Source organism: Rhamphochromis sp. 'chilingali' (assembly GCF_963969265.1).
Source record: "Rhamphochromis sp. 'chilingali' genome assembly, chromosome: 11".
Lineage (NCBI taxonomy): Eukaryota > Metazoa > Chordata > Actinopteri > Cichliformes > Cichlidae > Rhamphochromis > Rhamphochromis sp. 'chilingali'.
Window position 1 is genome coordinate 25,244,203 of NC_137938.1, and position 114,835 is coordinate 25,359,037.

The window sequence follows — 114,835 nt, forward strand, 5'->3', positions numbered from 1 at the left end:
ATATATATGTATGTATGTATGTATGTATGTATGTATGTATGTATAGATAGATAGATAGATAGATAGATAGATAGATAGATAGATAGATAGATAGATAGATAGATAGATAGATAGATAGATAGATAGATAGATAGATAGATAGATAGATGTTACCAGATATTCACTTTTTTAAAATCATTACATTTTGAAGATTTGTATGGATTTATCCAAAAGCTATGAAAGTTCTTGAAACATTGTCAGGATCTTTACTGTTCTCGTATTATTACAGTGAGCTGCAATGTCTTAATGAGCACAATGATAACAGGTGGCATTGGTTGGCCTGCAGAAGCTGGCAAATTATAGTCTTCCTGGTTCTTTTTTGCCTCCAAATCCCACAGACCTAAAACAGAAATAGGGGCCAGTGGGGCAAATTAGTAATCCAGAGGCCCAGTAGCCCATAACCATTATGGGCCACTGGGCCTGTCCAAGTTGGACCAAGTAAGATGGTATGTCTAGTCCAATTTGGACCCCTGCTGCATGGACCTCTGCAGTATCCACTGAGAGCTGGAGGAGGTCACGTGCAGATGATTCATTAAAATATTTGCAACATAAAATGGCTAAAGTAAGAGATTAAGTTAAGGGGGAAACATTAAGTGAACAAATGGGTATTTAGAAAAAGACAACAAGTTAGTTTGGAAGTTAACTTTTAAAGCCATAACGCTGGGACTTTAATGAAAAATAATTTGAACTAAAAATTAAAGGCTGTTTCTAAAAACAGTTTTATTTATTTCTATTTTACAGAGCAACAGCTGACACATACTCATTAAAAGTTCTAATATTCACCAAAGTCTAACAGTACAGTCGTCGCCATAGGTTTTGAGAATGACACAAATACTGGTTTTCACAAAGTTTGCTGCTTCAGTTTTTATAATAGCAATTTCCATATACTCTAGAATGTTATGAAGAGTGATCAGATGAACTGCGAAATCCTTCTTTGCCATGAAAATGAACTTAATCTCAAAAATTCAATTTCCGCTGCATTTCATCATTCAGCATTTCATGCCATAAAAGGACCTGCTGAGATCATTTCAAAAAATTTCTCATCAACTCAGGTGAGAATGTTGACGAGCACAAGGCTGGAGATCATTATGTTATGCTGACTGAGTTAGAATAGCAGACTGGATGCATTAAAAGGAGGGTGATGCTTGAAATCGTTGTTCTTCCTATTAAACATGGTTACCTGCAAGGAAACACATGTAGCCATCATTGCGTTGCATAAAAAGGGCTTCACAGGCAAGGATGTTGTTGCTACTAAGACTGCACCTAAATCAACCATTTATCAGATCATCAAGAACTTCAAGGAAAGAGGTTCAATTATTGTGAAGTAGGCTTCAGGGCCCCCAAGAAAGTCCAGCAAGCGCCAGGATGGTCTCCTAAAGATGATTCAGCTGCGGTATCAGAGTGCCACCAGTGCAGAGCTTGCTCAGGAATAGTAGGAGTCCATCTGCACGCATAGTGAGGCGAAGACTTTTGGAAGACGGCCTGGTGTCAAGAAGGGAAGCAAAGAAGCCACTTTTCTCAGAAAAAGCCATCAGGGACGAATTGATATTCTGCAAAAAGTACAGCGAGTGGACTGCTGAGGACTGGGGTAAAGTCATTTTCTCTGATGAAGCCCCTTTCTGATTGTTTGGGGCATCTGGAAAAAGGACTGTCCAGAGAAGAAAAGGTGAGCACTACCATCAGTCCTGTCTCATGCCAACAGTAAAGCATCCTGAGACCATTCATTTGTGGGGCTGCTTCTCATCCAAGGCAGTGGGCTCACTCACAATTTTGCCAAAAAACAGCCAAACATCCTCTGAAAGCAACTTCTTCCAACCATCCAAGAACAGTTTGATGAAGAACAATGCCTTTTCCAGCATGATGGATCACCATGCCATAAGGCCAAAGTGATACCTAAGTAGCTCGGGGAACAAATCATCTTGGGTCCATGGCCAGGGAACTTCCCAGACCTCAGTCCAATTGGGAACTTGTGGCCAATCCTGAAGAGGCAGGTGGACAAACAAAAACCCACTAATTCTGACAAACTCCAAGCATTGATTATGCAAGCATTGATTCTTATGAAAGAATGGGTTGCCATCTGTTAGGATTTGGCCCAGAAGTTGATTGACAACATGCCAGAGATCTAAAAACACTCAAGCAGCAAACTTTGTGAAAACTAATATTTGTGTCATTCTCAAAACTGTTGGCTACGACTGGATAAGGCTTTTTTCAAGTAAATACTGTGAGTGTTTCTATTTCTTGCTCTATTTATTGTCTGAAACGCAGTGAAGCCTGTTTAATTATTAAAATTGCCAAAAAGAGCAGTATCGGTCAGATTTTATGGAAATATTAATTGGACAAAACAAGACATTTATGAATGTTATTTTAGCCCCGCTAAACATTTGAATTTATTTATAAGCCAAACTAATCAAATTATAAAACCGGTATGCAATATACTAATTTTCTCTGAGATAACATGTTCCTGTCTGCATGATTAAGAATTACTTACACAATAAAAAATAATTTTAAAAAACCCCCTGATAAATCAGTGCTTCCATGAGATTCCTCCAATAACCGTTTATCAAAACTGCGCTGTCAAGATTGCTTGAATGACCACAGATTTCTTTAAAGCTCTCTTAATACTGAGAGAGCATCCAGGTGTACCAGACCTCTTTCCAAAAAAACTCAGTTGGTTCATTTTAAAAACATGTTTATAAATCTTTTACTAATGAAACATCCCTCTGGTAACATTTCAATTCAATTCCGTTTTATTTATGTATCTTCAAATCATATCAGCAGTCATCTCAGGGGGCTTTATATTGTTGGATAAAGACCCTAAAATAATACAGAGAAAACCTCAACAATCAGATGATGCCCTTTAAACACGCACTTTGTGAAAGTGGGAAGGAAAAACTCTCTTTTAACAGGAAGAAATCTATAGCATGACCAGGCTCAGGGAGGTGCACCCGTCTGCCTCGATCGATTGGGAGTGAACAAAAGACACACTTTGAAAGAGAGACAGAAATTAATAAAAACAAATGATTAAATGTGGGGGTTTTAAGTGCCACTAGCAATGTTATAGCAATGTTATTGATAAATATTTCAGAAAGGTAATAATTTGGAAGAATAATTTTAGGGAATATTACCTTTAAAAATAACCTTTTGGGAACAAAAAGTTTTGCCGTTATGGACAGTGATAATATAGCTATTTAAATGTTTGCTGCTGCTGTCTTGGCCAGATCTCTCCTGAAAATTGCCTTTTTTTTAATGTCAGCGACTCTTACCTGGATACACAAGGATAAATGAATGTCTCTTTGTCATCTCTCATGTTCCGTCTGGCTCAAAAGGAGTTGATATCATTCATGAGAGATATGTTTGACAGATTATAGGCCAACAACTCATTTACAACAGTTTAAATACCAGAAATTACTTTTTGTCAGGAGATCCCTTTTTGCACGACACCGGTTCTGGTCCCCAGGAAGAGTGACAAAGTAAAGTAATCATGTGTGTATATTGTTTAATAATGGAACAAAGTCATTTGAGTCTAGTGCCTCACAAAAAACCCCAAAAACATTAATTGGGCAGACCGGTTCTGGCCCGCGGGCCGAGTGTTGGACACCCCTGACAGTACTGACTTAATTTATATTTCTGACCACAAGTAAACGCACCACTGGGGACTTATTCACTTGGTAAGTAAAAGCTGGCATGCGATACAGTGAAATAATTATTTATTTGTTTATTTTACTGCTACCACTACTACCACTCAAAAAAACACGACCAGCTGATCGCGGACTTTTTAGATTTTTTAAATTAACTGCCTGACAGAAAGCGGAAGTGACGTCACTGCACACGCTTCTTTTGTCTGACAACCTTATCAGGAGGAAGTGAAGCTCAGACGAAGCGACTGGCTCACCGGAGGGAAAAAAACGAAAAAAAAAGAGAGCGAGAGAAAAAAAAAGAGGAGGAGGGGGGGAAACTTCACAGATTCACTGGAATTTGGACAGATTTGGAAACTGTGTCCAAACTATCCCGGCCTGCTGGAGCTTCGCGGAGGAAAGCGGAGTCGTCAGCTCCGGTAAACGCCACTCTTCTCCACGCAGTCGGTAGTAAATTTTGATAGATTCGGTCGACTCTGCTGCCGCCTCTCCACCCGTCCCCACAGCCGGAAGTCTGTGAGGATGGTCTATTTTTTTTTCTTCGCTTCAGTTTTTTTTATGCTTTTGGTTTTTTTCATTGCTTTGCGTTTATTTTTTCCCGAGCGGGAAGGCAGCACAGGCTCACACTGTGTGTCTGCTAAATGTATGTTAATCAGCACGTCGGGCCTGAATAACTGCAGGATGCACGGAGGCCAAATGGAGACCTGCTGTAGATATGCGCCTTACATTGTTCCGATATGTGGCGTTTTATGAAAGTTCATGTTTTTGTAGTTCTTTTAGGTCTACTTTATTCCGCAGAGCAAACTTAAAGCTAAGTAGCTGGATGTGGATCCCCTTTAATGCCGCTAAATACTGACATATAGGAAAGCGGGCAGGAAAGTTTAACCTCATATTATTTAATAGTGCTTTTTAACACATCTGGACGCTTAATCAGAGCTGCAGTTATGGAATTACAGCTGTATGGAGCCAAACACTTGCACCCAGACAAGGCTGTAATAGGCAACCAAACTAAAAACTAAAAGTGGGTGTGACAATACATGTTAGTTACACGGAAATAATAAAAAGTAACACAAATTCTCAACAAAACAAAAAAGAAAAACTAAACTAAACAGTATTTCATATATTCCTTAATAATCTGAGTGCAATAGGAAATATAAGTTACAAGTCTTCACTTTTAGTCTTTTCTGATACGTTTTAATTGTGAACACATTCAGTATGTGGGATATCTGTGCACACGTTTAGTCGAGTGTTTTTATTGATCTGAGCTTCTAAAATTCTCCCTTGTACAAACATCCCTTGTATTCTAATAGATCAAAACATTACTAAACATTTTCCAACAAAAGAAACTAAAATGTAACCAGCAAACTTAATATGGAAATTAATGAACAATAAGACAACAAACAATTAAGACAAAAGTAAAAGCTAATTGAAATATCTCTAACGACTCATCCATGAGACCAACATGCTAGTTTTGCTTTTCTTATCATATAAATGTACCAACTATCTCAAAAATCTATTACATTAATCTGACAAAAAAAGTAGTTTCTGAATTATTGACATCTCTTAAAATCCCCCCAGTATAGCCTCTGTAATATTAAACTTCATGAAAACAGTGATGCGGTACAAGTCTGTTTTCTTTTAAGTTAGAAAAATTGGGTGATACCCACATGTTCATGGATTGTCTTATATGTTAAAGATCCTGGAGAAACAATGTAATATCGAATTTCCCAGAGGAACCCACCCGAGGGATTAATAAAGTTCTATCTTATCTTATCTTATATCAAGCTGATAAACAGTGTATTACAGTACCATCTATATTACTCATAGACAGCAGTATCTCGCATTGGTTCAGACCTGAACCTAAAGAAAATTGTATTAAATGAAGCTTAATTAAACATTAATGCTTATGAAGTGAAACTTTTAAATCAACAGAGACTCTTTTGGGATTTTTAGTCTGAGCAACAGCACATTTTCTTCTGCGACATAATTATCTCATTAATTAAGAAAAACAGAATCTTTCTCCCCCTTTCTACTTTTCCCTTTTAAACTGTATCTGTAGCAATAACACGTCACAGGAATGAGCCTAGTGCTTCCCCAAGAGACCCACACCTTCAGGGACCCTTTAAAAAAACCTCCACCCTCACACTGGGGAGTTAGTGTCTAGTAATTTGATTAACTGGGTCTTTTATTTAGTGCCCACAAAAGTTTTTGCCAGAGCCAAAAGAAAACAAACAGTGGGAGTGCATGTATTTCTACTCAGTAATATACAAAGCTCTTAACTGTTTTTTTTTTTCTTTCTTGAACTGGAAAACACCCTGTCAACCAGGTTTTCTTACAGTCTAAATATTTCGTATCACAAAGGAAAAAAAGCAGAAGTGTAAGTTATAAACTTCACATTGGCCTCATTCAGGGCTGATTTTGACCCTGGGGCCATATTGGCATAGTTAAAGTAACCACAGTGCTTCACACAGGACAAGTGAATCAAACCTGGTTACAGGTGAGAATAAAACAAACAAACAAACAAAAAGTGTCACCACAGTGTTAGAACCTCCATCGTGCCGTTAAACAACCCCTCAGACTCTTTGCAGTCATTTGCTGTGAGTTTCTTTAAAATAATTTCGCCTCCTATTGATTTTTGGAGGATTGTTTTGCTTTGCTTTTAGCAGCCAGAATTACATGAATTTCATTTCTCTACTTTAGTTTCAATGTCCTGGTTTGGCTTGTTGGTACACTGAGGTTAGAAGTGAAACAGTCTTTGCTTTTTATTCTAAAACATGTCACAACAACATGTGCTGCGTCAACACACTTTGTCTGCTTTACACCCGCCCCTACGGTGAAGCGACTGATATGGCGAGGCTCTTTAGGTCCAACCTTATTACCTGATCCCCATCTCGAAGAATGTCAAGATTCAGATTTGTGGTTTTCATTATTTCTCTTGGTTTTGCTAACAAGGTGTATGTTCTTAAATTAATTGGTGCTCTGCAGTGTGCAGTCAGCACTCAGGAAGCCATGTCATATTTTAGGAATAAGGTGCACAAATGAACTGAGAGGGTTGACAAACCATTACTACTTTTTGTTAGGAGGCCCGGAGGCCTCCTAACAGGAAATCCTTGTAGTGGGTGAGCCCTTAAAACAGTAATGCATTGATCTGGTATTTGTCTTGTCATTGATCTGCAGGAGAATAATGTAGTACATGCTCTTTGGTGTGGGAAACATTTCATTAAGGTCTTTCTCATTAGACATAGAAACACACTGCATGAGCATTTTCACTACAATTTTTAATTACTCTAGTAGAAATGTCTTCTCTTTTTTTTTTAGTCCTAATGTACACAAGCAGCTGTGAGGGAAACAGGCTCCACTGCCACTTCATTAGGTACACCTAACTCAAACCAATGCTTTTTTTTTACATTTTTTATTAATAAGCTATCCAGTGAATCGTAAAGCTAAAAAAATTAATTTTCTGTTAAAATAGTTTTATCGATGGGTCCTCCCTCCTACTTTGAGTGTTTTAATGTTAGACTAAATGTCATATGGCACAATGCATGTACCATTATTACAAATGTCAGCTTCCAAATCAACTCTAAAGTTAGACTTTATGTTTTATATATAAGATACATTTAGCTCATTTTAATAAATAATAATACATTCTAGTGTTGGCCAGCTGTGATGGAAAGTTTTTAAATCTTGCTGCTTTTGTGTCGTTGCAGAAATGATGGAAGACTCTCATTTTAATTCATCATATTTCTGGTCCCCAGTCCCGACTATGCCCGGACAGGTTAGGCTACAAAATAATTTACTGTTCAATCAGTTGATGATGGGGAGAGAATGTTTCCGTCAAAGAAAAATCTCCTTTCTCCTGACAGATTGAGAATGCCATGTTCCTAAACAAAGTAAAAGAGCAACAGGAAAAAAGCGCTTCCTTCTCTGCTTCCCCTGCATCTCACTACCAGACGACTCTTCTCACCATCCCCACGCCTGGGGCCAAGACAGATGGAGGAGGCCAGGCTGGTAGTGCGGCGCACCTCCACCCTCCGCACAGCACCCAGAACATCACAGTGTTGCCTGTCCCCTCCACAGGCATCATGACAGCAGGTGGGCTTGTTTCTGTGTTTAGAAACCTTTAAGCGTCTCTTTCTCAGTTTTGAGGTTGAAAGACTTAACATATTTGGGGATTGAGTTAAAAACACTGAAACACCAAATATTAAGGCCGTATTTAGATCCCATACCCTCAGTTTTTGAAGTATAATGTAACAGCAGTGTGTTAAATTATTTAGGTTATGAGAACAAACTTTGTAAATAGAGAAAATGGGAGTAAAATGAACAATTAATTCAAGGTTTTCCTCAACTGAGACAACTTTAGCGCTGTATTACAAACATTCTGCTTTGTAGTGCTATTGTTACACTTGGAGATGTAGATTATAGTTTAAAAAAATGCCTTTGGCAACATGTTCTTGAAGCTGTAAATTGAATTCCTCAACCTCAGTGACACTGCTCATCTTAGACAATTTCTCATCTCTGCTCTTGTCTCTTTCTCTGCAGCTGGTCTGGTGATCACGACTCCTCAGGGAACTCTAGTCTCTCCAACCTCCTCTCAGTCGTTTGTGTCCGGCCATCCAGCAACAACCATGATTGTTTCGGCACTCCATTCTTCAGGTGAACAGCATGTTATTATACACACACACTGGCTAACTTGTTTCTAAGTACAATATTGTTACTATGTAAATGATTAAAACTTATATGGGTGGATCAAACAGTGTTATAGATTTACTACGATTCAGAACTCAGGGTATTGTGTAAAGCCTGGTTTATGGTCACCTTATTGGTTTTGGTATGTGTCGACTGTGATGCCGCTGCAGCCCCATGGCCGTTACTTACTGGCGCTTCAGTGTGCACTGAACTCGCTGAAGTCCTCTCCTAGATAATAGGTGCAGCAACTTTTCATCAGTGCTGGTACATGAGTAGAAGAATTAGAAAGAAGAAGCTAAGAATTCATAGAGATTTCTCCAGAAAGTCTCATTTTGAAGGTGTTGCTGCAGCTCCTTCTTTGTAATCTGAGAATGTCTGAGCTTTAGTATATATCATTGAGACCAGCACAGTCGTATATATGTATGTACAGTATATATATGTATGTCGATGGGTGCGCTAAAGGCCCATTCTCTTCTGAGCTACCAAATGAAGTGTCATTGTGTGAACACGTAATGACAATAAAGGATTCTTATTCTTGTGTCTTCATAGCTTCTCAGCAATGCTGTGCACACTGGGTTACAAAAGTTGTCAGGTGCACGACACACTGAAACAACACTTAACATGGTTTGTGCTTTTAGCACTTTCATGAGGGCTACTATAATGAGCATAAACCAGGTTTAATATGACTAATCACTGACTGAATCCCTCATCTGTGAAATATTTTGGCTTTTGGGGGGCATTCATATGTTCTCTTATGGAGCTATTGAGACTATAAAAGAAAATTCTTACACTAAAAACTCAGGAGACATCTCTGAGCTATGAACACATCTGTGTCCTTGTCCACAAAGCACAGAGTGATCTGATGAGTAGCAAAACCAGATTATTTTATTACCAAGCCTGTGTCAGTGACTTATGGTTCTGTCTTTTTAAGTAAATTTATGTCTTCCAGTACAATAGATGCTGTTTGAAACTGTTAATAAATTATTGGTGTCTTTGCTTTTAGAAAACAAACATAAATACAGATTTTCAGTATGAAAAGTGCCCATATTTATAAAAGAAGCACATCAATTTTGATCATGTGTCTGATGCTGTCCAAATGTATTCACATGTCGATTATACTGAAACACATTAGACTTCCTTCAGCATCTTCTGGTTTTCAGTTTGATGTCAATGCACCTACAGACCATTATGTAGATGGTATTTAAATATGGGATGGAATTATTACAAACTTGTTCCATCTTCTGCTTTCAAAACTCTGTTCCATCATCTTAACCTGTGACTGTCGATCTTCTCATAGACAAAAAAGAAGCGGACGGGAATCCACATGTGGTTGTGATGCCAGCGCCCTCCAAACGAGGGAGAAAGAAGAAGACCACAGTGTCTCGGGTTGGTCCTCTGGGCATGCCGGGAAATGAAACTGTAATACTGGCTCATCTGACGCCAGGTGGCCAGGTAAGAGAACAGCTACAGATGTGAAAAAGGAAGCGTGATGCAACGAACTGCTCATTAAATCAATTTTAATTTTATTATCAATAGGTGACAACTTTGCAGCATCATGCTAGAGATCCATATGATCTCTCAAATGAAGACGAAGACCATGCCTCGAAAGATAGCACGAAAACATACAGGTATTTATTTATTTGTTTAATGTTTTTAAATACTTGCTGCTCATCTCCATTTGTTCTTGCTCTGGCTGTGAAATATGCATACATCTGTTTCTCTGTTCACTTCTGGAAATTAGCATTGAGATTTTCAGCTTTTGTAGATGACCTTGGCAGTGCTGGATATTAGCGTCTGACACGCCGACTCCTCAGACAAACACTCTTCACTGCATGTTGTGGCTGAACACACCGGCTTTGTGATGGATGCTTAATTCTTTACTAAAAATGTATTTGAGAAAACAAATACATGCTTTGTAGATGCTCTCTCCGTCTGCACACACTGGACACAAACCTGTCTTCTACTCTCCCCTTTGTCCTTATATAGCATGCTCTTTGAGCTGTGATCTCACTTCTGTGTCCTTCTCTTCCTCTTTTTTTATAGTACCTGTGTACCTTTCCTCCTCAGTTTTCACTGATTTCTCCCTTGACATTTCACTGTGTTGTCTGGTTGTGTCGTCTTTATTTGATTTAACCCGCCTTTGTCTTCATTGATTTTTTTTTTCTTTTTTTTTCTTTTCATTTTCTGTGATATCTTATTTCTCTCTGTGGGTCATTGCTCCATTACCCTGTCTCCTAATCTTCTTCTGTCCCATCTTCTCTCTTTTTTTTTCTCCTCCTCTTGTACATCTCCCTCTTCTTCCTCCTCCTTGTACTTCCATCCCGTCCTTCCATTTCTCTGTCTCTACGCCTGTAGGTGCCGGATGTGTGCGGCGACCTTCTTCAGTAAGTCTGACATGCAGATCCACTCCAAGTCGCACACAGAGGCCAAACCTCACAAGTGTCCTCACTGCGCCAAGTCATTCGCCAACTCCAGCTACCTGGCCCAGCACATCCGCATCCACAGTGGGGCCAAGCCTTACACCTGCTCCTACTGCCAGAAATCTTTCAGGCAGCTCAGTCACTTACAGCAGCACTCACGGTACTACAGACCCCCCCAACCCCATTACCCACCCATACCATATACCCTGTTCTCTTAACTTGTCCTGCTAAGACCCCTCCTATGTTCTTCTCCATCCTGGTGAAGACAGTGAAGTGCAGACCATATTACGTTGCCTTGTGGATGTTGGCTCGCATGTTGCCAGTTCCATCCAGTGACCTTTTCAGCATATTAAAATTCAGATGACACCTTTGAAGTCTGGCCTTTGGCCGTAAATTTTTTTCTTTTGTTTTTTCCCCCCTGCCTTTGTTTCTGTCTTTGCTGTGTTTGTGCAGGTCTTGCTCCTTTTTGCACTGCACCTTCTGTTCTTCTGTCTGCATGTGCTGTCATGTCTTCCGACACTGCTTCTTCCATAAACACACATACCTATTTCAAATCTTTCAAAGTAAACTTCTAAAAAATAAAGTTGACAGTATTGTTGCTCTTTACCATTGTACAGCCCTTTGTGTTATTGATTTGATGGTTCATATCTTTGTCAGTGCTTTTCTCACCTTCAACACTCAATAGTGATGTTCTGCCATGCTTTGCTTTCATGCTCTGTTATCCTGTTTGTTTTATCCTTTTTGGGGGGCTGTGCTCGTATCAATTTTCCATCATTTCGGGAAGCACGATAAACTGATACATTTGTAAAACGTGTATTTATTATTTTATTGTTTTAAAGGGGACCTGTTATGCTTTTTTTTATTTTCCGGCATATGTATACCATTAAAATGCTGGATTTTCATATTAAACAAGTGAGTGTAAGGTAATTTCTATGAGGCAAAAACACAGCTTTTAGACTGTTCTTTTAGTTGTAGATACTTTGTTCAACTCTTAGCTCTGTATGATATCAGTGAGAGTCAATATCCATAAAGTGGTCACCTCAGGGACACAGCTCTGGCAAGGAGCATAGATTCCCCACCCACCTGCTGTTCAGACCTCCTGTCTGATGGAGAAAATTGACTGAAGGGGAGAGAGAAGGAGATAAAACGACTTGTTTCAGACAGCTGAGAGGCTGCATCAAGGGGCTGCATCAGACCTGTAAGGCTTGAAAAGCTACTCATGTTAAATTCAGCATTAGCTAAAAATTACATAACATAATGGGTCCCCTTTAATATAATCTCTTGTGTTTAAATCTTAAGCATCTAATCGAGTTGGTCCAGACAGATAAAATTGTTAAATTTGTTGGATGTTTGTGTGAATTTTGTAATTACTGCTGGCCGTAATCAGTAAAGCGTATTTTGTTGGGGTGTTTTCTTCAGAATTTCCAAATGTTTCATTGCTCTGTGCTTCATCGCCGCAAGCTTTAATTTCCTTGTGTGAGATGTTTTTCCCTGAAATGATAAATTAAGAGGATTATCTTAAAATGAGGCTTTTTTTGTCTTCAGTTTATCCTTACAGTCCTGTTTTCATTTCTCTCTTTTACCATCTTATCTGCTCTCATCAGGAACCACACAGATGCAAAGCCCCACAAGTGTCCCCATTGTACCAAGTCATTTGCCAACTCTAGTTACCTGGCCCAACATATCCGCATCCACACCGGAGTGAAACCCTATACCTGTTCCTACTGCGAAAAGTCCTTCAGACAGCTGAGTCACCTTCAGCAGCACAGCAGGTAAATCACCCACTGGTCTAGGGTTTCTCATCTCCTTGCGGTCAGGTTAGGTCACCCTGAAAGTGATAGGCGCCCGTGTTTGTACATGTGTGTGTTTTTGTGTTTTATTCAGGATTCATACCGGAGATCGGCCATACAAGTGCAGTCACCCAGGCTGTGAGAAATCCTTCACGCAACTCTCAAATTTACAGGTGTGAATGAGTTTGGTTCTGTTCTTATGCATGGAGTGTTTGGGTATTAACTAACTCTCAAAACATTTCACTGTATTGTTATGCCTTTTTTTCCCACCAATAACAATTTTTTCCCCTAGTCTCACCGGCGTCAACACAACAAAGACAAGCCTTACAAGTGCCCGAACTGCAATAAAGGATACATAGATGCAGCGAGCCTGGAGGTGCACATGTCCACACACACTGTCAAACATGCCCGGATCTACTCGTGTGGTCTCTGCAACCGCACTTACACTTCAGTAAGACAAATGTCCATTTCTGAAGAGCATTACTACATGCAACACTATGAATCGCCTCACTGGCATCAGACACCTGGCAGCTACTTTACACCGTGTAGTCATGTCTCCACTGTTTCCCCTCTACCTATCCTCCCTTCATCTCAGGAGACGTATCTGGTGAAACACATGGAGAAACACAACCCAGAGCAGTTGACTGCATCAGCAGTCATGGCAGCACAGCCGGCACAACAGAACCAAAGCCAGGCCCAGGGCCAGGCTGGAGCTCAGAGCCGGGTAGAGAGTGCAGATGGAGCATCGAGCCGACCTGGAGGAGCTGGGAGTGGAGCGGCGGGCAGGGGCCAGCAAGGACAGAGCCAGAGCAACTACCCTCAGACAGAATCCATCTCCTGTCCGTTTGACCTCCATCAATATAAGACGGTGTCTGCCAACGACATCCAGTACAAGTCAGTCAGTGTGGCGGACATTAGTACCCACAAGGACCTCTGTCTCACTGTGTCAGCATCCACCATCCAAGTGGAGCATCTCAACTCTTAGAGAAGATGAAAGGAGAGAGAGTGGGAGGTTGGCAAGCTAAAATTTATTCATAATAACAAGAGATGGAGGATGAAGAGTGGAAAAATTAAAGCAATACTAAGATGATGCAGAAACTTTGGAACAAATGACTGTGCCTGAATGATTTTTTTGAGGCAGACAGGAGAAACGATACCATGACACAATAAACTGAAGACTATAATTTTAGTTTTATTTTTTTAAGTTTTATCTCTTCTTTTTTTTCTTGCCTTGTTTGATTTGTTTGCTTAGCTGTCCAGTCTGACGTGCATGTGAAGGCTGCAATAAAGTATGTTTCAGTCCATCACAGTGATGGTTTTATAATAGGAAGCATCTAAGAGATACTTCACTTTACTATTAACACCTCCTGCTCTTCCCTACAGATACAACTGTGGCCATCTCAAGTTATTGACTTTCTTTTATTGAAATTAGTAGTTGACTACGGAAGTATTTTTTTATACTTTCATACAGAAACTTTCAGTTTTTACATCAACGTTATTAACTCTGCGAAGTTATAACAACGGATGCTTGTGATCCTTTTTTTCTGGAAAGAAAAAATAGCAATCACATATATAAAGTTATATCCTACCAGTTTATAAAGTATGATTGCGTGCTTAAAGGTTATGGTAAAACACATAATGTATTTAAATCGATTTGCAGGCCTTCACGTAACCTTTGAGAGAGAGTGATGAGCCTGTTCATGTAATCCAGTTGTACTGCTTTGTATGTATGTCCTGAAAGTAGTGTTATTCAAATGTGCTTCTGCTATTATACTTCCATAGTAACAACATTTATAACACTTATTCATAGACATAATGACTCATGAGATTTTTTTCTGCTTATAATAAAAATAAAACCCTCTAAGTGATTACTTCTTTTTAATTTTTTTCTACTTTATTACCTTTTAAATTATTTTCATATGTGCTGTAATTGCTTTATGGGGGAACTTTAACTTTTTATCCTTTTTCCCCCAATTCCTTTCACATAGTCTTTATTTTTCTTAAAAAATAAATAAACACATTTATGTTGTTTATTTTATGACAATCATGCCCGTGGATCAGGTATATTTGCTGGAATGTGCAAATTTGCGAGGTGTTTACAAAAGTGGACTGTACCATAAGAGCACAGGGGTGTCGTGATCAATTTCTCGGATATTTTCAGATTATATTTCTACGTAATGATACACAAAGTAAAGATGTTTAATCGTTTGAAGTGTAATCGTAAAATGAGATTTAAATAAAGCCCCACAAATGCACAAAATGATCGGTTTTCCAACACCTAAAATTGGTTTCTTCCGTCATTCTCCGCAGTCTGCAGTGGATATGGCGTCACTGAAAAGTGTACGAGTCGAGAAACTTCATCCATGTAAATAACGCCAATAAGAAAGCTGTGTGAGAAGCTTTACGCAGCAAAACATACTGCATAGCTTTCTTTATATATAAATATATTAATCGTTTTGTTTGTTTTTTTAAACTATGCCCCGGAAAAAGCCATTTAGCAACAAACAAAAGAAGAAACAGCTACAAGTCAAACGGGAGAGAAAGAGAGGTAACAGTATTTTGCCGTTAGCATGCTAGGCTTAGCAGTTTGCTAACGGTCCGTGCTCCATTGCTGAGTTTAACTGCAATGACTCTTTGTGTCTGCATGTTGTCGGGGGTTCTTAAGTTGATTATCAAATCACTCATTTAGCCTGTAAATCGAGGCCAGTGCTCGTTTCCGCTAGCAGTCATAAGAAGCAGTGTGGTATAACTTTGCCTTCGGAGTGGGCAAGTACGTGAAAATTAGCACACAGACTTGCGTTAAATTTGTTAAATAATGCAAAGTCGTGTGTTTTTTGTTTAACCATAGAAACTACTAGAGACAGAGCCACTTTAACAGAGGTCTTGGACCGTGGTGCTATCAATAGGTCAATTTATTACCACTAATAGCATACTGGGTTTAAGATTTTCCATGTGCTGTCTATGTTTCAAGTAATAATAAGTCGGCGTGACAAGTAACGTGATTTAGTATCCATCAAGGACGCCATAAAATGTGACATAACTTGTCAAAACTAGGCATGTTCCAACTAGGCGCTTCCTGAAAAATCCTGCCTTTCCTTTAGGTGTTGCTGAGTCCACTTAAAGCGTGATTAACAAGAAAAGTATTAGTTTTCATAGCAATGTTTATACTCAAGTGCTTACTGTAACCAATAAACCCTTTAAGACATGCACTGAAAGTCTTTTCTACCAAGGTCAGGTCATCCACACAGGGTAGTCAATGAATTCTGCAGTGCAGGACAACATTATGGATTTATTGTACCCTCCATTAAATAATCAAGAGGTCAGGATAGTTGAATGTGAATTTCATAAACATTATCATGTTCCAATTAATTTATGCCTGGAAGCATTTAACATTTCCACCAAAATGAACCAATAAACCTGTTAATAAGCACAGTATTTAAGCAGCAGATAAGTTAAAAGAAAATTTCTTGGTATTGGTTTGTGATCTTCCAGGTGACACAGGCTCTGGGCCAAGCAGTCGCAATGCCAGTGTGGAGCGAGGAGGAGAGCGGCAGTCAGATACCTCAGACAGCGAGACCACTGATATTAGAAGAATAAATCAGCAGCCCTTCAACAGAGAAGGACGATATGACCCTAACAGGTGAGTTGTAAGAGTACAGCACTGTAAATGATTTCAGATTCTTGTTCTGTAAAACTGAGCGAAATCCAACAGCCTGTGCTTGAAGTCGCACATAAAAAAGATGCTTAAGTAGGAAGCAGCTGCATTTTGATAACTAATTGGAGGTTTAGAAGATCATGCAGAAAATAAGATAAATTCACATGTGTTGAATTTTACAAAAATAATGTAATTTGTGTTGGACATGATTTGCAGTCAAAATGTAATTAACGCTTATAATCTCATTCCAGTTATAAAAATAAAAATTCTACAACACTTAGAAGAATACAACAATAAGAAGGGTTTTTAATTTCACGATTTTAACTGCTGGACACAAACTGTCTCATGCTTCAAGTCCATTCTTAATATTCACTGTAGAATTGAAGCTTTAACACCCCCTTTTTATGCTGATTACTCAATCGGGATCGGTTTCCAGGTCAAATGGTCAGTAAACAAAGAGAAAATTCAAATTGTTGAATTTGTTGCCTTTACGTACACACATCAAAAGTATTTAAAAGCCACTGACACTCAGCAGAAGCTGTTCAGTCATGGAAGCCCATGTCACGAAGCCCCTCATACACATTTATGCCAGAGGAGGTTTTGAACACTGCAATGAATGGGTCAGCAGAACGTCGGTGACTTTTACGCACTCAGCACTAAGCGAGCCCATTCTGTTACTTTACTTTGTCTGCCACTTTGTGGCTTAGTTGCCGTGGTTCCTAAACCCTTTCACTTTGCAATAATACCACCTACAGTTGATTGTGGAATATCTAGGAGGGAAGAAATTTCCCAGACTGACTTGTTGTAATAGTGGCATCCTTTATGGTACTATGCTCGAATTCGTTGAGCCCTTTATAACAACATATTCTCTTAAAAATGTTCGTAAAGATGGACTACATGGTTTGGTGATCAATTTGCCTGTACTGAAAACACCTTAATTCAAAATTAAGAGGTGTGCCCAATACTTTTGTCTATACAGTCTTTTTCTTTGTTTAATTTTTTAAATTATTATAAATATCCAACAGTAAATATACAACAAATTAGAAAGTGAAGATACCACAAGAGAGAAGGGAAAAAGGAAACAAGTAGAGAGTGATCTTCTAATCCTAAATTAGGTTAAAATAAATTAGGTCTGTAGGACGTTACATAGTTGACCTGTTTTTTCCCCCCAGTATAAATCAATGCTCATATAATGTATTTGTAAATAATGTGGTTCAACCTTTCAAATGTAGGAAAAAGAAGAAGGCACATTTTTCACTGGATAGGGGCTTTCATCATTAATTTGTCATAACAGCAGACAGTCATACAAAGGATCAACAGGGGGTTTTCTCATTTTTTAGGTTCCGACTGCACTTTGAGAAAGAGGGTAAAGAGGAAGTGGAGAAGAGGAAGAAGCTGGCCAGGGAAAAGGTGCTGCAGCAAGTCTCGGACAAAGAACTTGAGGTTGACATCAATGACATCTACCCCTCAGAGAAAGGTCTGATTCATTTTGGTGTTAATCCTTTCTTCATCCTAAAATAAACCAAACGTGAGCAGAGTAGGCTAATGGAGTGGGTCACTGCTTGACACACTAACACTTGATTATTCACTGCCAGGCCTTGGTTTCCCACGACGGCCGTCCTGGAATTATGAGATGACACGGGAGAGCCTGCTGAGGAAAGAGGAGAAATCGTACAGAGACTACCTGGATGACTTGCACTCCAGAAACCCACCTGGCTCTCTCAGCCACTTTGAGCACAATCTGGAGGTAACTAAGTAAAGGAGTTTGTTTTTACTGTAGAAGTGCCACTGCACAATAATGAACTGTAAAAAGTTTTGATATTTATGGGGGGTTTTTTCACCAGCATTTGTGGTGAGTTTTGCAGGTCAAATTCTGTTTTAAAAGTTCCAGGAGTGCATTTGCTGCCTAAACTAACTCAGGCTGAAGTGCTGATTTTTAGGAGAACCTTTGTACTATGAAGTTGCTTTTATTGTCGCTGAGCACTTAATCAGATGTTAATCTCAATTATTATGGCTTCCGATGATTATGAAAGCAAAATAATGGGCATAGAAAACAACTTTGTGCACTTTCACCCCTACGTAAAAGCTCAAACTCATGCACTTTTTACTGTAGCTGGAGCCAAGGCAATTAAAAGAGAGCTAGTTAATTTAGTTACCAGGATCTATCTAAAAGAAGTAAATATCTCTGTAGGTGAAACTGTGGAAGGATTATGGCTTTTGGGACTAACAGATGCCCTTGTGAGGCTCCACCTCCCCGTGAATCTGTGTTCAACACCACCATCACATTTTAATTTATTTATTTATTTTCATAATTTAGTTATTAATTAATTTTCATAAGTCTTAAAGCTAAATAAATTATGGTCATTAAGTTAATGACTATTGAGGTTAACTAATTTAATTTAATTAAGGAGTGATCCTTCAAAAGACATGAATTGAATTCATTAAAGAACTGATTTTGAATTAGAAATTATTTGGCCATTAGACTCAGACGAAGCTACAAAACAGTATGAATCAGAATCTGAAAAGGCAGAATGACAGAGGAGATTTAAGCACACAGAACTGAGGCTGGTTTGTAGAAGGTGTGCATGAACATGGTTGGACCTGAGTGATAACAACATAATTAAGTTTGACAGCACCGCTAAGCAGAAGAATAGCTAGTATCCCAGTGACCCAGGATTGCAGGCAGATGAGTGAACACAGATCTGTCTTATTGAACATATGCATAAGCTTAAATATAATATTAAGCCTAAATAATTATGATTCTATCTTCACGGGGCTTTAGTTTATATAAATGTAATGCTTGTGTTCAGTCTAACGACCTTTGTCCAGAATCCAACAAGTCAAAACACCCTCCACTTTTTCAGATGAATCATCACACGCCACACCACTGTGGTTAAACTTCGTCATTTTCACACTGATCCAGGGCTAGTGACTAATTTAATGAAATTCTCTGCTGTGCCACTGTGCATTCATGCGTGTCTTTTCTCAATATCGGTCTTCATTTTGCAGTCATGGAGCCATTTTAGTAATGTGGTAACTGCTTTTTGGGGGGCAGAACACTTCTGCAAAAAGTCTGTGTTCTTGAATCATTCCTGACTCTTTGAGAACAGATGAAACATGAAGTATTGCTGCTTGTTAACACATTTTTAGGTAAGCTGACGATTACCCAGCAGACCTGCTGTGCCATATTTGTCTTAAAGGCATAAATGTTCAAGCTGTTATCCAGCATGTGGCTCCAGGACTTACCACAGACTCATTATATCATTTCTTAGCTCAGGATGATGTAGGGATCACAAAGAGTTATAGAACATAGCTTTGTATTGTCTGATATTTCCCACTGGTAGAAGCACCATTATATCTTCCTTGCATGCTGTGTTATTGTTCAGTTTTGCTCCAAGTATGAAACCGATAACAATATTGTTCAAAACCACAAGCCCTGCAGATCATTTAATTTCATCGTGGGGGTTCTGGAGCCATATCACAGCAGAAGCAGGGCTGGTGTAATAGGTGATCCTCAGTAGTCTGAAATTGTCTGTTTATTTTTGTTTTGTTTTTTAAATGGAAGTCAGGATAATAGAAAAATATAATTTAGATTAAAACGCTGATTGAACATGTTGTTTTTCCCGGATAGGTTGATTACATTAGACTTTAAATGATGTTATCTTAAACCTGCAACTTATTTTTTTTTTTTAATATTAATAGAAACATCAGAAAGCTGTCTGTCATTTCGACAAATATAAACACTGAGGGTGGTCTTTGGACAGTACATGGTAAAGTGGTTAGCGCAATCACCTCAGAGGTTCAAACCTCCCTGAGGCCTTTCTGTGTGGTGTTTGCATGTGAAACCAGCTTCTCAGTTTGTAAAATATACCGTACTGCAGTGTAAAGAATATGACGGTGTAGGAAGCACTATTTGAAATCTAAGTTTTAAGCTCTGGGACTCATTTTTTGGTTTAAATGGTGTTGGTTATTCCAGTTTCCATAGTGGAAGTTGATTAAGTTAATGTTGCCTTTTTAAGCACTGTAGCTGGTTTTACTGCCCTTCACTCTTATTTCAGGGGAAAAGCATAAAGCTGCTTTGTGTGGTTTTGACTGTGCAATGACCACATGTGTCACATGGTGATTATTTTTATACTCCTTCCTCTCATAAGTATGCACCCTCCTCTGTCATTATTGTGATAGAGATTAAATGCTGTTAAATACAGGTCACTAACACTGACATGTTAAAATGACAGGTAATAAACCTGAAACTTGTTTGTTTTTTTGTACTCTTCTGGCTCTCTGAAAGCAGTAAAACAAGTTGAAAAGAACTTTAAGAAAATAGTTTTGCATTGAACCAAACCAATGAAAGTTTGGTTCATTTAATTCTCTGCAGCAACTAAATTCACATTATCACCCTTCTGTTTTAAGAGTTCGCCACTGTCGCTTGCTGTTGTAGGGCTTTTGAATTGAATGTGTTCCGAGTTGCTGTGTCACAGCGGTAATTTTTAAAGAGTGTACTCCTTCCTTCACAACTGCTACACATGTGGCAGTTATGAAGCATCATTCAATTGCAGAGTGAATGTTTAGGCCACCTGGGAAATTTAGGTCCAATATTCAGTCCCTGTTCTTGGTTCCCAAATGAAGTCTCTGCAAATTAACGAAACATCTGGCTCTTGAGCTGCTAAATGCTCCACCATGTTCACCAGCTAGTTAATAATTACATTGGTCTGCTGTTTGTCAGCTGTGGAGGTCTGGTGCATTGTGTTATTTAGAGCTTTTTCTCTGAAAACAGCTGCCCACTGCAGCTGAACCTGCTGAACAGTTGTGGGTCAAGCAGCTAATCAGCTTGAAACTCGGTATCCATCTGCGCAGGTCAGAGCAGAGCTTTCTATTTGTTAAATAACTCTCTTTATGTACACCGTTACAAGCAACCACTCTGACTTTGTCTTTGGGTTTTTGTATTTGTGTGTAGTCACTTGGAAAATGTTCGAGTAGTTTCTAACACATCCTCAAGTTGAGTAAAAAAGGAACTAGTGGATTTGTTTTATTTACAGTATTAAACCTCATTCTTTTCCCCCCATTTGCTTACTTTCTTTTAGACGTGGAGGCAGCTTTGGAGAGTCTTGGAGATGTCGGATGTGATTCTTCTCATTGTTGACATCAGGCATCCGGTAGGTAGAGGTGGTCTCCACTAGATGGAGACACAGTCAAAAGTTATTGTTTATCTGTTTGTTTACCTGATGCATTTTATCCTGAAAGCAGGTTTTGTTAGAGAGAGCCTCGAATGGGAACAGAGGGCGCTGAGTAGATAGCAAGATTTCTATACAGCTATTACTACCTGTAGGTGCACGCTGGCAGACGACAAGAAAAGATATAAATTAGAAAATTATCTCATGCTGCTTTGGCATCAAACGCATATTGTCATTTTACCCACTTTTTAGATGTAAAATTGAGTTTCCTGAGTTGCACCAAAACTGTCTGCTGGTTATTTGAGAAGAAAATAAATGACCGTATTTTATATGTGAATAAATTTGACCCTTCATTCGTCTCTTCAGTTTATCAGAAATTTCACTGGAACATTTTATCAGCATCTCATTAAATTGTATAGATGCTGTGACCTTGCTGATGAAGTGAGCTGAATTCAGTTACTGCTGTGTTCAGTGTGTGTCTGTGTGATCTGCTCCTGAAGATTCAAGTCAATTCAGTTTTATTTATATAACACCAGTTCACAGCAACGTCCTTTCCAAGGTGCTTTATATTTTAAGGAAAATATATTTCCATATTGGAGAGAGAAAATCTCACTAATCAGATGCTCTCCTACCAAGAACTTGGTAGCAGTAGGGAGGAAGAACTCCCTTTTAAAATGAAGAGATCTCCATCAGAACAAGGAGCACTGAGAAGATAAAACACAAATCTACTGGAAATAGAAAACAAAAGTTAATGGCATCAGTAGTGGCCCATAAATGAGGAGAGGAGAGGTGAGGTGCATCACGGGACGCCTGAGCTTATAGCAGCAGATCTGATTGTTCAAGGTCACCTGATCCAAACTTAACTATGAGCTTTGTCAAAGAAGAAATCTTAAAAGTAGAGTTTTGTCTGACTCCCAAACCAAAACTGGAAGCTGGTTCCACAGGAGAGGGGTGAGAAACTCAAGGTATCACAAGTAAGCCTGCACTCTTAAGCTCTTTTTGCATCAGTACCTACTCATTTTCCATTTCAACTGGATACCACCTAATGTGCGTGGGACCGTTATAGCAATGGAGCCGACTGTCCTGTGACGTCATTTGTATGCGACACAAACGCTACAATGAAGGTGGAAGTTAAGGTGGTGTTATACCTGCTGCTCGGTCTGTGGCTTTATGTCAGACTCGGGGACCACAGTGTTGTTTCCATGTAGCTGTTTCCCTCGTTGCTGGGTTTCAAAAACAGCAGTTTTTGAAAGGAGGAAACTCTCATGGGTCATGCATGCAGTCTGTTGATGTCACATTTTCAGATTGCCTCAGATTGCTTGGAACCCCAGTGGAGAAGCTACTAAAATGTACCCTGTACCAGGTACTATCATCTAATGGAAAACCTTGAAAAACATGTCAAGTCGAGTCAACCTGACCTGAGTTGGTATTAATGGAAAAAATGGTATTAGATCATAGTGTTTTATTGGGCCAAGGTAGTATGATGGGGTTTGATCAATCCAGCCTAGAAGTAACAAACACATGAACTAGTTTTTAGCGTTACTCTAAGAATGTTTCTAAACACTTTATAAACATCGGAATTCACATTAAAAATAAAACCTAGTTCCGTGCTTCTGGCATGGTTACATTTCCCTTTTAATGCAAATTTAAAAACGGTACACTTATACTTGTTTCTATTTATAATGATTCAATCTAATGGGTTATTTTTTTTAAAAGGCAGTAGTTGTTATGGAATGCCTTTATCACCTCTTGAGTGGACTACTGCAACTCCCTGTATATGGGATTACCCGGTTCCATTCACTCTCATTTGCAGATGGTTCAGCATGCAGCTACTTTTAACTATCAACAAAGAAAACAGAGCAGATCCACACTGGTCAGCTCAGCGGCACTAGCTACCTATAAAGGTTTTCATTAATTATTTGTTTTCAAAGCCCTCCATGGATTAGCTCTGCGATACACTGCAGGTCTTTAGCTCAGTATTTTGCCTCCAGGTCAGTGAGGTCATTGTTCCAACAGCTTCTCTCAGTGCCCTCTTCTCGCCTAAAAACCAAAGGTTTTTGATGTACATAAGGTGTACCTATTTTCTGTTGGATTTGGTTAAGTGTGAGCTCCATCATTGTTTTGTCAAACTACCTATGAATGTTTCTATTGCTCTTGACTTGACCTGTATACCACCCAGGTGCTGCAGTTCCCTCCAGACTTGTACCACTACATCACTGGAGAGCTACAGAAGCATGTGGTCCTGGTATTGAACAAAGCCGACCTGTGTCCTCCACCACTGGTAATCGCTTGGAAACACTACATGGCCTCCCAGTTCCCCCACCTGGAAATAGTTTGCTTCACCTCACACCGTGGCCAGCCATACAGCACAGGTGAGGAGAGGGAGAGCCGATGGGGGGGAGGGGGTTAGAGAGAGAAGAAATACATGAAAAATAAAGTCAGACAGACAAACCTGTCACTTATTGAACTTATTTCAGCACAGTGTAATCAGAATAACCTGCTGTGTGTCTGTCCAGCCCCTGTAGTGACTGCAATAACTGTTGTACTTTTCTGTTCTGTTCTGACTCACAGTCCTCCAGAAGAAGAGGATGAGGAGAAAGGCTGACTGGAGTCAGGCTGGAGGTCCTTTAGATATCCTAAAGTCTTGCCAGGAGATCACATCAGGGAGAGGTAGGAGAAAAAGTCATTTCACTGTTCTTCTTTTATAATAATAATTAATACATTAAGTTATACACATGATGAATTTAAGCAGCTTTTCATTCAAAATGTTATTGATCATCTTTTTGTTTTTTGTTGCTTTGTTGTTTTGTCAGTTGACCTCTCCAGCTGGGAGCAGAAGATTCAGAGAGATGCCGTTTCTGAGCGGCTGGACGGAGAACGGACAGATGAAGGAGCAGAGTCTGTCTTGGTGGAGCATCAAAGTGATAGTGCTTTGGAGATGAGCAGTCCATCACAGGAGCTCTACAAAGATGGTGTACTTACATTGGGCTGCATAGGTAATCATTTTCTCAGAGAACAACAATCTTTGGCCAGAATCAATGAACATTTTCTTTTTAATTATAGCAAAACAGGTTCTTGTTAAGAAACTTGGAAAGTATATCTTAGTATTTTCTCCAGATATTGCTTTTTTGGTAAGAAATTAGAATAGTTTTTTCAGATAGGAAAAAAAGTACCTCAAATCCATGCTTATCTGGGAACACAGTATTATTTCACTTTTATCTGATTAGGAAAGAACATTGTCTTACCAGTCCACAACAATATAATTCGATTTTCAGATTAAAAACTAGAGGACAAATAGGTTTAGCCTGAAGGCCATAGAAAGGAAGTCATGGTATGTCTGTTATGTGTATCTTGATTATAATCGAGTGTACCATTAGTAGATCGGCCAATCTCAATATGCAGCCTCCTTAGGCTAATAGTTTAGCTTGTAAAGTGACCTAGTTTGTCTCCAGACCTCAGTCCTGTAGAAAATCTGTGAGGAAGCTGAAGCTTCATTTTCCAAGCAGCAGCCAAGAAAACTGTACTTTCTGTAAAGAGCAGTGGGCTACTATTCCTCCTGAGATGTGTCTAAACCCAGTGACCAACTACAAGAAACGTCTTACGGCTGTGATCATCAACAAGAGTTCCAGCCAAGTACTAACTAATGTTTTGCTTGGGGATCAAATATGTATTTCACTCAGTGACTTGCAAATCAATTTATAACTTTTATGTTATATTTTATGTTATGTTATTTGGTTGATATTTTTATCTTCGTCAAAATGAAAATACTAGAAAAATTAGACAGAGTTTATTTCTTTTCTTTAAGCAAATATCCATAAAATAGGGTGTCAAATAATGATTTCCCCCACAGTACCTTCTCACATTGTTATTGTTAATGGTCAGTCTTGCTCGTAACTTTAGAATTCTCCATCTAGATCTTTGGACGTGTCTGTGAGCGTCACAAGGTCATAGCTGTAGGTGCTCCCTCATGCAGAAGAAGTTACTTGTGTGAATTCCTCTCAGCAAAGTGAGAAATGTCGGTAGAAATATTGGCCGACTGCAAAACTGTGGCTGAAATGATGGTGGTAATTTCAGTGTCTAGTGTGGCAGAAGAGGGAGGGTTCAGCCTTCAGAATAAAATACAACAAGAAAAGTTGTCAGGGAAAATATTGGCTCTGCAGCAACCTCCCATGATGCATTTCATTGCGCTCAACCGAGCACCCAGCAGGTCATTTGAGTTCATATTTGCCTGTTATAGGCACAGTGTTTTTATTCCTCTGCTTCTTGTAACAGATTCTGTATGTGGGTGTGTGTTTGTGTGTGTGTTTGTGTGTATATTGTTAAATCAAAGTGTGCATATTGGAGCTTATCTAAATTATCTCTTCGCAAAGTTAATTGAAAAAAAAAACAACAACAAAAAACACCTGCTCGATCTGCTTCTTGTGGTGTTGATGTGCGAAGTGACCGTACAGTTGGTGTTTCTATCTTTTAATAAAAGACATTGCGTCATGCACTTAAAACATGCACCTCACTCTCATTAAACATTAAGAAGTTTTTACAAACTTCCTTTTTTGAATCTAGTGTTCCTGACTGAATGTAGTTATTGGCATCTGAATATAAATTCACAAACAGTGACTCTTAAAAAGAATTTATAGAGCTTGAATACTGTTACATATGAGTGCCTTTGTAACCTCTCTTTGTTTTCCAGGTTTTCCCAATGTTGGTAAATCTTCAGTTATAAACAGCCTGGTGGGAAGGAAGGTGGTAAGCGTGTCTCGAACCCCAGGTCACACCAAATACTTCCAGACCTACTACCTCACTCCGACAGTCAAGCTCTGTGACTGCCCCGGGCTGGTCTTCCCCTCCCGTGTCAATAAACAGTTACAGGTACAAGTTCACTGTTGTGTACTCCAGAGTAAATGTGACTTTCACTTTACTTGCCCGATTGGATGCGGTAGAAACATAATTGTATTGAGTTGCACGCTCTCCAGGAGTATTTTGTGTGACTGTCGCTTTCATTTTTAAATAGCTCTTAGTTGCTATCTTGCTGTTACCAAAGGTAATTTCTGACCTGTCTTTATTTTGTTCGAGAATTTCTTCCTCTTGTTTTTATCTTTAAATTAATTTTCTATAGATTCTGGCAGGCATCTACCCAGTGTCTCAGCTACAAGAACCTTACAGCTCAGTGGGTTATCTGTGTGAGAGGACCCCCTTCCTTTCCATACTGAAGCTCAAACATCCCAGTCTGCAGGAAAATGAAAGAAACCAGGAGTCTGAGGAGCCCAGCTGGACCGCCTGGGATGTGTGCGAGGGTAAGGTGGTAGTTAGCGTCACAGCATCTGAGTTGTTGTGGTCGTTGATAGTTTGGAAACTTCAATACTCTAAAATATTGAGAGGATAAATGGCAAGCTTCCTTTAATGCAAGTCACAGATCTTTATTGATTCTAAAATAACAAAATCAGTACAATTCAAAGGAGAGCCAATCCCCTGCTGCAGGGCCACTGCCATTATTTGCTCTCTCTTGTCAACACAGCCCTGTAGTAAAAATCCGCCAACAATGCACTGGTCCATTTATCAAGTCGAATTGAACAAAGTCAATTTTTTATGTAGCACATTTAATCACAACAAATGCTGACTAAAGTGCTGCTCAACGTCACGAAAATAAAAATGAGTCAATAAAACAATTAGAAAACAAATACTGACGTGCCCTAGCTGTCTGTGGCACCCCAGGCACATTGTTTAGACTAAACATGTACATCACAAATATAAACTCTGGCCTTTAAACGGGCTTTGTTATTTACTCAGACAGCTAGATGTCCATGTCACTCAGGCAGTATTAGTTGGGCTGTTCTCAGCTGTGGATTCGGTGCTCTAACAACCATGTACAGTAGCAGGGTGGTGTTTTAGTAAAGCACTCAAAATAAACTACAACAGCCTCATTCATGATAATGAAAGAACGAGTCAGGCAGTTTTGTGGTGTTTCTAATATTATCAGTACAACAAGTTGTGCACAGGAATAGGCAGACGTGATATTTTGGATACACAGACATTATTACCAGTAGGAAAATAAATATAGACTGTGCTCTTTTAATTATACCTTCATTTGATAGATTGTCACCAATTTATGCTTCCTTCTTTCAGCTTGGGCGGAGAGAAGAGGCTACAAGACAGCGAAAGCAGCTCGCAACGACGTGTACCGTGCAGCCAATAGCCTCCTTAGATTGGCGATTGATGGCAGATTGTGCCTCTGCCTCAGACCGCCCGGGTACAGCTGCTTGAGAGGTAAGAGAAGGCCCTCTGTGTCTCTTCATTTCAACTCTGAGACTATTCGAAAAGTTAAAATGCCAGGTGGGTGGAATTAATTTATTTTGGGGATTATTTATGGTCTGCAGAGCACTGGGAAAATCACCCAGACTTGCCAGAGATTATGGCTCTTCAAGGAAGAGCAACAGAGGAAGAAGGAACCGCAGAGAGGGACGATGAGGAGGATGGCGAGTCCAGCACCGAGCCAGAGGAAGAGAGAGACAGGGATGCGGACGATGACGAGGACGGAGATGGGGACGATGAAGATGAGGGGTTCGGGCACCCGAGACGAAGTGACGATAAGCCATCTGGCTTTACGGTCAACATGTACAACGTCCTTCGGGAAAATGAGTGCGAGTGATAACAGAAGGAGACGCAAGGAAGAAATAACCTGTTCCTCTGCTCTGACTTTTACCCATCTGCCCCAGTCCACTCTTCGTTCCTTGTTTCCCATAGACCTGCATTCCTCCTCGTTTTTTTTGTTGCACCTCCGCCTCCTCGTGTCATTACCTTCTCTGTACATTAACATGCTCGATTCTAATCCATTCATATAAAGCATATTCCATGCTGTGCCTCTGCTCTGCTTCTTCTTCCTTGAAGCCTTTGTTTTTTAAAATGGAGCTTTTAGGAATGGGTTTGGTTTGACTTGAGCTTCACACATTGCATGTAGTTCTCAGAGACAAAATGAAGTAACTTCCCTCAGCCTGGAATGATCAATCTCTTCATAAATGAGTGACCTCACAGCTGAGATGCCAAAGTTTGGAAAAGTATGATGAAACAAATCAAATGCACTGTTGATATGATGTCATTCACTGAAGCAGCCATTTGGCTCTCAGAGCAGCTGGAGATTAAAAGAACACAACTCTAAATCCTCTTCATTGACCACAGCGTGTCTCAACTTTGAGTAGAGGGTGTGGGAGGGTACGTGGGAAATGTTAGGCTGTATAACTAGAACTAATAAAGTAAACATTTCACGCACAGTTACTGCTATTATGAGTCAGAGATAATTTATCTGATCTGAATTTACATTATTCTGCGTCAGAGAGTGATGTGGGTTTTTTGGGGGTAGTGGTGGGTGTTTACACTCCTGTATTGCTGGATGAGGCTGTTTCAGGAATTAAACCTGTAGTGTTTTAACTACTACAACTGTTTTCCATAGATGTTGATGGGGATTGTCAGTATTTCGTCCAGGATTCGGCTGCGCTTATTTAGCATGTTTATATGCTGATGCCAGCACAGTGAATTTTATCCAACCGAGACTGCTTAACAATAATTGAAGGGATTGTTTAACATTTTTTTGATTTTTACTTTTTTTGCCAAAAGGTACGTTTGAAGATTGAGCCCTTTGTTAAATAAAGCTACAGCTAGCAGCTGATTAGCAAGACTGGGACTAGCGTGACTCTGTCGAATGCTTGTAAAATCAGACCATAATTGGCCAGAAGTTTGTTTAATCTGTTCTAAAAGCTGCAATTTGTAATCTTCTTTTTCTTTCTTGGTTGTTCTTGGGCAGTGGATTCCTGCCACCATGAGGTTTTGTGAGCAGAGAAACTCTCCCTCATCAATAAAATCCTATTAAAACTGCAATTAATTGTTACATTTCAGTATTTTATAAAACTAAAAGAAACAAGATTAAAAGTGTTTTATTTGGCTTAGAGTATATTTAACAAAGTGAGTGTATGATACCTTAGTCCTCAGTTGCAGAAGAATGTGTATTCTGCAAGTGGTTGCAGATGTTTGGTGGCTGTCACTCTTAAAGCCCCGTTGATGCAGGCCTAGAGACTGATCAGTGACCCCCTGATCACCAGTGATCCTAGAGAAAATTTTGTATTCAGCAACCGCTGCTGGCAGTTGCTAGCATCAAAATGGTCGCAAAGAAGTATGTGGTGCTGTACTGAAAGCCTCCTTATGATCACTTTGATTTCCAGCAGGTTGCATGGAAGACACCAACTTGTCTGCAAACACTGGCAAACAAGTCACTCAGCTATAATGGAAAAAAAACAATCCAGTGCGTACCAGACAGAGTTTGCCTCGAAGTTTAAAAGTTGTGTTTAATTTGAAAGCAAATGTTCAGGTTTCCGGTTTGCACTGCACTTTTCACAGTTGTACTACAGATCGAAGATCCATCTGCTAGTAACCAAAGCAACCTCGCACGGATGCTTGTGGTGTATCATCGCCACGACCTGCAATAAATACTAACCAGCTGTTAGGATTAAGCATTTTTCTTAGTGCCCTGGGATCCCCGGGGGGGTTGCCGACCAGTCTGTAGTCCTCATGAGGCCTTATTTGATAAATTAATATAAACTCTTTTATTTTAAAATATTTTCCGATGGAAAAAACTGAGATATAATGGCCTTTGAAGATAGTGGAAGTCTGATTTTTTTAAGCTTTTGACGTCTCCTCGCTGGCTGGTCCTTCTCTGTGCACTGCTGACACCTTTATATGAAAACTCAAAACACTGTTATTAAAAAAAACAAGCGATAAAAAATTATCAAAGCTATTCCTTTAAAACACAGAAGGAGATACTGGCCATTACAGCGTCCACCTGTCCTCCATTATATATAACATTATGCTTCACCTCTTCTCCAAAATTTCAAAGTGGACATTTCTCTGTAATGTGCGATGGCCCCGCTCCAATCCTGAGTACTGTATTATCGTGTGCTGTTGTACATCATTCATGTGTTCACCGAGGGAATCCCACGGCACGGTGTTGTGTTACTGTGTAATACATCACACTGCAGCAATGACACGCTGTCATTTCTACTATTGGTACAATGAAAGTAGATGCTAAACACTACCATGCTGTTAGAAACACAGCAGTGTTTTAGTTGTTTTGATGTGGGAGTTTTTTTCCCTGGAAATATTGAAACTGACAGCGTCTGGAGAGTGTAGTGTGAGTGTAAAGGCTCAAGGTGTGTTCAGGCTATTTGCTGCATTCCTCATTTCATTCCTGGTATGCCTAATGATGATGACTGGACTGCTTTCTGCAATAAAAGAAGATAACCTTCAGAAACTCTCTTTCTTTTTTTTCTTTTTTTAGTGCATTGTTTAATGATGTGTTTATGATATTTGCTTGTACCCAGAGCTGTAAAGGACAGTCTTTCTACGAAGTCCCCCGTCCACCACATCCTCCTAATTTCAGATGCACATAATTATGCTTTTCCTTTGAATGGCTTGACACAATCTTCCAGGAGGTTTGCGATCAAAGTGGACAGCTCAGACATGTGATTGAGCATTGTCAGACTAATTGCTGTTGGTATACTTCCTGAATGCATAATAGACATAGATACATGTGACTTATCATGGCGATCTGGGTGCTTTATAGTTGTCTCGTAATTAGTTGGGGGACTTTCTTTTATGAGTACCCGAGGGAGATAATTACGATGATGAGATTCCGTGACGATAACGATCAGCTGCGTGTTGCACAGATCTAATTAAAGTCCTCCTAAACTACTTAATTGGTAAATTTCCAGATGGCCAATATTTAAAGCAGATACCGTGAAATGAAGTTAAAGTTATCGAACCACAAAATCATTACAGCGTTATTAAAGTTGTTGTTGAGGTTGAACCCCTGTGAAATGTCTGAATGTCAGTGGAGATGCTTTAATCAAACCTTAAACATAGTAATTGTCGTTGTAGCCATCTATTTCATACTGTAATATGATAGGTGGTTAGTATTAGTTCACAGTGCATTTGCACATGTCCAACAAGAGGTTTTAAAATAATCGTATGCATAACATATGCTCACTGGCCACTTTATTAGGCACACCTTGCTAGTATCAGGTTGAATCCACCTTTTACTCCAGAACTGCTTCAGTTCTTCAAGGAACAGATTTACTGAGGTGCTGGAACCATTCCTCGGAGATTAGGGTCCAAACTGACACGACAGCATCACACAGTTGGTGCAGATACTACAGCTACTCGTTTATGATGCCAATATCCCGTTTCAGCAGCCGTGCTGTGTTGGATTGAGATCTGGTGACTGTGGGGATGATAAACTCAACCAGTCTGAGATGATTTGAACTTTGTGATAGTATGTTATCCTGCTGGAAGCAATGATCAGAATATGAGTTCACTGTGCTTATGAAGGCATGCACATGGTCTGCAACAATACTCAGGTGTGCTGTGATGTCTAAGTGAGTTGGTGCTGAAGTGTGTGTGTGGGGGCAGTGTGGGACAATGGTGAGAGGTGGTTTTGACATTTTCATATTAAACTTAATTGTGCATGTTACTAGATGATCATTTGGCATGTCCGGGCCAGATATATCATATTTCAAGTGTCTGCTAACTACATGTAAGGATAAAAGAAGCTTAAGTTTGATCTTTGGTCCCTTGTGACAGTCCTCACATACTCCCTTATTCTTTTCTTTCACAGTTATTTCAGCTGCTCTTCTGTCTGATTACAGTTTGGATGTGTCCACATCCATATCTAATTATGACACACAAATACTTCGCACCATATTTTCCCCTGTGCAAACTTGAAAAAATAAAAACTGTATTTCTGAGAATATATTGTCTGCTGCGTTTTCTATCATATTCACCAAGCAAAGCTTGTGACTTTTTGGCGACTTGTAACTTCCCCCCATGAGTGTGGCATTAGGCTTCTTTGAACTACAAAAAATAAAGAAATCAAAACTTTCCAGCATGGATATTGAGGAAAAAACAGACTTTAGAAGTGCACATCCTGCAGAAGCAGTCACAGTGTGGGACTTTCTCTCAAGATGTGGGAATAAAGAATAAAGATGCTGTGTAGTCCCAACATAAAGAGAATCATCTGGTCACCCTACCCACAGGATTACACCAGCAGCAGGCTGCACTATTGATACAAGGTTTGAATGGCCCATGCTTTCATGTTGTTTATGCCAGATTCTGCAGATCCTACTATCCAAATGTTACAGCAGACAATGGAAACTCATTGGAAAAGGCAACATTCTTCCATTCTTCTGTTGTCCAGTGTTGTTGACAACAGAAGATGGGAAATTTTGTGTGAATTTTTGCTTCGGTGGGACCCTGTGTGGTCTTCTGCTGCTGCAGGCCATCCGTTTCAAGATTTCGTGTGTTGTGTGTTCAGCTCAACTGTCATAAACTACCGTGATGCATTCAAAGTCCCTTAAATCACATTTCTTCCCGATTGTGTTGGCAAGTCTGAACTTGAGCAGTTCGTCTTGACCATGTCTACGTGCCTGAATGCATGGAGTTACTGCCATGTGATTGGTTGATTTGGTATTTGCATTAATGATGTAATCCAAATATCGATTAATTACAAATGACGAATGAAGTGGCTGTTGAGTGTATATCGTTTATATCTTCTGCAGGAAAATGCAAAATGTGTGTATTGGAATTATTTTCCATATTATCCATACACATTTTAGATTTTTGAGAACTCTCTGGCCCAGAGTAGAATTTTAAATAAAGTTCTGCAAATCTGAAGAGCCCAAGTTGGTAATAACTTGTTCTCCAGGGTCAGTGAGGATGAGATGTGTTTTGGTTTGTGCATGATTGGATAGACTCCAGTGTTGCATTAACCTGCGTAGGAGGTGGGAAAATAGATAGTTGCACTGCTTGCTGTTATCGTCAAAGTATAACCATTTGCTTTACTGGAATAAATCACACATTTCATTATAAAAAACAAAAAAAGAAGTATGAGTATTTTTATGAGTATGGTCTGGTCCCTCGAGAGCGAGGAACAGGATCAGCAGTGTGGTGAAAAGATGCTGCCGAGGAACGTGTTGTCTGCTTTCATCATAATGCTGTTTGTTTATCAAAGTACATCCATTTTTCAATTTCACTCCACTGTGTGTCTTACATGACAACGTTTAATAAAGCGGGATATGTTTGCGTGGAAAAAACGCTGCAGCTCCACGCGTTGACCACAGCAAAACTGCTTCTATTATCTGTGAAGCATGTTGAACAGATTATCATCCGTGCCAGCTCCTAATAAAATGAGATCCATAGTCATCTGATAAAAATCTCAAACCTTTCCTTGAGATTTATGCTCTGCTTGAGCGCCGTTCGTCACCATCCTTGTGGGACTGACAGTGTTTGTCAAATCAAAATCACTCTCGACGCCCATCCAATCCTCCTGACGGAGTAAATCTGGCTGCAGCTATTATCTCATTATGATAATAATGAATGGGTGAATGGGTCAAATGCAGAGAAAAAACAAGTAATTTCCCCATGGGGATCAATAAAGTATCCATTATTATTATTATTATTATTATGTTTATCATGACCCAATGGGCACCATTCACGAGCAAGCTGAGACAGTACAATGATAATCACCGCCGAGAAGTGCCATAATCATTATTTACTGGTTGGAAGTGGGTGGAAATCCCCTCATTTCAGCATAATTTCGAATCGGTGCCAACTTGTATGGTGCTAAGAGAAGCTATTTGCTGACTAGATAAACTCAGAGGGGGGAAGTAGAGGAATCATCTGGAATTGTTTCCGATTTGCAGCTCCTTAATTTCCCCAGTCAGAGCTCTAACTATGTTGTGGCCCTCAAACCTGTATGGCAGTAATTACAGCCAGACAAAGACCCCAGATTTACTGGTGCATGTCGCCATAAATTTCAAAAGTGTTAATTAAATTCTGCTGTGCTGAATGTGTTTGCTGCCAACATCAGTCACGCCAATCATGCCCATGTGGTTTGAATTTGATCTTTCTTCCTGTTTTTTTTTTCTGGTTTGGAAAGCTTTCTCATGACGTGATCAGGTTGTTGTGGGGATTCTTCTCCCCCTCTCTGCTCAACTTATTTGCCCCACTCGTGCTCTCCGTGTGACCCAGGCTAACATTTGGGCGAGACCGGGGAATAATGAAATGGCTGCGCGTGAGAGCTAGAGCATAAGCAGAGCAGAAAAATTCATTAGTCTGGTTTTATACTCTCCCCTGGGCTGTGTAGACACACATACACGCATACAGGTGAGATAGAGGGCGGACGGGGAGTTGTAAAAAGCTTTGCATGATGAAAAAGCAACAAGAACCACAAGTGTGTTAGCGTTGAAGACGGGGAAAAAAATGCCACACTTGGCTCTGTAGAAACAACCAAACTGCAAAGAGTCTCATTATGGTGAATTACAGTTCTTTATCTCAGCTGGCAGGTACACCTCTGCGGTCACTAGAGGGCTATCAAAGCCAGCATTAACATCAAGAGCCTTTTGCTACGGTTAATAGTCAGGTGCACCGAGCTGCCTGTCTACAGGCGATATGATATTCCAGCCGTGTTCAGCTTTACTGTCTTCAGAAAAGTCAGGACACAATTACGTGGGTGTTATGTCCTTTATAAACACATTTCCTGTCTGTGAGCATTATCAGAGTGTGAAAAGATCAGAACTACCTTTTTCCTGGGGTTTTCCCTGCAACAGGCAATTTCCTTTTCCTACGCTTTTCAGTGAAGTTGTGTAACAAATCAGAGAGCGACACTATTCTCTCACATACAGAAACCACACTGGTAGTAACACACACACACACACATATATGCTTTCTCATTTTCTATCACACACACTGATTTACAGCTCTGGCAGTTGTCCCCCAGTCGGCATCCTGGTGCTGCAGCAGCGCTGTGGGGGGTGGCGAGACCTTAACACTGAAGATTGGATGTCCTCCGCCGCTTCCCCTATCATCGCCTCCTATTGCCATAACCAACAACTGTGTGAAGTACACACACTCCAGCGCTGTCTGCACGGTCAATTTTAGTATCTTTGATGTAGATGTGCCCAGTTTATCCTACAAAATATCATTCTTTGTGCTTTCCCACATTTTCTGACTTTAACCGAGTCTGTAAGACATGAAGCGACATGAAGCACCATCTTGCAACACAATGGATTTCAAAGTGACTTCTTGTTGACTTTGCAGAGAGTCTTTGGTTGAACGTCTCTGCATTTGGAGTAGCTGCTCAGAGCCCAGAGAGGTAAAATTATCCAATCTATCAAAAGCACAATCTTAGATATGAAAAATGAATAAATGATACAAGACATAACTACAAATTTGTCTTTCCAGCTCCCATTAGTCATCTCACAAACTCAGATTTTATCTCCTAAACCAACCATCAGAATAGAAAGAGGGTGAAATCAGTCTCCCTGTAACAACAACAGGGGCTGTTAGTCTGCAGGATGAGTACTTTTACTTGGTACTTGCCAATAAACTCTATAAACTTTATAACAGGATTATTTTACTGGTGATTTTTATGAAGTTAAAAAATGACCTGAGTGCATCTTCCCCCAATGACACACACACCAAGGCCTCAGAAAATGTGTAAAATTGACTATCTGACATCCATTTGTCAATTTCCCCTTATGTCCTTGTGGATGAACTCACAAAAAATCTACACAACTGCTGTAGAGGAACTCACACCACATAAAACATGTTGTACAGTAAGGTCTCTGTTAACTGCACACAGAGAAGAAATCAAGCTGCAAGCGTTTCTTTTCTTCAGGTGATGAACGCTCTGCAAACTGTCCCAGCAGCATGTCAGCGTGGGGTAAACTCAAAAACAATATTTGCCACAGCAAGCCTTCAACACGCTGTGTACAGAGCAGCTTTCCCATCTTCCTCCTGTAGAGGGTCACAATATGGCAGCTGGGTTTGTTTGTTCTGAGGACCTGTGCTCGAGTGTGGAAAGAGGCTGCTCTCTGTTTGATTCAGAGCGCTCCAAAATACAAAACGCTGCCAGTGCAAACTCGGAGTGATTCATTGTGGAATAGTCCAGTTTTACTGTAAGTAGTGGCAGCAGCATTATCGGTTTAATTATTCAGTGTGTGAGTTTGTGGTTTAATGTGTACGTATGAGTGTTTCTGCCCGGTGATGCATGAATGACACCTCTTTGGTTACTGGCTGGCGTGTTTGTCTCTGACCCTGTTTGTGAGTCGGAGCCCATGTGTCAATAGGTATTTTTAGCGCCACCTCTCACTGCATTGCAATGTCACTCATTCGCACCCCTCCGAGTCCTCCCCCCTCACCTCCTCCCCGTCATCCCCGTCTCTGGGGCCTTCCAGTCAGCCACAACAGTCACTCTCACTGGAAGCAGCCAGCAACAGCCTGCCTGATTTAAAACAGGGCGGGAAATTTTGAGATCCAGGCGTGGAGACGGGGAAGGCAGATCATCAAACTTGGTGTTCAGAATGACTGCAGTGATTTAGCTGAGCTTTGTTTCTCCCTGGGGCTTTGGCCAATTTGAATATTGATTAAAATAATTAAAGGATAGCTGTAATTATATGTCTCTTCATAAAGGCTCTGAGAACATGGCACTGATGTTTTGAGGCGGTGATCAGTCAAGTTAAACTGCTGTCTGAGCAACAGACAAGGGGTGTGGATGGGCTAAACATGTAATTGGTAATGACAGTAGGGTGGAGGGCAGACAAAGACGACTCTCACATGGATAAACAACTCCCGAAATGTTATTGAAAGCAGCACAAAGAGACTGGAGAAGAAAAGGAGGCATTCAGGCTCAGCTGGCCCAGACAGGTGAGGAGAGGAGGGAGGAAAAGGGAAGTAAAATAATACAGGAGCTGTGGTGACACTCTGAACAGAGGGCAACAGTTGTGGAAGAGCCTCCCAAATGCCATAGCAGAGGCTGCAGCCCTCCACACTGTCAGATGTATGTGCATGTGTGTACAGATGAATAGCAGGGGCTTTCTAAAGAGGAGGAAACATGACACCAAAAAAGCGTCTGCACCCCCTCCCTCCACCTCTACCGCCTCCAGATATGAGGAAGAGGAGGCACGAGTGCACGGCTACAGCTGAGAGGATCTCCAGAGGCTCTGACCGCATGAGGGGTCATCTGGAACATGCCTGATCCGACACTTGACAATGCCAACTCCTCCAAACCCAATCCTGCCTCACCTCTCTCTCTCTCCCCTCATTCCCCCGACAACACCGAGTTCATCGCATTTCACACACATCCAGCTGCGTGATCACAGGGACACCTCAGGCAGGGTCGGATTTATCCGGCAGATTCTCGCATGTCTTTGAGAGAAACTGCTGCAAGCCATGAAATGAACCTGTGAAAAGCACTTTTAAAAAAATGTGTAAGCTGCGTTTCCCTTTCAGAAGCGCGAGTCGAATTCTTCAAAAAGGAAGACGGAAAATTCAAGCGTGAAAGAAAGGATTAAAAGCTGTAGGTGTATCTGACGATGTAATGATACGGTTTTAGTCATTCTAGCAGCGTGCGTTCAAGGACCAGCCTGAAAATTGGATGGATTGCCATGAAATTCCATTAAAGACCCCTAACTCACTTTGGTGACCCCATGACCTTTCCTTCTGTGCCACCATTATGTTGACATTTGTGATTTTGAATGAATTATCACCATAACAATGAGACCCGAATCATGTGAGATTATGATTTTCCCTTCAGCTTCAGCTCTGCGCTTTGCGCTAATTAGGAATTGTAACTAATGCATATTAACATGCGTTTAGCCAAAAGCACCGCTGTGTTAGCTACACCCTCCTAGAGCTCAGAACATGACTGTAAAGTCGCCACGTTAACAAAATACATTAACAACCTTGATTCTGAAAGCAGGAAATCAACAATGAACAAATGAGATCTCTGTGGAACCTCCATTACACCATTACCAGACACCTAAGAAGAGAGCTTTGGGACATGCAACGCCCACCTTTACCCTTCGCCCGGGAACCTCCCCCTGGAGCGCACGCTAACCCCGTGACCTCCAACGCTCGCAGATCCTCTTCAGGGGCCAATCAAACACAACCTGCCGCAGGCCTGCGACACCGATACTGACTGAGCACAGATAAGACACACTAAGCAGACATCAAGGGAAAGTAGGGGTGCGTGCACACTCTCACACATCCACACACGTGTGTTCAAACCAAACAAAGGCCTGTGGTCACGTATGCATGTGAAGAAAGGAGGTATGCTGTTGTAAAATTAACTTCCTGGAGGATTTGTTGACCCTTGTAAATTGGAGACATTTATCGGTTTTGAATATTCCCAGTGAAAAACACACTGGTGGAGATGTTTGAGGGGGTAGAATGTTTGGTATGTGGTTCAGCGCTGGTTCCCAACATACTGCAAGCTTCGCATTCTGCAACTGATCTGTGTTGTCTGAATCCTGCAGCACTGCACAGCTGTCAGACCACAACAGGGGGTGGACAGGCTGCCCGAGTGAGTGTGTTTGTGAGTTAGTGTGTGTGTGTGTGTTCTCCCATGAAATGCCTCTGAATTGAATGCTTCCATTTCTAATTCAGATGTTTGTGTTTTTTGGACCAAAGTGATGTCAGAGAGGTGATAAATTCAAGCTGCATATTTACAATGACAGGCAATAGATCATCTGTCACTGCTGCTGAATAGAAGCTTTGGGTGAAAATGGTAATTTTCTACTGAATGCAATCACCTTTCGTAAAAAAGTGAAGACTTTTAACTTTGAACACAGCTTTCTTTCACCTGAAAACCCTTTCTTCTGCTTGACAGACCACTGATGTTTTGGGTAACTCATTCTTTTCCACTTTCTTTATCTTTAGCACGAAGCGCTTTCTTGTCCTTGCTGACTCATAACTGTGATACAGCTCAAACTCCTGTTCCCTTTCTTCCCCCCCTCCCTCGTTCATCTCTCTCCCTTACTAAGAGAATTCCTCACAGGATCAGACCTGCTTTTTATGCTCTACTGCTTTTCACTCACAGCAAGTAGCGAAGGGGGGAAGGGGGAAAGGGGGAGGCGTTTTAGTAACAACAAACTAAAACTCTTTGGAAGAAGTGAGCATAAGTGAGGGAACGAAAAAATATATAAAAAGGAGCAGTGAAAGAAGAAGTGAGACACGAAAAGAGTCAACGAGAGGCGGCACGGGGCAGAAAGGAAATAATGCTGAAAAAGGTCATAATTTCTGCCAGGGGATTTGCAGTTGCCTGGACGACGAACAAAGCAGAGGCAGTTGGACGATGTGCACAACAGAAAGGGTTGAAAAGAAATGTGAACAGCTCTGGGGAGCGAGCTGGGAGTTGCTGCACTCTTCAGCCGGGTAATATCTACAACTCGGTTAGCAAAACAGCACAGAAATACACGCAGTGATCCCTCTGTCGTCCCTTTAATTTCAGATTAAGTATACCAGCCTTTTGATTTGCTTAACTTTACTGAAAAACAAAGTCTATAAAGTGGCTGTGCTTAGAGAAACCACTGCTTAGAAGATTAGCGATATGTCTTTACAGAACTGCGAGTGGAAAGTTTCAACGTTAAACACAGAGAATGAGGAGAGTCTTAGTTTGGTTTTAGCTTTCAATTGAAAAGCGATGAGAGAATGTTAATGATATGCAGAGAGAATGAGGCCAGATGAAAGCCGGTCTAAAGTCTGAGGCAGAAGCAGAGAGGGAGGAGGTGAGGGTGAAGGGGGAAGGATGGAGGGGTAGACGGGGTGGTAAAGGTGGCACGAATGAAGCAGAGACAGGAAAGTTCAAGATTAAGCAATGTTCAGAAAGCCGAGTGAGAAATTAGAAAGTATTTACGGCTGTGAGCATACACGTTAGGCTCATGTCATTTATTTGTATCTTAATCCCTGCATCTAATCATATATACACTCACTGACCACTTCATTAGGTACACCTGCTTGTTAGTGCAACTAATCCATCAGTCAGGTGGTCAAGATGACTCGTTAAAGTTCAAACCGAGCAACAGAATGGGGAAGAAAGGCGATTTGAGTGACTTTACATGTATTATAGTTTTTTGGGGCCAGACAGGCTGGTAGTATTTCAGAACCTGATGATCTACCAGGATCTTCCCACACAAACATCTCTAGTTTACAGAGAATTGTCTGAAAAAGAGAAAACAACCATTCAGCAGCAATTCTGTGGGCGACTTGTTGACGCTAAAGGTCAGAGGAGAAAGGGAAGTAGCTTGTAGGAAGGCAACAGCTGGTTACAGCCAAGCTATTGCAGAAGAACATCTCTGAATACACAACAGTTTGAAGCAGAAGGGCTACAGCAGCAGAAGAAGACCACACTCTGTCCCACTCCTGTAACCTACCTACAAACAGGAAACCGAGGCTTCAAGTTGCAGAAGGTCATCAAAATTGAACAACATAGAAAAAATGAAAAACATTCTTGGCTTCCACTTTGGTTCATTTCATTTAAACATCACAATCTACAATCACTAGATCTCAGGCCAACAGAGACCCTTTGGGATGTGATGAAATAGGAAATTCACATCATGGAGCTAGAAAGAGTTCAGTTTGCTCATTTGTAAAATTGGCTGTAAGTATTGTGGTTTTTTAAGCCAGGAGGGATGATGACGGTACTTCTTTTTCTTCTTCTTACTATTATTACTGGAACAAAAGCGTGGACTGTTAAATTACAAGCTAACACTAACGAGCTTGTTTATCAAGCTGTACAGACACACATACTATACCTGCTAATTATGACTAAGTACCAGGATAATAAAATAGCAGAATTTCCCCTCACCCAGACAGAAGCACGAACTTCTTTTACAGGCTGTCGGTACAATTAACTGCACAGCAAGCCATTTTATTTGTCAGATAATTGCAGCACCACTACAAATTAGCAAAGATTTAGCTTAGCAGAAGCTACCACATACAGGTAAAAGATTAAAAAGTAATCCACAGTTGCCAAGCCTCTGATCTGAACCTTTAATAACATCAAAGTGGTTGATTTATAAAATAAAACTAAAGGGAGATTATCCAGAGAGAATAAAAAACTTTTGGTACTGGGCTGTGAACATGTTCATCCTGGCTGTAGCATTCGCCATTTTAACATGAGAGTCTATCCCAGGGGTCAGCAACCTTTAACACCCAAAGAGCCATTTGGACCCGGTTTCCACGCAAAAGAAAACACTGGGAGCCGCAAATACTTTTTGCCATCTAAAATGAAGATAACACTGTATATATTGGGGTTTTTTTACCTTTATGCTTTGTGTGAACAACTAAGGTGTGTTGCTTATGAAATCCATGAAGTGCTACAGAGAAAATTACATTTTATTTATGTAATTAACACATTTTGAACTCTTAAAGAAATATAACAAAAGGAAAGACACCCAGCTGAACTAAAATGATCCATGTAGCAAACAAAAACTGTTGTGAGCTGCCACCCTTGTATCTCCTTTGGGTTTTTGGAGCCTTGACCTGCCTTTTAAAAAACAATTGGAAAAAAGCACTATGCTGCTAAAAAAAAAAGAAAAAAAAAAAGATATTTGCAAAATTCTGCCTAAATATGTATTTTACCTGGTTAATGTGTGTGGAGGGGTGTGGTCTGCAGTGCCGCTGCAGAGGAGGCGGACGCACCTGAGCGGCACCCGCAATCACGCCTCGCCGCCTTAACGTCTGTGCTGTCTCTGCTGTTGTGTTGTCGTGCTGTGAGCTGAACAGCTGAAAGAATTTAGACAGTTTGTAACTCTCAGTGATGCCACAGTGTTCGTTTGACTTTGGGACCTAAAGCAGAGTTTGGACCTGGGAACGGCTAATGACGTCAGATTTAAAGACTGAGAAATTATGGTTCAGCAATGCTAGCACCTGCAGAGAGCGGCTACTGTCAGATGGGGGCAGTATCAAAAACATGTGCTAATAGCTCCCAGAGAAGATTAATGTTTAATTTTTCACGCTTCTCCCATTCCTGGTCAACTCCGCTGTCACTTCCACCAGACTTGTCAACCAATCAGCATGCGACTAATGTACAGTAGAGATGCATATGAATCCAAATATTGATAGCATCGATAGCGACACTGGCATTGGCATCGGATCGATACTAGCACATAAAGTTCAATACTTGGTTTCTATTCTGTAAGTTAAAAATGGAGCCCAATAATTTTATTTTTTTTTTTTATGAAAAACTACACCTCAAACATGTTCTGTGACAAATGTCTGAACCTTTTTGTGTTGACTCTCAGGTCTATTTTATTGATAGCCTATAAATATAGCCTTTTTAAGCACAAATATACCGCACTTTTTGTACATTTTTTAAAAAACTTTCTCCTACTTACTGTGCAGTCTCTACAGTCTCTACACTTTGAACAACAGAAGCTGACCCAAAGTGCTTTACAGACAGGCACATTAACATGTACAGCTCTCCTATAAACCAAGTTTCAAAATACACAAAAAGCTGAGAGGTGTGTTTTGTTGTATTAACTAATTATTGTGGAAAATAAAAATCACAGTTGTCTTCAAAATGTGTTCAGAATTTCAAATCGATGATGATTCATCTCATAATATATAAGCTGCATTTATATGTTAAAAGTATCGGTAATGTCGTTACTTGGTACCAGATCAATATAAAAGGGTCCAATATTTACCCAGCTTCAACTGGCTGATTGAGGAACTGCTGTTTTACGCTTATTTTTTATTATTATTATTATTTTAGCTTGGAGAGATGTTCTCTCTGTGTGTTTTGAGTATTTGAGTTTTGTTTTTTTTTACTGTATGGTATGAATCTACGCAGCCTTTACAGCTTCTTCAAGACTAAAAGCTCATTTGCAAGTTTAAACTACAAGTGCAAGGGAACATTAGACAGCAGAGAATCCATGTTCCCTTTATCTGTTTATCCAAGGTGGAGCTTGGAGTCTGTTAAATGACCTTTATTGTCTGTGCCTGCTGATTGAGCACCAGCTAAAGTTTCCCTGCTCTCACTCTTGGGCAAGTACCAGCACATACTGTAGCTGCTTTACAACCTTTGTTTCAGCCTCTCTGAGTCGGACTTGTTCAGTTTTTTGATGTTATTAAGCATAAACGGGCACACATGTGGCCCTTTTTCAGACATGAATTCACTCTTCCCTCCTGCTTTGCCTCAAGGTCCCACATCAACAAATGTCCTGATTCAAGTTCAGTGCTGTGTTTTACTGCAAACCCTTCAATCTGAGTCATTATAGCCCAGAGCCAGTAATGGTATACAGTTACACCACCAATACTCTGTAATAGAGAGGTAAATACTGAGGCAGAGTCCTGGGTCTACATTAAATGGGCCTGACCATCTGTGAAGAGGAAGAACAGATTATTTAAAGAGTTTACAAGTTTATTTTCTTTAAAACAAAATCAGTTTCATAGCAGCAGGAAAGCCTGTTCTGACAAGCAAAGGGTTAACAAGGTGAAACTGTCTTGCGTGCAGCTGTATCGTGGGTAAGCTAATATCCCCCAGATCTCTGTGTTGCTGTAACGCTGAAACTCCCACTGGCCCCGAAGACTTCACTTTGGATTTCATTTTACAGCGTCGTTGAGGCCACAGCGCCCTCCCACGGGAGGCGCTGATTGGTCGAGTTGCCTGCTGGAATATTTAATCAGACACCTTGCTCGCGGCTGTGATTGGACACAGCCGGTGCAGTTATGTAAATGAGCACCTGGTGGCGCCTGCTGGCCCGGCTGCTGAGCCCGGTCTGTGGAGGAGCGGCTGAGAGAGGACGCAGAATCAGAGAAGGTCCGAGAAGCAGAGATACTTTGCGTGTTTTCCCTCCTTTATCTTATTATCCCCCCTCCATTAACCACAGGCTGAAAAATATTCCTCTCAAGTGAAAGTCAGCCTGGGGGTGTGAAATCAGCCGGTGCGCGCAGCCCGTACGGAGTATTGCGCTGTTTTCTGAGTTTTGGTGGAGGTCGTTCACTAAACTCAGCTGCTGCTCTCGGAGGTCAGTTTGGATTATTCGGTGGACGCGTGTTGTATTGAGCACAATTCTCCACAGAGTTCATCCCAAAGTTTGGACCGCTGTCACAGCACACTTCTGGCTGTCTTTTAGGTAAGTACTCCCAACCTGCTCTGCGCGTTTCTTCTCCGTGCGCTTAGCTCCATAATAAGCGGCTGTAATAATATTGCTGTGGGTATTTCCAGCTGTCTGTGTGTGTGTCTGTGCGTCTCTCACTCGCTGGCTTGGCGTCTATATGTCTCGTTGTGATCCGGGAGCGCTGCAGCTCTGGACGCTGGCCACGGACTCCTTGGAAGCGCATATGAGGTGTAACGTTGCGCCCCGGACTCTGCGCGTTTGTGTGGCAGATACATTGTGGTATTTATGCTGCCGACTGCGTAGCTGAGATATTCTGACATCGTACATCATGATCTAGACTTATTGCAACATCGTGTTTAAAAGTGGGTGCTTGGCACCGGAGAAAACGTTATTCAGAGTCCTCACTGCTTTCACGCCTTTTATATTCAGTGTGGATTTTTCTCGTTCTCCGACCTCCGACTCATTGCCACTAACTCTCAAACAGTTACACGGGTTTGATTAAGTTGTACAGTCATTCCTCTTTTGAAAGTCCTTGAGTGTCATTATTCAGAGTCCACCTCATTTACAACATTTAAATAAATAAATAAAAAGTTAAAGAAAAGTAATCTGAGCTGGCATGTGGAAGCTTTAAAACTGACTGCAGCGGGCGTAATGACGCACTGAGTCAAACGTGTAGCATTTAAAAGGACCTAGTGACATCCAGCTGATGGTCATCACACAGACTGTTGACCCTGTGACCTTATAGCAACACATGGGGACCCTTAGTGGGACCGGCAGCTCTGGTTTCACTCACCCCTGGTCCCTGGTTCTCCAGTGGGGAGCTAATCAGTCACCAAGTCAGAAATCAGTGTGAAGTTGCCTGGAACTCGGATCTGTGTTGATGAAGGAAACATTTCAGACTCTGGGGACGAGCTGCAGGAAAGTTTGGACTTTGAACAGGATGTACATTTTGTGTTTGCATGAAGCAGAAGAAAGGGGGCGGTGATAGCTGATCAGTCATGTGGTGTTACGAGTGATTCTCATATTGTCTGACAACAGGATGGTGCAGAATTATGTATATTTCAGCATCTTGTCTCTGTTAATTTCTGTATAACAGAGAACAAAGAGAAGGGAAAATGTGGGTTTGATTGCGTGTGTTTGTGGTGTTGTCTTGCTCCTGTGTGTTTGTGCATGCCTCTCTGGGGGCCGGTGACCTACTGGAGGAGTCAAACAATGGGCTTTAGTGGGTGTGAAGTGCAGTGAGCAGTCACCTATCTGACTGCATGAAAATGGCTGATGTGGGTAGTTTGTTGGCTAACAGACTGAGAAGGCAGTCCAGCGTAGAGGAGGTGCACCATTGTTATAAACTGCTGTGTGGGGAGGAGTGGGTGGGGGTGCTTGTGCTATAGAGATAGAAATGCAATAAAATGCCATTTTCCCTTTCTCCATCCCTCCCTCTCTGCCTCTAAGGCAGGGGCATAAAGTGAGGAGGATCCCTGAGTGTTGATGCACATGTTTGCTGGATTTCAGTCTAGTAGGCATCTGGCCGCTGATTCTTCCACAATGTCCCGAGAGAGCCATTGACTTGGAGTAGTTCGTTTTTATCAGCTGTGCAGTTGAGCAAAGAAGACACAAGATATTTGAAATAGTTGGATGGCCCAGTTATGTGAGTATAAGTGTTCACGCACAGACTTGGAACAGCTTTTTATTGATTTGTCTTCCTCTTGGCAGGCTCGTGACAAAGCAGCATTAATTGCATAATATGATTTGTGGAGAAGTATGCACGCAGCAAAATAATTTGTCTAACATTGTTCGAAGGAATGGCTCTTATTTGATTTGTGTCTAAGACTCGGCAACAAAAGTCTTGGAAAGGTTTTTTATGTGCAAGACAAGAAAAAAAAAAGAAGAGTGGTTTTGCAGTGGTGTTGTTTTGTGATTGAAAACACGCTGCTGCGTGCCAGTGCAGGCTTTTCTGCAAACATAGAAGCACGGTGTAGTTTCTGCCATGGGAACACTGGTATGTATGGTCTGGTTGATCATTGACTCCAGTCTGTTATCCTCTATCTGGGTCATTGTTTTGGGTTAAAAGACTTCAGCAGGTGGATACAAATTTGAACCTTAAAGGAGTCGCAGCTTGAACAGTGATTGAACTGCACGTTTGGCACAGTTGCCTGGTCTGTCTCTCGCTAAAGGGGCTACTTAACAACATGAAAGGGCACAATGGCAATGAAGAACTGTCTTTTATGTGACACCTCTCACAGAGATCATGCATTAAACAGAAAGTCTGTCTTTGGTCATAATTGGCTCAGACAGACTGAACAGGAAGGCAAGTGGAAGAATTCATTTAAGTCCAAAGACACGACATGGTTACTTGCCTTCCCTCTCGACAATCCCCCTGTAATGGGAAATGAAACCGATTGAACGCGGGACTCCAGCGTCCAGCCTGTTTTCCCAAACCAATTTCCCTTCAAGTCTAGACAGCTGGACTTTTCAATTGCATCTGTGTATGTGTGGTCACATGCAGAGCGAGCTCAACCAGACTGTCGGACAAACAAATTAATCGTGTAATGGGCGGTGACACTTCAAAGCGGGATCTGGGCTGTTCGTGGGCTTTAGTTGTCAGCGAGTTTTCAAATCTATTTGGTTTCCTCTTCGCGAATCTCCATCCCTGAAGTCCTACCTTTTCTCAGACTGCCCTCCCCCTCCCAGATTCCCTCCCCACCATCCTTCGTTTGGCATCGAGCACACTTTTGATCCTCTAATTCAGGGCTGCCCAATCCCGGTCCTCGAGAGCTACCGTCCTGCAGCTTTTAGATGCATCCTTGTTCCCACACACCTGAATCAAATGAATGGCTTGTTATCAGGCCTTTGCCAAACATGATGGCATGCTGAAGAGGTAATCAAACCATTTGATTCAGCTGTGTTGGAGTAGGGATGCATCTAAAAGCTGCAGGACGGTAGCTCTCGAGGACCGGGATTGGGCAGCCCTGCTCTAATTGATCATTCTGGCAATCTGTCTCTTTCCCTACATGTAACATGGAACACAGATTTTTCTTCTTCATCTTCTGTATCTCCCCATTCCCTTTGAAGCAGCACTAGACATTTTATTTATCTTCCTCCTCTGCTCATACATCTTACCCTCAGCCTCTCTCTTCTCCTATCATCCCTGTGAGTCTCCTTATTTATCTGTTTGCTCTTTCAGTGAAGGGTGCCCTTGTTAGATAGCGGTGTTGCTTCTTGGATGCAAGTACCCTTGGGTTAAGTTTTCTTCAAAGATTCTCACAGGGTATCTTATCAAAGTATCTAAGACATTTACTTGGTCCCTGATATAAGCTCGGAAAACTGCAGAAATGCCTCTGCATGACTTCCAAAATTACAGGTGGCCTATTTTTGAAGGTGATAATGTACGAGTGTGTGACAGCCTGTGGTAAAGTACAAAAATCCAGAAGCTTGAAGGTACTGCCATATCTCCCTAATATATAATTTCTCAACTCTAGTACATGTTTTATGACTTTATGAAATAATAAAAAACTCTTATTAAAAGAGAGCTTCATTTATTAGCCATTGCACTCCTATAACATTGTGAAATTTTGATGTGCAATTTAAGCAGCAGGGAATCTTTTTATACCCAAATGTGTGCTGTTTTTAGTTGAATGGACTAAAGGAAAAAAATAACCTTGAGCTAAATATTTTGGAGGATGCCTTCTCAGTGTTTATGCAATGAGTGGAAGCAAGGGACACTGCAGTCACACTGTAAAGTATACCCTACTTTTCCCTTCTTTTTGAATTTAGTGGGGACTGTATTTCTGTAATTAACACGATTTATTATTTTTTTTTAAAAACTTAAGTTATTGAGGCCATAGCTGCATTAGGAGGGTGTTTACTGAGGTCACAGATCCTGGGAGCCGAGGATGGTTTTTCCATTTACTTTTATTCAGCTCAACGTCGCTTTGCAACCAGGGGAGTCGCCCCCTGCTGGGCATCAGAAAGAACACAGATTTAAGGCCCTTTCAACCTTGCTTCAGTTTCAGGTGTATCGTCAGTCACAGCCTGGTATCGCCACTATTTACAATGTAATTAAACCCTCGAGAGTCTAGCTGGTGATCTGAATAAGTTTTGCCACCAGCAGCTGTTGTCACCTCATGAAGAAATGTCTCATTTTTCCTAAATCCACACCTCTGTCTATCAGTTTCCTTCACCTCGTCCAATTCGGGGTCACACTGAGACCGAGAACCATTCACACTCACAGTCACACCCAATTTAGGATCACCAGTTAACCTAACGTGCACTGTGGGAGACCGTGCACAGGCTTCGGGACAAACACCGAAGGACCCAGGCTGGTGGATTTGAATCCAGGACCTTCTTACTGTGAGGAGGACAGCACGGTGCTGTCCTCCTCACAGTGTCTTGTGGTCATTAAGAATTTATAAACTGATGATGATTAATCATGAGTACACACTGCTTTCCCTGCATAAGCTGCCTCTATAATTTCAAAGTATATGTACTGGCAATACTGGCCCTTGGTATCAGATGACACAGCACTACATTTTATACAACTTTTCTTTTGTGTAAACCTTATACTCTCCAAAAATACTCTCTCTTGTAAATGAGATTTTTAATCTCAATGACATTTTTACCTGGATAAATAAAGGAAGAAAATTGTGTTAAACATCAAAGGTTACTTTCTTTTTCAATATGTCTTCTTTGCGTATGATGAATTTGAGTTGCAATGACATCCACGCTGAGTGGGTTGGACGTGTCTGCCGTTTCCGCCGAGGGGTTTGTAGGGTGGCATTAGCATCAGGAAACTGTTGTGTGATGTGTAATTTAGTTCTTTTGAGACTGTTTTTCACTGCTGAGAGGGAGGAGGAGGACTGAGAGTTTGATAGAGGTATCAACCTGTGCCTGAGGCTTTTAACAGAGGTGTGTGTGTGTGTGTGTGTGTGTGTGTGTGTGTGTGTGTGTGTGTGTGTGTGTGTGTGTGTGTGTGTGTGTGTGTGGTTTCAGCAAAAGCCCAGGCTTTATATTAATAACCAGGCCACCATATTTTCAGATCCTAATGTGCTTTTGTGTGCATATTTTTTATTTTGTGCTGCAACATCTGAAGACCTCTACGTTGTCCTCAGCTCTTATTCACTGGAATTGAAGACTGCCGCATTGCTCGGTTAGGCCAGTTAATTTCCTCACATTGACTCAAAATGTTGAGTCTAGCTGAGCTCATTCCCGTTCGCCCTGATCTTTTTTTTTTTTTTTTTCTTCCTGTCATTTTCTCTCTGCTACTCTTGAGTTCACCTCTCTCTCACTCCTTTCATCCCTTCTCTTGTTTCCTCTCTCTCCTTTTCAATGGCTTCTCAGCGGATGAATAATTCTCAACCTCCTGCGGCAAAGAGTTGCTTTTGTCCCACACTTGCTCTGCCAGTCTCTTCGTTCGATTACTGGTGGGAATTTTCCTTCATGGCGTTCTTCTGTCTGTCTGTCTGTCTGTCTGCTTCAGTCTGCGGCTGTTTTTCTCACTGTCCCGTCACATGCCTCTCCTTTCACCCTGTCCTCCCCTCTGCTTCTCACTTGTTCTCTGACAGGTGGTAGTGAGACTGTGCAAATTGAATTCAGAGAATTGGGCTGTGGCTCTCCATCACACTACAGCCCTAAAGGACCTTTGGTGTCAAACTAGAACCAGAGGTTCACATGCACTCAGCTGTGAGGTCATCGTATTAACATGCTAATGGTCCCTCATGCCTGCTGGATACTCCTCACGAGTCTTACAGCCATGCTTCAGCTAAGGTCAAACTCAGAACTAATCTTCCCTCGGAGTAGCAGTGATGGTTAATCTTCAGGCAGCACATGAGCTTGCTTCGCTTTCAAGTGAGACGCACTAGAAAGTGAAGTGGATCTCATCTCATTCCAGATGGATTAAACAGAGCAGAAAAGGAGCTGAGGACAGTCTAACTACATGTGCCGACAAGTACGAGGCTTCGAGCCCCGAGAAGCATAATAGTATTCCAGTTTCTGTCGGTCACAACCACTTTCCCAGAAGAAATGCAGACAAAACTGAACACATGTTTTTCCTTTGTAAACTGAGAAAGAAGACTTCGCTCTGAGTCTCACGATAATAAACAGCCGACTCCGTGTAGATCATGTTGACTGCCAGAGGTGTTAACAAAACCTTCATTTTCTTTTTGTGTGCGACTTTGTTATGCTCTGTTCTTTGTCTTATTTCAGCTTTGAGAACATCTTCTTCTGATTTGGTTTGACTCTCTCTTGTTGTGTCGAGCTTACCGAACAGGCAGTTTACCTCCTTCTGTCCTGTGTGTTGTTGCTGTATCTGATCAGGCTCATTTCCTTTTGATTGCCTTTGCAGATACCATAATGTTGGAGCGCAATTATAGGAACTTTAATAAAAATAACAAGAACGGTCCAAGGTAAATATTATGGGTTTATTGTAGGACTGTAGTCATGAAGACAAGTCTTGGGACTACCTGCTCTGCATGTTGTTTCAATTACTGATTTCTGTGACGACTGACAAAAGACAAACCTGCAAAGTTCCCTTTTTTCAATATTTCACAAGCTTTCATTTGGATTAAAGTCTAGACAAGTACAAGGAAAAATGCAAATAATGTAAAGGCAAGCATTGCCCTCAAAGCATTGAAACTTCAGAAGGGGCTCAGAATAAAGGGAACTTGGAAAAAGAGCGTTATCTGTTCATTAATGTGTGTTAACTGGAGTCTTTTCTCAAGTAAGCAGGACTGACAAGGAAACAGTGTTGGAAAAAGTACTGGATTTTTGTGTTTGACAGTGTTTTTGATGTATGTGTGTTTAAGATTTGTTATCTCTGTTTGTACTAGGGGTGCTTTTTTGCCTTTATCTGACAGTTCAGCAGGAAAGAGCAGCGGAAGACGCCCAGCAAAGAGCTACAGTTTCTTGTAGTAGGTTGACAAACAAACATAAGGTTAGGGTCTAGCTCTACCAGAAGCCATTAACATGGAACATGGAAAAACAGCCAGAAGACTCGACTTTTTTTTTTTTTTTTTTTTTTTTTCAATTTAAAATAAAATACATTTCTGTGTAAAAGTCTTGCTACCCCTCATTGCTTTATATTTTGTTTCCAAGGAGCCAGATTTTCTTGTAAAGTTTAAAGCGGTCTTGAGCAATACTTCTCCAGGATTTCTGAAAGTCGTTCAAAGATTTTCTTTGACATATTCAGCCTTTCTGCAGTCTTTGTACCTGACTGTTTTCAGAGGAATATTTTTAGTTAAGCCACTTAATGCTGACCTATGAGTCATTCCTTCATAAACACACCGAACTAAAGGGATGAACCACTGTTGTGTCTACGCATAACAGACGACTTGGCAAAGAATTTTAAATTGTGTCTTTAGGCACTTTTTTTCTAGCAGCTTGTTGGAAAATTTTTTATAATTTTTTTTCTCCATTTCTTTAGTTGAATCCACAAAAAATATAAAAAAAGATAACACAGTTTGACATAAAATAGTATTTTTGCACCAAAAAGGTGATTCGCAGAGAACTATTGGCCGAGAACTTGGAAACTGGACAAGTGGAGGACAAAAGAGGACATGGAAGGTCTAAAAATATTATCTACAGCAGATTAACAGTATTTGAAAGTCATGTCCTTAAGACATAAGGCAAAATCCAGCAAAGACATGGGACCTGAGAGATTCATCTGGCCCTCCAGCTGGTTCATCTGCTGTTCACTGAAGCCTCATCAGATATGGAATCAATAGAAGGATGGCTGTCAAGAAGTTACTCTTAACTAAGAGAAACGCGGAGAAAAAGCTGAGGTATGTAGGAGAGAGGTACAACAGCGAGTGCCTACAGCCTGTAAAAGACAATCGAGGCTCTGTCGTGGTTTTGGGCTGCATTTCAGCCGGTGGTTCTGGTGACTGATGAGCTATGTTGGAGATCTAGGAATGCAAAAAGCTACGATCAGAGTTTGAGCCACAATTCAGTACCATCTAGAAAGCATCTCATTGGCAACAGCTTTATTTTTCACTATGAAAATTATCCCAAACACCCTGTCAATGCAGTGAAAGCTTATATGAAGAAGTGGCCTCCCCAGAGTTTCAACCTCATCATTATCAAAGCATTTTGACAGAGAACAGAACAAACGACAGCCAACATCCAAAGAAGAGCTTTGAATGTCCTTCAAGAAGCCTGGAGAACTATTCCTGAAAACTACTTAAAGTTTGCCTTTTATTATGTATTTAAGTTTGTGTTTGCACGTTTCGATAAATCGTCGCGCCTATTAACCGTTTTCCTAGTAACATGTAAAGAAATGAGGAGTCTCAAGACTTTTGCACAGTACAAGCTTATTTACATATGCATCTTTTGGCTGGAATATGTGTCACGTGTCAACAAACCAAGAGTCCGAAGAAAATGTGTTCCTGGTTTTAAACTTGAGATATTTTCTCAAATAAACTCAGGAGACAAAGCCAGGACAGTAAAGCTGGGACATTGACTGAAGCGGTCACTCAGATGCAGCACACAGCAGGAAACGGTCCACTTCGATGCATTCTTAACACTGAAAATACTCCCTTTGGTGTGGGTGAGGGAACTCTTAGGTAGAGGTAGTAGGCAGGACGGATGATGCCCGCTAGCTTGCTTTAAATTCACCACACATTTTCCTGCTCTGTTCTCACAATCGGACATCACACTGACTTCGTACTTGGCAGCTGGCAGATTAAACCTACGTAAAAGTTTGATTTGAGACATTTGAGTTCTCATATTCAGCTGTTTTCAGGAAGGTTTAGAGCTGCAGTGCATGCGTTAAAAACGGTTTTGTTGTGACATTTTGTCCCCTGCACTTACAGCAAGGTTTGTGTGGCTGCTATTGACGAAGGCAATCTGCGGTAATCAGTCAGCATTTGTCTCTGTCCACCATGAGGATGAGCAATGCTGCAGCTGCTATGGACTGATGAGCCAAGTGGACCTGAAAAGGGAGCCGGTGGAGGTTTCATTCTGTTGCTATGACTGATGTCAGCTTTGTGTAGTCGCATGCTAATGAACCCAACCTTATTATGTTTTTGTTTTTTTTTTGTTTTTTTGCTTTTTGCTCTATCCTTGAGCCTCGACTCCTGTGCCTCCCGTTTCTGTCTCAGTAAGGAGATTTTTTTTAAATTGGGCTTTTTTTTTTTTTTTTTTTTTTTTTTTTTTTTTTTAGGGGGTGGAAGCTGAGCTGTCGTAATGAGTCATCTGGTGTTATGCACAATTCAAATGTTTCTGGAAGCAGGTTTCATCTTTAACAATTCCCTATCTTCATGACTCACCACCTTCCTCAGCAATTGTTCACATGGTTTATGGTCTCCGTTTCTTACTGATGCAGATTTAATTTGTTTTTCTGACTCCACTGTCTTGCCGTTTCCATTTCCAAGTGAGTTATCCGCACTTTCCTTCTGCTTCTTCCTGTACACTCAGCAAAATCAGATTCCACAGACATGACTGGCACTTCCTTGTAAGGGTGAATTTTGTGACACACAGATTTTCAACTGGATGCCTAGTGCATGGCCCAAATCCATGATGAAGAGCAGGGCATAATACCACTCTTCACCTGAAGCTCCCAGTCATATATTTGATGGCAAATGTCACAGTTGTGCTGTGTTTTCTCAGTTTAAATATCAAATTAGTTTGCAGCCTCAGTAAGGGTGTGAAGCTGTGTGGTTTCACCCACTCGAGCAAATATTGTGCTGAGTAAAGTTGTAATATTTAACACAGTAAGCTGTAGGTAATGTTTTCAGTAAAACAGATCCCCATGGACATATTGCTATAGCCAAGCATCTCAAGCCAAGCATCTCAAGCCTGCCCTTGGAGTGAATCCTCAGTGAAAATAAGAAAACAGTGGCCCCGCAGGGATCAGCACTTTACTCACACCAGTCCTGAGTCACACAAAAGCAAGGCTGTATTCAAGGAAGCCATCAGATGACCTTGTTTGTGTCACTGGCACAGTCTCCACAGTATCACCCTTTAAAGTGTTGTGAAGACTGAAGATAAATTCATGCTTCATTCTCTCCGGGACTCCGAGCGTAGCAGTGCGTACACCCAGCTTCCTCTCTCACACACACGCGCGCGCACACGAACAGAAACCCAAAACAAAGAGCTCACTACTCCGTGTCTCCCCAGTGGCCATTAGTCATGTCTAACTGGCAGAGTGTTACTTTATCTGGCCGAGACTGGAGACTTCACATGTCGAGATCTGTGTATAGAACAAGAACGACATTGAATAAGCGACATTCGAAGCCTTTTTGATGTTGCAAATTATATGCATTGCACTACATTATTGCTAAACTTTCCCCAAAAACCTCACACTTTTAGACATTTTATCAAAGCTTGTCAAAATAAGAGTTAGTAGCCATGCTGGTGATGCAGCTCCTGGTTTATTACCTCTGTTCTGTCTCCTGTACACTCAGCAAAATCAGATGGATAAATTATTGTTATATTTTAAACAGACTTTAGCGGTGCCCAGAGATGATGATGATGATGATGATGAAGAACTTTTGTATTTTCTCTTTTCACCATTATGAGGTTGATTTTGACCAAAATGTTTCACCAACTGAGTGACGTTCATATTCTTACAAAGCCAAGTTCTTGGTGATTTAGACGAACGAAATAAACTGTCCGATGTGCAACGCTGGGGTCAGAACTGCCTTAATTCTCTGTGATACAGATTCAACAATGTACTTCCTCTGAGATTTTTGTCTATATTGAAATGATAGCCTCACACTGTTGCTCCTGATTTACTGGCTGCACGTCCATGATGTGAACCTCCCATTCCAACACATCCCAAAGGTGCTCTACAGGATTGAGATCAGGTGACTGTGAAGGCCATTTTACAGACAAACCAGTTTGAGACGATTGCTGCTTGGGATATGGTGTCTTATCTTCCTGGAAGCAGCCATCAGAGGGGGGAGACATTGTCTTTTCATGGTCAGAAACAATACTCAAGTAGATCGTGGTGTTTAAATGATGCTCAATTGTTACTAAAGTGTTAAACGGCTCGAAATGTGCCCAAAAAAATATCTCCCAGCAGCCTAAACTGTTGAGACAAGATAGGATGATCCCATGTTTTCATCTTGTTTACACCAAATTCTGAATTTTTGCATCAGAAATCAAGAATCTTCAGACCAGGCTTTTTCCAGTCTTATATAGTCAAGCTTTATTTTGGATTGTAACATCTGTTTCTGTGGCACGGAGTGTGGTCTTCTGCTGCCAGAGCCCCTAAGCTTCAAAGTTGGTCATGTTGTGAATTCAGAGATGCTTTTCTGCCTACCTGGGTTGTAACAAGTGGTTACTGCCGCCTTGGTGTGAACTCAATTCAGTTTAACCATTCTCCTCTGACATCAACAAGTCATTTTCACTCAGAGAACCACCGCTTACTAAACGTTTTCTATCTTTCAGACTGTTCTCTGTAAACCCTAGAGATTGTTATGTAGGAAAATCAGAGTAGATCAACAGTTTCTGAAATACTCAGACAGCCCATCTTGCATCAGCAACCATGCCACATTCAAATCACCTTTCCGATGCTCAGTTTGAACATCAGCAGGTCATCTTGACCATTCCTGCATGTCTAAATGCCCTAGGTTGCTGCCATGTGAGTGGTTGCCCTAACAACTTATCTGAGTGTGTAACGAATACCACTGCTGCAAAGCGCACTACCGTTGTGATCATTTTATTGATGTTAATTAAATGTGAAATGTAAAGAAACATAAAATAATAATAACTCTCACATCAACGTTAAATTAATTGAAAATGTTGTAATTATCAATTGTTAATCAGTCACGGATCATAAATGAATCAAGGAATATCTACACAGGCGTTCAGTGCACCTTTTTTGGAAACATCACTCCGGTGTTACCTAAAGCAAGTCTGTGTTTTTAAAATTCTCAGAGCTTATTCTAATTTAGCTATTTGAGTGTCCAGAGCCTTCAAAGATTCGATCATAGTCTCAAAATGGCAAAAAATAAATATTTCTTATGAATTTCATCAGCGTGTTATTGCTCAAAGACATAAAGTGTGCTGCATATTTTATTCAGCAGTGAATTATTCTCTCTATAGAACAGCACAGTCTGGCTTTAATTATAACTAAGCAAGACAAAAAAAATACACCAGCGACTGAAGTCTGAGAAACATACGCCTCGCAGGTTCCAAACTGGCATTTTAAATGGTATCTGCAAGGTGACTCCAGGATGCTTGCCTTCTGTGAAAGATTCACAAAGAAGGGGAAAAGCCTCATATCTGAGGTGAACAAAAGGTGAAAATTAGTCTGAGGAGGGAAAACAGCCAGTGGAAGACATGTGCGTTTTTTTTCTCTTCAAAATCTTTTCTGGAAGCGCAGCATCTTGGAGTCGCCTCTCCACTGTTGACGTTAAAACTGCTGTTTTGGTGTAACCTTTCATAAAAACGCCAATTAAGGACCTGTGAGGTGTCTTTTTCTCTAATGCACTTGTCCTTTTGCTCAGAATTGCACTGTGGCCTCCTACTTCTTTCTATTCTGGTTAGGGCCAGTTTGTGCTCATCTATGGACTGAGTGGTACACACCATCATATAAAATCGTAATTTTGTCTTTTATTTGTGACAATTTCCTCAATAAAGAAGTATCCTTTCTTTTAGAGCAAAAATACTCTGACAAATTTGAGAAGAAAGCTCCTTTTTTCAGGTCAATTTGAAACTATAATCGAACCCATAAAGGCTAATGATCCAGACACTCAGGTAGCCAAATGTATTCCTTGTGTAATCAGCAGAACAGTTTTCAGCTGTGCATACACACTCGTGAAACGATGACTCGGCCTTTTAACATCCGAAAGCTGCAGTAGGTACTTAAATTTGTTTCAGTGGAACACGGGGCTTTACACCTACGAATATACTCCAATAAAAATAATGAATGACTCATAATTAATGGCGCCATCAATCACTGATTGTAATTTGGAAAATTTATCATCAGTTAAAATAGAAAAGGGGGGAAGTGTGCTTCAAAAATAAAGACATTTCTAAGCGACCCCAAACATTTTGAGCAGCAGTGTTTTGGCAAGTGTAAATGATCATATTCATCAAGTTGATAAGTTGATGCATTCTGCTCCAGAAACTTGAAAGATAAGCAAATAGTAAGCAAACATGGCCAGTATGAAAGGCATGAAATGAAATTTGCTAAGGTTGCTGTTCGGCAGAACCCTTGACAGGAAAAATGGATGACGTATCAACTGTGATTGATTACCTCTCTTAGGTTTCAAGCCTGTGCAGCTTTATTTTTTCTACTATACTGACACAAACTGATACTAATGGCTGCAACCAAAAAAGAGCCTACAAGTCAAGATACACTTTAATAATAGTCAGCGGCCGGTGATGTGAACCATGCAGAGTTTGCAATTCAAGTATTAAAACATGCAAAATAATGTGCAGAAAAAAAAACAAAGCAAACTTTTACATCATTTCTGATTTTTTATTTATTTATTTTTTTTTGGGGGGGGGGGGGCTTTATTGGACAACTGGAAAGAATAATGAAGGCTAAAATTTGGGCCCAAGGCGAGGAGTTCCGGAGAAAAGACGCTAACCAGAGCCAAGGAAGTCTCGCCAGCTTTCGCTGGAGCAATCTAATTATAGAGACTGGCACGCTAGCTTTAATGATGCAATGGCTGCTCACTTTAAAAAAAGTTCTCCCGTGTGTTCGTCCCTGCTCTCGTCTGTTTCAGACATGGTTTTTTTTGGGATTTTTTGCTGTGCGGGACAGAAACAGCAGCTGCTCATAAGTATTCACAGTCCTGCTCGTGGATTAGCAGAGACAAAATGTGAGCGTAGATTGGACTGCACACTGCGCTGCCTCCTCCAGAACACAGCGGGCCCTTCTCATTCTCTCTGAGTGCTAACCACAGCTGTTCAACACCACTTGACTTTTCCTAACAACAATGTTCTCAGATGGCTGTGGCCACTTTTGTTCCTTCTCGCTGGAACAGTTGCTCTTCTGGTTTTCTTTAATGTCTTTGTCTCTTGGTGGTGTGTTGGATGAGAGCTCGTTGCCTTGCTGACCAAAACGGTGATGAGACTCTGTTCAGGTTGATGTTTGTTGATATCACCGTGGTTGTTATAGTGATTGCCTTGGATTTGTGGCCCCACTCATCAGTTTGAACTCTTGAGTGTTTTTTGCACGCTGAGCCTAGTCCAGTAAGCCCCATATTTCTGCATTGTGTCATCAGTCGTATGTGCATTCAGATGAAGAGGGAGAAAAGATGGCACTCTTTTTTTTTTTTTTCTCCTCTCTCTCTCTTTCACTTTCTCTCCTCTACGTGAACACGTGCACCGTGTATCGGTTGCGTTGTGACTGCCATTCAGGACAGCTGCACCGGCTCGGTCCCCACACACCCATGCGTACGCGCACTACGAGGCCATAAGTCACCATTTCTGCACCACCTCCCAACTACTCACATTCATGTAACCGTGTCATCGCTGCTCTTGCCCCTCCACCCCGTTGTGCTTGAGCAGACTCTACTATTCCCTCTGTTTCCATACATTCCCTCTGCCTGCCTCTCTCCCTCCCCTCCCTCTGATCCTCTGTCACTACAGCTGTGTGTCAGCTGTTGGCCTGTCCCAGTCTACTCAGAGATGAAGCTGAAATGTAAAGGGTCTGCAGGGAAGACAGCCTGGCCCCTCTGTTTCACCCAGCTGTCACTCCCACTTCAGACTTCCACTTATCATTAAGGCTTCTTTCTTCCTTCTTGCTTCCCCATCGGAAGTTTTTTTTTTTTTTTTTTTTTTTTTTTTTTTAAATTTCTGTAAGAGTCACATGCTTGATTGGTTTCTTTGGGCTTCTAGTTTTTCCTGCCTTTAGTGTTCCTCTGTCTACGTCTTGGTGTTTATTGTTGGTCATTCTTTGTGTTGCTTTGAGGGTTCGTTTTTTCTGGTCTTCAACATGGATCCAAATTTCACGAGGATCGCTCCTACTCCTACAGTGTTGGTCGGGATTTAATCAAACACGCACACACTGATCACCTGATGGGGCTTCACAGAAACGTTGCAGAAGGTCAATATCGGATTTGTTATTTTATGTGCACTTTTCCATTTTCACAGCATAACCTTCATGCACACCACCCACAATTTCACCAAATTCTCACTTTTCATTTACTGAACAATATTCAGTTCAAACCACTTAGTGAAGCCTTTAACATCAGATTCTCTGTGTTGATCCATTTGGCACCTTCAGATCACTTTACCACGGGTGGTGCGTAGCATTTATATCCTGCTCAGTGTCGTTATCTTATTGGTCATTAAGAGTGAGGGAGTGGCCCTATTGGTCGACTCCCACGTTAGGAAGGTTTAAGCCTTTGTATCACCATTAGACATCAGATCAGACATGATCATGCTTTATTTTTACCATGTTTACTAATGAGCATGTAGTCATAATGCTCATGAAGTCAAACACTTTTGTTTGGTGGTGAACAAGATGAACAAGACTCCAGAATGACCGTATATGTATGTGTATATACTAGGGGTGCAACGATACTCGTATCGATATTGAACCATTCGATACAGTGTTTTCTGTTCGGTACGCATATGTATCGAACAATACAAAATTTGTAATTTATTTTTATCAACTTTCCTTCTGACGATGCTGTCTGTGTTGAGCGCTCAGTGAATCTGCGTTCGACTACTCCGCCTAGGCTGCACTGTCGAGCGCAGATCCACTGAGCGTTCAACACAGACAGCATCGTCAGAAGGAAGAGCGCAGGGCAAGCTAGCAAGACAGAAGTTAAGCTCTCCTTGCAACATGGCAAATTGAACCTCCCCCACCCTCATTCAGATCTGGCATTTGGAATTATTTTGGTTTTCATGTGACATATGACCCTGAAGGTAAGCGCGTCATGGACTAAAGTAAAACAGTATGTTGGATGTGCCACGTAATGCTCAATTACATGGGTGGGAACTAGTGTGTTAGCTCGTTAACGTGTTGGCCGTCTAGCCCCACGCAGGGGTAGCTCATTAACGGAGATTTGCCGTGTTACGAATATGACTGCACATTTACACCGACATCATCCTAGTGCAAAGACAAGTGGAAGCAGACAAAAACAACAAGCATGCATGCTACAAACTTTACCCGAGTCATTTAGACAGCCGTTAGCACATGATTCTCCTTATGGGGACCTGATATGTTTAATATTGTGGCGAGCTCAGACAAGGAGGAGACGGAGGTGTCGTTTGGTCTTGCTTCCCGTGAGCTAGCCAGGGAGCACAGCCGTTTATTGACATCTACAGAAGAACACTGCCGCTAGCTAACTGCTCAGCGCGGCAACCCCACAGCAGCAGCAGCAACAACAACAACACACAGGGCGCCCTCTGACCCCGGAAGGACACACCGTCGCAGCGAGAGGGCGTCACCCGTCACTATGGCAACATAAACAAAACATAACTGTACAAACAGAACCCCGAACAGCCCTGACCCGCTACAATATGCTGCTGAGAATATAGCCCAGAAGAAGCGTATAGTATAGCTTTTATTTTGGAAAGAGCCATTTCTCTGTAATAAACTCTCTTTTCCAAAGATGAGTGATTCCTCAATCAGATACAGGGCTTGCAAAATCGCTAGCCCGATTTTGCAATCGCTAGCCCGATTTTGCAACCCCAGTCGGGCTACCAAACTCTATCTCTGCCCTGCCCGTCGGGCTATTGTAGGAAGGAAAAATATATGTCAATGCTTTTGCATTCTTTCGGAAATGTAGCTGGGTAATTATGTCATTGGCATCGGTGAGCCACTGTCAATATGTGACATATTGAAATCGCGTTTGAATTTGCGCTTGTTTTTTTGCTTTCACTTTGCAATCGCACGAACTGTGTATAGAGAGCGACAGCACTGATTGGTGAGTGATGATAATTTGCGCACCAATTCCTCTCACATCGTCTTATCAATCGTTAGCTTACTATGCAAACATGACAAGTGAAATCTCCCGCAGCAAGCTTAAACATATGAGAGGTTGATCGCGCAGAGAATCGCTGACCGGTGTGTGTGTGTGTGTGTGTGTGTGTGTGTGTGTGTGTGTGTGTGTGTGTGTGTGTGTGTGTAAAAACAGCAGGATATATATTTTAGTTCTGCTGAGCCAAATAAGACAGGTCAGGGTGAAGAAGTGACAGCCAAAGAAAAGCTTACCACAAAACGGAAAAGTTATGACAAATCAGACTATAAGGCAAAAAGAAAGTGCAGCTTTATGGTTTCATGGACAAAAGAATTTCTGTGGCTGCAATATGACGAGCTAAATAACCAGGGCTGCACATAAGTGGTCCGCAGGTGCGCATTCGCTGTCAAAAAAAAAAAAACTCGCACAAGATATGAAGTTGCAACGCGTGTTTGCATACATAAGATTTTCTGGAGGAGGACAGACATTTGTTTAAAACTCTTAAAGATGTCGAAGAAGCTCCTTTAAGCAATTACTTTGGTGTTCCTCCACCTCCAAAGAAATGTCAGAAGGAGTCCGAACCACAAAAGAAGCGCGTATTCTCGGAAAAGTGGTTGCAGGAGGTGAGCTGGCTTCAAACAAATGATGAACGCACAGAGATGTGGTGCGGAATGTGCCGTGAAAATCCCACTTTAGCGGACAAAAACAGTGCTTTTTATATGGACGCAAACGCGCGTTGCAACTTCTTATCTGGTGCGTGTCTTTTATTTTGACAGCGAATGCGCACTTGCGGACCACTTATGTGCACCCGTGTAAATAACATAATGTTCTGCCGGGTGTGTTGTTGGTTTTCTCTCGATTTCTGGGTCGACAAGCGCCTTTGTTACTGGGACCAGTCATTTTAAGAAAGGCCCCCATTAGAACCCATGAGAAATGCAAGAAATGCATTATTGCTCAGTCTGCAATATCTTTCCCAGAACAAACACCAATTGCAAATAACATACTAAAAATAAACCTGAAAAATCTGTTTAGAACAGCGTACTAGGTTGCAAAGAGTGAACTACCACTGGCAAAATTTAGTAGTCTTTGCAAACTTCAAAAAGCAAATGGCCTAGATCTTGGTCCCACTTGCCTCTTACCTGTGACTTCAGCGGAAATTTCAAATTCAGGATCTGACACAGACTGATTCATGTCCTACACAGTTCTTACAAGTTCATAGAAATTTCTGTTCAATTAGAACCAAGTATTTGAGTTGATGATTGTAATTTTTATACAATGTTGTAATTTGTTTTTCAACAATTTTTTGATTAATGTTTTGTTTCCTTTACAATATTATACTTTAATGTATAATATTGTAAAGGAAACAAAACATCAATCAAAAAATTGCTCTCTTTTTTATTCGGGCTACTTATATTTATTTTGGGCTACCAAAAACTGAAGAGTCCCTGCCCGAAGGGCTACCAGGGATTTTGAAATTTTGAGAGCCCTGAGATATATTTATTTTTTAAATTACTTTTTGTTTCAGCAACATTAAATTTAAAAACTGTACTTTTGAGTTAAAATATATATTTATAATTTTAATAAATGACAAATTAAAAAGGCATGAACAATTTTTTTTGTATCGAAAAAATATCGAACCGTGACACCAAAGTATCGAACCGAACCGTGAATTTTGTGTATTGTTGCACCCCTAGTATATACATATATAACTGTTGCCTTAAGGCACATTATTTTGTAAGGCAGAGCCTACAATGTTACATTAAAAAGACTCCAACAATCACACTATCCCCTTTGAGCCAGCAAAAGTGGGAAGGAAAAACTGCCTTTTAACAGGTTGTTCTTTTCCTCCTTGGTGGTCAGCAGCCCTGCTCTTGTTAGTATTTGTTTCACTGAGATGTGTTCCCACCTGTATATTGGCCCTCTGTGCATATACAGTGTTACTGTCTTTCATCTGTCTGCTTACCTCTCACTCCTCGTGCTTCCTGTGCTCCTTTTGTGGTTTCCTGTTTTGTTTAACGTCTGGAATTCTGGGACTCTACAATCAGCCATTTACAAAAAAAAGCTCATGTTCTGTTTGTTTTGCCGTCTCCTGTGTCTTGTATTTCCGTCCAAAATCTACACTTGCACGATATGCTCTGGTACCAGTTTATTAGTCACTAGCTAAAACTGTATAAATATAGCCCAACTGTTAACACAGGAGACCTGCAGTAAATCCTGCCTTGATGACGGGTATAATGTACTGCTTTTGCTGAAACTAGGGAGGTATTTATTGAACTTTATTGCCGTTTTGGAAGCTCCATACATGACAGTGCAGTTCAGCACCACGGACTAAAGACTCCAGAATGACCATAAAGTAAAATCCACACCTGTAAAACAGTTTAGACAAAAAATAAACATGCTAACTTTCACAAGGGAACGATTCATTACAGCTTTGGAGTTTTTTTGCTTTTTAAATTTTGAGGTGTACCTAATAAACTGGCCACTGAGTGCAGCTGTTTTAATGTTTAATGATCTTTAGAGCCTTTCTCTCTCTCGGTAGAATAAAACAACGTCTGTAATAAGCAAGTAATTTACTCAGTACTAACCTATCACAGGCTGCGTTTGTGTCCTCATTAACTCCAAACACTGACATCTGTCCTGTTCCCTTTCTTGTTGGCTCTCATTTCTTCAGCCTTAAAGTTTCATCTGTTTGTTATTTATTACAAACAAGCGTCTGTAACTGGCTGCTCCAAATGTGCTCCATCTCGTAAAGTAGGTTTGAAACCAGTAATTTGGAGATATGAATGGCATTTCAAATACAGAAGGAATGAAATTCTCTTGGAGTAGATGGTTGACGGCTAATTATACCATCCTTGGATACCAGGCTGTTTCGTTTGTAGCCTTCATACAGGCAGCTTAGTATTATTGTATCGTGGCATTCTGGTGCCAGAGAGAAAAACAAATTAGCCTGTGAAAGTGGCCTTTGTTATACGGCTTTGTGCTTGCTCCTCTGGGGCTTTTGGCTCATTTCTGCATTTGGCATTGAAATTGTTGAGAAACAAATGATTGTGAGACACGCGACGTGCTTTGGAATAAGAGGATTTGACCGAGGGTTGAGTTATCGGTGGCGATGGCGGGTCTGTGAGCTTTACAGTCTGGGGGTAGGGCTGTATGTGTGCATGTGAATGTATATATATGTATATGAAGTGAAATGATTTGTGGTCTGATGGTGCTGCCTGGTGTTTTTAATGGGCTTTTTAAAAAAAGTTTTTATAGGAGATGTGGTTCTAAATGCCTTTTTCTCTGCGACAGGTATGCCTTTGGTCGTCAGTCTGACTCCCGACAGGTAACCAGGTGTGTTGCTGCTCTCATGGCTTTGACAACCCTGCGAGTGTTCCCTGTCGCTGTGGTCACCATCCTGGCAGTGCTGGCGTCGTGTGCAGAGGAGCATGAGTGGCACTTTGATCCAGGTGGGATGTCATCTATACATGTGTAGAGCAGAAAACATCGTGTCCTCAGTTTGAATTTGTTTTTGTTTGTGTCCTACTTTGTCCCCCAAACTCAGACATGATTGCATTTTCAAACCTGTTACCCTCTTCCTCTCCTTGGGCACAGCAAACGCCTTCCCCGCTGCTCTGAAATTCTCCTCACATTCTCAGATCAGTCAGCCTCATTCTCCATCCACTATCAACAGGCTATCCTGTGTCCTCTCCCTGTCTGCCAGCCAGTTGTTTGAAACAGGAGAATAAGATAGCTAGGCAACCCCCCCCCCCCCCACCCCCCACCGCAACCGGCAGCTTGTCAAGACCGCTAATGCACAAGCAGATCGTGAAAGTGTCAATCAAAATGTCGTAGAAGGGAATGCATGAGGAGTTAGTGAATGTGTGCCAGCCAGGTGTAACCAGAGGAGAGTGTCTGCAGGGCGGCCAAACTTTGGACCGGAGCAGCTGGTCTGTGAATAGGAGAAAATCTGTAACTGTCATTACTGTCTTAATTATACATTTAGTATTTGTTTAATTCATTAATTATTCTTGAAATGATCTCCCGGCTGCCAGCATGTGACATTTAAGCAATATTTAAGCTGATATAAAACAAAAAAACCCAGCAAACATTTGAGTAGATTTATGAGTTTTTGCATGAAGTTGCCTAAAGTGTACCCAAAGTACAACTGAAACAAGTAGTCGGAATTATTAAACATGATATTTGCATGGGCGTATCTTGATTAGCATTGCTCTGGATAGCAAAACATACTCTAGCTGTGCTGTTCTGTCCTGGACAGTCTTTTGGTGCCAGAAGATTTAAATCTGTGGTGGACCTGATTGGATGCAGGTAAACAGTCCACATAGTTTTTAGTTTTTTTTGTTAAGTATCTGTGTTCATAAGAAATCACCGGTGCAAGGGAAAGGAAATCTTGGCCCAGATATCTGCTGGCTTCACTGAAAGTAAAAATCAGGTGAGATGACTAGCCAATGACTTCCCAGATTTTGTTTGTCCAATGCTTTAATTGCATGATTACCAGACACCTGAAAAACTGAGAATATCTCCAACATCCTGAAAAATTAAGAAATTGTAACAAACAACTTCAACTAAAACAGAGAAGGGTAAAGAGAGTAAAGTTTGTGGCAATTGCTTCGTTAAGTTTTTTGGTGCAGGCTTTGAAATAAAGTGCACATCTTACCAGTGGAGTACCAGAGACCCAAAATAGAATTGAACAGGTAATGGCTAACAGTAACACAGCCAGTGTGAGTCCTTGAAAGGCCTGATGGTGTTTTTGATAAACTGAATATTTGATTTTAGTCATTTGTGTCTGCATCTCCTGCACTGACTGCTTTTTAGCTTTCAAATCCCATTAGACAATGGCTTGTTTTTCCCATAGACTGTATATAAAGGATGGCCCGAATCACCAGGGCATTACTCGCTGATTTGTGATGTGTCGTTTAGAAGCTTTGGCTGGAGCCATCTTACTTTTGTGAAACCATACATCTCAAGGATGGACCTATGCTTTATATGGTCAATTCACTCCTCGTGGGTGTGTAACTCACGAAACAAACACATTGTTTTATTTAAGAACAAAAGACTTAAAACAAGCTATTAAGATCATCTGAAAGTATTCACTAACAGTCTTTTTTCATAATAATAATAATAATAATAATAATAATAATAATAATAATAATAATAATAATAATGGATTGCATTTATATAGCGCTTTTTCGGGACCCCTCAAAGCGCTTTACAATGAACAGAGGAGTCTCCGTCCCCTGTTGCCAATGTTTCTTCCATCTTTTATGTACATATTTTTATAAATATATCCTTTTCTTCTTGATCTTACGTTTTCTTGAGCTCTCGGTTGAAGTTTAGCTGCTGGTAGACGGCGATAGACCACGATCAGGGCAAACATTGTTCTCTGAAAGTAAAGATTCTTTTCCAAACAGTTTTCAAGAAAGACTTCTCTGATGGTCTCTGACACATAAGATTAAGCTCGTTCTGGTTGTGCTTCTCTTTTTATTATTTAACTGACAGAAAAAATTATATAGTAAAAACTGAAGAGGAGTGATTGGTATTGGAAAAAGGTTATTATTTACAGCTCTAATTAAAAAAATTGTTTTGGGAGGAGTAATCGCCTGTTAAATGACTGTTTGATTTATTACTTAATCATATCCGTGAATCTAGATAAATTAACAGGCTGTGTAGTGCAATAGAGACGCTCGCATTTTGTCTTGTTGAAATGATTAAATCAAGCTTGGCAGTGCGAGCAGCAAGGTTTGGTGCATGCGCTAAAGTTTAATGTAAGATGACAGACGGAGAAAGTGAAGCCAGAGGACACAGCGGGGCAGAGACGAGAGAGCGAGAGGTGAAAAGACTGCAGATGGCGGGCTGTTGACTGGCGATGTGGTATAATGATGATGATGTAATGAAATGGGCACCTGTCCTCAGGGTGTGGATGAAGAGTGTGTGTGTGTGTGTGTGTGTGTGTGTGTGTGTGTGTGTGTGTGTGTGTGTGTGGCGTCCATTGGGAGGTTTTAGGGTTTGTCATGCGGCCCGACATTCCTGTTCACTGAGTCAATGACAGAAACTGAGTTAGACGCCCACCCAACCCCCGCCTCTTTATGTCACCCTCAGCCAACCCTGCATATCGCTGTCAGTAACCCTTTCCACTTTATCACTGCCCAACACTCCCGCAGCCTCTCACCTCGTCCTCAGATAGCGCCATCGTTGGGTAATCCCTGCCTGGGACCGCGCTATCTGGATCGGTTGATAATGCTGCCGCTGGAGCAGAACCGGTGCAGATATCTGAGACCTGTCTGTGTTCATTCCATCGCCCTTAGTTTCTTTCTCGCTTTAGTTCTCTCTCTGCAAATGCCCAACAGAAACGGGATCACTGGAGCCCTAAGGAGGTGGCTTTGTGCGAGCTGGAGAGCTGCATGGAAAGACAAAAGGGACTGAAGAAATGGGAAAGGTGTATTCTCAGAGATGACAGGTCACAGTATTTCACAGCGGGTGGCCTCATAAGCTGTGAGCATAAACTTGGAGGTGCATACGGGTATTACTGGCAGTCCGTCTAATGAAGTCACTTGTGACTAGTGAGAGAGGTATTACCGGAATAAGTGACAGTGACATTACGCATTGCATGAACAGTACCAACGGACATTAAAGCAAATAAAAGCAAAGGTAGGAGCGTTACATTTTTCCCCTTCCACTCACTGTCTGTGTGAGTTATGAAGCATAAAGTCCGGAACTTTTCCCAGAAATGACATAACAACATTATGCTCCGTGACCAATGATGACCACTCATGCTCTAATGGAAATATTAAATTTCCCCTGGACATGTGCTCCACACGGAGGAGAATTTTTCTCATATCTTTATCCGGCCTCTGTCTTCCTCTCCTTCTCTGTCTCTATCTCCCTCAACCCTTCCCTTACAGCTCAGTGTCGTTACGCCCTGGGGATGGAGGATGGCACCATCCCAGATTCTGACATCACTGCCTCCAGCGCCTGGTCAGACTCCACAGAGGCCAAACATGGAAGGTGGGAAGTGTGTGTCTGTTGTACCTGGAGTTCAAAGGTTACTCTCAAATACCTAAGCACATTTCCACAAACACAAACTTTTGTCTAAAATCTGTAGTTCTTCTTCCGCTTATGCTACAGTCACAACAAAAGTGATCTTTTTGCCTTTTAAATGGTTACTCTGAAGATGGCCGCAGTCAGCTGAGAGAGCAATAAAACAGCAATAAGATGAACTCAATGTGCAGCTGAAGGTGATCAAATCTGTTGCAATCTACAGAGACAGAAATTCACAATACCTGTTTAGATTCAGAGTCGAGCCAGAACCTCAAAGAAAATGCAAAATGGGCATCAGTAACCAGTATACAACCAGTTGGCAACCAGTTGCACTGAGTAACAGTAAGAGACATATTGCAGATGAGTTTCTGACTTGGATTGATTACAGTGTGTTGAATATGTTTGCATTTATGAATTAGATGCAAGTTACTTTCAAACCTTTGCCAGTCTTTCTGATGTTCTGACTGCAATTGTTTGGAGACAGGTTGCCTCCCACCATGCAACCTGTGCAACTGCCTTGTGATTGAAAGCTGGTCGCCACAACCACCTGCAGTCACCAGACATCTACAGACTTTTCCAAGTTGCAAGCAGGTTGCCATCCCGTTTTTAAAGAAGAGTTTTTGAAGAGTTACGCTTGAATTCTGCTTCAGCAAGAAATCCACTTCATGACTTGATGATGTAACCGGAAACCCCTCTAACCCCACGTTGTAACCTCCAATGTCAGTCAGACTCAGTGAGGGCTGCATCGACCCAAGATGAGTTACGTTTCTCTAAAAAGGTGCATGCCGGGTTACGTGGAAAGTTATAACGCAGGGTTAAGAGCGGTTTCTGGTTACGACGGCTGAAAAACAGTTTTCAACAGCAGTGATGTCACCGTGCACCAACACACACACCGTTGGGTTCACATCTGCATCAGAGCAACTAAGTGAAGGTTTCAGGGGATGATAAATTGCTTGCTTTTTGTCCAAGTGCTATACTCTGTTACTATTAGAAAGTAAAAAAATGGCAGATTTACAAGGTTTTTTAGGACGGCAGCAGCGACTCGACTTATTTTGGATGTGTGCTGTACAGTAATTAAATTCAGAAGTTCTTTTCCTATTATTCCTGGCTGTCACCGCTTTGATGTGGTGAGATAATACAGCTCAGACAGCAGACATCACCATGCAGTGAAAGTGTAACAGTGACAAAATGAATACAGACTTGATGTTCGCTGTGACGGATTACGTAACTCGAATAACTTCTCAGAGCGTGCGATTTGATTTTCACACCGTATTGAGATCAAAAAGAACAATTAGACGCCTGGAAGTAGGGAAAGTAGGGAAAAATGCTAATGGATGGTTTGAGAGCAGAATGATTAGGGTTGATGTGAGGTGTAATGGATTGACGCACGCAAAACCACAGGTGTGGTGCTTCTAAAATTGGGTTGCTTTTTCTTTCCAAGCCAGCCACGGGAGAAAGCTTCTTATAAAGAAAACATAATCACCTCTTTGAATAGCAGCACCGACTGGGATCTCAGCTGGTTTCTACTTGATAGGGCGGATTTAATAGCCTGGTAGCGCCCATCTGAATTGCCGCCCACATTTCTGATTTGTTCAGCGAATCGTATACAGTCTTTAAGTACAGCAAAATGGTAATTGGGCCCAATTATCAGGCTGCGTTATCATCTCTTTCAGGAGTCAAGATGTCACGCTGGCCACTTGTCATACTCTGTAAAAGAGCTGCTGTTGTATTTAAACTTGCTGAGCAAAATTGAAGCGATCTCTCTTCCACAGGAATGAGATATTCCAGTGCTCATGCCAGGCTGATGTGCTGTCTTATTTTCAGTCTGTTGGCACCGTGCTAAAGTAATTTTTAGCAGGTTTATTAGATTAAGGTGGAAGATGATAGTTTGTGTGTGTCTTCTTAAAACCTACTTGGTAATTAGATCACCACCTTATCTGTCTGGCTGTAAGGTCTGCAACATGTTACCGCCACGTGTAATCTGTGGGATCGTGCATGTGTGTGTTTGGGTTCACTTGCCTCCATCAGCTTGCTGGGTTGGGTCTCTTGGCAGAGCGTCTAACCATGTGGAAATGATTATTAGTGCAGCCTCTTTTTAAGGCACATCAGGGAGATCCAAAAAGAGAGAAAACAGAGAGAGCAGCGGACATGAAGATTAAAATAAATAAATAAATAAAATAAGTGTGAGGTGGATCGCTGCAATGGCGTGCTGAAAGGTAGGGGGGAAATTAATCTGAAAGCAGGGTTTTTGAGGGAGGGTGGTGTGTGGAGGGAGAGATGCAGAGCTGGTAGGTGATTACTCTTGGCCAGTGGAATACCAGCTTATTGGTTGGAGTGAGAGAGGAAATGATGGAGGGAATGAGTGAGCTGTGAACAATGGGAGACGAATGAAGAGTTGGCTGGTATTTAGGGAGGAATCAAAAGACAGACACACAGTGAGACGGGAGAAAAATGAGTTACTTGGCAGAGCGCTGTTCTGTAATGTTATCCATGCTGGCTGGTGCACGCTAGCTCTCCCTCCTCATCCTCTCTCCATTAGAGGACACTTGGTGGAGCCCTAATGTGTTGATATCATCTTGTGGTTCCCAGCAGCATGATCTCACCCGCTGAGGGGAGAACGGGAGTGATTAAAGTCCAAGCATGGCTGTCAGTGCGACAGAGTTGATCCAGTGATTTGTTTTGGTGGTCTGAGCAGCAGCTTTCATTTTGAGAGAAGCCCCACGGTGGTCAGAGCGCGGTTGTGGCCTGGCGTCTGTTCCAAAGCTCCTCGGTACGAGTCGGAGTCGCACACAGCCAAATTTGTGGTCGTCGTGCGGCTGCTCCGCGGTGCTGCTATGAACTTTTCTTCTCAGGGTTAGGGTTTGGGCTGAGTGAAAACCTTTGGTGCGTGTGTGGTCGTGGCAGGCCTGCGAGCAAAGATTGGTCCTGACGCTCGACACCACACAGATCTTGTTGTGAGGTTTGAAGAATGTGGAGGAGCCGGTAATTTTCACTCTGCTCCTTTCATCTCGTTTCCTCTCTTCATGAGCCGCTTGTGTTCTCTGCTTTTTCCATGAGGTTGGTTAACTAAACTAAACGGAGTGCGCAAAAACATTTCAAGATAAAAACTAGACTTTTGAAAACTGAAACCACATTCTAGACAAATAAACAAACTCTAATGCAAAATACATAAATATATATGCATATAAAAACTATATATAAAAACTGAAACCAACATTTTTAAACACTGAAAGCAGGAAATTCACTCTGGACCCTAAAGTGAAATTAAAAACAGATTCAACATCAACTAAAAATCAATATACAGTAATAACAGGGCTCTGCAGGTTTTCTCAGTCTCTCTGTCTTTAGCCATTTCCAGTTTTTATGCATCTTTCTCTCTTTTTCAGAGAGTGTTGTCATATTTATATGTGAATGTTTGGCTGCTGTAAAATCCAATTTGTGCTGGTGGAGGACTGGACTGTTTGTGCTGAATTCTCACTTGTACCTCTGCACACTGCCGGCACTCGGGGATTTGATGCAGTCTGCCGGTAGTCATGTTTCTATCTGCGTGCGAGTGTTTGCGTGTGGGACTGGGATTTCGTGAGCTTACGATTTGTGTTTTCGCTTTAAACAACTTGCAGTTTGTTTTCCTTTACTGTTATCTGACATTATCATCTCTCTCTATCTCCGTCTCTTTCTCAGGTTGAGTACTGGAGAGGGGGACGGAGCGTGGTGTCCATTAGGATCCGTGTTCCCTAGCGGATCAGAGTACCTTCAGGTGGGATGCTCATCTTTTTCTGCTCTGATATGCAGGTGCACTTATTGCTCACTACGGCTGCTGGTTTGGTGAAAGGTATTGATTGATATTTAATGATTAACGAGGTGTGAGTGCATTTGTAACCGTTATAAAAGTCTGTTCAATAATTCAGACAGATTTTTACTTTGAGGTGGTTTTACAGAAGCTATAAGGTTTCGTTGGGCATAATAATAAAGTGCAAATATACTGTTTAAACATTTAGGAAAAAAATGTGGAGTCTGCGTTTTCTCCTTGTGCATGTGCGGTTTTTTTTCTGCTTCCAGGAACTCTGGTTTCCTCCCACAGCTACAAACATGAATGAATGTGAATGCGAAGGTTGCCTTTCTCTCTGTGTTAGTCCCTGTGATGGACTGGTGATCCGTCCGGGCCATACACAGCATCTCACCCATCACAGTTAGGATAGACTCCAAAGGTTAAGAAATCGGGTGGATGGATGTTTGTTACAGTTGTGCAAAAAGTGCAACAAAGATAGGATTTTATTTTACCAGTCGTTGTGTTTGTTACATCTGGGCAGAAGCAGGGTCGCTGTTTTCCTTTTTCTTCTCCTAATGCATGCGTGTGTCACTCCCAGCTTTTAGTAGATACTGAAAGACAGATAAGATCTCTTTATGCTCTTCATGAGTTCTCCTTTCTATCTTTAAAAATCATTGAAATTGCAGTGGTGAAGAAGCTCTTAACTGTAATCCTACAAGAACACATATTTGTCAGTCTAGACCGCGCTAATCATCTTTTCTCTACATCAAGGTCATCGATATCCTCCCAAATCAGCTCTTTGCATTCTGAGCACACACTTTTTAGACTATCGTTAGCATATGAAAATAAGTCCTAAAATATATTGAAATTGAACAATATGAGTAAATGTAGGTGAGTTTGGAAGCATCCCAGTACTTTTAAATCTTGTTGGCATTTCCAGCTTTCTGAGTGACATACGTTATGATCATCTGTCATCTGTAGATTGACCTGCGCAGACTCCACTTCCTGGCTCTGGTCGGCACTCAAGGTCGCCACGCTGATGGGCACGGTCAGGAATTTGCACGCAGTTACCGGCTCCGCTATTCCCGAGATGGAGAGAAATGGATCACCTGGAAGGACCGCTGGGGCCAAGATGTAAGTGGGATTTTTCTCACGTCCTCGCCTTGATTACAAATGAACTGGATCCCTCTGTTTCTGTCACGCCTGGTAAACAAATGGAGCGAAATAACAGTTTGAATGTCATTAAATGAGCAAGTGGGGTGTCAACACAAGAAATATACTGCTGAGGGCGACTCCATTATTGATAGGATACGACTTAATATCCTGGGGCTGTTGAGTATAAATGAAGTGTTAATCACAGCTATCTGTATAATTCATTTGCATTTGATTTACTTATTATTCATTGTGAAGTTGAGCAGTTTGGAACTAAGCCAAGCTTCCGGCTGAACAATGCAACGAATGCATGTGCAGAGTTTATATTCTTTTAAAGCCTCTATTATTGCATCTGTTGAATATTTGATTTGGTGATACATGGTACTCTGTGTTTTGTACCACTCTTACATGGCAGCTTGGGAATTACAAACTCCGACAACAAAATGTTTAAGGAAGGTTACACTGTTTGGCTCTCACTTGCATTTACTATTCTGGACCTTATATTGACACACAACAAATATTGAGAAACTGCAAACCAAAGTAATTTTTTTTCCGTTAATGTGTTTCATCTAAAAACAGCCTGCGGCTCTAACCTCTCAAATCAATCATTCTTTGCACCTTTATGTATTAAAGAAAAAGTTCAGTCGGTTCATTTCAGCTCCTCTTGGATTAACAAATTCAGAAAATGCACTCTGAATAAAATCTGGGCGCCTTAAGGTGTGGATTTATTCAACCTTACAGTTATTAGCAGAGGCGAACAACATGCTGTGTGATTGAATATTTGAACTGCTCTCCCCTAGGTGGTGTCTGGTAATGAGAACACCTATGATGTTGTGCTGAAAGACCTCGGACCTCCCATTGTGGCTCGCATGGTGCGATTCTACCCCCTCGCCGACCGAGTTATGAGCGTTTGTCTTCGGGTGGAGCTCTATGGCTGCCTTTGGAACGGTGAGTGTGTATGAGCGTGGATTTGATGGACAACGTCCCCGATTTTACGAACACTCGTTTTGTCTGTGCTAGGCGATGCGTGCCCTCCAGTTTAGATAAAATATTTCATATGGTGAAGATGGCTTAGCTGGCTGTCGTCCCAGATTTGATCCTGTATCAGATGGTAATGATCACAAGTGTGTGGGTTGTTTTTTTTCCATGCATTCCATACATCGAATTGAGGCATTCAAATTTACAGCCTTTGTGGGATTTGGCCAAATAAAAGAAGCCCCATATTGATGAATGGTGTTGGTCTCCATGTTTGCTGAAGCACAACACTGACTCACTGAGTATTTATGTCTCCTATCCTGCCCCACCCACCTCCCTCAGACGCTCACTGGGTTGTCAGTAAATCACAACTGCCACTGGCACTAAAAGACCAGTTCCCGGTCTGTGTCTTCAGGGACACCATCCCTCTGAAATATGCTTGAATGTGGCTTTCGGCTCTTTTCCCTTTTCGTTTTTCCTACGGGCTGGAGATTATGCAGAATCTACACAATGTAATGCTGCCTCTCTAAAGTCTGATATGGAATGAAATAAAAGGTCAAATTATACATATTTGACCTTTTATTTCATTCCATATCAGATTTTAGAGAGGCAGCACAATGTCACCCCATTATTATTCCTTAGCTTTAACTTTGGACCTGCTTGGCTCTCAAGCACTCGCACACCGGTACCTGCAAATACTCACATCTAAAGACACATGTTTATGTGCAATCAGGGTGTGCTGCACATATGTTATGTGAAGAATTGTGTTTATTTTGGGTAGCAAAGCACCGGGCTGGAGTCAGCGTTACTGACGTCACCTCTGTTCTCAGGGAGTGGGCTGATTAGGTGTACATTAGAGGCAAGGAGGCTCGAGTTCCGCTGGTGGATGGTGACTGGGCCAAGCAGGCCCGAGAAGCTGGCCTTTTAGTTTGTTTTACTGCTTGAAATCCAGCTGTAGCAGTTCTTCCCTGCAGCTGGGATTTCTGTTGGCTCTGTACATGTTGAACTACTCACAATGAAAACGGGAAAAAAAAAATGCTTGTTTCAAGGACCTCTCGACTAATATTTCTTCCCGTCTTGCCGTGTTTCAGATGGGTTGAAGGCTTACACAGCTCCAGTGGGTCATGTCATGAAGCTGCCCGGCATGTCTGTGTATCTCAACGACTCCACCTATGATGGGAGCACGGAACAAGGGTAAGACGTACATCTGCTCCGAGCATCTTTTCCATTTTCATTTTTATGCACAAGTATGCTGGATTTCCATAAACGCCTGGATTTCGCTTTAATGGAAATGTGCAGGCATGGCCTCGTTTATAAATCACGGCACTGCAGCGGCAAATGTGAAATATGATCATGACAACAATTCACACCACATTAGTGACACCCAGAAATGTGGGGTGAAGCGCTATCATGATGATATTTGTGACTTCATCAATGGAGTAACAAAAACTGTGCTTATCACATCTGCTAGCTCTGAAGCCAAATCCTCTCATGAGGTTTATCCAGTCGGCCTAATCGAAAGGGAATGACATTATTTTCTTTAGTTGTTCGGGGATTTGAGGCATGTTTCCTGGCCGTGAGGTTTTTGGTAGGGAGCCATGGAGGGGGGGAAATGGGGGTGGTGTCCACCCTTGCGTGGGCTGTGCGCTTAATGGGGCTGAAATGTTTTGTTAGCCAGTGATGTAGCACTTTTGATGTAATCCAGACGCTCCCGTAGCAAAACGCACGGGCGAGGGCTCATATGGTCGGCAGTGGGGGGAACTGTTTGGGGATCCAGTTCTGTTGCTTAGTGTTTGCTGTTTGCTGAGGTGTGTGTTTGTAGGGGGAAAACGAAGTGGGGTTAAGGTTTGTGTTCGAACTTGTGTTAGTGTGTGTGCATCCTCGTGCACACAGCTTTATTTCTGCTTTAAATGGTAAATGTACGGGTCCTTACAAAGCACTTTCTTTTCTTACTGAGCTCTAAAAGCCACACTCAGACACACAATTGGTGCTTTATTCTGTGCCATTATACACTTTTTCTCTCTCTCTTTTTTCTTTTAACCTCTGGTGCGCACAAAAGCCAATTTGGGGTTCAGTAGCAATGCAATAAGTGCCCGAGGACACTTCAACACTTTGCACTACCTCTTTAGCTACAGCTACCTGTTGCTTGTTTGTGTGCAGGATACAGTTTGGAGGGCTTGGTCAGCTGTGTGACGGTGTCCTGGGAGGAGACGACTTTACAAAGACTAAGGAGTTGAGGGTGTGGCCTGGGTATGACTACCTGGGCTGGAGCCGGGAATCCCTCGGGCAAGGCAGCGTGGATATTGAGTTCCACTTTGAGAAACCACGAGTCTTCCACCACATGCAGGTAGGCACTCGAAGTTGTGCTTGTGTGCAGTAGTGCGTGTATAAATCTGTGCAGGGCGTTGTTACCTCTGCAGATAGTGTAAATCAGAGATGCCGTTGCGGCTAAAAGCGATAGTCAATGGTCTGTGCCTTGGAGGAGATCCACCTTGTAAGAATGATCATCTTTAGAAATCGTCACTCATTTTATCGCAAACCAGTTTTTCATGTGTTGAGATAATCTCATATCAGGTCACATTTCAGTGCATTTCCTGTGTTTTTGTTTTGGGTGAATGGTTAAGAGGACATGGCAGGACTTTGTTCATGGAGATGTGAAACTGCCATAGTAAATGAAAGAAAGAGTCGGTAAATATCATTAAAATCTACATTTTTACAGTTTAAAATTGAACATAGACCTTGACTTATTAAAGAAAATGTGGCATAAATGGTTTCCATTTACTTCCTCCTGCTCTCCCCTGTTTATTCACACGTCCATGTATTAATATTAATTTAAGAAATACTCATTTATTTATGGATTTATTTCTGTATTGTTTTTTTCTTTGCGTGTATTCCCGCTGGTAGAAAACGAATAGCTTTGTTCTGGCTGGTGCAGTTACACTTTGAATAATCCCCCCTTTATAAGCAGAAATGCATAAAGAACGAACACAAAAATAAATACATTTTGGGGAATAAATATGAGGGAAAATACAAAGGAAAAATCATACATGTATAAACAGGGCAATCAGTACCAGGAGGGAAAGGAACACAGGAGCTTATTAAAACTGAGATTTCTCTCTATATATAACAGTTAAATTGATTGGTGCATTTAAGATCATATAAATGTATTTATGTAGTTGATATTTATTTTTTTGGCAGTTAAACCCTCCACAGTTTCCATCCAACAGGAGTCTCTTTGTCTGTGTGATACATTTCAAAGCACGGCTCAGTAAATGGGGCGTCTTTGATGCATATCATCCTTTTCAGCTTAAAATGAAGATCTTTTTTTCTGTCTGCCAAAAAAACCCTCCAAAACTTAAGTTGAGAAAACCAGACAGCAGTCGAATCAAACTTTCTTTTTATGGGCTACAGTCTGAACGTTCGAAGCACCTCGATGCGTCCAGCTTCTCGAAGGCACAAAAATGTTAACTTTTGTTAACTGCTCTGTGTCTGTCTTCCTGTCTTCCTGTGTTATGAACAGGCCATTGACTTGACAAAGAAGTATTTGTAATTAATACATTGTTTTGGTTGATTAATTATCTCATTAGCCCAAAACAATCATGTCCCATTTCTCCATCTGATGAAACTGCTTAGAAATTCCTTTGTCTCCAAGCAGCTCGGGCCCTAAAACGAACTCCATCAGCACCGTTATGTGTCTGTGTGTCTCTCTTTTTAAACAGCACTAAGTTCCTTTATCTGCAGCGTCAGGAAGCAACATTTTTACTGGAATAGCTCTGCAGCCATTTAATTAGTTTGAATGTGCCATTGTTTATGATGGGACAGTGCATCAGTGCTCGTCTCTCTGGGAGCCACCAAATTGCATCACAGTCTGTTTGTGCGTCTGTGCGGCTTTTGGGGTTAGTTTGTGGAGCAATGAGGGGGATAATGGTGTGAAGCAACCCAGTTTGAATTATAACTGTGTTGTCTCATTGGACGCGGACTGGAATGTCGGTTTGGGTGAGAAGCACCATATACATCTCTGTGGATTGAACAGCCTGCATGCCTTAAAAAGGGCACAAGTAATTACTCTAAAATCTCCTGACAGTGACTGAACATTTTTTGAATCTTTATTTTCTTTTTCCACGTGTTTTTCCACAGTTTACCTCTGTTACCTTTTAAAAATCTCTCCCAGCGGTATTCGTGGTGTTTTTCCTACGCTTATCCTGTTTTTCTTGCCTTTTCCCCAGTCGTTTTCATACACTAACCTCAACTGACACGCAGCGTTACACTAGCCTGCCCGAGCGGATATGTCAGACACACAGGTCAAATAAACAAGGAGAGGGAACCTGAACCTGATTCTGGCTTGACTCGTCTCTGAAGACCGCACTTCCTCAAACTGTGTTTAATAAGAGAAATCTGCCCTTTGACATTTTGTCAGCCATAACCTGCACTTCTTACACATTTTCTAAAGTTTCTGTTCTGTTCTTTGGGCCTTTTTGTCCAAGATTTTTGCCCGTGCATGTGGACGTAGACAAATATATCCCTTGATTTCTTAACGTGTGTCTTACATTAAGCTTTTGCAGCTGCATTCCCTGAAGGAGTAGTAAATTTCCTTATTTCTGTTGACTTATCAGAGCTCTACCTCTACCACCAGCTTCCAGTGCATACCCACACACCCCATTTTGTCCCCTTTCCAAACAGAAACACTTGCACGCCGTGTGTGTGTGAGAGAGACTTAACACGTGGATTAGGTTAGAGCAGCTGGCCTTTCAGTGTGTAAGGTTTACAGCTAACCTGTCAGAACAGCCTCTGCTCTCTAAGAGGGGATTTTTTTTTCTATCTCGTTCTTAATTTTCAGTCTCTTAGATCTATACTTTTGACCTCAATTGACCAACCTCCATCTTCCCCCACATCCTCGTCTCTTCTTGTCAAGCTCCTCTTTCCGCTTCCAGCCACAACGACTCCTCGTATATTAATTCAGCTTTTATGGATTCTTCCGTCTTTGGCCTTTCCCTGCTTGTAAAACAGAGAAGATATATCCTCTATTCTCTTCTCTTCTGTCATACACTTTCTTTTCTTCTACCCTCCTTCTCTCCTCCTGTGTTCTAATTTTGTTAATTTGCAGCCCGGCTCTGCTCTAAGTCGTGCCAAAGCAATTATGGCTCAACAGAAAGAGAATGTGTCATTAATTTTGTGCGTTAATTTAATCTCTTCCTGCCTTTCCGCGGATAATGAATGACAAAGGTCTAAAGGTTTTCCAGATATTTCCATGAGCTATAGGTAGTGAAAAGATTTTGTAACTGATTGCAACTTTTTCTTTCTTTTTTTGCTTCTCTGCACTCACACAATTTTCTCCTTCCTCTAGGTGCACAGTAATAACCGTCACACACAGGGTGTCAGAGTTTTCAGCAAAGTGGAGTGCCTTTTTAAGCCTGGCATCCTCCAGCCATGGTCCTCTCCTGCCCTCACCTTGCCTGTGCCCCTCGAGGATCTAAAAGACCCCTCGTCACGACCCATCTCTCTCCCACTGGGCGGCCGGCCGGCTCAGATCCTCCGCTGCAAATTCTACTTTGCCGACCGTTGGCTGCTCATCAGCGAGATATCTTTCCTCTCTGGTAGGAAACAGAATTGAGTTTGTCCATTTTTTTCATCTGTGAGATGTGTATTTTAGCCACTCTGGCAGGCGGTTTTTGCTTCTATAGACGCTAGGCGCTTACATCACACATATCCTAGCAACTTGCACTGTCGTGGAAGTCAAGCTGAGTTTTAGCTTTGTCTAGGGAAAGGCTAAATATAGATGGCACCAAAACAAAAAGCCAAAAAATACCGACCTGTGAGAGATTGGATTTTCATCCATGCTACAGCAATCAGCTTTCCTCAGGTGTTCAGTGTAAAATTTAAGTAAAGTGGAGCTGCTGTGGCTTTTAGAGTGAAGCTTTCAGCCTTTTAACTGATCAACATGTTCAGCATTTGAGAGTCCTCTTTTGGACATGAACAGAAAAATCATGCTATTCTCTGAGACATTATCAGTACTTTCCTATTCAGAATTTTAAAAACCCAAAGCAGCCCATCTGTGAACATAATTAGCGTTCATTCTTTTCTACCTGATCTAAAACACTATTTTTAAAAAAGTGACTATTTTCCCTCCATCTGTTGTCTTCATTATCTGTGTCTAGGTTCCAACAATCAGGCGCAGCATGAAGGCGAACAGAGAAAGATGAGTTTCATGCCTATCTGAGTCAAAGTCGGATAGAGGACTCCTCTGCTCTCAGCTTCAGATTACTGTGACTAATTAAGCTGTCTTTTCTAGTTAAAAACACTGTCAGGTGTAGTTGGATAAGAATCAGCCGAGTTATCTCACCAAACTCAGGTGGCTCAGATCAGTGGACCCAGCAGTGGCCTGACACGTCTTGCTGCTGGACTCGAGCCACACTGGTGATAAATGACCAAATGAGGTTTGGTTCAAACGTCTGACACGTAAAGAAAGGTCGCACGAAGTCTGTAACGGACTTTATTCACAAAACTACCGACAAATGCAGCTGTATGCTGTGTTAGTTAGAGCTGGCTCACATCTGGCATCACAAAGCGGTCGGCCTGGTTGATAACCTGTTACTCAACTATCCACCGGGCTAGCATTGCTGGCTTAGAGGTAATTTCAGAGTCAGATGTTCCTTACACCCTCTAATCACGTATGTCTACAGTCTCTCTCACATTAGGGGGTCCATATAAACATTCGGCGCTCATTCATTCTGCATTCAGCAGCTGAGAGTATGCTCAGAGCTCCTCTGCTGTCAACTTTCACAAACCGAACTCCTTCCAGCTCCCCGGTCGACTCCTGCATTAACATTTAGTCATACGTGAGCTACAAGACCGAGATGCTGGCTGTGTTGTGCAAACAAAGCAGAGTATGTTATTTGATTACCTGCCGAGGGTTAGTGAGCTAACACAATCAGTCATGCTAATCGATAAGGAAAGGATCAGTTCCCAGTCAAAAACAAGGTAATTAAATCCAATGAAATGAATTGGCTTTCTCTGGAATAACAACCAGCTGTGACCACAGTCACTGTTTCCTCACAGCTGAGGGCTACCAGAAGGTGTGCTGCGTCACACAAAACCCTCTAAACACATAAAACATGATTTATTTTCATTAAATTGACTTCTCCCCCTCCCCTCTGTCTCTTTTTGGTTATTCAGAGCCGTTTGAGGAGGATGTCACAGACACTGATTTATTTCCTCCAAATATTCCCAAGATTCCTGGCACCAAATCATCTTCTCCTCCTCCTGTTAATGTCACCTCCTCTGCTCCCACATCGAGCCGCGGTGCCTTCAATTCCACTACCGGGCCTACTGGTGAGTCCTGCGCTTCCCCTCTATCCCTCTGCTCATCACCCCAACATTTATCTCCCCTCTCACTCTTTCCACTTACCATTCCTTCTCTGTTGTCTCCTTTTATCACCTGCCGTGCTCTTTCATTTACCCCTCCGTGGTCCATGCTGCGCTCTACCACATCTCTAATTCCCCTGATCTCTCTATCATCTCCTATCTCTTATTTTCCAGTTGCCATGAGTGTAAGCATGTTGGCAGTGCATCTGTGTCATGCGTATGAAGCAGATCCAGAGGCATGCAGCGCCAAAGGAGGCACGTGTTTGACTGGCCTCTGTCGTCATCACGAGCTCTGAAATTTCTTTGCCTGAACCTCTGTGCCCGATCCTTATCTAACACAGTGTGTTGTATTTAAAGGAGAAATCAGGCTTAAAATTAAAGGTCAATTGTTTCATTATGGTTTTTTTTTAATAACTTTAAAGATTGCTGTATCGGAGTAAAAGAAAAAAGGCAGAATTCTGCTTTCCAGGACTTTTTTTTCCTCTGCTCATCACTCTCTTCTGAGTCTCCATCACTTTTCTTCTCATGCCTTCCTCCTTTGTCCATCCCTCGCTCCTCCAGAACCCCCCACCACCACCACCACCGCTGTCATGATGGACACCACTGGTAACTGGACGCTTTCAGGTGAGAGGAAAAAAAGAGAAGAGGGGACGATCAGAGGGGTGGGGAAGCTAACTCCATCCACTCTGGCCCTCCTCCAACATCTTAAAACTGTCCCATTGCTCGGTAGAGAGTATGAAGTATAATGGGAGAAGGATTACAGGGGCAGTCTTTGGCACCGGGCTCTCTCCCCTGGGTTTGAAGATATACAGCTGGAGGAGAAAACACTAACCGAGCTATAGTAAAATTTATTTATGTATGAATAACAACTGGGCTTCCTGTGGTCTCACAAACTGCATGTTTTTCGGGAACTGGCTCTAGTCTCCACAGCTAGACAATAACAGGCTTTTTAGAAAGCTGGAAATGGTTTTCTGTGGCGTGTATGCTGCTTTGTCCTCGTTACTGGCTGCGGTTGAAGGGCTTTGTTTGGGTTTATTTATTACCCGCATGGTGTTGAAGTGACAGACAGAAAGGGGCCGTCTTCTGCTCTGACATTGTAATGTATCAATTGATGGTAAATGTGCGCGCATTAGCGTGGGCGCAGGTGTGTGTTTGTTGATGATATGCATTTATGTGCGCACATCTACGGAAATGCATTATGCACCATATTGCATGAGTTTCTCTGTTGCCTGTAAGAGTTTGTTTATGGGCAAAAGTTTACACTAAACTGTACCGAGGAAACTCTTTCATTCATCTTTCAAATTACACGCCACATTTGACCTTCAAAGGAGAAGAAATAGCTGCTTGATTCTGATTAATAGTTGACTTTAAAGCGCTGCATAAAGCCAAACAGTGTTGACATACTGTTCTCACAGCAGTGGGCTCTGAGAAGCTCTCTGGTATGAGCGGGCATACTAAATGCATTCTCACACAGGCAATCCCTATCAGATGCTTTGTAAGCCTGATGAAACCGCGACCTCAGTGAGAGCGTGACTGTGCCGAAAGAGCAAATCCTCGCAGTCTGACCAGAGCATTAACTCAGACCAGCGTGCGGTCTCTCACAAACACCCACGCACGAAGACCCCGGTGTTGCATGGTGATCGATAGACATGACGTCAGACCCGCATGCAACTTTTAGGAAATCAAGGAAACATGCTAACATTTCATCCTCTATTTGCCTTCTCCAGGGCCGGCGTTTGCTGCTGTTACTCCAAGGGCGGGGCTTCCCGTGGCTAAAGACGACAGCAGCAATACAGCCATTCTGATTGGCTGCCTGGTGGGCATCATCCTTCTGCTCCTGGCTGTGATAGTTGTCATTCTTTGGAGGCAGTACTGGAAAAAGTTACTGGGAAAGGTGGGTCCAGACTCGGGTCACATGGCATTCCTTTTTAAACTGGCGCTCATGGAGGATCAGCTCATGAAACATTTTCTTATTTATCCCAAGTGGTTTATATTCATCCGATCTTGGGTTGTATCCAAAGTCAGTCATTCGTTCACAGTTCCCCTATTCCCTGTTTTGGGAATTTTATGTAGGTTACTGTGTAGTCAGTTAAACTTTCCAACATGACGATGATACAGGACAAAGGTACACCGTGGAAGAGATACAGAGGTTAATAATTACTAATGATTAAATGCAGAGTGGTGTATAAACATGCAGAAAGTGAAAAGGAAACACTCAGTGCATCATGGGAAGCCCCCAGTAACCCAGGTGTGTTGCAGTATAAGTAAGGGAGGGTTTAGGGTCACCACATCCAGCCCATTTTAAAGTATGTGTGCACTGTGGGATACTTTTAGTGCACGAGTATAGTAATACTTCAAATGAGCAGCTCTACAGAAAAGCCAACTCATTATATACTCATAATGAGCAGTGTGGGCTTTTTCTTCTTAAACATAGTCCTGATTTTATTAGCCAAACTTTTGAAACTTTTGTTTTTTCCCACGCTCGTTCCAGCTAAAACATGTTTGTTTACTTTTGCAGAAAGCCTTGAAAACCTCAAAAATTACGATAATTTTCTAGAGAACCGAAAATGGTAAACGGTAATTTTGCTGTTAACAGATTCAAGGGGAACTACTTTCTGCTGAATAAATGGCTCTAAGCGAGAAATGTGATTAGCCTGAGCTGTTCCTTTTACCCAATTTTAAGTGATTGATGGCATCCTGAGATAACAACTGCCAGTCTTTTGGCAGAGACACTCTGCATTTCCATCTGGATGTGTAGTGGGAATCATTTATTGCTAATTGTGTAACGATCAGTGCCCGTTTTCACGGTTTGATCACACATCTGCTCCGGAGACTCAGATGGTGCATTTATATTGCCTGAATACTCTGCCCTCCCCAGGCCCAAGGCAGTCTGTCCAGCGATGAGCTGCGGGTTCACCTTTCGGTCCCCTCAGACAACGTGGTCATCAACAACACCCACAGCTACTCGAGTCGCTACCAGCGCATCCACACTTTTCCAGATGACCGAGACCACGACAGAGAGGCAGAAGGGGAGTATCAGGAGCCCAGCGCCCTGCTCCGGCCCCGAGATCACAGAGACAGCACAGGTACCTATTCAGTTATGTAGGATATGGATGGAAATGTTTGATTCATTGAGGGGTTAAAGATTTCTGTTGTAGCTGCTCAATCCAAAGAAATCACTCTTAGTTTTGATTGATGCTAAACATGTGGTGACAAAGATTGATCAGCCACTTGCAGCTGGCTTGGAAACGATGCACTCTTCCACATGTACAGTGTGTAAATTTCTACAATAATGTATGTGGTTTATACGGATTGCTTTGTTGATCATATCAGAAAGCAAACACATTTGGAGACGGGGGAAAAAATGTGGCATGAATGTCAAGAAAACAATAGTTTTACAACACGTTCCACCATGCTAAAGTAAATCAAACTAAACACCCTGCCAGGGAGAGGGCCTCCATGAAGATGCACAGCACAGAGGGGGCACAAAAGAGCTATTGTTCTGGGAAAAGGGAAGAAAAGCAACAAGGGAGGGGGGAAAAGACGAGTAAAGAAATAAAAGGCATTCCTTTGCTTGCATTGTACCGCAGGAGGTCGGCATGCCATCTTTACTAGGCGCCTGTGTGAATTTGAAATAACACGAGTAACAGAAACATTATTTTATCCACTGGTTCTTGTTATGTTTGATTGTTGCCTGAGTTACGTTAACTTGCCTGTTTTTGCAATGCACTTTTGTTCTGTGCTCCATGTGCCAGCGCAACCCCACCTCATCCCTTTTATTATGATGGATATGCTAACATTGTCATGCTAATCATTGGTATTTTGTTTTGCTGTGTTTGTACTTTGTGCCACTTTCTGTGCGTTGTACGATCCACTTTGTGGTGCCTGTGTATACCCCACCTCGCCCCGTGCATCCTCTTGTGTGTGTGTGTGTGTGTGTGTGTGTGTGTGTGTGTGTGTGTGTGTGCACTCCCAGCCTTGCTGTTAAACAACCCAGCCCATTACCTGCTCCTACCAGATCACAGAAAAGGCTCGAGAGCATTAGTCGTCCCCAGCTCCACACAGGTTCGGGAAAAGAGCCTCAATGTGCCCCAGGGTAAGAGACCTCAGACTGGGCCAACAGTCAAGAGGGGCCCCTGCTTCATTACCTACCTATCCATCTGTGACTACCTGAGTCGAGACGGCAGATGTGCTGTCGCAGTCGAGACACAAACATTTCTTCCTACATAGAATTAGTGTATTTTGCATGTGTCTGACCTCTCCACTCATTTCTCATTCACTCACCACTCACATTACTCATTGCTTGTTTGAAGGGATGGTTTGGCTCTTGGGTAATTCTAAAAGTGTTCACTGACTAACAGACTCAGACTTTTTTCTTTTTATAAAGCTTGCAGCGAGCTGAGCCAAGCTGAAAGCATAGCTGTCACACTAGCAGTCATGCTGCTGCTAGATGCACTAAGCAGCATGGCTGTAATGATCAACTGGATGGTCCCCCCCTGTAGTTTGTACCTTTCACTGAGTGACTGAGCAACTCAAAGCTTTTATTTATGAAGAGAAATTAAGTTACTGACCAATTTATTAGGTTTGCACCTTTTTATGCCTTCAGAAGTGCCCTACTGGCACCCAGTGTGGTCTTTTTGCTGTAGCCCATCTGCTTCAAGGTTTAAAATGTTGTGCATTCAGAGATGCTCTTCTCTCTTCATTCTTCATTCAGAGATGCTCCTCGCTTATAACGAGTGGTTATTTGAGTTATTCTTGCCTTCCTATCAGCTTGAAGCAGTCTGGCCAGTCTCCTCTTACCTCTGACTTCAAAAAGGAGTCACTGGATATTTTCTCTCTTCGAGCTCATTCTCTGTAAACCCAGAAATGGTTGTGTGTGAAAATCCCAGCAGATCAGCAGCTTCTGTAATACTCAGACCAGCCACCAGCATCCGTGTCACATTCAAAGTCAGTTAAATCACATTTCTTCCTCATTATGATGCTCTGTTTGAACTTCAGCAGGTCTCTTGACCATCTCTGCATGGCTGAATGCAGTGAGTCACCGTCATGTGATTGATCAAGCAGTGTTGTTTGCTGGTTTGCAAATATTTATGCTCACTGTTGTTAGTGAGCTTGCATTTTTAACTTCATTTTACAGAAAAAGAAAATACATCAGAGGACAAATGTATACAAGACATAAATCACAAGAAGTATTGTGACAAACTTTATCAGACGAATAATTCTAAGCGTCTTACTTCTGAGTAGGTCACAATTTTTGTTGCTGTGTACTAAGTGGTATTAGAGACAAAATTAGAGAAAATGTGAATTATTATTTTCAAAATTTCAAATGACATTTCACAAAAGCAAAGTTTGAATAGAACAATGTGGATTTTTTCTACCTCACCCACTAGTTTCTGTCTTTCTGTTTCTCTACTTGGTGCTTAATTAAATGTCAGCCTACATTGGTCTTCACAATCCACAGCAGAATAAAAATCACAGCATTGTTTTCTTAACTTTACGTCTATCTGTTTTTAATAAATAGAAGTAGCATTATTAAAAACACTGAATTAATAATTAATTACAAGGCTCAGTCCTGGATCGTAATCCTGGCGCCACGTCTGCAGTCGTTCCTGGACTCTTCCACAGTTCCCACCATTGACTTCCACATTTGTGGGTTTGATTGAATCATTAATTATTGGACGGACCGCAATAAAACTAGCCTCGACGGCTAAATGCGGTGATGCCTTCGCTTCACGTCATCTGGTCACAATTTTAATTTGTCTAATAATTTGGTTCATGGCCAAAAATCGGTAAAACTAATCTTGACCAGTCTCGTGTGCACGTTGTGTTTTGCTACCTGTTTAAAATTAACATGTTAGTCCTGCCGCTGTGAGCCTGTTAGCATGCTGCTGTTTGCAATCAATCACAGCTGTACAGAACTGCAACGTGGCTTATTTTAATTTTTACTTAATTGTCATTAATTATTATAAAGTCCAAAATGCTGAATTTAAGCAGTTGTTTAAAACATAATTAATATTCATGGGGCCGTGGGTGCTCAGCTTGAAGCGGACTAAAAAGTCTCTTATCGTTCCCATTATTATTTTAACAAAAATATAACAACTTAGTATTCAAAGGCCACACTCCCCGCAAGTGTTTGACTTTTATGAACTGTTGAAACCTCATGAGAGGAGTTTGTGTTGAATGTAAAGTTACCCCTTGTTAAATTAAATATTTCAGAGCTGTTTAAATTCTATTAGTAAGCGCAGCAGCACATTTTAATTAGGTTTAAATCTAAGCAGAATAGACCGATGCTGTGCAATACATGAAAGGGTTTTGGGGGTTTTTAAGTAAGAAAGTTTAGCCTTCAGTCAGGAGCGTGTCACTGATTTTGACAGCACCTTCACGCCTTTCACGTCACAGACCTCCGTGATTTATTTCTTATGGGGGTGATTCAGTGTGTCCGCTTAAGCAAAAGTCTCCCCTGCCATCACTGCATTGTGTGAATGAGCATACCAGACACAACCGCAGTGAGAAACGAGCTCACAAATTTGTGATTGCTGATGACTCTTAATAAATTAAGACGATCTAGAGATCCCCAGTGTGCGCTGGAATTTCTGTTGGATGACAGTTTCTGAGTTATTCTTCCTTTAGCTCAGCGTCCAGGCAGATGAATGACTGCACAGCTGTGTGGGCCCATCATTTGCTCATTTACAACGGTGAATTTGTGAGGTCAAAACACCTTTTGTGTGTGATTTCACTCAGTTTGCCTGTTTTACTCTTCTAGTAGATGTGCTGAACGTTATTGAACAAGTCTCAAATGATCCAATCCATCCCTTCACAACAATAATTCCCAAACTGTTTAGAGACAGCTCTGTTTTTAAAATGTATTTGATTACACATTTCTTCTCTCACAGTAGTTTCTCAGTCTCATCCAGCCTCTCTGCATCTTCCTCCTCTCTTCAGCTTGTGGTCTGGACTTTGACATGGAGAAAGGTTTCCCCCCAGCACAGGATGAGCCTCCTCCCTACCCCGGGTCCCCTCCTTACCCTTCTCTCTCTCCGCCCGTGTCTCCCCCGATGCCCCCCAGCGTCCCCCACTATGCAGAGGCAGACATCGTGAGCTTGCAAGGTGTCAGTGGCAACAACACCTACGCTGTTCCGGCCTTGGCCTCTTCAAGCCCCGGAGCTGATGCTGCCCCGCTTCCAGAGCTGCCGCGCCAGTGTCTCATCTTCAAGGAGAAGCTCGGGGAGGGGCAGTTTGGAGAGGTGAGAAATGAGATGAAAAGTAACTCCAGTGGGTAGAAGGGTGAGTGTGCTTTAACAGTGCCTGCCTTTTTCACTTTTTGGGTGAAAGGTACACCTGTGTGAAATCGAGAGCCCTCAGGACCTTCCTACACTGGAGTTCCCCTTCAATGTGAGAAAAGGTCGCCCCCTTCTGGTAGCTGTGAAGATACTGCGCCCAGACGCCTCCAAGAACGCCAGGTCTGTAGCATCATATGTGCCTCAGCCTGGACTCTGGCTTCAGTGTGATTCACAATTGTTCTTTCTGTTATCCCACCCTAACTTGTCTTTCACGCTTCCTCCTGAGGTCCTTGAACCTAATAAGTTTCTTAATTATCAAGGAGTATTTAGTGGTCATTTGAAAACAAATCATTGGATATTCTCAGGTTCTCTGTTTTATTTGAAGTGTTAACCTTTAGTAGAAGTTTGTTGCCATTTTTGTAAAGCAAACCTTGTTTTCATGTACAAATCACTCACAAGCCACTCGCTGGTGACAGCGAGCTGATTACTGCCTCTACAATAAATGCCTGCTTCTCTCTCTGATCTCTGTGGATCAAAAGTTAATTAAGAGAATTCAACTGCTTATTTGATGCCTATCACTGTGCAGACATCTCTCCCTGTCTGTGACCTCTAATGACATGTTTCTGTCTTGGAACTAATTGTAGGTTTTTTTTGGCCATATGTGCACAAACTAGATGAGGTTTCTGGGTGTCTGTAGACTTGTAGGTGTTTGACTCCCTTCACCTGCTGCTTCTTTACTCCGGCTCTCCCGGAGTTTTGCTCTGAGCAGATTAAATCAGCACGTGTGAGCTTATGTTCAGGGAACATCTTCCCACAGATTTATATTTGAGGTTAGTGAGAGCCAGAGCTACACAAACATATTGAGCAGCAAAAACAAATCAATGAAGTGAAAAGTGTGGAAAGCCACAAGGAGCTGCAGGCTGGAGGTGTTGATTATTGACCACAGGGGGTCGGCAACCTCCTCACTTTACCCAGAGTTAACATTAAACATGTTGTTTGATAAATATTTAAGTATGCTTTTTTTTTTTTTTAACAGTAAGCCTGAGAAGGAATTGTTTCTCTTTTTTTTTTATCTCTGATGTAACAACTTCTTCTCACCTCGACAGGAACGACTTCCTGAAAGAGGTGAAGATCCTGTCTCGCTTGAAGGACCCGAACATAATCAGGCTGCTGGGAGTGTGTGTGAGCAGTGATCCGCTCTGCATGGTCACCGAATACATGGAGTGTGGAGACTTGAACCAGTATTTGTCCCAACGAGTGCTTCTGGACAAAACTGGACCTTCACACAATACGCCAACCATCAGGTAGGACATGCGAACAAATGTACACACATACTTAAAAGCACACACAGACGCACACAAAGCAACAGTTTTTATTTTCTTCCATCTGTAATTTCCTCCCTCCAGTTACCCAGCGCTCATTTCCATGGCCAGCCAGATTGCATCAGGAATGAAGTTCCTCTCCTCGCTTAACTTCGTGCACCGAGATCTGGCCACACGTAACTGTCTGGTTGGGGGTGAGAGGGGCGAGAGCGGAGAGGACCAAGGCGGTGAGCGTCACATCAAGATCGCAGACTTCGGCATGAGCAGGAACTTGTACGCTGGAGACTACTACAGGATCCAGGGCAGGGCCGTGCTGCCAATACGCTGGATGGCCTGGGAGTGCATACTCATGGTGAGAGCACAGGAATGTTGTCTTTATATTGGATTAATTAACAAACGTGGAGATGACTGTTCTTTTTATGCAGTTTCTTAGACCACATTTGACTGCAGTGGTTCACAGTTTGACTTGCAGTTATGGGGCTTCAGTTTCCTAATGTTTCCTATATGCATCATACACATGCAGTCATGTGGCGGCAAGTGAATCATATTAGATTCAGGAATTTTTGAGGCCTCGACATCATCAGTGTACATGGGGTTTTTTCCCCCTGAATTTATACAATCAAACACATGCAGTGCTACAGTGAGATACATTAAAACTTATATATGGAAACTGATATTTAATTTATTCATCAGAGCGTTCAATATAAATTCAAGAAATTCGAATTTTCTGGCTTTTTGGGTTAAATTAACTTAATGATGATAACAGGCCGGTTTTTCGAGGCAATGAATGATCACAGAAAGGTAGCCGTACAGATGTGCGTGTAGGTCCACCTCCCTTACACACAGAACAGTGCTTCGCTGTCCACCTTGGGGAAACACCAGTAACAGAGCATAAAGTTTAGCCAAAATAGAAACAGGAAATTACCGGCCAACTGTGAAATGTCTCAAATATCCCGTCAGTAAATTTTAAAGAACAGATCCACAAGCTGAGCATAGATGATACAATGTGATTACTTTTACAGTAATGGAGTTTATGATAACGAAGGTGACTGCGTCGGTGTGTGTTGGTGTCTGATCACAGGGTAAGTTCACCACGGCGAGCGACGTGTGGGCGTTCGGAGTCACTCTGTGGGAGATGCTGAGCGTTTGTCAGGAGCAGCCGTATTCCACCCTCACAGATGAACAAGTCATCGACAATGCTGGCGAGTTCTTCAGAGACCAGGGCAGACAGGTACATCTCAAACGCAAACACACTAAAACGAACTAAAACAGCATCCATCCTTTTTCTTAACTGTTTGTCCCATTCACCATCCCAGCTGGTGAAACCACCTCTTTAACATGTTTTTACTGTTTAGTGATCATATGCTGAAATATCACTTTCGAACTGTGAACTTAATCGTGATTTGAGCAGACCTGGGAAAAAAAAAAAGCACAAACAAACTGCATCAAATGACCGATTTCATGTAAGGTTGCAAACACGGCCACCCTGCAGAGGAAGCTGCACGGGCTGGCTGGACTAAGCCTCAGAGGTAGGAGCTCAGACATCTGGAGGGATCTCAGCGTAGATCTGCTCTGCATGTCAAAAGGAGCTACTTGAGGTGGTTCAAGCATCTGGTTAAGAAGCCTCCTGGGCGCCTCCCTTTAGAGGTTTTTCACGAATGCCCAACTGGGAAGAGTCCTTGGGGTAAACCCAGAACCTGCTGGAGAGATTACATATCTTGCCTGACCTGTGGATGCCTTCAGATATCCCAGGAGGAACTGGAAAGTGAGGCTGGGGAGAAGGTTGCCTGGAATACCCTGCTTAGGATACTGCCATCACAACCTGACTTTGGATAAGTGGATAAGATGATGAAAGGATTGATGGAGGATTTTAAATAAACAAAACATGCGTTTGCTGATGCTACAGCGCTGGCTTTTACAGAACTGAAATTCAGCTTGGATCCTTTTATGTTCCAGTGATTTATTAAATAACGGTGGGATGTTTGTTTGTTTATTTTTATTTGTTTCAGAAGTACCGAAAAAAGATTCAGTATCATAGTTGTATGAGAATATTCATCAGATATCCTGTTTGTTCTTCATACAGTTCTTCACTCCCATAAAGACTTGCTTTGATGACCCTCTTCGCCTCACTAACTTCTGCCACTTTGTTCTGAAACGTGACAGAAACCACTCAGTTCAGAAAAGAGGAACCGGGGATACCCAAGAGAGGGGATGGGTTAAATAGTGCTCACTTTGTGCTTTTGTTGGATTTTTTTATAATATATAAAGTTTCCCCAGTAACCGTTCTGCCTCGGCCTGCACATTTAGAAAAATATAAAGATATGAGTCTGCTGTGTGCTGATTTTTGTTGTTCTATTATTTTTTTTCAATATTTGATTAATCATACAAGACTTTATCAGTTCCGTCTCTTTTCTTGAATTCTTCCACATATTTCCACTTTAGCTTATTTAATTTTTGTGTAAAGTGATTTGAAAGTATAAACTCGTCCGATATCTGGCGCCCCCTAGTGGTCGTTCATTGGGCCAAGTTAGACTACACTTTTATGATTCACATAATTCCTAAACAAGTAAAAAAAAAATCCACAGGCTAAAAATATAAATTGCACTCCAGATTAAATCAAAATAAGAGAAAACTCATAACTTTTGCATATGTTTAAAACAGGGGATTTTTGTACCGTGTGGAAACGATATACTATATAACAAAGCAATGCCTCTGATCTCTAATCTCTTCCTGCACCTTTCTCCCTCTCCCTCTCTCCCACAGGTGTATCTGAGCAGGCCGGCCGTGTGTCCTCAGGGTCTCTACGAGCTCATGTTGAGCTGCTGGAACAGAGACTGCAAGGTCCGCCCATCTTTCGCTTACATCCACTCCTTTCTTACGGAGGACGCCATGAACATGGTGTAAAGTAAAGCAGAGGAGCAGAATAAGAAGAAAAGGCTTGTGCATTCATGCATACTTCCCACAGTGGGAAGACGTGGTGGTGGCTACACATATGGGGCAGACGAAAAGGGAGACCGGGTTGCTCGCTTTTATATTTTGTACTTTTTGGGTGGATGGGGCTGAGAGACCGCTGGTTCGGTTTTAATTCCACATCAGACCCCAAAGACAAAGCTAACTTCCTCTTAACATAGTTTAAGCTACATTTCTCGCAGGTGGTGGTGCTGGTACTGGTGGTGGGTGCGGTCTGCATAGGATCTAATTTCTTCATGGAGGGTTTCTGTGACTGGTGATTATGTGCTGTAGAGTTAAGGAGCTCAGTTACAGGAAACACTCTGTAAACGTAGGAAATCAGGAGCAGTTATGAAGTTTAATGATTGTGTTTTTTTCAGCATCTCCACACAGGATGACAGGTGTGGGTCACATGACCCGCAAAGTTTTAAGAGAATGCCTCATGTCTAGAGAAGAAACACACACAAACACACACACACAGACAGGTATTGTGTCAGTACTTATAGTATGTATAAATTACTGCACACAGACATGGCTGAGCTAGAACCTCAGTGATGGATTTCATTTTTATCTCGGCTCCTTATCCGTACGTAGCGACCCACATCCAGAGTTGTCAGTTTTAGTGGACTAATGTGAAATGATGTGGACCAGACAACAGCAGCCCTATTTCTGCAATGTGATCAAGTCAACACCAACAACGTAGTCAAAAACCCCAAAAATAAATATTTGAACTTCATCTTTGAACCACAGTTTAAAAAGAAAAAACAAAACAGGTTGTATGAACTTCTCAAACCTGAGAAAAAGGTGCAGAAGAGGAGACTCTGCTACACCTTTGCTGCTCCCACAAACTGGAACAGCTTTTCCAAGCAGATGTAACACCAGCCAGGCAGTGGACGGGACTTCAGATGCACCTGCTCGGGTGTTTTGGCTGTGACTCATCAAAAAGGAAAGACTTTTTTTTTTTTTTTTAAATTCCAAAAACCAGCTGCACTTTAAACCCTTCACGAATCCCCGGCTGTGATGAAACTCATCTCTGTGATGATTCCTTTTGATGTGGATTCTAATGCTTTTTTTTTTTTTCCAAAGTGAGATCGAAGCGAATCACAGAAGCAGGTCAAACATGCTTTTTTTAAAATCCTCTCCAACAGAGCGTCGCCAAACCATTAGATGTAAAATATTTTATTTTTTAAATGGAATGGCATCCTCAGTTACTTCAATTTGAAATGTGTGACAACCTTCTGTTCATTTTTTTTTTTTTTTTTTAATGCGCTGACATGTTTAGTCGTCCAGTAATCTGTTTCCATTCATCCAAATGTATCACTGTGTCGTTGTTCAGAAGGATATTATGTGTCTTATCCGATATTAAGCGGGTCATTCCATGGAAAGTAATCAGTGCCTCCCACCTGAGCCCATCAGAACCAGCAGATATTTTTGTACAAAAAATGTGGCATGCATGCTTATCCTGTACATACTTCATACTATGAATATTTTCCAAATAATAGGAACTCAAAGTACATAGGCGAGGGTTCAGATGTTACACTTTTTAATTTAAATTATCGTTTTAGCATTTTCGAGACGTGGAAATGCTAAAAGTGCAGGGAATAGTTACAAAACACTGTCAAACCTGAAAAAAATTGATTCCAACTGTCAAAATCTGAGGTAAAAAACTTGGATCGAGTAAAAGGAACATGTTGTCCTGCGCCAAAACAAAACTGCCACAAGCTGAGCAGACAATGAAGCAACAGCAAAGAAAAAAGGAAATCTTTCATCTGTTATAACCACATGCTTATATGAGCCTTGAAACATTACCCAGAATGCACTTTTTTTTTTTCCTCCTGTGAGCAAATCAGATCCAGGCATCCAGGCTGCTTGTCATTATTTCTGTTTCTCTATAGCATACAGATTATGAGTGTAGTTTTGCTTTGGAGCTACGATTGATCCAGCGCCCCTATAGTCAACTTGACTGAGCAGGCAACTCATGTACCAAAGACTCGAGTCCTCACCAGTGTCAATTCCAACCAGCGTTTCATTCTACCTTCACTCACTCACACGTTCTTATTTAATAAATACAAAAAGTTAAACTAAATTAAAAATAAAAACATTTATCTTCTACCACTTGTTCAATTGAGGGTCGATATAGGGTAAAAGTAGGGTATACCCTGGACGGATTGCCAGTCTGTTGCAGGGCTAACAGAGAGACAACCATTCGTGCTCAAATTCGCACCTATTGTCAATTCAGGCTTACCCAAACCCACGCTCGTCTTTGAACTGCCGGAGAAAACCAGAGAGGGGAGAGAACACGCAAACTCTGCACAAGGTTCATCTTAAAATTGGTTATAGAAAAAGTTTGCTAAGTAAATACTAGAGATGGCACGATACCACTTTTTTATGACCGATACCGATATCATAAATTTGGATATCTGCCGATACCGATATGAATCCGATATAATGTTTTTTAATCAACAAAACTGTTTTTTAAATATCTTGCTGCATTTTGTATAAGTTCATACTCAAGTTTAAAACAACAACTACACTAAAGCTATTCTGTTATACCTGTATGCAAAAAAAAATATTTCATAGTTCAGCAATACTGATCAATCTAATAAACTTAAACCTGCACCATCCTCCCTATTCTGGTATTTTAAAGAGTACTTAGCATAAATATTAAGCAACCTAACTAATAGGGTTCCAACTCCCAGCAACAACAAAAATAAATAAATAAAAAATAGGGAACCACCCCTCACCCTCCACCTCATGATGCTTAATCGACGTAATCAACCTTAATTTGATGCAGTGTGAAAAAAAATGCACAGAAATCAATTATTTTTCAAGAAATATTAAATAGATTCAACATCTTTCTTCAACAAAATTGCAGACTGCACAGATGGTACCTTCCCAAAGGAAAAAGTACTATAGCTTACTAGGGTATATATATTAGACGTAATAGTTACTATATACAGTAATTGACTTCTATTCATTTTACATCAAATTAAAACTTTGGGTGTCAGATAAGTATTTATTAAAAGCTAGACATTTTAAATGAGAATAAGAAAGAAAAGTATGTCTTTGTGCCCCCTTTTCCCTGTTAATGCCCTATCGGCCCCCCTGGCTAAACTTTGCTAGATCCGCCCCTGCACAGTTACCAGCGTCAGCTACGTAGAAAAAGATCCTCGAGTAGAAAGTAATATTAAATACATTTTAACAACAGCTGATCAAGCTTAAACGTGCTGCTGTTGTTCAGCCGCTGGTTTCCTCTTTCTGGTGCAAAGTGGGCCAAAAGCAAACTAGAGACAGGGACTCGTGACAGAAAAGCCGATCAGCTGATCGTTAAGCAGTTTCATGATTGAAGTAGCAGCAGGAGAGGCAGTCGCTTGTTAAGCTTAACGCAGGAATGCTTTACAAACATTCAGAGATGGACTTACACACTTGCTTTACTTCTCTCGGGGATAACTTTGTCGGAGATGAAATGCCGGGTTGCTAGCGAAGCTCCACATGCTATCCAGACCACAGCCGCTCTATCACGTGATGCATACTGCTCCGACGTGCTAACGTTCTGAGGTGAGTTACGGCGTGTTGCAAGTTTTGTGAGGTGCTTTCGTGATATTTAATGGATCGGATTACATTTTTTATTTTTCTCCGATATACGATCCAGTAATTTAGGTCAGTATCGGACCGATACGTAATATCGGATCGGTCCATCTCTAGTAAATACGAGGTATTGGCTCCAGATTGTGACGGTGGGGGTTTATTAATAACAATTTAATATTTACATCACAACTAAAATGTTTTTCACCCATTTCATCTGTCTCTTTTACTTAAGTGGCTAAAAAAAATTAGAAAAAAAGAACAAATAAAATAAGCACAGAGTTTTAACCAACTCTTAAAATATTTATGGTATGAATGTAATATTTTGCATGCCTTTGTTAAATAGAATTATTGTACCAAAAATATATTGATTCAGAGGGGTCAGGTGGAAACTTTTTATATATATATAGCTATATAGATTTGGCTGACTTTATATTGAATGACCCAGTCTGACTGCGGTAGAGTCAGTGCATCTACCTAACCGACAGAGCAGCACTGTAAATCAGTCCTGATCAACATCATGAAGTAACAAATTCACCGGTGGTGAATGGTTGTGCCATACGAGTCCTTTTTGATACACTGTAGTTTAACTAAACCCATATTTTTTTATATATACTATACGTACTTAGGCTCTCCTTGTTGTCTGATTTTTGTCCCGTTCTGTCTGAAGCTGAAAAATCACAGTATGTACATATTTTAAGGACAGAATTACAATTTCATTTAATATATAAACTCTGTCCCAACTGGGGGTCTTCTGTGTTTGTGTAGAACGCTTGCTACGTTGATGCTATTGTAATTCACTGTGTTGTCTATTTTTGTAGATGTTTTAATAAAGTTAATCTTTTCAAAATCAGTGTGTGCTTGTTATTAATTACATCTGTCAAAAAAAAATCAAAAGTTTCATCGATTGAAATATATTTTATTATAAGTCTAACATAGATGATGTTTAATATTTGATACAAGCAGCCAACTTTCACACTATATCAACGAAGGCTGAAAATGCAACATTAAAAAAAAAAGAAGAAGAAGAAAGTATTAGTCACTAGGAAGCACCAAAGGAGACAGGCGGATTCTGGCTTTCGTCCTTTTTTAAAAGTGACAAACTGGGCTAAGACCAGTTTGATATGAGGAACTGTTCCCTGATGAGTTTAACTAGTCTTAAACTGATGCCTGAGGAGTTTAACCAGGCACTTGGTTGCAAAATGCGGAGTGATTCTAAAAAAAAAAACTAGGAAAAAAAAATTTCACTACTTTAACACAGGAAAAAGACAAGGCGACTAAACTCAAGGCAGCATGCATAACAAAGCAGTAGTACTTCGTGATGGTCCTTCTTTACTCATGACAGCTGTATAAAAAGGCAGTTACAGTAAAGAAGAAAACAAAAGGTTCAACATACTTTCATTGGCTTTAACAGGAAACCTAACCAAACCATAAATTGTTCCAACCACCCACTTCCTCCCTCCTCCTTTCAAGACACAAAGAAACTCCTCCCACTTGCAGTTCCAGCCAATAACATTGTTGCCAACAATGTAATCCATTATTACAAAGAGTCTCACGTATGTCTTTTTGCAATGCACTAGTAGACAAAGAAGAGACATTCAATCTTTTGTGATTAGTACATAAAAATATTAACAACATTTCAACACACAAAACTCTGAGGTGATTTGATAAACGCTCTCAGCAAGATTTCAGTCAGTGGTCTAAATGTAGAATGTACATTGCACTAACGTTTGTTTTTTAGGGTCTGACTTTGTCAGAACCTCCTTCTCTCGTGCTCAGAGCCTCCAGGTGAATGAACAGATTTAATAAAGGGGTGTGTAGCAGCATACTCAGTTGGGCTCCCTGAAAGTGTATGTTTTGCATTATTTGATTAATTGGAAGGCACAGAAAGAAAATAGAATAAGGCTATAAGCTTTTCCTACATTCTCAGATTAAAAAGTAAAAAAAACAAACAAACATAATAGTTCATTGACCTAGTCCCTAAAAACTGGGCTTCTACGTATTAGCTGAGGCTTTTGTCAGCCAAAGACAGAAGTTGTGCAGTCGCTGTATCATGTGAGGCTGGTTGCAATGTGACCTGCAGCATGAAGCACAGCAGCACAGCTCAGGGACATGAAAAGAAAACCACACAACAGGGGAAGAAAAACCTAGCCTTGTTTAGACTGGGGAAAGGACATGAGTGAAAAGCATGCATTCACACAGACAATGAGAAAGGTTTACAGTGTTTACAAGTCAGTACAGTCGTTACAGGTACGAGGAGATGTGGAGCTCTTTGTCTAAATATTGTTGACACCTCTCCTGATTACTCTTCTCAATGCGCCCGGGTGGTTTTCCCTGCAGCCTGCGAGGTCAAAAACACAAATACGAATGAAATAACACGTGTACTTGTTTTGAAGTCTGTTACAAAGCCTATTTGCCTTTCATGCAAACTGCACCTGGGAGATGTCGACTCCAGTGAGTTTCTCTACAGCATTTGGCAGCTTGGTCATGATGTCCAACACTTCTCCAGCAAGTTTGGAGGCTCCTACATCTGCGCCACCGCTGGACACCATGGTAATCTTCTGTGTCGCTGACAGTGGCTTGCTGATTTCCTCTGCCATCTGCAGAACAAGAAAGATCAGAATTGGTATGCTTGCACCTTCAAAGTGTGCCATCCGTGAGCTAAGAAGCATGCGAGTCAGCTAATTCTTCTGAAAACTGAGCAGAGAATCACAATTTCAAAGAAATCTCAAAGGTTTAAAGCAACAATGTATCAAGCTTTGGGATATAAAGGTATATAATTAATATACCTTTTATGAATAACAGTTGAGTTGTGATTACTGAAATATGGTTAAAAAATATTTTAAAATCTTAAAGAGGCCTTGGAGTTGGAAAATGTAAAAAAAAAAAGAAAAGGGGAAAAAAAACTTTTTATGCAAAGAGAAGTAAAATAAAATCAACATTAAGGACTAGCGCTGATGAAAATGGGTTGAAAGGCTAATATAAAAACCAATATTCATGATATTTTCATCCATTAGAGTCCAACTGACCAATGGCAGTTTCTCCAGCAGCATGTCCACCATGGCTCCTTCTTTGTACTGCTTGAAGGCCTCTGCCTTCTTGTTCATCTGCTCGGCCTCAGCACGGCCCTTAGCCTCCACGGCAAAAGCCTCTGCCTCACCCTTTATCTGCATGACAACACACAGAGCAGAAAAGAGTGACGATGGCAGTAGTCACATGAAGCAGGAGAGAAAGGAATGACACATTATATGATGCAAAGTCACAGGAAAGGTGACGAGAAAATTAACAGTAGGAAAAAACTGTGACAGAAAACGGGCGGTTCTCACTCTGATGGACTCTGCCTCAGCCTCAGCTTCCATGATGAGCTGCAGACTGCAGTAGAAAGGAAAAAAAAGAATGAATTTTTTTGTTGTTCAGTTCAAACTATACAGAAGCAATATTATGATTTAGTGCTCACCGCTGGGCCTCAGCCAACTTCTCCAGTCGGTATTTCTCAGCTTCTGCAGGTTTCTTAACCTTGGCCTCCAGCTCCTTCTCCTTGCGTGTGATCTCCTGCTCCTGCAGAGTAATCTGCTGCGTACGCTCCACCACTTGAATCTGCATCTTCTCCTCTTCGATGCGCTGCTTGGTCTTGGCCACCTGAAATGGAAATTCCAACAATTCTCAGCTTTCCATCAATAAAAACACAACATTTTGGACTTGGCCAGGCATTATGATGAGCGTACCTGAAGCTGATAGGCCATTTCTGACTCTGCCTTCTTGGCATTGACCTCAATGTCATAAGCCGCTTTCTTCAGCTCATAGTCTCGCTGGGCTTTCGCCATTTCAATCTCATTCTTGTACTGAGCAGACACCTTCTCCTGCATTGCGTGTGCCTCCTGAAAATGAACAGTACAGGAGAGAAAGACAAATTTGGTACTGCTCATCGGCATTATCTTGTCAGTACATGTCATTGTGCCGTCTTTCTCCCCTCTCCCCAACTGGTCCTTGCAGATGGCCGCTCCCTGAGCTTAGTTCTATTGGAGGTTTCTTCCTGTTAAAAGGGAGTTTTTCCTTCCCACTATCACCAAAGCGCTTGCTCATAGGGGGTCATATGATTGTTGGGATTTTCTCTGTTTTCTTTGTATAATTGTAGGGTTTTCACTTTACAATATAAAGTGCCTTGAGGAAACTATTGTTGTGTTGTTGTGGCCCAATCTAGATAAAACTGAATTGAAATGAACTGAACTGAACAGGCAGAATGACATTGACGATTATTTACCTTAATGACAGCATCTCGTTTGTATTGAGCCTCTCCAATCCTGGCATCCTTCTGCACCTGAGCAGTTCTGGCTTTACCCAGCGAGTGGAGGTAGTCCTGTAGAAGAGACAGAAAGGAGAGAAACTGACAACCGACTACCAGAGAGCCTTATTCAGGCATTGAAAAGCAAAGTAGTACATCAGACAAACGAGTAATGTCGTTACCACAGAAGCACTTAGGCCTCATTTACGTCTACTGGGATGGCTCCAGGCTGAGAGTCGGGTAAGTCAATATCAATCACTTAAGAGCATTACAGTAACAGAGGAAATCATCAAAGACTAAACGCTTTGAAAACCTACATATTTCTAATGAATTTATCACAAGTCCATCAGCATTTGGCTTTTTTGGGGAGGCAATTTTTTGCATGAATTTGCTTATTTTTAGTGGTCTGTCTATCACTCAACGATACATCGTTTCCTGTTGCACCAAATATAATGCTCTGACAGAATATTCAAGATCTCATGGTAGATAAGCTGTCTGTTGACCCCAACACACGTTACAGGTTTTCCACGCAAAGCTTGCTTTATTTCAGCTTGCCATATTTAAAACAAAATCCTATTTTTCCTATACATGCACATTCAATCACCCACTGAGGAACTGACAATGGCCAGCTGGAAAGGTTTAGCATATCCCCCATGCCCTTCCAGCGTATTTTGTAATGCTTTTACAGTCAGAGTCTTGTCACCAGTGTTGGAAGAAGAAGTACTCAAACAGACTTGGCATACCTGATCGTCATGAACATCTTTCAGCGTGTAGCTGACGACACCAATCCCCATGTTGACCAGGTCAGAGGAGGCTACTTTAAAGACCTGCTCAGAAAACTTCTTACGATCCTGGTAGATCTCCTGCACACACACATAAAGATTTGCACACGTCAAGTTACATACTGTAAAAAAAAAAAAAAAAAAAAAAAAAAAAGGCATGCCCTGTGCTAGTACTGAGTAATAAACATTTTGTGCATAAAAGTTCTGCAAAATGCATTTTAGGGCCTCAATGAACCAACCTCTACAGTCAGGTGGGCAATGATGGCTCTCTGGTGTCCCTCTAGTGTCTCCAATGCAATCTGAGCGATCTCAGCCTCAGACTTTCCCATGAACATCTGACAGGCAGCTGCCAACATCTCCTTGTTCTGGCCCTGGATCTTCACCTGGGGAAAAAAAAAAAAAAAACACAGGTTAATGTGATCTCATTAAGACACTGCTATGAATCCTCCATAATGCTTCCTGTGTGGCCCGTGCTACAGACAGATGTTTATTTCACCATGAAGAAAATAGTTTATAACCTTTATAACCTAAGACCCAGCAAATCATTCTTGTCTTCTGTGGAGTTCATGTGACATGTCAAGCATAAACAATGCAGTCCTACAAATGTATGAGTCCTACTGTACTGTGAAAAGGAAATCCTTTCTAGTGATGCCACGGACAACATGGCCTGTTCTACAGCTTCCACATTTTATGGCAGTAGGTGAGGATGTGATACATGTTTTGCAGATATTGTTTTTCAATTGCTATGGATGAAATTGTTTCTTCAATATGAGATTCTTGAGTTTAATTTACCAGGATTTCAAAAAAAAAAGTACTGTAATTTCAACCATTTCAAAATAAACTTTTAATCAGTGAGACTTAAAAATGTGTTTTCAACCCATGCTGATACTTCAGGAAGCAGAGGGCTGAGTGTGGCAGAGAGGATTCTACTCAGAATTGTAGAAGTGGAGTCAGACTTTTTGCTTTCAGAGCATGAGGCAGAGGAAGGAAAAATATTAGAGCAGGAAGTTGAGAGCTCAGGAGGACATACCAGCTTTTCTGGAGTCTGAACACACACGCGCGCACACAAACACACACACACCTTTTATATCTTAGTGAGGACATCTGATTGACATAATACTTTCCCTTGCTGCTTACCCTAACCATCAAAAATAAATGCCTAACTCATACAACTCATACCCCTAGCCTAAACCTAACCATGAGCTAATTGTAACCCTGACACAAAAAAACACATTTTCAGCCTCAAAAACTTCCTTCCAAACTTGTGGGGACGGGCATTTTGTCCCTATAAGTGACACGCACGCACGCACGCACACACACACACACAATCAGCTAAAAGTTCTTAAACTAGTTACTCTGTTGATTTAAATAACTATTAATATACTGCTAAAAGTGAATTAAACTGTACCTCGCCTTGTACCTTTCTTTATTAATTCTGTTTTAATCATAATGAGATTCACTTGAACTGTGAGAGTTGATTTTAAAGGCAGTTTTGTGCCATGTGACATCTAATTATTCCCAATCTGTTGTAACTTCAAATTCTGAAAAAAAGTTCTCAAACCATACCTGCGCAATGCCGGTGACAGAGATAGGGACACCATGGCGGGTGTAGACTTTGTCACTCTTCACATTTAGAGTCAGGGTGTTGAGTGTGATCCTGATTAGACCAAAAACAAACAAACAAAAAAAGACCAAAAGGAAGGGTGGAACTGATGAGATTCAAAACGTGAGAGCAAGGGTAACAGTAACATTGGAGAAACTAAGACTGCTTCCCTGATAATGGCAAGCTTCCCTATTTGCGGTCTCTGTCTTTATTTCACACTACGATGAACTGCACAGCAATGTTGTAGCTATAAAAACTACACAAGGGAAATTAAAATGAAAATGGGAATGACCTCTGGATTTGTTGAATACACGGCAAGACAAACACTCTTCCTCCAGCAATCATTAGAGGTGGAGAACGGCCGCAGCCTGACAAAAGAGGGGAAAACAAACATTAACAAATCCATCCAATAAGAGTCACTCATTCAGGAACTGATTCAAGAGAGCACAGCTGAACTTGCAACCTTTCATGACAGTGCGACTCATGCAATTCATCCACAACAGCTTGCGCCATTGGAAAATTCCTAGCTTACTCTAAACTGTCAGCAAGTCTTGGCCTTATCACAAGACACATGTGACACTTGTACACAACACTTCACTCTAACAATCCAATTCCAGGATTACTCTGTCTTTTGTTTATTACACTGATCTTCTGAGCTGCAAGTTTCTAAACAACAATAAAGCTTGCAGATGCTATGGTGAGAATATTCTCATGTGTTGTTCACAGAAACAATAATTAATCCATTACCAGACACCACCATCGCTTCATTGGGTCCACATGTGTAAAACATCTTGAATCCTGAATTTGAGACACACACAAAAACTTGTGAGAAAAATCCCCCCAATGGACTTGATTTGCCCTGTAAAAATGTTTAAAGTAGAAAATAAATGTATGACATGTATAAAGAGACAGGTGGATGTATCCACCAGTACAACACACAAAATATAGATTAAATCATTTTTTATTACAGCGTCTCATTGCTAATTTAAAGGCAATGAGTCCAATGCTGCCAACTATATTTTATTCATGTCGGTTTAAACCATTTAAACCTAATTAGGTTTCCATGTTTTTCCCAGCGACCCTCGGGGCTCCTCCCACTCCCGCCAGCCCTAATCTTCACACGGAACTCGGACTTTCAATGTAATAGCTGGAGCAACCAAAAAGCACATGAAGCACAAAAAAGTACCGATAATGGCAAACAAACACGGGTGTTGGATGTAAAATTAAAAACTTTAAAGAAAGCGACCTAACCTGCGTATTAAAATTCGCTATCTCGCTATTTAATCGAGTCTGGGTCGATAACGTGGGGTTTAAAAAAAAAACTGCCCAGTGTTTACGCTACAGCACCGCGATTTAACACGTTAAAACGAGCACTCCGGTTAACTTACCGTTATCCGGTCAGGTCAAAAGGAAACCTCCTTTTTTATATAAAAATAATGATAATAGTAAAATAAAGTCGGTTTTACTGTTGCGACGGTGAGAGCGTTGCTGCCCGTACACTGCAATCACACTGCAAAAAATGTCTGATGAGTGGGAAGTGCTCTGCGACCACGCCCATCCTCACGCTGACAGTGACGTAAGTGTGTCTGTTGTCATCTGGTGGCTTAGAGCGACAACTGCACCTCCACCATATCTATTTATCTATCTAGCAAAGAATTTATGATATCATGATACAAGGTTATAATAGTTAACTTAAAGTAAAAACTAGAACTAGAACTAAAGAAACAACTTTTGAAAAATCTACAAACACAGAATAAATATTCTTAGTTTTAGTATTTGTAATTTTGGTTAAAAACATTACAACTTGCCTGATGAGGCAATGATGAACATGTTTATTCAGACATTGGATGTCTACATGCTGGTGAGTCACCCACCTTTAAAAAGTTGTTTTTTCACAGTAATACCTGTGATGACCAGTTTCTCTTTATTTTCAGGACTATTTACATTCTAGATTTTCACTGAATGCATCAAAACTATGAATGAATACATATGGAATTATGTAGTAAACAAAAAGTGTGAAATAACTCAAAACATGTTTTATATTTTAGATCTTCAAAATAGCCACCCTTTGCTTTGAATGCTGCTTTGCACACTCTTGGCATTCTCTCGATGAGCTTCATGAGGTTGTCACCTGAAATGGTTTTCCAACAGTCTTGAAGGAGTTCCTAGAGATGCTGAGCACTTTTCGGCCTTTTTGCCTTCACTTCATCCTAAACCATCTCGAATGGATTTACGTGGATTTTAGTGACTGTAGAGGCCAGACCATCTGGCGCAGCACTCCATCACTCTTCTTCTTGGTCTTACACAGCCTGAAACTATTTTAAAGATGATAAAAATTAAAACAAGTTAATAGTCCAGCTAGTGTTTCTCATTTGCCTTGATAAGTTATCAAATACACCTTAATTTTTGTATACAATATAATATACGGAGAGCATCATGTGAGGAATAACCTGCAAAAACCCATAACTTGTTCATAACCTTTTGTTTGTCTCTTAAATGTAAATATTAACCACCATGAATATCCCATGGCTTTCAAAATGGCAAATACTTTTGCCACTACTTATAAACATACAGTCTATGGTTTAAAAAGAAGATGACGAATTCTTAGCCATGTAATCTGTGTAACAGGCAATACTGTGTATTCTGAATTCAGACTATTCCTACAAGAGCAGCTGGCATGTGCAAGCTGTTGCCCCTGTAAATGTTTATCTAAGCACATTTGCACTTGTTGATAAATTGTGTGTCTGTTAATCTCATTACTTCCACTAGTGGGCAGTGTTTACCATTGCTTGAATTAAAATGTGACAAAATACCCAATCCTAAATTTTCAAATACCAACAAAGGCATCTGTTAAGTAGACTCTATATTGATGCATTTTATAAAATGTGGGCTTCAGAGGTGTTTCCAGAGGCAGGAATATATGGGTGGCACTCTCACACCTGAAATATGATTGGACAAGAGTACTGTTAGGGTCAAAGTTGAAATTGAGTGACAGTATAAATGTGACTAGACCAACTTATTAACTTTATTCATGGATTTTACTGAAGTACAGTTTTAAAGTACTTTTACTGCATATAAGCATCGGTGCTTTTTACTTCTGCTCTGTTATAGTTTGGATAAAAATGTTGTACTTTGTAGACAGGGTAACACTATAATATGGCCTTTGACTAAGGGCTTAATTGTACTCTAATTAAATGGAAATTCAATGTATTTTATGTAATTATATTTACCTGCAAATCCTTAAAGGTAGGCACACTAGTAGAAGTGCTTAACGAGTCAGGTTTTAGAGCAAACAAAGAAATAATGACACTGTAACTAAATATAAGTAGTCTCTAAGTAAATTAAAGTAATGTGTTGGTAAATGTAAGTAGTCTGTAAGTAATTTTAAGTAGTGCCTAAATTCTGGGTATTTTACAGAAAATGAAACACAGATTATACTGTAATTGATAATGACTACCGCATAAGCAATTTTAAGTACTACTTTCTTGATAATTTTGTGGAAGCACAAAAAATATTTCCCCGTCTTATATTCTATGTACACTGTACTTTTTCAGGCCACAGGCCATATTATGGAGTGGCTCCATCATTATAATGTCACATAAACCTGCAAACTTTGATGGTATTTCTTTTTTTTTTTTAGTCCTTATCAGATTATTATTGCTAAAGTAAAAGGGCAATTTAATAATAGAAGATCTGTCAGGTACATAATGGATATTAAATAAAGAGGTAAAACAATGAGATGTTAAGATGTAAAACGGCAAAGTTAAACTACTCCATATTGCAGCTCACACCCCAAAAACATATTTAAAATGTGAGATCAGGAAATATTAATATTACAGTCAAATTGCTTGCTACTTAAAATTACATATGCAGGATGTACATTTATTGTTTTGTTTTTGTTTCCTGTAAAAACCTGATTTGTTACCCCCTTATTCTAGTGTGCCAACCCTTAAGTATTGGTAGGTAAATATATTTACATTGTAAATTCAAATAAAATACATATTAAACATAATAAGATTTTATGTAATTACAGCAGAATTTTGCTCTTAGTCATAGGCTGTATTATAAAATGCTACTATACTGCATACATTTATGTTAAAGTTTTAGTTACTTATTAGTTTGCAGCTTTTAAAATATATATTTTGCCATTGGGGCATAATTATGGACAAACTACCCAGCCTCGTGACAATATAATGGGGATCTACATATTAATAAATCAGTAATGATGAATGATCTGATTAGAAAATGTATATGATTCTGAAAGGGGGCATTGTGCATGAGTACTTTTAGTCATTGTTTTGTACTATTATGTAAGCAGAATTATTACTTTTAGCCAAGTAAGAGACCTAAATACTTGTTTGATCACTTTGTGATACAGATATTAAATTAAAAAACACATTTTTCAGGCTCTTGTGCAGTGCAACTTTTCCTATAATATCTTCATGAAATATCTTTCCTGTAAGTGTCCAAGCAGTCAAAGGATGTACAGGCACAGGTATAATTTTCAAAATATGTGTTTTAATATACGCCCAAAAGACAAAAATAATCTCAAAAACACATAATAAAGAAAATAAGTTACTCTGAGAAAGAGGTACATCCATGAAACAGACGTCTACTCAAAGCTACTGCTTAACAACGGAGCGAAAGTTTGTGGTGTCCCGGGATTCCCATGTGCTTGTTTGCCATTCACCTAGGGACCATTTTTGATCCGAGGACACCACAAGGGGTATTACATTCAAAGGCAGACACCACAATAACTACATTTAATATAAAGAAACCATGCGGTCACAACAGGCAGTTCACTCCCTTTGATTAGTCTCTGTATTTAATCCAGCTCCACCCTCAGCCTCCTCTTTTACTCAAACAAAGAAGGATGAAAGCAGCCTGCAGGTAACTCAAAAAATAGAGAAAAATAATACAATTTATTATGTATATAGTGGTTGCTGGTACAGTGTTCAGTGCAATCAGTGTAGTGTCATAATGTGTAATAAGAATAGATTAAGCAAATGAATCAACTCACTTTTGGTATTACAACTTTAACGACTACTTAATTAACTTAAATGTTAGAATGTAAGATATAAGGTTTTACACTCCCACCTCAGGAGTATCTCCACATGCAGTCTGAACAAATATTACCACATTTTTTCAAGTGTGTGGTTGTTGGTACGACCATCACACATCTATTTTCTTAATTGCTTGTGCAAGTCAGGGATGCATGGGGCTGTAGAATATTCCAGCTGCAGGGTGAATGGACACCCTACACTGTAAAAACATATATTTTAGCATTTTTACAGATTCATTGCAGGGCTAAGTAACTATTAATCTAAAGTGAAGCTAAATTTGATTGCAGATGCATTCACAGCTAGTAACAATTATGCTTAGTCATTTACCCAAATGTGCTGAAAGTGTCCTTTCTGTCTTGAACAAGGAAGAAAATAAAGAATAGAACCAATGCAATGGAGTAAAAATATCAATAAAGTGTGCCATTTTCTAAAGATCTGTCAAGACTATTTCATAGCCTATACACATTATCATTCTTTAGAAACAGTGTTTAGTTTATTTTCTGCAATCCATTGCCAAACATATATAGATTTGCTCCTGTTTTCCTGAGATCATCTGCTGAGAGCTTGGATCAGAGGCCTGGCACACACCCCTCCTACACAATAATTCCTACCCTTGCATTTTCACATTGTCTTGTGGTGGCTAATAAGTACAGCAATGCACACATATGTAAACTATATGTAAGGTATTGCAGCTCGTTTGAACATGAAGCTAGAGAAAGGCTTCAACATGCTGTTGTTTCAGCAGCTAGTCCTGATGAACCGGCTGACCCCATCTTGTCCCCACTTCATCTGTTTCCTCTGCAGAAGCAGATACAGTAATGGGTTGTCGTCATCCTCTGGTAGCTAAAACAACTGTAATGTATCTTTCTGGCATTTTTTTCCAGACACCAGCTGGTAACATTCTGGTCAATCCATATATCTAATTTCCACTCCCAGATCTGCAGCTGTGAGGCTCCTCCTCCTCCGTGCTACTCCGCTCAGCCAATCCCCGTCTGCGGCAGCGGTGTCTGGCCACGCCCAACCCTAGCCTTAGCTCTGGAAACGCTCCAGCGATATAAATCCATTGTCCGGCACATTCACACCAGTCTGCGGTCGGCTCCTCGTGCTCACTAAACAGCTGCCTTTTTTTGCTACCCATTGTAAAACTTTTGCATCCATAATGAGGGAAATCGTGCACATCCAGGCCGGCCAGTGCGGTAACCAGATTGGTGCCAAGGTAAGAAAATATAATGCAAAGAATGTATGTTCTTAAAAGAAATAGAATAAATTCTGTGTTTTTCTGTCACAATTCACGTTTAATAATCAGGACATAGTTTAATCATTCGGCTTGTCTGGAAAAGAATTCTCAGTGAAGACAAAGGATACCCTTTTCTTTTCATGCACCATATATCTTTTAGCATATAAATATAACTGTAAATGTCAAGTGATCACTTTTGTGTGCGTCTATTTTTTTTTTTTTACTAAATATTGTGCACTGCGGTAACTGGTGGGTGGGTGTGGAGCAGCAGAGCGCAGCCGCTCGTATTGAAGTAACGGTATAACGGGGGGCTCTTGTGTCTCGACTGGTTTTTGTTCACACAACGCCGGGCGTGTCTGCGTCCCCGGCACTTCAGATTCAGCTGACCTCAAGACACTGTCTCAGGAAAAGAGACAGAAAAAGGGAGAGAGGGAAAAAAATCAGTCTATTCTTTACTTGTCAGATCTCCCCGCACTCGAGTTTCTTTGTCTTGCACAGCCAGATATGACTGGTATTCCAGACAATGAGTGGGGAGCTGGGCTTGAGAGGCCTACTTATGCCCCCCGCTAAAGACTGATGGATCAATAGTCCATACTGATTAGATTATTGATTTGGCAAGCTTTAAAGGAAGACTGCAGTTTGGGGTGCTTGGAAAGCAGAAGAGCTCTTGAAGGGTGTGGCATGGATAATTGGTCAACAAAAAATTCTCCCTTTATTTATTTTTTTTAAAAGCTGCATATTAACAAAGACACGATCTAAATACTTATAATCAAGATTCACGTAACTGCTTTTTTAAAAATCAAATTGTATATGTTTTTGCTGCATTTTAATTCTATATTCCAACAAAAAAGGGGGAGGTAGTCAAAGTCTGCATAGGCTCAGTTCATCACCCACCCATTTGTTATAGCAACAATTGCAGTCAGCTACAATAGGTTAGATAATGAGTGGCCCATTATTATCCCTGTTTTACTATCTCCTTTTGTTCTCCAGCTGATCATTTGCCACAGACAGCATATGTTTAAGTAGAACAGTAATCTCGCCCTGCTATTTAGATGGACTGTAGTTTAAAGACTACACTAACAATGGCCCATATTTTGCAGGATGCATCATTACTGCCATGATGTGCTGCTGACAGATGTTCTGTAAAACAGGGCCTTCTTTGCAATCAATGTCTTTCCTCCCCTAACCAAATTAGGAGAAGGGTGGGGGAGGAATGGAGGAAACAGCTGATGCACAGTGGGTGAAGTCACTGGGTTCTCAATTGACTTAATGTGCAGTTGCTGGCAATGTCTTGGTAGACTAATTTTAGGAAATAAATACAAATTGTGCCCATTATATGTAATTCTATTTAGTATTTATTGCAGTTGCACCAAAATCAGTTGCAGTAAAAAAAAATTAATTAAGTTACTAAATTCAATTTATAAGTGCCTCCTTATTTAAGCCCACTGCTCCATTATTTCCTTTGTGTTAATGATATATGATGTAAAGATAGCTGCTTGTAGCCTGGAAGTGAGGATATTCTGGATTCCACCCCCCAAGGACTCATTGACTCAGATGTCCAGCGGGTATGATTGACAGAACTGCTGAAGGGCTACACTGTGGTGAATTAGGTCAGGGTGTGGCATTGCTTTTCTGCTTATTGTCCTCATTCTTTCACTGTGGTTATTTTCAGTCTTTATCTACTCTCGTGTCACTGTAGCTGTCCTAGCATTATTTTTTCTTTATTCTTGTTTTTGATTTTGTGTTTCTTTGTTCTGCTGTGTTGATCTTATCTTCTCCATATTAAGGTCACTTAATCATTTTTGCTTTACATGGCCTTATTTAGATGTCATGATACTTGGTCCACAGCTGACTCCCAATCTCTTAAGCAGTGCTCTGCTATACAGCCAGCTTATCCAGATTATTCCAAATCCTCGTATTGCGCTGTTAGCAGGAAATCACCGGCTGTGTTGAAAAGAAATGTCTGAGTTGGACGATATCAGTAAATATGGTAGAGTAATACGCACTGACAAGATTTATTACGACATAAACACTCTAAAAAATCTGAATGTAGTCTTTAAACAGTGAACAAGACATGAATTCAGATCTGAAGGGAGTCAGTATCTTCAGTGTCGTCTGACTGCAAATGGATTTTATTTGCAGGTTGGCCCGCAGACGGATCTGTAGCGCCTTTGTTCCTCCCTCCTTTGCATTTTACATATGAAAGAACCGCATTCTGCTAAGTCATCACTCGACACTTACGGAAATCTCAAAAGCAGCGTTGTTGGGAATGGGTTCAGATATGGCTCGCTGAAAAATGGAAAAATCCTGTCATTTCCATCAGAAAACAAAAATGCAAACCCACTGCTGTTTTCCTCATTTTCACCCCCACCCCCCGATCCCATGAACCGCACATCTAATGGGTAGATGTGTACTTTCGTTGCAAGTAATTGTCATGTGATATCTTCCATTTTGTGTCTGCAGTTCTGGGAAGTGATCAGTGATGAGCATGGCATCGATCCCACGGGGACTTACCATGGAGACAGTGACCTGCAGCTGGACAGGATCAGTGTTTACTATAATGAGGCCACAGGTTAGCTGTCTTCCTAACTCATGTTAATAAGTGAGGGTATATTATATATGGATTCATTTTTAACTTGACAATTTAATTCCAAAGTATGACACTACATCTCTTCTTGCATTCTCATCTCTACTGTACTGTTACTACACCTTTTCACCTATATCCAAAGGTCCTTCCTGTATTATTGAGCTGGTGTTTTTTTGCCCCCTTTTCTTTCTACTTCTCTCTCTGTCTTGCTCTCCTCTTCTTCTCTTTCGTGTGGAGGAGGTAAATACGTGCCTCGGGCCATTCTGGTGGACTTGGAGCCTGGCACCATGGACTCTGTGAGGTCTGGACCCTTTGGTCAGATCTTCAGACCTGACAATTTCGTGTTTGGTGGGTGCCTTAAAGACATATCTCATGCTCCTTTTTGATTTAAGGAAAAATGTTACTCACTTGAATGCCACTCCTTTTCCTTCAGGTCAGAGTGGTGCTGGAAACAACTGGGCCAAGGGTCACTACACAGAGGGAGCCGAGCTGGTGGACTCAGTCCTGGATGTGGTCCGCAAAGAATCAGAGAGCTGTGACTGCCTGCAGGGTTTCCAGCTCACCCACTCACTTGGTGGAGGAACTGGATCTGGTATGGGAACCCTGCTCATCAGCAAGATCCGCGAAGAGTACCCAGACCGTATTATGAACACCTTCAGTGTGGTGCCTTCCCCCAAGGTAACATCTCCTTGTGATAGCACATGATAGATTTTTGGTTTTAATTATAGTTTCTTTGGCCTGAGGTTTCTCCTAAGATCTTGAAACTAAATAGAAGTTCTGTGTTCGCAGGTGTCAGACACTGTGGTCGAGCCTTACAACGCCACCCTGTCGGTCCACCAGCTTGTAGAGAACACAGATGAAACCTACTGCATCGATAACGAGGCTCTGTATGACATTTGCTTCCGCACCCTGAAACTAACCACACCCACCTACGGAGACCTTAACCATCTGGTGTCCGCCACTATGAGCGGGGTCACCACCTGCCTCCGCTTCCCTGGCCAGCTCAATGCAGATCTGCGCAAACTGGCCGTCAACATGGTGCCTTTCCCTCGTTTGCACTTCTTCATGCCTGGCTTCGCTCCTCTGACCAGCAGGGGCAGCCAGCAGTACCGCGCCCTCACAGTTCCCGAGCTCACCCAGCAGGTGTTTGATGCCAAGAATATGATGGCCGCGTGCGACCCACGCCACGGCCGCTACCTGACAGTTGCCGCCGTGTTCCGTGGCCGCATGTCCATGAAGGAGGTCGATGAGCAGATGCTCAATGTGCAGAACAAGAACAGCAGCTACTTCGTTGAATGGATCCCCAACAATGTCAAGACCGCAGTTTGCGATATTCCACCCCGTGGCCTCAAGATGGCCGTCACTTTCATCGGCAACAGCACTGCTATCCAGGAGCTGTTCAAGCGCATCTCCGAGCAGTTCACAGCCATGTTCCGCCGTAAGGCCTTCTTGCACTGGTACACAGGGGAAGGTATGGATGAGATGGAGTTCACTGAAGCGGAGAGCAACATGAATGACCTGGTGTCAGAGTACCAGCAGTACCAGGATGCCACTGCGGAGGAAGAGGGTGAATTTGAGGAGGAAGCTGAAGAGGATGCTTAAAGGTCAAGATGTGAAGGTCAAGAAATCATCGCCAAAACAGAAAATAATCAAAACGGAACAACCACAAGTAACCAAGAAACCAACATAGTGTCAAGATCACTGCTAGAATAAAATTTTAGTGTCTGTTAGTTTTACCTTGTCATTGAGTGCAAATAAAGTTGTCGACTGAGAACTCATTTGCCTCTCATTCCTCTTCGCACATACATGCTTTTCATCAGTTTAGCCAGTCAGAAAGTAAGATCCAGGCCCTCTCGGTGCAGTATACAGTAGGCTAGATAGAGCTGCGAGTTACTGGAAAATCTAATGTGATGTAATGAAAGGGTTTATTTCTGCTCCATAAGCATTATGATGGCTAAGGGCCCACATCCATTTGCAACATTCTGCACCAACCCACATTCCCACAACTATCTGGCGTTGAAGAGATTGCACCCTGCCAGTTTTTAGATGACAATAACATAACACCAGAGAAAGTAGGAGGGCATTTGCTGGTTGAGTAACCTACTAATTATATACATGTGTTATTTGAGATGTTTACATTTTGTAGGGAACTCATAAGAGCTATTTCATTTTGGGGATTTAAGATAAGATAACACTTTATTGATCCCACAACAGGGAAATTTTTGCGTCACCTCAGCTCAAGTACAGATATATGAAGGAAATACAAAAATACAATTAAGTACAATCAATGAAAAAAAGTAAGATAATACACTATATACAATGGTAGCATACACAGTGTGTGATTATGGATATAGTTGGAAATATGGAAGACATAAACTATATAGCTTGGAAGGTCCATTATGCATGAAGTGGTGACCGTGGATGTTCACAGTGTCCAGTGACTTATGACATCGTGATTGAGGAGTTATAGAGTCTAACTGCTGTTGGGATGAATGATCTGCGAAAGCGCTCCTTCCTGCAGCGAGGGTGTTTCAGTCTCTGACTAAAGGAGCTGCTACAGTACAGTAAAGGTTTTGACAAGAGGACTTCTTTTTCCCTGGAAATACAATTAAAAACAGTTTGACAGGTAAACTCCACATCAGGGGTGGAAATTACAA

General features: G+C 41.3%; 5 protein-coding genes across 11 annotated transcripts; 4 read left to right on the top strand and 1 right to left on the bottom strand.

Moving 5' to 3' along the window:
* Positions 1-3,875: 3,875 nt before the first annotated feature.
* Positions 3,876-14,438, top strand: znf384b (zinc finger protein 384 b). 4 transcript variants are annotated; one of them, XM_080895716.1, is made up of 11 exons: positions 3,876-4,093; positions 6,993-7,047; positions 7,382-7,449; positions 7,538-7,766; positions 8,214-8,327; positions 9,658-9,812; positions 9,897-9,988; positions 10,716-10,940; positions 12,385-12,552; positions 12,665-12,743; positions 12,863-14,438. In XM_080895716.1, the coding sequence occupies exons 3-11, from the start codon at positions 7,384-7,386 to the stop codon at positions 13,553-13,555; spliced, it is 1,821 nt and encodes a 606-aa protein (XP_080751842.1). In that variant the 5' UTR covers positions 3,876-4,093; positions 6,993-7,047; positions 7,382-7,383; the 3' UTR covers positions 13,556-14,438. The 4 variants fall into 4 exon arrangements, with proteins under 4 accessions (XP_080751842.1, XP_080751841.1, XP_080751843.1 ...); XM_080895717.1 differs by lacking the exon at positions 6,993-7,047 and having other exon boundaries at positions 3,877-4,093; positions 12,863-13,021; positions 13,166-14,438; XM_080895715.1 differs by lacking the exon at positions 6,993-7,047.
* Positions 14,439-14,886: 448 nt separating this feature from the next.
* Positions 14,887-32,137, top strand: gnl1 (guanine nucleotide binding protein-like 1). The gene is made up of 12 exons (XM_080896475.1): positions 14,887-15,118; positions 16,063-16,210; positions 17,566-17,702; positions 17,821-17,972; positions 21,307-21,378; positions 23,576-23,768; positions 23,968-24,066; positions 24,210-24,392; positions 26,084-26,262; positions 26,510-26,687; positions 27,517-27,657; positions 27,768-32,137. Exons 1-12 carry the CDS (start codon positions 15,046-15,048, stop codon positions 28,037-28,039), a joined length of 1,827 nt encoding a protein of 608 aa, XP_080752601.1. The 5' UTR covers positions 14,887-15,045; the 3' UTR covers positions 28,040-32,137.
* A 13,738-nt stretch (positions 32,138-45,875) lies between these two features.
* Positions 45,876-97,453, top strand: ddr1 (discoidin domain receptor tyrosine kinase 1). 3 transcript variants are annotated; one of them, XM_080897300.1, is made up of 20 exons: positions 45,876-45,978; positions 64,484-64,641; positions 68,095-68,197; positions 71,912-71,987; positions 72,981-73,133; positions 73,952-74,099; positions 75,218-75,320; positions 76,287-76,473; positions 79,471-79,720; positions 81,300-81,455; positions 82,050-82,112; positions 83,216-83,382; positions 84,367-84,574; positions 85,465-85,584; positions 88,431-88,732; positions 88,821-88,948; positions 89,875-90,072; positions 90,175-90,442; positions 91,172-91,321; positions 92,854-97,453. In XM_080897300.1, coding segments are annotated over exons 1-20 (3,081 nt in total). In that variant the 5' UTR covers positions 45,876-45,976; the 3' UTR covers positions 92,995-97,453. The 3 variants fall into 3 exon arrangements, with proteins under 3 accessions (XP_080753426.1, XP_080753427.1, XP_080753428.1); XM_080897301.1 differs by having other exon boundaries at positions 85,507-85,584; XM_080897302.1 differs by lacking the exon at positions 85,465-85,584.
* Positions 97,454-98,555: 1,102 nt separating this feature from the next.
* flot1b (flotillin 1b) lies at positions 98,556-104,835 on the bottom strand. Its single transcript, XM_080895882.1, has 13 exons — positions 104,680-104,835; positions 104,039-104,089; positions 103,584-103,659; positions 103,255-103,345; positions 101,928-102,071; positions 101,650-101,769; positions 100,886-100,981; positions 100,350-100,502; positions 100,082-100,263; positions 99,951-99,996; positions 99,654-99,791; positions 99,060-99,224; positions 98,556-98,965 (listed from the first exon to the last, which is right to left on the bottom strand). Exons 2-13 carry the CDS (start codon positions 104,079-104,081, stop codon positions 98,936-98,938), a joined length of 1,284 nt encoding a protein of 427 aa, XP_080752008.1. The 5' UTR covers positions 104,082-104,089; positions 104,680-104,835; the 3' UTR covers positions 98,556-98,935.
* Positions 104,836-109,408: 4,573 nt separating this feature from the next.
* tubb5 (tubulin, beta 5) lies at positions 109,409-113,952 on the top strand. Of its 2 annotated transcripts, none has more exons than XM_080896458.1 (5): positions 109,409-109,570; positions 112,055-112,163; positions 112,419-112,526; positions 112,612-112,856; positions 112,968-113,952. In XM_080896458.1, the coding sequence occupies exons 1-5, from the start codon at positions 109,514-109,516 to the stop codon at positions 113,778-113,780; spliced, it is 1,332 nt and encodes a 443-aa protein (XP_080752584.1). In that variant the 5' UTR covers positions 109,409-109,513; the 3' UTR covers positions 113,781-113,952. The 2 variants fall into 2 exon arrangements, with proteins under 2 accessions (XP_080752584.1, XP_080752585.1); XM_080896459.1 differs by having other exon boundaries at positions 109,411-109,570; positions 112,416-112,526.
* The last annotated feature ends 883 nt before the right edge of the window (positions 113,953-114,835 follow it).

Excerpts from the sequence above, each read along its gene's own strand:
- znf384b (XM_080895716.1), top strand. The coding sequence starts at position 7,384 with ATGATGGAAGACTCTCATTTTAATTCATCATATTTCTGGTCCCCAGTC. Across the intron at positions 7,767-8,213 it reads CACAGGCATCATGACAGCAG|CTGGTCTGGTGATCACGACT; the intron begins GTGGGCTTGTTT and ends CTTTCTCTGCAG. Across the intron at positions 12,744-12,862 it reads CGCAACTCTCAAATTTACAG|TCTCACCGGCGTCAACACAA; the intron begins GTGTGAATGAGT and ends TTTTTCCCCTAG.
- gnl1 (XM_080896475.1), top strand. The coding sequence starts at position 15,046 with ATGCCCCGGAAAAAGCCATTTAGCAACAAACAAAAGAAGAAACAGCTA. Across the intron at positions 16,211-17,565 it reads GGACGATATGACCCTAACAG|GTTCCGACTGCACTTTGAGA; the intron begins GTGAGTTGTAAG and ends CTCATTTTTTAG. Across the intron at positions 24,067-24,209 it reads GGAGATCACATCAGGGAGAG|TTGACCTCTCCAGCTGGGAG; the intron begins GTAGGAGAAAAA and ends TTGTTTTGTCAG.
- ddr1 (XM_080897300.1), top strand. Across the intron at positions 88,733-88,820 it reads GGGAGGGGCAGTTTGGAGAG|GTACACCTGTGTGAAATCGA; the intron begins GTGAGAAATGAG and ends TTTGGGTGAAAG. Across the intron at positions 90,443-91,171 it reads CCTGGGAGTGCATACTCATG|GGTAAGTTCACCACGGCGAG; the intron begins GTGAGAGCACAG and ends GTCTGATCACAG.
- flot1b (XM_080895882.1), bottom strand. The coding sequence starts at position 104,081 with ATGTTTTACACATGTGGACCCAATGAAGCGATGGTGGTGTCTG. Across the intron at positions 103,346-103,583 it reads TGTATTCAACAAATCCAGAG|GATCACACTCAACACCCTGA; the intron begins GTCATTCCCATT and ends TGGTCTAATCAG. Across the intron at positions 102,072-103,254 it reads CTGTCACCGGCATTGCGCAG|GTGAAGATCCAGGGCCAGAA; the intron begins GTATGGTTTGAG and ends TTTTTTCCCCAG.
- tubb5 (XM_080896459.1), top strand. The coding sequence starts at position 109,514 with ATGAGGGAAATCGTGCACATCCAGGCCGGCCAGTGCGGTAACCAGATT. Across the intron at positions 112,527-112,611 it reads ACCTGACAATTTCGTGTTTG|GTCAGAGTGGTGCTGGAAAC; the intron begins GTGGGTGCCTTA and ends CTTTTCCTTCAG. Across the intron at positions 112,857-112,967 it reads GTGTGGTGCCTTCCCCCAAG|GTGTCAGACACTGTGGTCGA; the intron begins GTAACATCTCCT and ends CTGTGTTCGCAG.